The sequence below is a fragment of the Lynx canadensis genome, chromosome B4, assembly GCF_007474595.2.
Source record: "Lynx canadensis isolate LIC74 chromosome B4, mLynCan4.pri.v2, whole genome shotgun sequence".
NCBI classification, from domain to species: Eukaryota; Metazoa; Chordata; class Mammalia; order Carnivora; family Felidae; genus Lynx; species Lynx canadensis.
In genome coordinates this window covers 1765693-1909871 of record NC_044309.1, presented here as the reverse complement: position 1 = coordinate 1909871, position 144179 = coordinate 1765693, and the positions used below count along the sequence as shown (strand labels likewise).

Below are 144179 nucleotides of genomic sequence, written 5' to 3'. Positions count from 1 at the left end.
TAGCTAATGGATTTGTGTGTGTGCGTGTGTGTGTGAAGCAAATACCATATATATTCATGGAAAAATATATGAATAATCCAGAACTTTTTTTTTCCATTAGTCTCTTAACATACCAAGTACAATTACTGAGTTTCTTACATTAAATTCTTGGAATAAGCCCTATGTGGGGATGCTTTCAGATTTCTCAGAATTCCCAAGAAAAATCCATTGATAATTTGCCCAAAGGCAAATGCCCCCAAGAGTATTGAGAGAGCAATGTAAGATTCTGAATGGGAGATGAGGTGAAGAGAAAAGCTGGAAATATCTGCTGTTATCCCAGACGTATTTTGATTTTATTTTTGTGTGTATGTGTTCAGGACTATTTATAACAAAATATGCAAGTGTGGAGGAGAGGGAAGAGGAAAAGTGAATTAATATGCAGTCACGCTCTGTTTAAAGTGTTGCTTTAGGAGTTATGTATTAACATGGAGCTATTTCCCGATACATAATTAGAAGAAGAAAAAAGATGATCACAAAACATGTCAACAAGAGCCTCATTGTATTTAAAGCTCTCCTGGTAACAGCTGAACTCAGAGTTTATTGAAACCGTCAGAAAACAAGGTCTTCTGCTTCCTGTGTCTCTCTCCTCCCCACCTCTCACCTCCTTCAGCGCCCTCATGCACGGACACTGACAACACTCTCCTAAGTCTGCTGGGTCACATAACAGCGGTAACCTCCTGTTCTCCTGTAGGGCCTGAATATGGCCTATTTATTCACTGGTCAATTTTCTTCTTTGATAAATATGTTCTGAGCAGCTGCATAGCTCTGGACACTATTCCCCCATGGATGTCCAGCAGGAAAGAAAATATGTAAAAAATTCGCCGTCGCAGGCTAGACCTCGTATTCTAGCGGTGATGATTGCCGTAGGAAAAATAAAGACCAATGGGGTGTTGGGGACATCATGAAGTGGGGAGTGGGAGGCAGAAAAAGGAAGCAAAGTTGGAAGGGTATAAGGGGAGAGAGAAAGCACGGCGGGATAGCGCGTCCTGGGCATCAGGAACACCGGCTGGCCATCTGGAGGGGACGGGGGCCTGTGTGACGGGAGCTGATTGGGCAGAGTGGGGTAGGGGGTGAGAGGGAGGTGAGAAGGGCTATGGGCTGAGTGGTGTCCCCTCAAATGCCAACGCTGAAGCCCTAACTCCCCCAATGGCGGCATTTGGAACGAGCCTTTGGGAGGTTTCAGGGCTACAGGAAGTCACAAGGGTGAGGGCCCCGTGATGGCACCAGTGCCCTTGCGGGAGGAAACCCCAGAGAGCCCCCTCCCCATCCTCCATGGGAGGACACAGTGAGAGGGCAGCTGTCCCCACGCCGGCGGGAATCCTCCCTACGCCCCCGGCACTTGGGCACCCTGACCTCGGGGTCCCGGCCTCCAGAGCCATGAAAAACAAGCGTGTGTTGTTTAAACCCTGCCTGTCTGTGCTCTTCTGTTACGGCGGCCAGAGCAGAAACCAGGCTTGGGAGTTAATGGGGTGGGACTGTGAGGGGCTTAGAGGCAAGGTGATCATACTCCCCAGTGTGCCGGGGGCAGTGCCGGTTCATGTCCGCTATTCCAATGTAGCCATTGATCACTCGTCAGTTTTCCCTCGGTAATGAGCCAGCTCGGACCGTCCTAACAACTGTGTGAGTCCCACTGTTCCTCCTCTGCTCGTGCTCTCTCTCTTATAAACAAACAAACTTAAAAAAAAGAAAACAAAAATATGAATTCAAAAAGGTATCTACAACCCCATGTTCACTGTAGCATGATTTACAACGCCCAAGACATGGAAACATCCTGAGTGTCCATCGTTGGGTGAAATGATAAAACACAGTGTGGGATATTTTGTATATACGTAAATATATAATGTATATATGTATATATTATATATATTATATATATAAATATATATGTAATCTAACATATAACATAATATATATAATGTAGTATCATTCAGCCATAAGAAAGGATAAAATCTTGCCATATACGACAACACGGATGGCCCCTGAAGCATTATATCAAGTGAAGCAGGCAAAGAAAGACAAGCACCATATGATCTCACTCACATGTGGAATCTATATTTAAAAAGAAACACAACTCAGCTCACAGATACAGAGAACAGTTTGGTGGGTGCCAGAGATGGGGTTGGGGGGCAGGTGAAACGGGTGAAGGGTCAAACTTCCACTTACAAAGAAGTCGCTGGGGTATAACACACAGCATGGTGACCACGGTTGATGCTGGGCTGCACATGTGAAAGTTGCTGAGAGAGTAGACCTTGCGAGTTGCTATCAGAAGAAAAAAAAAATGCAATTGTGTATAGGGACAGATGTTAACTACACTTATTGCTGTGATCATTTTATAAGGTATATAAACACAGAATCATTATGTTGTACAGCTGAAACTAATACAATGCTGTATGTCAGCTGTATCTTCAAAAAAAAAAAAAGAAAGAAAAGAAAGGAAAGAAAAGAAAGAAAAGGAAAGAAAAGAAAAAAGAAAAGAAAAGAAAGGAAAGAAAAGAAAAAAGAAAAGAAAGAAAAGAAAAGAAAAGGAAAGAAAAGGAAAAAGAAAAGAGAAAGAAAAGAAAAGAAAAGGAAAAGAAAGAAAAGAAAGGAAAGAAAAGAAAGAAAAGAAAAGAAAAAGAAAAGGAAAAGAAAGAAAAGAATAGGAAAGAAAAGAAAAGAGAAAAGAAAAGAAAAGAAAAAAGAAAAGAAAAGAAAAGAGCCGCAGAAAGGAAAGGGACCTGTGTCTCTTGAGGTGGGGTGATCAATGGTTTGCAGAAGACAGGTGGCAGGATTCGTCTCGTTTCAGCAGGATCATTCTGGATGACACAACAGTAGAGACAGGATCTACCATCAGTACAGCTAGAGAACGATGGTAGAAACGAACCGGAGACAGCAAACTTGTCTCTGCCCATTCTCCACAGGGGCCAGGCGTGAATACTTTAGATGTGTCCTCTCCCTCTGTCACAATGCCTAGGTGGGCCTGGTGGCCAGAAAGACAGCCACAGGCCATAGGTTAACCAACGGGTGTGGCTTCATTCAGTAAAGCTGTATTTTGTGACACTGCAATTTATAGTTCAAAGAATGTAGGTGCAGAAAATATTCTTCTTTGGGTATTTTTCAACCATAAAAAAAAAAAAAATCTGAGCTCAGGGTCCAAAGGCGTTGCAGGGGCTGGATCTGGCCATAGACTGTCCTGGAAGAGACGGAGGGGAGCAAGTGGAAACAGAAAGACCAGAGAGGCTGTCCCAGTAACCACGTGAGGGTTGGAGGTTGGTGCTCGGGTGAGAGTAGAAAAGGCTCTCGATTAAAAAACGGATTCTGAGGACGGTTTGAAAGTTGCCTTGAGGCTCTTCGTGGGACTCTGGACACAGGGAAGAGAAGAGTGAGATTCAGGGTGTGAGCGCCTGGACGCAGGGAGCTGCCGGTGGGGGCTGTGAGAAAGCTGGACGCAGGTTCGGACACGTTCACGTGTTGACCGCCGTTGGCCATCCAGGTGGAGACGGGGAGCGGGCCGTCGAGATCTCGACCGGTAATGAAGAGGTCCGGCCTGGCGACATCAACTCACAAGTCATGGGCGCGGAGGGCCTGACAAGGAGGGAATGCAGCCAGAAAGCAGAGCGCACCGAGGACGGGACCCCGAGACACTCCCACAGTCCGAGTCTGGGTGCAGGGCACGGGCCCAGTGCCGCTTTAGTTCTGACGCCTCGGGATCCGCAACGTGGAAACCGCGGGTGTCTCCTGCACCTGCGGTTTGGGTGGCCTTCCGAGATGGTGAAGCGGGTTCAGAACGAATGGGAGAAGAGTAATTAAGGACAATGTGCGTAGACAACCCGCCAGAAGAAATCTCCCGTGGCCAGAAAGAGAAAAAGGGGTCGGCAGGAGGATGCAGAGAAAGAAGATGTGCATTTCTTTGTCACGAGGTCAAGGAGACAGTGCAAAACAACACAAAACACCTCCTGTCGCCCATCACGTAGACTGAACAATAGTCACCACTTCGCTACAGTTGTTGATCCCGTTTTTAACATTTTCTGAGGTACTTTCAAGCAAACCCCTGACCTTCTCACTTCACCCGCAAATATTTGAGAGCGTGTATCTGACAGTGGGGCCAACCACGGTGCTTCATCTGCCTCGTGACGGCAAGAACCTGTCCCCGGTCCCGCGGGCTGCTCAGATCACACAGATGGTTTGCTCTTCTCTTTTACTCTGGGACAAAGTCTGGTAGCATGTGGATGGGGAGCCCTGCAAAGGGACAGAAGCACGGAAGAGGGGCGATCCTGGGGCCACAGGCGGCAGCCAAGGTGGAGTCCAGCACACAAGGCGAGAGCCTGGTCTTGGCCAACAGCACACGCGTGTGATTTACTTTTGTTCTCGTAACAGAAGGGCAAGGTTTCTTAAAAATGGCATCTGGGAGGGCACGGGACACGTTTTGCTGTGCGCCATACACACTCACGACTCTCCCCGTCTCTGGCTGCGAACTTCCAAGTTCTTATTTCAGGAGGAAAGAATCGTCAAGCGCCAGAGATCTCAAAAGCACCGTTTTGCTAATTCTCATGCAGAGAACGACGCGTGGCAACATGGATAGTTTCTTAAAAGTTCAAAACCTGTCAGGGGCGCCTGGGTGGCGCAGTCGGTTGAGCGTCCGACTTCAGCCAGGTCACGATCTCGCGGTCCGTGAGTTCGAGCCCCGAGTCGGGCTCTGGGCTGATGGCTCAGAGCCTGGAGCCTGTTTCCGATTCTGTGTCTCCCTCTCTCTCTGCCCCTCCCCCGTTCATGCTCTATCTCTCTCTGTCCCAAAAATAAATAAACGTTGAAAAAAAAAAATTAAAAAAAATAAAAAAAAAAAAAGTTCAAAACCTGTCTTCGGGAACTGGTTTTTACAGAGCTGACGCAGCTACAGAATTTCTCAATGACGATGCTGTTTTCTTATTTCAGGAGAGGCTGTCGGGGAGTGCCAAGTGCAAACCGAAGGAAGTAATTTGATATTTCGTCCGGCGTCACCGGTGTCTTTCCACCTTAGCTTGAAGCGTGATTTCCTTGTTCAGTTTGATAGAACCTTCCGGTGCCTGTCCTTTGTTTCGGTGAGGAGCGGGTTATGGCCCGGATTAAATGTGTTAAGAAATCATGACGTCTTTCGGGGCAAACATTATAAAGTCAACGTATCTCTTTCTTTTAGTCTGAGAGCCAATATCCAAACCAACTTGACAAACTCCTTTCTGGTCCCATCTCAATGATGCCAGCGCGATGTAATCTCGAGGGGCTCTTGGTAAGGATAGACCCAGAGTGAGGCCAGCAGAAAAATGACATTCTAGATGCCCTTAACGTATTAAGTATTATGACGGATCCTAAGTCTGCTCTAACTAAGGGTGGTGGTGAAATCGCATTTGTTTCTGTTTTGCAAAACTTCTGTAAAAATAACTGTGTTTTTATAGTATGTGTGAGGGGGGAACATGAAAAGGGTAAAATACAAGAAAGAGGGTTAAAATTACACTAAAATCCCACAATCTGGAGGTAGTAGGACCAACACCGTAATTAGTGAATGAACCCCCCTACGAGCCCACATGCTCCCATAAATGCATAAATGTACACAGTCTTGCATAAGTGGAATAAAGGTTTTCCTTGCCTTTCGTATTCACTCGGTGATATGTTAAGAACATTCTTCCAGATGGCTCCTTCTTTTTCTATTTTTAAAACATATTTTGCTTGCGATTGCCACTTTGGTTGTTTGCTGTGTTTGTTTCTATATGGTATTTTTTTTCTTTTTTGTAGCCAAATCCATTTGTCTTCTTTGTTTCTGACTGTATAACATATTTAGAAAGGCTGTCTTTTCTGGAAAATTACTGAAGTTTTCATATCTACCTTATTTTTGTAATTTTAAGCACTGCTCTCCAAAATTGAAGTCTTTCTTCCACCTGTAACTTTTTAAATACAGCAAATAAGTCAGGAAGCCACTTTAATTTTCCCAAATTACAAGCCAGCTGTTTAAACTACATTTGTTGAAAATTTTGACTTTATTGCCACTTATTTGTGCTCAATTGTGTAGCATTCCACACATGCCTATCTCTCCCAACGTGGTAGGAGATGAAAATAGCTGCTCTATGCTCTTTGGGTTCAAAGCTGGGCCCTGTGAATTAAACTGACAAAATACAGATTAACACAAGATCTATTTCATACGCATACAGGCCCCAACAAAAGAAGTAGCTGGCTTGTTGGATGGTTAAGGGTAAAGGCTTATACACCTAACGTAAGGGGGCCGAGGAGGAGGGGAGAAATCGCTTCGATGCGAAAATCAGACAGGTTTCTTCAGGAAAGACAGACGCTATGAAGAGCAGACAGGAGACAACGAAGTTGATAATAATGCTTGTGTCTGCGGTATAAGTGGTCTTCCCAAATTCTTCAGGGCCCCCCCAGGAGCCCCCAGGGTCTACCTTGGCTTATCTTCTTCCGAATCTGTGTGTGTCCCGCGGCTAAGGATGCCTCTCTTTGACTGCTGAATGGGGCACCACGGTGTCCTTCCCGGAAGAGGTCCCCAGGCTGTTCTCATGCCATCGTTCCTGAACAAGGCACTGTCGCCAGGTTAAGTTCTAAATAATTCTAAAGATACTAAATAAATTCAATTAATTTGGGGAGATTTAACTTAGGCTTCCTGTGCAGGGACAAATGTTTTGTCTGTTGCTTGTTTGTCTTTTTCCGTTTTTGATTTCCCATGTAGAGTTTCACATTTGTATGTAAACAGATACACCATTTTATGAAAATGTTACTGCTAGGAATTGTAGTGTTTTTATTGCCATTCTGAACAGAGTCTTATGCTTTATGACACGTTTTAATTACCTATGGGGTTATATAGGAACGCTTGAGTATGTAGTTCATTTACCTAATCTCTCAATTTGGCTTACAGTGTTCATAAAAGTTTTTGCCATTCATTTATCCTGGATTTCAGAGCCAGAACTTTTTCGGCTACTGAAAATGACTGCAATCTGTATTCTTCTTTCTGATATTTATACTCCCCCCCCCCTTTTAAGACTCTGTTGCCTAAAACTTCACAAATACTGTGGGTCTTGCAAGCAATACTGTATTCTCTTCATGATGGATAAGGATGAGGTTAAGCTTTAGGAAGAATATCAAGTTCTGGTCTGGGAGATACGTTTTTACAAGGTGCTGTCAGTAAAGTAGATGTCCATCGAGCACCAACCATCCCCAGGAAATGCACCGGCTTCTTCAAGGACAGATAACGAGAAGGTCATCTGACACTAACGGAAAGTATAGCGTGATACAGAGGATAGAGGGGGCACTTGTATCTGACCCATAAATTCAGAGAAGAAACAGATGGTTACCCAGGGGAGCGGGTGGGGGTTGGGCAAAGTGGTGAAGGGCACCGGAGGTACAGGCTTCTAGTTCTGGAATGAACAGGTTGCGGGAATAAAAGGGGCAGCCTGGAGAGTGTGGTCAATGGCACTTTAATGACACTGCGTCGGGACAGGCGGTGGCTACGCTTGTGGTGGGCACAGCATAACGTCTACCCTGTCCCATCACTGCACTGAACACCTGAAACTAACATTACGTCGTGTGTCAGCGATACTGAAAGAATGATAGCAAAGTCTAAAAATTAAAAACAAGAGCTCATCATTCTAAAACAGACAAGCCAAAGAACTATGGATGTTTGCAGGAACGCGGACCGTGAAGGACTCAGGGGCCGGGGAAGGCTGATCAGAGAAGCCTCTGGAACTGGGACGTCTCCGTCGGATCACAGACAGAAGAGGAGCCCTCAGAGGGGTTCGGGCAGAAGGACGACGTCGGTGGGTCATGGAGGCCTCGTTTGGGATCGTGATTGTTGACCGTATGCAATGCCATCTGCCCGGGGCGGAGGCGGCCAGCGGAGATGGCCCGGAAGGGCAGCAGATGGGGCGAGGACAGGAGGGTGCTGTGTCCTGGGTCTGTAAGACGAGGAGGTGAAGCAGGTCCCCTAACGAGGAGTCGCGTGGGCATCTCCGATGGTTTGATGGTCCGGCCACCTCCCTGCCGCTCCGCAGGGCTCTCAGGATCTCGGCAAGAGCTCAGCCCGTCTGGCAGAGAGCAGACGCCGATGCGTTGCTGAGGCTCCGGGCCGCGCGCATCTGAGTGTCCGGACGTGCTCTGCAAATGTGCAAATGCTGGGTCGGGTCCACTGAGCCGCGGCGTTTACCATCGTCTAAAGCCAGAAAGAGGAAGTTCTTTCTCACGACACTGCCCACATCTATTTTTATGTAACAAAACACTGCATTTATTTTTATCATTTGCCTTTTAACATTGGACTTCTGAGAGGTATTTAATCAGAAAGACGTTTCTGTGTGTTTGTGGTGGGGGGGCGGATTGCAAAAGGCAGCGGTTAGAAAGAGAGAGAAAGCGGCCGTTACCAAAAGAGAAGTCTAGTGTTGCAGGACTGGGGAGCATGGGACTAAATCTGCACTCTTACCAGAAAAAAGGAGAGATGTTTTTCTCTGCCTCATATAGCCTGATATTAAAATATATTAACAGATATAAGAAAAACAGGCTGAGAGTCAGCAAAGAATGAGTTGTCATGAAGTGGTAACCAATGACATTAATTTTCAAAATCACTTTTAAATTTTTTTTCAACGTTTATTTATTTTTGGGACAGAGAGAGACAGAGCATGAACGGGGGAGGGGCAGAGAGAGAGGGAGACACAGAATCGGAAACAGGCTCCAGGCTCTGAGCCGTCAGCCCAGAGCCTGACGCGGGGCTCGAACTCACGGACCGCGAGATCGTGACCTGGCTGAAGTCGGACGCTTAACCGACTGCGCCACCCAGGCGCCCCTACTTTATTCTTTTTTAAACGTTCATTTATTTGAGAGAAAGAAAGAGCATGAGCAGGGAGAGAGAATCCCGAGCAGGTTTAAGGCTGTGAGTGCAGAGCCCGATACAGGGCTTGATCTCCCAAACTGTGGGATCATGACCTGAGCTGAAACCAAGAATCGAACACTCACCTGACTGAACCACCTGGGTGCCCCAACAACATAGCTTTAATATGAGCTCTGGAAGTAGTCAAAAACCTAAAGCAGTTACAATTTCAAGTATATTGTGGCATATATTCACTAAAGTTTAGAATAACTCTACTCTGACAAATTGATTCACTTTTTAAACTACGGTGGGAAATCACCCCAAATCCTTGTGGGGAGGAAGCCGTAACGTAATACTAGGATCCTGGCAGTGTGGGTGTATTTTTATCAAAAAGCTGCCTTCACGTGATCTTATATAGAACATCCTAATAAAAATACACCTAAATATGTACACATACGTGTACATACACACAGGCAGGCATGCATGCATACACACACACACACACACACACACACACACACTAGATTTAGCAGAACATCGAAAAGAAATATGATAAAGTGATCATGTTATGGCTCTGCAGGTAATTATATACAAAGATGAATGCTGGAGAACATGCATTTCCCTTATCTCATTGAAACCAGCCTCCAGCCTCTTTAATTTCAGAAATTGGGAAATGCAGGGTTCTGTACGATGAACAATATTTTTAGGGAGATAATAAAAACACTGTGTAATCACATACTGTTTTTAAGCCGAGCGCTTGGCAAACGTGGCCCGAAAGCACGCTGCTGAGCCGGCCGCAGTCTTTGTCTCATTGGGAAATGCTCATTTACATGTGCTGCGAAGCATTCTCGTTTTTAGAATATATGATGATAAACGTAGGCAAGCAGACGGTGACTGAAAGTCTTGCCGGTTATTTTCTAAGGAAGACCAAATATGCAATTAAGGGTGTCTTCATATAAGTAGTGGTTCGTGTACTCTCCTGTGTTCATTTATTTCTATAAACAGTCCACAAACTTCCAGGGTGTGCCCACCTCACACTGGAAGAGCGATCGGTGTGCGTGGCAAACAAAACAAAACAAAACGAAAGGACGGTAAAACCCCCTCCCTCTCAGGCTGAACATCATGAAGGTTTGCTTGGCCCTCACACGCTCCCAAGTCCTCCGCGGCAGCCCGGGGGTCCTGCGGCTCTCTGCCGTCAGTTAGGGTCTCGGGCTCCCTCCCGCCTAGGGACCCTATCGTGCCCTAGGGCCTCCGGGTTCCCTGTCTGCTCCAAGACAAGACAGAGGTCTTTCTCCAGCAAGACCATGCCCCCGCCACCAGGACGCTCCCCCAGGCCGGTGCCCTCAGTGAAGCTGGGGCCACGGAATCCAGCCGTGCGCGCCTGCGGCCGAGCGGACAGACGGCCGGGGCCGGGCCCTGAGGGCGGGGGGTCCCGTAAGGCAGACCTGGCAATGGCGTCTCTGGAGGACCATTCTCGAAGGATGCAGAATTCAGCGTGCGGACGGGGGGCTGGGGATGATGATCACCCGTCAGTAGCACGGCCCCTGCAACAGGGGATACTGAGACCGCCACAGCAGGCCAGGGAGAAACACCAGAATTGTCACTCCAGGAGGACTCGGAAGGCTCCGGGGCACGTGCACGCTGCTCCCCGGGTGGCAGCAACTGGGCAGCCCAAGACAGCACGACTCGCTATCGTGGGGCTCCGAAGGCCACACGTCAGAATTCGGTGTCGTGGGGCTGCCCCGTGGTGACCCAGGCCCGCGCCCCCTCTGCCGGGAGGAAGGGAGGGTTCTCTCCTCACCTCCCCCGTGCCCAGGGCGGCGCCCTCACACCCTCGGCGTCTTCGAACCTGCAGCCCCACATCTCAGCTTCCCTCTCCGTATCGCCTGCCCCTTCTGGGTAGACTCTCCCTCTGCCTCCTCTGATAGGGACCTGCTGCTTACTTTTAGGGCCCATCTGGGTAATGTGAGGTAATCTCCTGTCTCCAGACGCTCAACTTAATCGCATGTGCAAAGTCCCTGTCGCCATGGGAGGGAACAGTCACAGGTTCCAGGGATTAGGAGCTGGCTATCTTTGGGGATGTCAGGTCGTTACTCTGTATTCCATCCTACAAGAGCCCTGCGGACACTGTGTCCACAAAAGCAAGAAAGACACACGACGGCAAGAGACCTCACGGGCTCTTGTCTGCACGCCAGGGCCGTGTTAGCGAGGCTCAGTGACAGCCGGTGAAGAGTACCACGTGTCCTCAGTGTGCACGGAACCTGTGCGATAGATGCAGTCCTGGCCTGGTCCAGCACACAGCGACTCAGCGAGGGAAGCTTTCCCTGGTCCCTGAACTTGTAAACTAATGAATGCACTCAGCACTGGCCACCGGCCTGGGGACTAAGAACCACCATGGTGGCGAGGCCAAAGCAGCGTCTCTGGATCTGCCTTCCTGCTCTCTTCACAGCCAGGACAGTAGACAGAGAACATTCCAGACTGTACTCAGGATAGTAGCACACTTGAGTCACAGGGTGCAGGGTTTGTGCTGCCTACACATCTTCACTGACCTCACCAGTCTGGGCCTAGAACAGCCAAACAGGAAAGCATAGTAGCGGTACCCTGGCTGCCCCTGCCACACCCAGTGTGTGATGGACGATGGAGGGACAGATGGAGGCATGGATGGATGGATGGATGGACAGATGGGTGGACAGACGGATGGACGGATGGAGGGATGGATGGATGGATGGATGGACAGACGGATGGACAGATGGAGGGATGGATGGATGGATGGATGGATGGATGGACAGATGGATGGATGGATGGATGGATGGATGGACAGACGGATGGACAGACGGATGGACAGATGGAGGGATGGATGGATGGATGGACAGATGGATGGACAGATGGAGGGATGGATGGATGGAGGGACGGACGGAGGGACGGATGGATGAACGGATGGAAGATGGAGGGACAGATGCATAGATGGACAGGTGCACGGATGGATGGATGGACAGATGGAGGGATAGATGGATGGATGGAGGGACGGATGGAGGAAGGGACGGATGGATGAACAGATGGAAGATGGAGGGACAGATTGATAGATGGACAGGTGCACGGATAGGTGGATGGACAGATGGAGGGATGGATGGATGGATGGAGGGACAGATGGACAGATGGAGGGATGGATGGATGGATGGATGGAGGGACGGATGGAGGAAGGGACGGATGGATGAACGGATGGAAGATGGAGGGACAGATGGATAGATGGACAGGTGCACAGACGGGTGGATGGACAGATGGAGGGATGGTATGGGCCACGGCATCACGGTCTGCGCCCATCCATCAGTCTGCTCAGTGTGCTCCTTTCCATCCCCACCAAATATGAGCATTGGAACCATCCCCACTACACTCACAGCCCGGCCCAAGGACTGGGTTCACTCAACCCAGTAACTCCCACCATACTCCAAGGACAGCCGGGCCCTCTGGCCATTCTAAGGACCACAGCAATGCTCCACTCTCCTTAACACATTAATTGAACTGGACGAGTAAGACCACAGGTTCAAGATGGTGGGAGATAAACCCTACAGATATCTAGGGGAGACATCAGAGTGAAGACTTTAAAAGGTCAGTGGTCTGGGCCAGGACGCACCCTCCAAGTAAAGACAATTTACCTTATCTTGCACATCCTACCAGGAAGCCTGGCAGGTCGCTTTGGCTTTGGACACACATATCCACATGGAAACCTGCTTCAGTCGGTATTCCAGGAGGAAGAAGAGGTTCCCAGCTTTGAGTGGGTCCAGGGTAGGGAAATTTGTGTCCGAGGCCCAGGAATCCGTGCCGGCAGCCCCACGGGCCTCAGGGACAGCGTTCCAGCACAGTCTGCTTCGCGGGAGCTAGGTGTGGGGGGAGTTATATGTATCTTGTGGGGCACACAACAGCTCCATCAAGGTAACCTCAGCACAGACCCGTGGGCTCTGTCCGGAGCAAGGCCATGCCGCCCACAGTGGAGAACCACGTGCCTTTCAGGACACGGCGTAAGTAGACCAGAACACCCAAGAACACTCTGCAGTCAGGTGGCCTGCCTCCCTCTAAGTCACCCGCATCACCCACCACGGGGGGACCCACGCCTCGCTCAGCATGAGCCCGTGGCCACACAGAGGGTCCATGGAGATCTGCTGACGAAGGAAAGGAGCCCAAGACTCGTGTTTGGTATTTTGTACAAGCTGAATATAGACTGCGGCTGTGCCATACCCATGTCCAAGGATGACTTTGAGAGACAGGAGCGAGGGGAGATTTCCAGCAGAAGTCTGGGCATCCACCTTTTGCGGGAAGAGACACAGCCAGTGGGGGGACGTGTACGCACCAGGGGTCAGCGGTGGGTGACCTGACCAGCTGATCAGAGCCTGGAATACGGAAGGGGACCAGGCACCAGTCGGATCTGGGGAGTGGGCCCCAAGCCTGAAGACGTTCACCGTATGACTGACACATAGGGTGTGTGCTGTGGGAGGGAGAATCAGTAACCGAGGAAACCAAGGACTTGACCTTTCCTGTGAGCCCACAGGGACTCGGGGAGCTCCTTTGGGGACGAGTGACGGAACAGCCACCAGAGGCCCCGGCGAGAAGCAGGCCCAGAGAGGGTGTGCAGCCGTGGGGCCCAGGCAGGCCAAGTGAGACCCTCCGTAAACCGCGAGCCCCCGGTGCTACCTGTCAGATGTGCACACGGGAGAAGGGAAGGCACAGAGCCACCTGACTCCTGGAGACGCGCTTTGGGAATATGCTTCCCGCCCCTCACGGCCCGGAGCTCCCAGAGAAGGAGTCCTTCTGTAGGGTGGGGGGTGGACCGGAGACCCGGAGTGGCCTCCCTCCTCAGGGAGCGTCTGGTAGACAAAATGCGTACAGGCCCAGCCCTGTCCCCACCCCGAGGGCCTGGTCCAGCTCCCAGACCTCCCGCTGATTTGGCCCAGGTTTTGCCATCTATCATGGTCCAGCTTCTCCCTCTGGATAACTCGGATTCAAATACGGTCTCTCCCTGTCATTCAGGTCAAAGTGTTTTCAAATTACCACTGTAGTTCCTACATACTGCGCGGAACATTTAAACGCGTTTTGTTTGATATCCCAAAGTGTGGTATGTTTTGCTTGTCCCGCCTGGAGACTTCTAGATGAACCACGCTGTGGACGGCAAACATATTCCACAGGACTGCGACCCTTTGAAATATGCTCACGGGTACCTTGTGGCCCAGGACGTGGTCTGTCTGAGTGTTTCGTGAGCCCATGGAAAGAGTGTGCATCCCACACTCGGAACACAGGACACGTATGTGTCAGTGCATTTGCCGAGTTGCTTAAATCTACTGTGGATTAACTGCTTTATCGCTGCTCATTCTAGCGCTTGTTAGACGAATACGTTAAACCTTAGATGATTGTTGTATCGGGCCCTGAAAGCTGACGTCCAGGGTTAGAACCAATTCTGCCGCTCGGAGTCCGCCAAGTAGTCACGCAGGTTTTCCAGAGTCACTTAAAACTCGAGTAAAGTATGTGTTGGTGACAAAGACCTAGGATTTCACCGCTGATTGAAATACACAAGTAAAACACACCTCCTTTTCTTACCGTGCTACTGAGACTGCACATGGCTAATCTCTGCTTTCGTTTTGAAACAAAAGTTGTGACCATCAAAGTTTTCTATCAGACGAAAACGCCTGCAAAGCCACCCGCCCTCTCTGAGGCTGTGCGTTGCAGGGATGCCGAAGCACCCCCTGCACCCAGCTCAACACCATCCCGCGTCTCCTTCCAAGGCCCTCGCGGCCTCCGATTCTTCACAGTGATGTGCTCCTTACCTGGGTCAGGAGAGACGGGGAGTGGCTGGCTCTGGGCCCCTAGCCAGCTTTTGGATCCTGAACAAATTGCTTGCTCTCTCTGGGGTCAAAGTTTTTTTTGTTTGTTTGTTTTGTTTTTTGTTTTTTTTAACGAAATGGATTGTTTTTGCATTAGATCGGTGTTTTTCAGTCTTTGTTTTTTTTCTTTCCTGCAAACTACCTAAGAAAAGATTTTAGGACACAGGTGCTGGATATCACATGGGCACTAAGATCACCTGGGGGCCACCTCAGAGCTGGCGATTCTGTCACTGATCTCTGAGAGGGACAGTGAGGTTCCCCACATCCAAGTAAACCACTTTAAAAAGAGCAGAACCCTACAATCCGAGAGAACTCCAGCCTCTCCCTTGCTCCCATTTTAACCAGAGCAACTCTGTTTTTATATTTTCAAAATGTTGGCTTTGGCGTAATGTTTCATTGGAGAATACAATTCCATTTCGTACGTGTATGAAAGCCAATGGGATGACGAATGTGAACCTCCGATCCACGGCTGGCATAAAGGAAGCAATCCCCAACGTATACCTTATTTGTATACATAATTTTTGGAGAACAGGTGTGATTAGGTAACTTTAAAAATCTCTAATTGTAGGGGCACCTGGGTGGCTCAGTCGGTTAAGCGTCCGACTTCGGCTCAGGTCATGATCTCGCAGTTCGTGGGTTCGAGCCCCGCGTCGGGCTCTGTGCTGACAGCTCGGAGCCTGGAGCCTGCTTCGGATTCTGTGTCTCCCTCTCTCTCAGACCCTCCGCCACTTGCACTCTCTCTCTCCCTCAAAATAAATAATAATCGTTGCAAAATATCTCTAATTGTAGGCTGCTTTGGTCACGCTGACTCCTTCTCATCATATTCCACACGTTCCGTGTTATGTCCAAGCCTGTATGTGAACAACTTCTGTCAGAACAAATGGCTCAAGTCATCACAACGGCGCAAATGTAACTTTGGGGGTTGTCTGAGGGCACCGTGGTCTTGTCGGGCCCCATGTGGTCACAAATCCTGGCCACAGTTCTACGGAACAACAAGATATCGAACCCCTAGTAACCCTAGCCTGCACCCCAGCAGATGGTACGGACCGAAGGCAGCACGTGCCGGGGTCAATACCACGCCCCGCGATCAGCAGGATGTACTGGAGGGGAACCTTCACTGGGGAGTTCAACCAACACCACCGTGACCCCAGACCAATGGGTTATTTTTCTGACTCATTCACTTCATTACTTGTAAATATCATATTTGTTCTCTTTAACTTCCAGGAGGGATGGATGAGGTAAAAATGATGTAATTTGTGCCTAAGAGATTTATAAATTTTTAAATAAACTAAAAATACCAAAAGGAATTGATAATAAACTTCAAGCACACTTAAGCTCACACACCCAGACTCTTCAAAGTGCTTGGACTTAATATCCTCGGGCAATAGAGCCGTCAAAATTAGGGATGACTTTAATGAGCTCGTAGTAAATCCACAGTTACCATCAATCCCTTTGTCAATGAGCCAAGCAGGCGTGCGTTCGCTGTGGCTGGAGAGCGGGCAGCCCCAGGGAGTCATGCAAGAGGCACCAAGCAGTGAGACTACAGAGGTCCCCACCTCCAGCCCAACAGACTGAGGCTCCTGCCCGTGTCAAGTCCCGGCGTGCATCCAAAACTCCAAGTCAAATTTCTTAATCATCTTTTTCAAGCTTTGGGCAATTTTTTTTTTTTTACTTTGAAAACTTATATTGATTTAAGATACCATACATCCCTCTGGTAGGTCTTTAATCTCTGGTTGCTTCCACTTGGAATTATATCTCATTTCCTTTGTCATTCCTACTTGGAGCTCCGCAAAACGAAATCACCTAGTTAATACTGAACAACTACCTACTGATTTGCTTTGAAAGAAACTGAATTTGCGTATTTCCTCACTGTTTGGTGGAAGAAAAATGATTTGTGGTGAGTAATGATAGGTCAATATGTTTATAAGTCTCAGCTTTTCTCAGTGCAGGTAAGATGTTGCTCTCTTTTTTCCTTTCTCTATCGTGGGGAGGAAAAAAAATTAATAATACAAAAAAATCCCTGTATTTTCGGTAGTAAATGGAACGTGTTTGAGCAGAAAGAGGAACTTCACTTCATTTGCTGCCTTGGGTGAGGTTATCTTAACGTGACAGACGACTTTTTTTCCACATTTTTCATCTCAGCCATCCATCTATAAGAGGAAGGCATCATGTTTTATGTGGCAGAAGGCAGTAGGCACTTTGGTGAATTATCTCTGCAGAGGACCTCGCCTTCTCCTGGGAGCTCAGAGATTAGTGCCGAGGCTTCAACACGAATTCTGTCTCTCGGTCATTAAGCTGGAAGGCTGGGCTACCTCAGCAATTAAAAAGCTCAACCTGCTGGAGTCAGGCCGGGGCTGGCCAGACGGCTCGGAGCAGGAGGGCCGCTCCCGCCGTGAGGGGTTTTTCAAGTTGAACGTGAAAACACGCTTGGAGCCTCTGATCCCATCAGGTGGCTACTTGTCAAATATGTTCTGCCACCATTAGCGGGTCGGGGGGGATAATTTGTCTGCCCTTCAAAAAAAAATTAAGTGAGGACCCAGGGCTTCCCAGGCAGGAAGTGGCAGGCCGCAGGAGAACCGGTGCATACGGTGGTCTGGACGGCGAAGACAAGATGAGCGAATGTCGCGAATGCCGCAGAAACTGCTCTGCTTTCCCTGCATGCAAGGCCAGACCGTCTTGACGATCTTCTCAAACTCGGCCATCTCGTTTCCAAACCCTGCAGTAGGTGTTGAACCTTCCTGATGTGGCGAGACATTGCCACCTTCTTCATTTGCTCTTAAAAACTGTACCGTCCAGGGGCGCCTGGGTGGCTCGGTCGGTTGGGCGTCCGGCTTCTGCTCAGGTCATGATCTCGCGGTTCCTGAGTTTGAGCCCTGCGTTGGGCTCTGTGCTGACAGCTCGGAGCCTGTAGCCTGCTTCGGATTCTGTGTCTCCCTCTCTCTCTGCCCCTTCCCCACCTGCGCTCTCTCTTTCTCTCTCTCTCTCTCTCAAATGTCAACATTAAAAAATGGTATTGTCCAAAGAAAATGGGCTATTAATTTGTTATCAAAAAGTCATCTCTTTGGTTCACCAAAGAATCCTTCTAGTAACTATGGCAAAACCATTCGAAAGAGCATATGATTTACCATAATACATAAACGAAGTTAAAACAGAGAAATGGCCGTGCCTGTGGATAATCCAGAAATATCTACTGATTCCTGTGTCAGGCAATGTGGGGAAAGTCAGATGTATAAAATCCTCCCCACACGGTACTAACAAACACGTTTAGAGAAAAGGATGACCATAGGAACATAATACTAAGAATGTAGTAAATTCCAGAATGCTGCAATGACTTCCCAACAATCCACAGAGTTTATGGACGACCCAGAGGAGCGACAGGATTATCACAGGGCACGTGAGAATCTCTCCTTTGTCCTCCTTTTTAAGACTTGGGAGCTGACAAAGGTTCTGTCGATATGAGCCGCTCTGCTTAGCTGCCCAGAGTCCTGTGGATTTGCACCTGACTATAGAGGAACGTGCAATCCAGCCGGAACTCCGTCAGTGGACGCATCCCGTACCTCCAGATAAAGGGGAGGACCGTGGAAGCAAAGCCACACAATGTGAGGAGCCACGGCCCACCCCCATTCATCTGTCTAAACAAGCAGCTCTTAGAAATCACCCCAATGTGATGAAAAAAGGCATTAATCTAGGGGCGCCTGGGGGCTCAGTCGGTTGAGCATCCAACTTCGGCTCAGGTCATGATCCTGCAGTTTGTGGGTTCGAGCCCCGTGCCGGGCTCTGTGCTGACAGCTCAGAGCCTGGAGCCTGCTTCGGATTCTGTGTCTCCCTCTTTCTGCCCCTCCCCTACTCACACTCTGTCCTCTCTCTCAAAAACAGAAAATGAACATTAATTAAAAAAAAAAAAAGCATTAATCTATACCACCGCTGATAGAGCACCGAAGCTGTAACCAAGCAAATGGAGTCACGGGAAGGGCCAGAGTGAGAATACGATTACCACCTGCCTGGCACATCTAAGCGCTCCTCTGAAGAATGAAACAGGGCTCTATTTTAATCACTTAATTAAAGGAGTGGCATTTCACAGTGATGTCTATAGGCAGCACAGGGAGTAGTTTTCAACCCCGGTGAGTTTCTCCAAGAGTACTAAATGTGAAGGATCGCCTCCCTAACATATGCAAATCCTCTTTTCCCTCACTCCGTTTTGTTTACCGAGGTGCAATGATTACAGATGATGGGGGCTCATCAGTCACGCTTCCAGCGAGCATTCACGAGGCCCCAAGAGAAAAACGTTGGCATTGGATACGGAACCATCGGCCACGATCTTTGTTCTCAGCGAACACGCCCACGCAGGGTCGCCTCTCACAGATGCCTCCATAGAGAAGGTGACTGCTGCCTAGAATGGGGTCCTGGTGAGGAGGGGAGAGATACGACACTGAATTTCCTACTTGAAACGTTCCGCTATTTGCGCCCTGGCACACCCAGCGTACAAACCACCGCAGAACCTCAGTGGTGCCCAGCACTTAGCACTTACTTTCCCAGACGCCTGCGGATGGGCTGGGCTCGGTTGGGCTCAGGAGGGCTGATGGGGTGTCCGCCTCTCTCCTTCCTGGCATCATGGGCGGGCCGGGGCGTGTTCTTCTCGCGGTGAGGGCTCGGGGCCCTCATAGGACTCCAAGGTCTGGAGGGGGCAGACTGGGGCTTCCCCTCATTCTACTGACCACATGCAGTCACATGGCTGGGGGAGTCACGTGATGCAGAAATACACTCTACCCCTTTTGTGCCAGGAGGTGGAAAGTCCCACAGAAAAGGCAGGGGGTTTAGGGGAGGGGAGAAACGGGCCAAGCCCACTGTCTTTGTGGTCAGCTTCCCGAATCAGACACCAGCACAGGGTCAAAACCACCTCCTCCCGCACATTTACACCTGTGTCATCAACCAGCGGCCAAGCCGTAGCACCGACGACAATCTGTTGACAAAGAGCACGGACGGCGGCATTACAGCAACGCAGAACAGCTCTCTCGGGACACAGACGTGTGAGCCACAGCCAGGCCTGGCGCGCAGAGAGCGCAGCGAACTAACACGGGCTCATGACACGATCCCTGTGGAAAATGCAGGTTTGAAGAGCCTCTTAAAAGCCGACGCTAACGTCATTCGCTCTCAGCTCCTGGGTCACAAAACCAAGGGCGTTTTCATCAGCATCGACATTAGGCGCCCATGTGTTAGAACACTCACATGGGCTGGACGCACCGGCCCGGGAGCACCCAGCCGAGGTTCTGCCAGGTGCGTGTGGTCTAAGGGTGACAGCATTTTCCTCAGCTGCTCTCAAATGCCAACGTGTCTCCTACATACTCGTCTTCAGATGGAAAGAGTTAAAAGCCCCCGGACCCTTTCTGCCGTGTCTAAATTCCCAACAAAATTGCATATATTTTCCATTCCAGGGTGGGCTGTTTTATTCCCAAGCCGACACGTGCGAGGGAGGGTCTTAAACGTTCAGGAGGACTTTACCTTCCCTTTTCTTTGCATCACCAGCATGACTACCCTCAGCAGCGTGAGAAGATTTCTCTGAAATTACAGTGTTTTGTCGGATTGTCCGAGGGAACGCCCAGATGGCAGGAGGCCTTTAGCACACTGAGCATCGTGTCAAGGGCGGGGGGCATTTGAGGCTCTATCTTCTGTCCTCAGCTAACTGGCCTCGGGGACAGATCCACGCTTGGACCTCCGCGTATGGGAAAAGGCAATGCACGTGCCGGACAGGGACACCCATCCCCCCGGCACGGCCAGTCTGGCGTGGATGGAGCGCCTTCACTTACCTCTGCCAAAAATCAGGTGGGGCCACTGCTCAACCTGTATGTTGCCAGAGGGCTTGCTTTTCTGTTTCAGTCTCCTTAGAAAAAGGTGGGAGGCTCTCGAATGGCTCCCCACTGTCGATACGTCCACCTAAAACTGCTGGCCACTTCCCCAAGATGTCACGACAGATGTCCCCAGGCTGAGAAGGAAGGGCTGTGCTTCCTAAACCAACAGCACCATGGAGGAAAGTTCAACCTCAGAAGTGAAGACAACTGTCCCCAAACCTTTTGCTGCTCCTTTTTAAAATTTTTTTCACGTTTTTATTTATTTTTGAAGGAGAGAGAGAGAGCACGAGTGGGGTAGGAGCAGAGAGAGAGGGAGACACAGAATCTGAAGCAGGCTCCAGGCTCTAAGCTGTCAGCACAGAGCCCGACGCGGGGCTCGAACTCACAGACGGTGAGATCATGACTTGAGCTGAAGTCGGTCGCTCAACCGACTGAGCCACCCAGCCGCCCGTCTGCTTCGTTTTTAAATTAAAAATGTATACAGGGGCTGGAAGCCCAGGGAGTCTGAGACAGCAGAACACGCCGTTAAAATTCCACTTTCTGAACAGACCACCACAAAAAGTATTAGCAGCAAGAAAAGCGCTCTAATTCCAAATTCATTAATAACTAGCAATGAGTGATCTCAAGTAATACCATTTTCCCTGTGTTTTATTATCTTTCTCAAAAAGTGAGTAATAATAAACTCCTTGATCTCTTCAAAACATTTTTATCTAAGATTACGTTATTACCTTTTTTTAATATGAAACTTATTGTCCAATTGGTTTCCACACAACACCCAGTGCTCATCCCAACAGGTGCCCTCCTCAGCACCCTTCACCCACCCTCTCCTCCCTCCCACCTCCCATCAACTCTCAGATTGTTCTCAGTTTTTAAGAGTCTCTTAAGTCTAGAGAGGGAGGGAGCCAAAACGTCATTACTTTTTCAAACGCTTTTTTAAACGGCTTGATGATGATCCTTACCAAAGTGGCAGAAGGCAATGAGGAAAGCAGGAAAGTAAAAGGAAAGGAGAGAGAAGAAACCCCGAGAACGTCGTCCTCTTTCTCATCAGCAGCTGCACCTGGGCTTGTCAGTCCCGAGCACTGACATCTTCTGTTAGTTACAAGAAATAAAAGAAGCGTGATCGCTGCGCTTGTGGAAGAACACGGGCGACACCGCCGTTAAATTACCGCACTGTCACGGAATCCACCAAAAAAGCCTCCGGACTCCCTGCGACTTGCCGTGGCTCTGGCAGACCGCTCCCGCTGCAGAACGCGGCACCCACCGTCAAACGCCGCATCAGAGCGTCTGAAGGGTTGATGCCTAGCGGTGTGGATGGATGTGGACTCAGCACAAATGAGAATCTGCGGAGCAAAAAGGACCCACGAGGGAGAGACGGACAGACCGGTTGCTGCGGGTCTGACGAGCGTGGAAGGGAGGCGGGGTGCGTCTCTGCTCGCGCACGTAGCCAACGGTAGGTTGCAATATGGGCTTCTTCAAAGCAAATCGCAAAATTACATAAGCTGAATTACATAAAACGAGTTTGGGGCCAATTATGCTAATTCAGGCAAGACGAGTGATCTTAATGCGTCTGTTAGGCTCAACGTCCAGGTGACTTCAGGCCAACCCGCTCCATACTGAGAGTTGGCCTAAATGCATAAAAAGGAGGGACAGGCATATTTTACTTCCTCAGGGGCCAGTGCACATATGCAGTCTACTTCTGCTGCTCCTAATGCCCTTGGCTTCACTGTTGTTTTTCAGTTTTTCACGGAGGGAAGTGAGGCAGAGGAGAGTGGTGTGGAACCCTGAAGGCAGCCTGCCTGACAGTCACGTGCGTCCCCTCAGCAGACACAGGCAAGGCTCCGAACACCGACCCCCAAACGCCGGCCCGGCAGCTCTGAGACCGTGGGCCACAGGGTGAATGGCCAGGGTTTGTGCCGTCTCAAGTTTTGGGGACCCACTCGCAGAGTGCACGAGTAGCTGATGTGCTGACATCGAAAGGAAGCCCAGGGAAGGAGCCATCGCAGGTATTCTAACAGGAAAACACAGTGACGTCGGACGGCACGGGACCAAAAGACACTCTCAGACGAGCTGTAAATCTATTGTCACCAGAGAGATTCGGGCTGAAGGAAGGGAGCAGGGAGAGAGAAATACTGAGACAGAGAGCGAACTCTGTTCCGGTTTTCCGTGCCTGAGGAGGTAACACCGTTTGCACGTTTCAACAATAGGGCGCGGGAGTTTTTGTCACATGGCTGGGAATGGACATAGTTATCGTTGTGCACTCTGGAATGTGCCCAGGTGTCCCTACAGGAACTTATGAGTTTTTACATGTTTTTTAAACTTAAAAAAATTTTTTATATTTATTTATTTATGAGAGAGAGAGAGAGAGAGAGAGAGAGAGATCCAGAGCATGAGCAGGGGAAGGGGCAGAGAGAGAAGGAGACACAGACTCTGAAGCAGGCTCCAGGCTCTGAGCTGTCACCACAGAGCCCGATGCGGGGCTTGAACCCAGGGACCACGAGATCATGACCTGAGCCGAAGTCGGACGCTTAACCAACTGAGCCACCCAGGCACCCCAAAGGTTTTTAAATGAAAGCTAAAACCTTTTTTAGACAGTTTAGAGGTCTGTCATCTTTCTCTCTTTGAATCAAGAAAGAACACTTAATGTCTGTCTTTTTTGTTTTCTTTTTAACACTTGAAGAGTGTTGGTGGGGATCCAATGTTTATTCTTGTATTAATTTTTTTTCACAATTCAAAACTTCACCACTTAACTTCTTTCTTTTTAATTTTTAACTTCTTTCTTTTAAAAAGAAACATACTTGATCAAAACTATTGGTTTTATGATTTCTTTTTTTTTTTTTTTTTTAATTTTTTTTTTCAACGTTTATTTATTTTTGGGACAGAGAGAGACAGAGCATGAACGGGGGAGGGGCAGAGAGAGAGGGAGACACAGAATCGGAAACAGGCTCCAGGCTCTGAGCCATCAGCCCAGAGCCCGACGCGGGGCTCGAACTCAGACCGCGAGATCGTGACCTGGCTGAAGTCGGACGCTTAACCGACTGCGCCACCCAGGCGCCCCAATGATTTCTTAAAGCCTCATCGTTTACAAAAGATATTCCATTTTATATTTAAAATAATAGAAAGGACACAAGCCAGCGTCTTCTTGAATTATACGCCAAAATCACACACTGCACTCATCAGGTGTTGTCTCTTTCTTGCTTCTCTTTTACTACGTAAAAATGGCCTACATATTCTTCTATAATCTACTTTATACAAGATCAATGTCCATATAACAATCTTTTTTTTTTTTTTTTTAGCTTTTATTTATTTATTTATTTTGAGAGACAGAGGGAGACACAGAATCCCAAGCAGGCTCCACACTATCAGCACAGAGCCTGACACGGGGCTCAATCTCATGAACCATGAGATCGTGACCTCAGCTGAAACCAAGAGTCTGATGCTTGACCGACTGAGCCACCCAGGCATCCCCAAGATCAATGTCAATATAGAAATTTTATTTAAAAACCTGTCTACTTTTTCCTTAAAGTATGTTTTATTCTCCTTCTCAACAAAAATCTGTTTTTTCACAGTGTTTCTGCTTTCATTTTCTTCCCTAAGAAGCAAGGGTAACGGAACAACTGACAAATTTTACACACACTTCTAGGGGTGTCTGGGGGCTCGGTCGGTTAAGCGCCCGACTCTTGGTTTTGGCTCAGGTTATGATCCCACGGTGGTGAGATCCGGCCCTATGTTGGGCTCTGCGCTGACAGTGTGGAGCCTGCTTGGGATCCTCTCTTTCCTTCTCTCTCTTTCTCTCTGCCCCTCCCTGCCCGCACTCTCTCTTTCTGTCTCTAAATAAACGTTAAAAACCATACTTCTATTAACATATGTAACTTGGCCTAATCAAGTAATTGGTAATCTCTACTCACCTATAATTTTACAAAATTAACTCTGATCCTGATAGATTTCAAAACTCACCTGGGAGATGGGAGGTGGTGTCATGTTAAAACATACAATGCCACCACGAACCCATCCTTGAATTCCCAATCTCTTTCCTCAGAGGATACTTCTGAATTTTTAATTTCCGTAGCATCTGAAATACACTGATTTTGAATACTCACATCCACTCAGTATAGGGCAGTGGGGTTGCAGAACAATGGCCACCCTAACACATACTGCCGACAAGACACCCTCCCTTCGGCACTGCTCGTTAGTGTCCCTTTGTCTCAGCACGGCCATGGATCCTTCTGTAACAACAAAACTCCTGGCGGTTTCGGCAAACACTCCATTTTAATGTGGAGCTCTGCAAAATCTATTAACCTGTCTACAAGTGATATTAGTATCAGCATGTGTCATCAATTGTGGCGAAAAGCAGCTCTATTATTAACTGCAATTGGGTAGCATGCCTCTGAAGGCATGTGGCGTCCCGGTTATGAAACATTCATCTCCAGACCCTGTGACACCTCTGACGGACGGTTTGTGCATTTTGGATAATTTTCACTCGAACGCAAGGGTAAGCTTTAACAGAAGCAACGGCCAGGACACGTAGTGTGTGGAGAGAAGCTGCGTGCCTTTTTGTCCCCAGTTCAGGTCTTCTGAGCAAAGGCTTGTTGGAATAGCTAATGTTTGCTTGTTAACCTAGAGATCACGAATCCTCTGAAAGATTTAAGATAGGTCTCCTTTGGTGGGGACCTTCCAAGATAATATACCCACATATCTTTCCCCCTTACTCATGGAGGCCATTGGCCTACTTTCCACGACGTGAAGTGACCTCTCTACAGAGGAAAGGGGGGCTAGGTATGATAGCAGTCAAAACAAATAGCCGAAACCAAACAAACCCAGAGTGTGCAAATTTGGGCATTCCTTTCTTGTGGTGCCATCCAGTGCTGTCACAGGTAAACACCTGGCCCTCATCAGTGTGTCGTATGGGAACGTCGTACGGGAAGCAGGGCAGGGAATCACTGTGGCCTCTGCTTTTTTCTGAGTGATATCTGGTGTCTTTCTCTGACCTCTTGCATCTTCTGGTAGTGTGCGGGTAGGAAATGGTGGCCGCTAACTTGTTAGATTGCGAGCAAGGTAAAACTTCAGACCCTCTGTGGTTTCCGACTCAACGCATTTACAGATAAATAAAACACAAACCCATCTAGAGCAAAATATAGGAGCCATAGAATACCTAGATCCAAAATAGTGATAAAATGACTTAAAGATTCACTTCCGTTTCTTGACCAGAAACATCATACACAGTGCTCAGGCCACCAGAAGAGCGCAAGCGCCATTCAAGGTCTCTGTCCAGTTTCTGTCCTAGTTAGATCTACGGCACTGCCTGCTGAGCAACTTGTCAAGCAAACGAAGAAACTCGAAGAAAGGGTCATGTTGCTTGGAGACGGAATTTTTGAGGTCGGGATCTAGAAATAGTAAATGCACCAAAGGAAGCAAATCAAGAACCCGGGATATCTAAATTCAGATGTCAAGACGAGTTTAAGATCAGAGGTCGCCAGCCTCAAGTGGCGTAAGTCAGACATGTAAGCCACCCTAAGACACAGCCTGCAAAGGAAACGGCGACACAGAGGAACAACGAGGTCTAGATGTCCAGTGGCAGCTGGTGGAGACCGCCCCTTCCACACTCCGGTCTCCTCAAGGTGGCGGCCAGCACCCCACACGCACCTGCTACCGTGGCTTGGACATCAGTGACCCACAGAGAGCATCTCTGAGCTCTACCGTTACCATTTGGAAAAGGCACTCAGCTCAGAATTTCCAAATCAGCCCAAATCTTATCCTGGTAAAAAGGAGTAACTCTCTTGTAAGCGCCACTATTATTATATAACATTAACCCCAAATCCAACAAAACCTTTGAAAGCATCTAGAAGAACACTGATACTCCCTCATGCAGCGTCCTCTTGAAAAGCATGCCACACGTCCTCTTCCAAATGCTTTTGTGCATGTATTTTACAAGACATTTGCTTTCATTTACAAGTTACTTTATAAAATTTGCTTATGAGATTAACTGGAACCTGAATCATTTATTTTTCTCAAGTCCGGGTGTTTAAAAAAGTATTGTGTAAGGAAATGAGTTTATTTTTAATCATGGAACAGAAGTTCAAACTCAGTGAACGTAATGGAAAAAGCCCAGTGGCTTGCTCTGTCAGGCTTTTTCTTGAGATTTCAAACATCAATATATTTGTCCTTAATTTACCTCTACTGCTGGAACCTTCTGACGTTCCAGTTCTTCTGCATGAACAACTTTATTTTCTAGAAAAAAAGTAAGGTTGTGAAGTCCTTTCATATCATTGCCTTGGCAGCTGAATCCCGACTCTCCTATTGTTTTTTCAATTTCCTCACATTTCACATAAGCCATGGCTGGAGACAAGGACAGCGAATTTACTGTGGGCCACGTCCTATTTCAAGCGTTTTCTGCTTGTTTTGATGAGTGTCCCCCTTTGACAGATGACGAGTTTGGAGCATGAGAGCTGCCCTCTCTGTCACGTCCACCACGAGGGCCACGCAGAACTGATTTCCACCAAGGTCAGACCCCAGCCCCCAGCCCCCCCGCAGCTGCTCTGTCCTGCTCCACGCGGGTCACTTTCCCCAGTGCTTCCCAGCGACTGGCACGCTCACTAATGAACACACTGAAATTGCAAAAACAACAGGCAAAAATAAAAACAAAAACAAAATAGAGGCAGATGTAAAATATGAAAAGTAATTTCACTCAACATTCTTCATTAATTTTTTTAAGTTTCATTTGTTTATTTTGAGAGAGAGAGAGAGAGAGAGAGAGAGCAGGGGAGGGGGGAGTGAGAGAGAGAAACCCAAGCAGGCGTGCACTGCCAGCACAGAGCTCGACGGGAGGCTCAAACTCACGAAACATGAGATCATAACCTGACCCAAAATCACGAGTCAGATACTTAAGCCACTGAGCCACCGAGGTGCCCCAATTTCACTCCACATTTAAAATAATTCATGCCACTGGCAAAGTTTCCAAGGATCATGTCTTGAATAAGGAAGAGTTTTTAAAAGACAACCAATGTGGTCAAGCACCTGAACAAATTTGTACAACTAAAACTGCTTCTTATGTCTGAGTCTCAAGAGGGCCAACGCTTCTACTGTAAGAAGTCACTGGGATATGGCGAACCCCCACCAGCTCCCGATATTTTGCGTCGATGAATGGAGCCCATCACGCCCAGAGAGCCCCAGCCTCTCTCTTCCTTACTCACGTTTCCAATTTACCACTCACGATAAATCGCCTGACATCAATGGTGAATCTACCATTTTGCCTCCTTAATGTCTTTCGAATTGTTCTGGGTCTCTTCACGTCCAGCCCCACCATCTGCTAGAGAGTGCCTCATCTCATCCCGGCCGACCTCATGTTTCTCCTACGTGTTCAACTGCCACCTGCTGCCACCATCCCATTCTCCACACACCGCATCCAGAGCGATGGCTTGGATGCACAAATCTGATGGTGTCGTCAATGGTTACAGTAATCCAACTGCTCTCTCCTAACTTAAACATAGCAACAGAATTCCTAAACATGGCCTGTAGATCACATAGACCCAGTGCTATGTATATCTTTCTGGCTCCCTCAGCCCTCTTGAACAAAGTGGGCATCTATCTGGGCTCCAGACATACAGATGCACAGACGCTAGGTCCTAGGACCTCGGCAGGCTTCTTCCCTTGGTGGGCCTTTCCACTTGCTCATCCTCACGGATAAAAGGCTCTTTCCTTCTTCTTTGCCTATTTACTTCTACATTGCCAGGAGACCTTAATCAATTCATACCAATGCAAGGTTGAAAATCGTGACCAAAATTAACCGATTTGGAAGACAGAAATTTGAAGTGTTACCAAAGACATACGTATCAAAATCCTCATGTCCCAATTACTCAAATGATGAATCATTGTGAAGTTCCAAGACAAAAACACATTTCTTTGCCCACTGTCAACATGAGCACAGGTTGACACTGCTTTATAAAGCAAATATAGTTCTGGTTTCGGAACTTGTACAAGAAAGCGAATGAAATACTGCATCACTTAAAAGGATAAAGTATCACAAATTAAATGGAATATCTGGCCAAAAACCTGTTGGGTTTATTCTGAAAATGGAAAGATGTTCCCTAGGAAATCTGTATTATTAGTCTTCTTGACAAACAAATAGTGACAAGGCCTACAAACACCCCAAAGGTATTCCAAAGTGAATATTTTTGGATGTGTTAAGTAAAAAAAATAATAGAAAGAAGTTTACACAGGTAGGATATTGGAGAAGTATACAGATAAAGGGGTATGACTGCAGAGGGAAAAAGAAAAGTGGCATGGTGGTTTTCCTACACTATCAAAACTTGAACTTTGCCTTGGCGTCAGCAATGAACATATCATGTCATTAAATATCAATGAAATAGGGGGCAAGATAAACATGATACCATACGCAACTGTAATTTGAAATCATTCTTCAGAACTCTTTTGAAGATTATGTCTTTTTTTTACAATATTTCTTTTTGTCCAACTTGCAATGACCATGAACTCCCTTAAAGAAACACTCTGATGGGAGGCACTATGCCTTCCCTTATCCCCAACATTACCTCAGACATCACTACAATATACTTAGTGGTTTATAAACACTTTGCACTCATTTTTAATTTCCCCTTTTTGCAGTTGCCAACCCTTTTACTCCTCTTCCTCCTCCTGCCTGCAGATCACGTACAAAAGTAAGCAAAATGAAGAGGTTCTCAGCTCCTTATTTTCGTTACACTGAACCGTAATTATTACACATGACCTTTTGTTTTGAACATGTCAGTAATGCTGCACAGAACTAACGTGTTCTATCTGCTGTGGAATGCTGGGCGTTGCCCCAAAATGCTTTTTTCAGAGCAGCCGGATGTGAGTTTACAAAGTCAATAGCAGAAGTTTCATGAAATGCATTTGGCAACGGGTTGTTCTCCCTCTCTTATGAAATGATAGCATTGGCATTTGTGTGGCCACTGGGAAGCTGGGTTTTATGTCCTGAAGGCACCTCCATACGATGCTCGGAGAAGCCCTGTCACTGACAGGACGGTCATTTCTCGGGAGGAGGCCAAGACCCCTTTGGACTGGATGTTGGACGGACGCCTCAATGGGCCACGAAGACCAGAGAACTGGTCAAAGGTGGCAGATGAGGGTACCTGTTTGTTTCCTTAGGAAGGACATCTAGTGTCGTTCTTGTTGCACTACCTGCCTCTCCCAGGTCACACCTGAGCATTCACCACACTTGGTTCTTTGTGGTACCCAGTGTGGGGCCCGGAGAGGCTGGACGCGATCTTTATCACACATCCCCCACCTTTGAAACTGTTTCATGCTTGTACTAGGTGAGACCTCAGTCCAGAGACCGAGGAAGAACTATTTCTTGGACAACAATTTGAATTCAAACTTAAAAAAAAAATTTTTAGAGTTTAAGTGCTAAAGATATATAATTATACCTAATTTGCATCATGAAAGGATAGGCACATCCATAGGAAACATATATTAGGAAGACAAATTATCCTACACGTCTTTCCATAATTTACCAGAACATCTGAGGTATGATCTCTGTCTAATAATAAGCATTTAATTCATCTAATGCTGTTCCATTTTTGCTGTAAGTAAGTATTCTAAAGTTTTTTTTTAAGTTATTTGCCTGAGACTCACAACTTGCAACATATTTAATTTTGTACATATTGACTTTATATATGTTGTTTCCTGATGGCTTGTAGTCCTTCACTTGGAAGAAGTTTATTTATATATAAAGTGGAGTAAAATATGAAAATTGTTTGAGCCTTGTCTAGCACATCAAGGTTATGAAAAATTAGCCTCCCTACCAGTCACCTCACAGCCTATTTATAACAAAGGAGGACTTTGTTCTATTTGATTCACTGAAATCCATCATTGCCATGAAAAGGTGGGACAAAACTAGATTAATTTTTGACCAAAGTAGCAAGCTATTTATTTTAGAATTGCTGAACTGTAACTATTTTACCGCAGATAAAAATCAGAGTTGTGGGTTATACCATAGTATGATAGGCTAAATCAGAAGACACTGAGAAAAAAATGTTCAGAGAGAAAAATGCCTAGTCTCTGCCAGGACTCGAAAGAAATTCTAAATACATTCTAAGCATTTGGAACATTTAATAATGAAGGAAGAGCATGAGCCAAACTCACAGAAAACCACCGAGGGATAGTTCTAGAGCAGGAGTGTGATAACACCCATTCTAAAAGTCTGTTTTTCTAAATGAGCATTTTTGTTTCCTTGCAGTGGTGCTCAGAAGAGTCTATCGATATCAGAGTTCTCAAAGCACCGCGTTACTTTTAGTCAGTTAAATAATAATGCTGACAAATAAATATATTCTCTACTCTTATGGATTCTTTTCATGAATTAATTTAATGATCACAGACCCTACCGATCCATGGTATCATCATTCCAATGCCACGTGTGAAGAATCGGAACTTGCAGAGGGATTACTCAAGATCGTGCAATACCTTACACCCACTTTCATGAACTGAAGGGGAGGGATACTTTAAAGAAGGTTGGAGGTTTGTGGGTTTGATGGAGACCTCAGGACAGGAAAGGACAGATATTCAGAGCACTCTGCAGGAAAGCAAGAGCAAACCTGAGGCAGACGTGGTCTTGCATATGGCGGTGCCCTACCTGCTGACTTCATGCCACCAGCTCTTTCCTTACATTCTTCCCCTGGTGGTGTCCATCGGCCGGGCCCACTCACGCACCTGCCTGTATGGAGACACGGACGTGGGAGGGCACGCATCTGTTCCCTTCAGCTATTCCAGTTGGAGGATTGTACCAGGAAGTACACAATCACCATCTACATACCCTTATTTTTCCCCAAAAGGAAAATGGGGCACTAGTAGAAAAGGGGAGTGGATATTTCAGAACAAAAACATCCTCCAAAAAGAGCTCCCGATCATACGTTAACTCTGAAACATGAGTACGCATATTATCTCTAATTCTCGTAACAACCATGCCTGACACGTCTTAGTGGGTTCTGGTTGTTGGAAAACACCACAACCTGGACACTTCCCAGCCACGGGCACTGATTTCTGGAGCCTGGGAGTTCAAGATCCAGGCACTGGCACATCTGGGGTCTGGTGAGAAGACGGCGTCTTCTCGCTGGGTCCTCACACGGGGGGAGGGGCGATGGGGCTCTCTGGGGTCTCTGATCAGGACACTAATCTCATCACGTGGGCTCTACCCTCATGACCGCATCACCTCCGGGGGCCCCACCTCCTAACACCACCACCTTGGGGATTAGCCTGCAACATACGAATTTGCACCAACATTCAGTCTACAGCAGCACATATTATTATCCGATTTTACAGATAAGAAAACTTTGCCTCGGGAGATGAGCAAATTTATTTAAAGGGTCACATCTAATCAGCAGCAGAGCTCAGTCAAATCGAGGACTATCTGAATCCTAATAATCAATGCTTTTTCCCCGATTGGATTGCAGATTTATCTCTCCCTCCCCACCCCCCGCCATGTGTGATTTAAAGCAAAGCTATGCTCTTCCAAAAAAGAAAATATAAATGTGACATTGGCCCACATTAACATTATCCAGAGGTCTGTATCTTGTCACGCTACACAATGTAAGCCTGTAGCTATCTGTAGACAAAGAGCCTGGAATTAATTTATTCTTCAAGGAGTGTTCCTCCTTCCCCTGCCATACTGTTCTGTTTGCACCTCTAGGCACTTTCTTTGAATTCTTAGGAGCAAGACTTTCTAAGTCACTCAAGCTGACATCCTTCATGACCTGCCAAAGGCAAAAAAGTAAACACAGCTTTACTATTGAGGGGTTCTGACAATGTGCTTCTTGAGGAAAAGTGAAGCTGTTCATTATAGGAAAGTAAAAGCACGTCACTTTTTGTAGGAAAAAAATCCCCTCAGAAAAAAGACAGTAAAAATGCAATGTGGGCAATTCCATTTTAGAAATTTCCAACTTGACCGACTGGCCATTGTTTAGAATTAAGAGGCATAATAAAGACATGTTTTCGGTGGTAGGACACGGGATCAAATGTTTACCCTGGCTTTGAAGTGAAATCCCTTTCTAATGGACTAGAAAACAAAGAAAAGTGATCATGGCTTGGATTATGATAAACACGTCTTCTCAGAAACACAGAATTGAATTCTTCACCGCAACACAAAATTTTACAAAATATGTTCTTGTAGATTTTTATCTTTCTAAATTTTTTTATTCTAGGGAGGGACAGAAGGAGAGAGAGAATCTCAAGCAGGCTCCATGATCAGTGCAGAGCCTGATAAAGGGCTGGAACCCACAACCCTGGGGTCAAGAGTTGGACGCTCAACCAACTGAGCCCCCCAGGCGTCCCTGTTCTGGCAGACTTTGAAATGTGACTTCAGTAAATAAGTTCTATGTCCATGATTTTCTGATTTTGAGAACACATACTGCTCAAAGAGTAGGTATTCTGCCATGAGTTTCCTAGACAGTAGCGTCAGGGGGTGAGGGATAAAACACCTGGTTTAGAAGTAAACAATTATTTTCAAAAGCAGCTAGTAGACTTTGTTTATTTTTAAGTAAGATTTTATTTTCAGAACAGCTGTAGATTTACACAAAAATTGAGAAAAGGGTACAGTGTTCCCACTTACCTGCACGGCGGTCTCTCCTTTATTGACATCCTACGCGAGGATGATGCCTTTGCGACAATAATACGTCAACATGGATGCATTATTATCCACCAAAGTCCATCCTTTATTGAGACACCTATAGTTTTCTCCCACCGTCCTTGTTCTGTTCCAGGAGCCCACCCAGGGCACCGCATTCCTTCTAAGTCACGTCTCCTAAGGCTCCTCTTGGCTGTGACGGTTCCTCAGACTTTGTCTGTTTTTGATGACTGATACAGTGCTGAAGAGTAAGAGGGATTTTGTACATCTTCCCTCTGTTGCAATTTGCCTACATTATTTCCTCAGGAGCAAAATGGGTTTGGTTTTGTTCTTCTCTTGGGGGAGAAAGACCACACAGATCAAGTGCCGTGTTCATCACATTTTATCTGGGGCACCCACCACCACCGTGGTTTATCACGGCTGCTGCCCCTGACCGCCTAGCTGCACTAGCCTGTCGACCTTCTCCATCAGAAGGTCACTCTCCCCCCACCCTCTCACTATATTTTACTCCTTGGAAGATGTTAATGTACACAGCTCACACTTGAGGGGTGAGAACTTAACGTTCTCCCTCTCTGAGAGCAGAATATTTGGCTTTTATTTTTGCATGGGAAATTTACTCTCTTAACCCCTATTTATTCAACCATTTACATCACTTTGGACATGATTTCATACTTTGGATTATAAATCAGTATCACTTTAATTATCTTGCTGCTCCAAATGTTTCTGTATTGGACACTGGGAGCTCCTTCCGTTGACTTCTTGTCCGCACGACGTGCCCCGTCAACGTGTTAGTGTATGTTTAGCACTTCCCAACTTTCTGTCACAAGATTCTCCAAGTGCATCTATGTGTTTCATTTCTTAACACAGGAGCCTACTTAACATCACCTCATGTGTGAGACTCACTTTATTGGGGGAAAAAGTGCAACCCTGGTCACGTGACCGTGAAATCCGCTAGTCCTACCATCTATCAAAACACTTGTGCCATGGCTGTAAGCCTTTTGGAACGAAGAAAGGCAGCCTCAACGTTCAGAAACGCCACTGCTCCCGTACGGCAAGAGGCCCAAGCACTGTTCTGCAAGATGCACTATGCATTTTGAACCAATGGCTATTATATTATGTCATGCCCGATAGTTAGAAGATACGGTGACGGTAGAAGGAGGCACAGCCTCTCTCATTACACTTGCAGTGATCTGTTGCGAAATCTGAGATTCCTATTCCTGCAACATGAAGCTCTCCGGTGGATGAGGTTCTCTGGGTCCTGCGGTGGGAATGAGCTCTTCAAGCAGAAGACATGATAGGTGCTGCACGAAACCCAAATCCGACTGCTGACAAGTTATATGAGGCAGGTGTGTGCAGGCACAGCATGTGTTCAAGTTCCACTTGTTAAAATTATTTGGCCATTTGGCAGAAGTACAAAATGTGCAACCACTGGACACATCAGCCACGAGTTCATGTTTGGTCTGTCTTGGGCTTGGCCACACGTATTCCCTAAATACCCTATGTTTTGTGTCATTACTGAATGGCCAAGTGCCTTCAGTTTCTCTGCCTATAATAACTTATGATTCATTGATAAGGCATTTTTAAAGTAAGATTGAAAAAAATATAATCTGCAAAACACTCTCTTCAAATATTGAGAAAAAACCAAGTGGATTAAAGACATCTACATTTAGTCCTCGGGGTGATGGGGCAGGAGTCTGAAGTCTGTGGTCTCTTGTTTTTACTTTTTGCTAATTATACCACAGAAACCATTGAGTCTCCGAAAACTATAAACACTCTTATTGCTATAGCAACAAGGGTAACTGACCCCATTAATCACAAAAAGATGGCCTTTCTGCTACATTATGGGTGCAGGAAGGAGTGCATCTAGATCTCAAGGGATTCCCTAGGATCCCTACTCTGTGTGCCCCTACTACCCGAGATATCTGCCAAAGGACAATTTCAACTATCACAGACTGACCTGGCCCATAGGTAGGGAGTCACAGCTTGTGGGATAAAGTTCTAATTCAGCCCACTGAGCAAGTGATCCAGACCAGCACAACCGCTACCTGAGAGCAGGGCATCTAGGATCGTGTAGTGGAAATGATGACGAACATAAATCATGGCGGGAATTATTGTGTGTATTTTGTCACACTGGTCTTTCTGCTGTCGTTGTTTTTTTTGTTTGTTTGTTTCTTTGTTTTTGTTTTTGTTTTTAATCCATGACTTTCACCTCTTTAAAGAATCAGTAATAAGATAGAGTGGATAAAATATGGAGCAAGCCCCGATCTTGGCAATGCAGTGCGTGACTTCAGCCGTCTCTACTGATGTTGGCCCGTATGTCTTTAGACTTCATCGTGCCTGTGTGAGCTGTTGGCTCCGATCTTCTATGAGCACCTGCAACCCTGCCTGAGGGGCGTCTCTGGCTGCAGAAAATCCTTGTTCTGCCAAGAGTTCCGGAGAGTCATAGCCCCAAGAAGCAGTCCTAGCAGATGGGAGTTAATAGAAAATTACTTCCTCTCCCTTTGCCCCATGATAAGACTCCACTGGGGTTCACAGACGACGTGCAGGGACACAGAGGCCTCTCTTGGGGTTCTGGAAATGATCTGTGCCATGATCTGGCAGCTGGCTACTTGAGTTTATATGTAGGACCAATCCGTCTAGTTGCACAATTAAGATATTTGCACATCACCGCATGTATGTCATACCTAATAAGTTTAAATTAAAATAATAGAGAGAGAGATAGGCTTCCAATTCACAACAGTGACTGAACTCAAAGACCATTCTCCCAACCTTTGTGTAATTCCATGGACGTAAATGTACAGAAAATAAACTGACACAATTATAACTGCAGACAGAACTGAAGTGTCTGCTTCTGCCAGGCAGAAGGTGATTGGCATCACGCTGGGAATGAGATGTGATAGAAGATGAACACTCAGCTCAGAATATACTTCGCGAGATCGTCGATGGAGGCGGTTACCAAGCACCCTGACAGAACATGGGGTAAATTCCCAAGAAATGTCAGGAGTCACACCGGATCACATTGGGAGTCCCGTTGATCGGCTAGAAGAATTCTCAAAAATATGGGAATAATTAAGCTTTGTGTAGAGATATTACTTACTGTTATGTGTGCATCTTCCACATATGTTAAATGGTCTTCTGTGACTACGGAGTTCTTAAAAGAGCAGATGACTTTTGAAGCCCATCTTGATACATCTTCAATCCTGACATGTCCTGTGGGTTCCATGTGATCACTGTGCACAGTGGTGGATGGCAATTGCCAATGAACACTTTTTACAATGTGCATCGTATTTATCTCATGTTGTTTTCACTCAACATCTGCCTTCAGTTTTAGCGCACTGCTACCCAAAGAGCTGATTAGGGAAATCACTGTGGATTTATCCTATATAGTAAGTGACAGTGTTGTTGTATTGAGAACGTCAGATTATTTTACACGCACTTTATGGCAAGATTAGCTAAGCTTCTACTCACTCATCCCCTATTTTAAGAGCAGTTAACCCATAATTTTCTGGCTTCCTGTGCCCCTCTGGATGCATTTCACAGGCTTCCTCATGTATCAAGAACATGGGAACATGAGTAGGGCAGCTGTCAAAGAGTCCAGGGTAGAGTGCGGGGCGGCTATCACCAGTGAGTGACTCATGAGATTTAATTGAAAGTTCAGAGTAAGATCTTTTTCCATAGTAGAAACTGAAACTACAAGGTAGAAGTCTATTATGCCCAGCTTTATACTTCTTATACTCCAAACTTATTTTAATGAAACTTAAAACATGTTGTTCAAATTAAAAATAAAATAAAATGGAGCAAATTCTAAACCAGAAAAGGTCTGAGGACATTTGGCAGAAGTGAGGATGTATGACCATCCTAGAGCATAAACATATTTAGAATTACAGAGGCAGGAAACGAAGACCCACCAAGAAATTGTGGAAAGAAGTTCCTCTTTAGAACAGAACCAATAAAAGATAGCGTGTGTGTTTTTGGACTCATTAAACATTCTCATGTTTCCCTATACACAAAGCGTGTGTGTTTGTGTCTGTCTGTCCACCCAACTATCCACCCAGCGTCTATTATCTGCACAATATAGATGTAGCTATCTACAGCTATCTACATCTATATTGTGCAGATAATATATTGACCAGGTACAGACAAACAGACAGATGGAAGTAGTTATATAACAGATCTACTAGACAAGTAGCTAAATAGAGGATAGAAAGATGATACAGGGTAGATGTAGAAACAGGAGACACACCCATGGTTAGGTTGAAATAACAAGACCACAGTTGACTACTGTTTGGTAAGTTAGCTAGTTATCTGGGTGCTGGATTATGACATTTTAATTGGGGCGAGAAGACCACTGAAAGGAGTTCTGAGGGGGCACCTGGCTGTATTAGGCTTCCTCTGCCGTGTCCCCTCATCACGTGTCATGCAGAGTGGCCCTATTCTCACATGACCTGCATTGTGTCCTACGGAGCTGCATCCTGCTCGAGGACTAAGACTAGTTCACTGCTCTTTCATTCTTCATAAGCGAAGTCAAATGTGTTTATAATTTTTACCTGGTTTTGGGGTCAAAACTTTATTATCCTCAGAGATCTCCTGTGCCAGACATAAATATCTTGGTAGGGAAGAAAGAAAAACTCTTTTCAAAAAAGTTAAAGTAATAGATACTATTATTATTACAATGTAATGAATCCATTTATTAATGGTATTAAATTCAGGCACATCAAAATTAATAACGTCTAAAAATCACTTAGGGCAGCATTCAAATATTGATGTTCTGGGATGTTTTATGTTCTTCATTAGTAAAGGTTGTAACGAAGATTGGAAATATTCATTTACTTTAAGAAAACTTCAAAGTCAATAAAATATGAAACCAGAATATGTACTTCTTGGGTAAACTAGAATTTAAATGGAAAAGAAATACATAATATTTAATATATATGTTTATATATTACAATATATATCTCTCAATTTCACTGTCAGTCTAAACTTAATTATATTCATTTTACACAGGAAAATTTTCTTCGTATCAATACAGACAACCAGGCAAACGTATGGCAATATTGGCTTGCTTCTCAGTGTTATTAAAAATAAGTTATCACCAATACAAACACGAAGTATTATTGACCAAAAAGACCAAATAAAAGAAAAAATAGGAGAAAAACCTTATTTCAGAATGGACCTAACCACGGTAAAAACAAAAAATAAAAATAAATCCTTCATGTTAATCCAAAATTTTTATTTGACCAATAACTGTTGGTTTTAATTGGAAGAATTTTGAGCAATCATATAGTGGGTATACGTTATATACTGCAATACTTATTTTATTTCCAATAGTTACTCTGAAGAATTATCGGCAACAGATTGCAATTTCTAGCCATAGACCGAGAGAAAGGGACTCGATTACATTTTTATTCATTTTTTGCCTCTTCAAGAGAAGATATCCAGCGTATATCCAGTTGTTAAAAATACAGACCCTCACTTATTATCTGCATTATAAAATTTTAAGTGTGGCAAATAAAAAAGAAAAAAAGAAAGAAAGAAAGAAAGAAAGAAAGAAAGAAAGAAAGAAAAAAAAAGTCTCAAAGTAAAAGCAAAACAAAACAAACAAAAAACAAACCACCCCTCACAGACACACACACACTAGCAGTAGATGCCCACCAGGTAAGGACAATACAGAACATTGCCACTAGAAATATGGACAAAGAGATGCCCGTTGGTGAACGCGGAATGAGGAGGAACTTTGCTTTTCTAGGAGAAATCAAATGCCTCCGATTCCAGACCGTCATCACCAACTTCTGTCAGTTTCCCCGCGGCCCCTGGCTCAGGACTCACCGCTGCCTGTGGCTACGACAGAAACAATTTCAAAAAGGACAAAGCAAAGCAAGCATCCAAAGGTGGGGAGATTGGCTGTTTTAAAAGATTTTAATAATACTTCTCCAGCTCTTAACGTAATTGTAGCATTACCATTCATGCCTCTATAGTTAAGCAAATGTCACATTTGTATTGGGCTCCTTTTTAAAGCCCAATGGGGCGTTTTATCTTCCCTAATGTGGCGCCGCTATAATGCCTATTATTCATCACTGTTAATACTCACAGAAAATCCATGTTGTACCAGATCAGAAGGTGTTATTAGAGAGCGAATCGCATTAACAATCCCTTGATAAAATTTTGCCAAATAGCAGAGAATTGTATGTTTCATAAATGACAGCTCCTAACACGGAACCACAGACCACGTGGATGCAGCCAAACGAAATGGGAGGGGACACCAGTCCAACTTTAACTTCGGAGTTCACTCAGATACGTAGTAAAAGACCAGGTCTGATGAGTTTGCCATAAATTACAGGAAAACGCTAACTGAATTTTTAATAATGGAATAATCTCACTCAAATACTGTAAATATATCTTGTCTCTTCTTTCCCCCCAGGTCCCTCCAACTGCTGTTGGTAATATCTTCAATTACTGTATGCATACGAATGCCAGGAAAACACGAGGTTCCGTCACATGAGTATACGGTAACCACATGGGGAGGAGGTGGACCCGTTCAGTCATGGGACAGGAGATCGTAGGCCCAGTCCGAAACTCATTCCAGGTACGCAGAATGAAAGCACTCCAAATTTTACGGTCTCAGCATACACTTTGAGAAACAGTCATGAAAAGTAAAGGTGACAGAACGGGGGCACTCTGTGAGACCCCTACATTCTCCTGTCCTAACATATCTGTGCACTTCACTATTCTCATAACGGAAAAGCATGTTCTTCAGGCACCGCAGTCTTTTCCGAGACTCAGAAAGTCTGACAAGGTGGCGGTAAGTCCTGCATAAGTGGAGAATTTATGAAACAGGCAGGCACATTTATGAGTTGAATTTCTAGTCTCTTTTTATCACATTTAGTGGAAGGCATTCATTCAGGTAAAAAAAAAAACGTAGAAAAACTCTAGGTTTAGGACATCATCATGAATGAGAGGCAACATTCATTCTTTAAGGAACTAACATGGTTTATCAGTAAAGACGTGCAAAGTTAGCCTCAGTAACAAAAACCTCCAAATTTCAATGGATTTACACAACAAAAGCATATATGTGCCCAGTACATGCTTGTTATGTCCGTTTGCACTGAATGGGCCAAAGCAAGTCCCAGGGCTGCACCTCCACAGGGCGCAGGTATCACTGTAAAGACGCCAACAGCCCATGAAAGTATCGTGCAAGGAATGAGTACTGCCTCTCAGCAGATTGCAAGGGCAATCTGATCTCGTCCTTTCCATCACATACAAAAAGACGATGTTTTAACAGAGGAAGGCAGAGTAAATACAAAAACACGGGTCATCTGTGACAAAACCCAGTTTTTCCTGTGACACAAATTCCGCCTGCTTATCTGAGATTCCTGAAGATGATGGCTGACCAACAGCATCACTCATTTATTGCTTAGCGATAGCTAAGAAAAGCAATAGCTAGCTTTGTAAGAAAGAGCTGAACTTACCAGGAAAGAAAAAGGTATGGGAACTTAGCTATCGTAGATCCCCAAGGTGGTCACAGCGTATCTACGCATACTTAGTGCTATTTGTTGGACCCCATCATTCGTTTGCTGGTAGGTTGATTTTGTCACCAGCCCTCGTTTTCAGTCACTCTCCACCAGGCAGTGTCTCGTGGCCATGGCTGTCCTAGCACTGTTAACACTCCCAAAGGACAGTGACCATCTAGTGTCCACTGGGGCTGTCACCTCCATCTGCTCTGCGGGCTGCCAATGTGTCCAGTCCCCGCAAGACTCTAAGAACCCTGATAAATACCACCGAGTGCCCTGCTCAAGCCTCACTGGAACTGGGCTCTTACTTTCCTTCAAAGCATCCATTTAGCATCCGGCAACAGCAAAAAAATTGTGTTTGTGTTTGACTCTGTAATGGATGTGTTAAATGGTTTAACTATATTTAGCACACGTGGTTATAGTGCAAAGCAATCTAACCCTCGTAAGAGTTCAAGATCATGAGTCACGTTAAACCATTCACTCAGACGTACAGTCTGAGAGGTTAATTGGAAAGACACTGGCAGCACCACATGCCTTCACTGTAAAAGCTGGGAAAGTGTCAGAGATGAAGAACTTCAAACTGTTAGAGAAAAAAAAAATTAAAAACCCTACTCTTGGCAAAGAGAAGAGTGCTCGGCAGAAAATAATTTCTCTAAGAGTCAAGAATTGAACCCTATGGAATCAAGACTTGCGTTTCTTAGTAACGGTGACGAGAAACATTATGTGTCAACTCTTTTTCAAACACAGCTAAGAATACACGATGCCAGAAACAAGTTAGATGATACAGCAGCAGATATTCCTCAGTAATGAAGTTGGGGAAGAAGGTGGAGAAGATTCGAAACGAGCTGCAGCACGTGTCCCAGAGTGAAGATTTTGGACTGTGGATTTGCCGGTGTGTACGTGGAAGCCAAATCCTTCATACCCTGAAGCCTGCCCTTTCTCACCAGTGAGACAGAACATCAAAAGAAGTAATGGGCTGATGTTAAAAAAAAAATAACAGGTAATAAGTAAATGTGGAAAATAGAATAATAAATGGCATCTAGATGGCAAGCTAGGAAGAAATGTTGCCATAGAAACAGAACTTAAGAAAAGGAAGTGTTGATAACTCATCTCGGAAAGTATGGAACGATTAGGTGGAAATGTGCAGGGGCCACTGACCCCCGCCAGGTTCATCTCACCAACAGTATTTCTGACGTCTCCTGATAGCACCATAGGTCTTGCGCACAGGTGTGACAGGAGTGAGAGTAAACAGCAAAGTGAAAAGGAGGGAAAGAGAAAGACTCCACGACACAAAAACACTGTGTGCTCTCAAGTAACTAATTTTAGGCCTGCACGCTTACAAATAGCCGCCACGTGATCTTTAGCACAATAGTAATCTTGTTATTTTTGAAAAAAGGACGTAAACCCTTTGTGGACATTCAAGCCAGACATGAAAGATAATCAAGAAACAATAGGACTTTCCAAATTCCAGTACGAAGTTTATCATTTTCATTAGGTAATTATTAATCAAGCAAGACTGTGCATGTGGCGAACTCTGTGTAAGCAGAAACGAAGGATAGTCATGGTGAGTGAGACACAGGGACAGCTATCCAAGTTGAAAGCGTACTTGAACTTCAAGGAAGTAGTCCTTCTTAACAGGGCATCTCCTAAGTGACCATTCTTTTTTGTTTTTTAATGTATTCATTTATTTTGAGAGAGAGAGAGAGAGAATGAGGGGGGAGGGGCAGAGACAGGTAGAGAGAGAATCCCAAGCAGGCTCCGTGCTGTCAGCACAGAGCCCAATGCGGGGCTCAAACCCACGACCCTGGGATCATGACCTGAGCTGAAATCAAGAGTCGGACGCTTAACCGGCTGAGTCACCTAGGCACCCCCTAAGTGACCATTCTAAGGATAGAAAGAAGTATGAGGAAAAACATAGAGAAGGTATCATAGATGTGATTTTTGTCCACTGTCTTACTACATGTGTTATCATTGCTATGAAAGAAAGAAAATTCAGTCTCTAATTAGTTGTCCTGTTCTCTGTAATGCCTGATTTTTTTTTGTTGGCTTTATTATTTTGATTATTTTGTCAATAATTATATGTCTGTTAGGTCTGTGAATGAAATGTTTTTTTTAAAGTTTATTTGTATTTATTTTGAGAAAGAAAGAGAGAGAGGGAATGCATGAGTGGGGAGGGCTGAGAGAGAGAGGGAGAGAGAGAAAGAATCTCAAGCAGGTTCTACACTATCAGTACTGAGCCCGACTTGGGGCTCGAACTCACAAACCGCGAGATCATGACCTGAGCTGAAACCAAGAGTCAGATGCTCAACCAACTGAGCCATTTAGGTGCCCCTGTGACTGTAATGTTCTTAATTAGTTAGGATAGCTTTATATTGTCATGCTCAATATAGTGTCTTTATCACATTTTCTCTGTTCCACCTATGAGTGTTTCATATCTGTTCTTAACTGGCTGGGTTTTGTCTGAGTTGATGCTTCAAGATGCTGTCTTCTGGTTCCTTCTGCCTATCATGGTGTGTGGTTGGTAGTAACTGTCTACCTTGCTGAGATGCTGTCCCTAAGTGAAAGCCTCACCCGGTCACAGGTGTATTCCCCCAGGCCACATAGATGCTGATCCTCTGTCTTTTGGGAGGGACTACTGCTGTGAAATGCCTGAGCTAAAACTGACTACCTTCCCCAACACCAGCACCCTGGAACATAATGTAAATTTAACAGTGTAGTAGTCAGCTTTGGCTGTGTAACAAATACCACATGCTGGGGGCTTAAACAGAAGACATTTGTTTTCTCTCACTTCTGGAGGCCACAAGTCCAAGATCCAGGGGTGGGCAGGGTTGGTCTCTCCTGAGGCCTCTCTCGTTGGCTTGTAGATGGCTGTGTCCTCCCACCTTGTATGCCTAGAGATTTCCGCTTCATCCTTGACATCTTGATGTTTTACATATTGGGTCTGTGATGATGCTCCTTTAGTCCTGACTTTGAATCTTTATGTTATTTTATCATCTCATTTAAAAAATCTCTTCTTAACTTCACATTACTACATTCTCATCTATGCTTGAGAAATTCCATTCAAATTATTCTTTTGTTTTTTCTATCGTATGTAATGCATATTACTTTACACGATTTCATTGTTCTTTTTTTTTTCTTTTTTCCTTTTGCACTTGATTCCTTTCTTGCAGTATGCTCATATAACTACCATATCATAAATTTCATATTTCCAAGGTTGGGAAGCTCTGTTCAGAGCAGTTAAGACCTTCCTTTTGTTTTGTTGGAAATTGATGGCTTCTGATTGATTCTCTATTTGCAGTTCATTTTTCCATCTGAGCCATAGAGTGAGGGCTGCTTTCCTGAAGCAGAATATATCCCATCTAACCAGCATTGTTTAAAACCCCAGGGTGGGATGTGTTCTCCACAGCTTTAAACCATTCCCACAATTCAACATGTAGTGATGGACCCTTCAGTTTGACCAGAGAGTGACCCTGTGGTTCCTAACACTCTGAGATTCAACCCTCTCTGTTAAATTTCCACTTCAACCTCATCTGAGGGAGAATAGGCAAAAGGCCAGTCATGTATCCTCTTCAGACTTGGGTACATCTATGTAAATTTTCAGATTTTTTTTTTGCCCTTTACATGACTTTTGGTAATTGAGAACACAGTTAGAGATGCTTCTCCAGAAATGTCTATTTAATCTCCAGGCCATAAATTTTTCAAATACAAAGTGCTATATGCTCATATTATTTCCTTGTTTTCCACTGTTCTTAATTTTATTGGAAGAAGGCCTATTTTGTGTTTTTATTTCAATTCCTTTATGGGAAACAAATAATTTACCATGCTCCATCCTGTTTATGTATGTTATTTATTCCTCACAATTTTCCTCCTATAGAATTACTGTTATTATTATTATTATTATTTCCATTTTATCAATAGCAATGAGGTTATTGGGGAGCGTGGATGGCTTAGTCAATTGAGTGTCCAACTTTGGCTCAGGTCGTGATCTCATGGTTTGCGGGTTTGAGCCCCACATCAGGATCTCTGCTGACAGTGCAGAACCTGCTTTGGATTCTCTTTCCCTCTCCCTCTCTCTTCCTCTCCACCACTCATGCTCTAAGATAAATAAACATTTTAAAAAATAATTTTAAAAATTATAAAAAATGAGGTTACAAATTTTAAATAATTTACTCAAAGACAATAATGGGCCTAATGGAAAAAAAAAATCCTGAGTTCTGTTTTGTTGTGAAACTGTGATCTTAACCATTACATTAAGAACATTCCTTCTGAATAATTTAATCTACTCATATAATGTACACAGACACACTTTCTAGTGGATGTGATAACATTCTTCACTCCTTCTGGTAATGATGCACAGTTTTTAAAAATACTAATGCTAGGAGCACCTGGGTGGCTCAGTCAGTTAAGTGTCTGACTTCAGCTCAGGTCATGATCTCATGGTTCCTGAGCTCAAGCCCCATGTCGGGCTCTGTGCTGACAGCTCAGAGCCTGGAGCCTGCTTCGGATTCTGTGCCTCCCTCTCTCTCTGTCCCTTCTCTGCTTATGCTCTCTCTCTCTCTCTCTCTCTCTCTCTCTCTCTTTCTCTCTCAGAACTAAATAAACATTAAAAAGATTGCTAATGGTAGTACTAATACTATTTGTAATAGTAATAATATCCCATTTATTTAAAAAAAAAATCCTACAGGGGCACCTGGGTCACTCAGTCGGTTGAGCGTCTGACTTCAACTCAGGTCATGATTTCACTGTTCGTGGGTTTGAGCCCCGCATCAGGCTCTGTGCTGACAGCTCAGAGCCTGAAGCCTGCTTCAGATTCTGTGCCTCTCTCTCTGCTCCTCCTCCACTCACAATCTGTCTCTGTCTCTATCTCTCTCTCTCAAAAATAAACATTAAAAAATTTTTAAAAAATAAAATAAGAAACTCCTTACAGACAGCAGAACTTAAACTTTTTGTATGAAAAACCCTTTGTTTCATGAGCCAAATTTACAAATAAAAATAAAACTTCTTATTATAGTCACAATGAATATTATATGTATAATATATAAAACACTCAACTGAATACACATTTCAGAATATAAAATTTCAAACTGAGACATGAAACAGATTAAGTCTGGCAAAAAATACATAACAAAGGGAAAAATATTCCAACATATTCTTATATTTCCCTAAAGTTCGTTTGAAATCATTAATCTGTACAACAGCAAGAGTGAATGTCTCCTCATTCCGCAAGGTCACCTCCACTTGCCATAGAATTTTATGTTCTGTTTTTCTTTGCTATTTTTTGCTACAAAAATAATGAATAGATGCCTTTGAGATGTTTAATTTACTAAGTACTTGATAGAGAGAATGCCAAAGTCATATAAAAACTAACCTTTTAAAACCATTGTGCTTTTTCTCAGAACATTTCAAACCTAGTCATAAAAATCCCAAAACATTCAAATGCAATCCATGATATTCTCCTTTTTCCTGAAAACCGTCTGAATGAGAGTATGAATTCACAGTAAAGGTCACAATTTTACACAAGATAAGTGAAGCATCAACATTAAAAATGCACTGCCTGGGGAACTAATTCTGAGAAGTGCACTGCTAATTAGACAACATGGAATTAATGCTTGGGACGCTTGTGTTGCCGGATGGTTACAACTTTCTTCAGTTTTAATTTTCCCAAAAGGCACCACCCTAAATTAACATTTTATATAATAAAACAGCTTATGTAAGTTTAAGCTGACAGTACTTCTGTTATTTGCATGGAAATAATATTATTCAGTTAAAATAAAAGATGTAAAGACAGGTGAACCTCTGGACCCAGGACTGCAGACAGACCAAGGTGAGACCCAGCTCATAGACAAGGCTGCTCGGTTCTGCCTCAAATATTTCATTCAGTTAAATAAAAAAAATAAAAAAAAAATCCTTTAAGGCGAAATTTTCTCATTACTGCTTCTGAAATACATAGAATGATGACCAACATATTACATAATGGCTAGAAAGTTAGCCATCTCCTAGATGTAGAGAAATAAATACAGTTACACACACAAATAGATTGTCATCTCATATGTACGACAGCTTACAAAAACACCTGTCAGTCCCTACAATGCCTTGTGCTCTAAGACGGAAAAATCATAACACACTTGTGATGTTCTAGTTACGGACAGACTACCCACAGACTCAAAGTATGTTCTATTTTACTATCTGCAAGTATTTAGAATCCTGGGTCGGCTTGTTCTGCTCTTCTGGGCCAGGCTTGGCCAACCTGGCTGGGTTCAGGCATCCATCTTTGTCCAGCTGGCTGGCTCTTGGAAAGAACACTCCGGGATGGCCCCAACTGAGATGATCTAGCTGTGCTCCGTGTTGGACCCTCGTCCTACAGGAGACCAGCGTGGAGGGCGATCAGAGTGCAGGCAGAGGTACAGAGACCCTGCAAGACGCAGGAGGGAAGAAGCCCTCCAGGGTCAGGCTCAGAAGGGACGTGTGAGCACCCTTGCACCATTACCTCCACGCCTGAATCATACGGGATGAAAACATGGATTCTGCCTGGGGATGGAAGGAGCTGACGGGGATGGACACAGGAGGCCTCTGGTCATGGCCGGGACTGTGACTGAACTACCATCACTGCCCTCAGGCCTCAATTACTCATTTTCCTTCGTGTGAGAACACGCTTCCAAAGCTTTCAACAGTCTCAGTCAATCACCGTCTCCGGGTTGAAATCAAAGATCTTACAACATTCCGCAGGGCCAGACGTTGCTGCTTTTCATCCAGACGTGGCGGTGTGCTCATGAACATCTAACAGCTAATCCTAGGGGAAAACACCCCTGATTTGTAGCATTGGCTGCTCTCTGTGGTGGAAATACTCTCACCGTGGCCCATTTCTGGGCCCGTTTTTTTGGAAAACGAAAACCAAAAAACAAAAATACCCATACTGTGCAGTCAGGACACTCCATGGTCTGGAAACTTGGAAACTGAAAAGGTATTTCCCTCCCACACCCCTAGCATACGATGATGAGACAGAACAACGACAATAAATATGCCCAATGAGAAAGAAAGGGGGAGGAACGGAAGCACAAAGCAGCCTCTGGCCCTCAGGAATTCTGAAATCCCACCAGGCAGATGGTGCCATGATTCCCTTTCTAGGAGGAAGGGGTGCGCCTTAACAAGATCCTTGTTTGCCCCGGGAATGGTCCCCATGGTTCTTGGATTCAGTCTTTGAGAAGTCAGTTCTTTCCTTAAATAGCTTTAAATATTTAGCTTTAAATAGCTTTAAATGGTCCTTTCTTTCCTTAAATAGTCTCCTTAAAAAGCTATTTCTGAAGAAATGGTCCGCGATGGTCGTGGAGTTGATCTCTCAGTCTGCTCCCGGCCCAAGGAAAGCTGTGATCTTAGAACTCTTTTTTTTTTTTGTATTTGAATAATTTCAGTGCCTTTCAGTCCATGTTTGTGGCCCTTGAGCCTGTGTGACCCCCACGGAAATTCTGCAGACTTCTTTGTGTCTAATCCCATGTCCGCCCACTTGAAAAGAAGACAAACTCAATCCTTTTCCAAACTAACTCCTCTTTCTCTAGCCTTCCTCTGTGATCTTTTGGACATGTCCAGCTGTTGGGGGTGGCCCCCTGTAGTTTTCTGTTTAGTTGGAAGTGTCTATTAGGAGCCTCCTTAGAGACCCTGAGGAAGCTTCTCACCACCAGCACCATTGATTAGGTCAGTGCCCCCCAGCTATATATTATTTTGAGAGCCCTCTGCTGGCTGGAGAGAGGTGACAGATGACAAACAGCTTTATTTTCCAATCCCCACAAGAGCAGGCCACTGTACGTCCCCTCTAAATTCTGTTCACAAACAGGCCAGCTGTACGCTCACCTTTTACTGGTCAAACCTTCTAACATCCGACATCGAGCTCTTTCCCTATTTTGGCTGGAGATCTCGCGAGCCAACTGTAAAGGTTCACGAGGTTCACCGTCGGTGCCGTCCTCTCCCCGTATCCTCACTCAGTCATGCCTCTGTGTGTGCCTGTGTCCTGATCCCCACTTCTTACAGGGGCACCAGTCAGAGTGGGTCAACGTCCACCCTAACGTTCCATCTTTGAAGTCACTGCACGTGACAGAATCTCAATCACGTCTCAACCACAGAGTGCGGTTCACCGTGTCGTCACCAATGACAATTCCCTCAGTATTTTCTCAACTTGCAACACCTTGCCCAGTCTTCCCCACGTCCCCATTTCCAGTCCAAATGCCTGGGATGCACATGAAAGGTCTTGTTCGGTCAGGGCCTTACTCCTTAGTCCCAGTTTCGGCATGGGTGACCTCAGATGATGATGATGCCACATAAGGAGTGACCACGAACCCCGCTGTGGGACACAGCAATAAACGTTCGCGTTTTCTCAAACACCCAGGAGACTGCTGCTCTGAGCCAGCATGACTGACGTCAAGGGCGAGGCTCCAAAGGCTTGTGGTTTTTGCATCTGACCTCGGGCATCACATCACCCAAGAAGCTTCCCGTGTTACAGGGTGAGGTGTGCCTTCCCTCCTTCCCCTCCCACCGCTGCACCAACACCTGACTTTGCTTGTCAGGGTCTGCATGGCTCCAACAGTAGAGCCCTCTCTCCCCAGCTTCCGCTACCCCACAAACGTGCGGCCAACTTTGCTTGAACGGAACACTTCAGAGGCACTAACTGCATGTGAGGCGTGCGTGAGTGATTAGTAATCATCGTGAGTTATTTGTTAGCGAATGAGGTGAGCGGAGACTGAGGTCTGTGGGTAAAAGTGACCACCAGCTGGATTTGGGATTCTAGGAATCCCCATAGTTATGGGTTGAAGCGTGCCCCCCATCATTCGTATGTCCCCCCAGGACCTCAGAATGTGACTGTATTGGGAGATGGGGTCCTTAAAGAGATAATTAAGATAAAATGAGGTCACTCATTTTATGTAAGAAGAGGAGGTCAGGAGACAGACACGCACAGAGGGATGAACACGTGAGGACACGGGGAGAGGGCGGCGAGAGAATCCTTGGGAGACACCAGCCCTGCCCTCAACTGGATCTCAGACTCCGCGCCTCCAGGGTCGGGGGGACAATAACTGTCTGCTGTGTGAGCCCCCAGCCTGGGGTGCTGGTTATGGTGGCCCTGGGAGATAAGTACACCTAATAGACCTCAGAAGGATAAAGACTGCATATATATCCTGTCGGGGAAGATCTCCAGTTGAATTCGTGATGGTTACACATTAAATTAACTTAGCTGGTGTCATCTTGATTTCGGCGCTGGCTGGTTTTACAGGTGTATGCGGGACTGAAGAAATTGTACACCTTAACTGTATGCGATTTAGTGTACCGTAATTATACCGCCATAAGACTGCATAAAAATAAAATAGACTTCTCTTTGCACCTAAAACAACTAAAGTAAAACATGATAGTTGTAATATTTTGCACTTTTGTCTTCAATATATGAATTATAAGACAACCACACCTTTACATGGTATACTCTATTACATCATAATTTTCTCTATTCCTTTATTTTTAAAACAAATTCCACTTGTAACTTCTTTTTGGACTAGGCTTATTCAAGGCATGTTTTATTTATTTATTTTATCATTGCTTTTGTGTGTCCATTATCCCCTTCCTTGCTCTGGATGAGTTTCTAAATACCTCCACAAAAGGTTTTTGCTATTTTTATTTCACTATTGGCTGTTGTGATTTATGCGTGAAGCACAATTGAACATGAATATAATTACCGTAATCAGGAAAAACATAGTATCTCAGACCAACATCCTCTCCCCTCCTGAGACTTCCTGCAAAATGTTATTCTAAGATTCTTCTCTGTCCATATTCCGATTTTATTAAACTTATCCAGGCTTGTAGTGCCAAGTGATGGTTCATTTTAATAATATATTTATTATGAAAATGTAATACCACGTTATTAATAATTTCATTACACTTACAATTACTGTTATCAATTTTCCTAAATCTAACATCACAATGTACTTATTTCATTGATGGCCTCTTATTCTGTCAGGCTAGACTTTGCCTTGGGCTTTTTTTTGTCCTGATTCAATTTTAATTTGACAGGCCTCAGTTGCTTATTTCATGAGTGTCTACTGTTCTGAAAGTGCGTCTGTCCCACGTTTGTCTGAAAATGTATTCTTCCCCAGAAGATACGAAGAACGCTGTAGCCTGTTCTAATGTGCTCAGATCACAATTCTGGAATCTCCTGGTAGTACAAAATTATCGTGGTGCTAGTATAAGAATCACTGTTTGTCCATAACGATGAGAAGTACGAAACATACAGCTTTTCGTCTCTGCCAGTCAATGAACTATGGTGTTTATACAATTCAATCTTCATGACATCCTGTCACCGTTACTGTTCTCAGAGTTAACGTGCCTCATGCTATCTGATGTTCCCTCTGTACATAATTTACCTTCTGTATTCGGAAGCTCGATTCTCTCTCTATCCTTCCAGTGAGGAATTTGACTAGGATATATATATCTTATTTTCTCTTCAAATCCCCCCCCCCCATCCTCAACAAGTCCTTTCAATTTGGAAAACCGAGTATATTTTACCTCAGGAAAATGTTATTTCACTGTGTTTTTGAGTACTACTTCTCTTACTACTGTGTTCCCATCTGGACTTCGGAGATTTTTCATGTCCTGGTTTTAGTCTCCTCCATAGCTCTCAGGTTTTCTCTCATAATATTCATTTCTCTGAATCATTTAACTCCGTGTTATAGAATAATTTACTAATACAATCTCTCTCTGCAGAAAGAGAGAATCCCAATCCCAAGCAGGATTCGCACTGTCAGCTTGGAGCCTAATGTGGGGCTTGAACCCACGAACCGTGAGATCATGAGTTGAGTTGAAATCAAGAGTCAGGCACTGAACCCACTGAGCCACCCAGGCGCCCCGCTAATACAATCTCTTAAGTCAGTATTTAAAATCTTCTCGGCGTCCTTGTGTTAATCACTGCCTTGGATGAATTTTTGAAGTTACGGTTATCTTCCCTTCCAACTATTTACGTTGTACAGTTCTTCACTTCGTAATAGCTTCCTGTACTTTTAAGTGCAAATTCCTTTTTGTCAAATGGGTAATCTTGTGTGACAGAGTCTTCTTTACGGACTTATGGCAGTGGTGGGAGATGGAATCGTCCCGTCTTAGTTACTCCAGCCACCCATTCACTTAAATGTCCACTGAGTTTTCCTTGCGCGCTCAGGGTTGACAACAAAGGCACAGAACGGATCTGTCTGCATACTGTTAACAGACAATGGGACCTCTGGGCAGGGGCCAGCCTGTAGGCAATACTCAAGAAGATGTGACAATCTTTTGAGCTGGATCAGTAATAAATGGGCTCGCAAGTCTGCTGTTCTGCTGGGATGAGAGGTCACTCCCAGGCCTGCCATCTTGTTCCAGACGTAGCAAAGGCCCAAAGGCAGCTTCACCCAAGAGACTTGGTGGGGAGTCTCCTTCTGTCCAGTCACCTGTCCGCGGCTGTGGCTAATGGCACAGCGCCCCAGGCTGCAGGACAGGCTGAGCACCAGGGGAGCGCACGGCACTGCTGTGTATTCCCGGATCAAGGTGGCAGGGCCGGGCTGCATCGTCCCTCGTGGAATCGTAACGCCGCGTCACCATAAAGCAGCAGAGCTTCCTATGCAGATGGGGAGGCATCGTCAAGCCGCCTTGTTTCACGAGGTGCCTTGCGGAGGCACCAGGGTTTCTGTGGTAGATGCTGGCGTGTTTCCACGGGATCGTTTTCTGAGCGGCCTGCCCCAACGTAAAATTCACTGCGTGGAGGCTTCAGATGGTATCTGGTGAAGGATGAAAGAGGTAAAGAAGCTGTAGGAGAGGCAATATTAATTCCATCTACTTGGCAATTTTACGAGTGACTCACGGTACTTGAATATCCGTGGAAAGGCCATAAGCATAGATTGTTAAGATCGCACAACAGTTTTTTCTGTGTTATTTGTTTCTTCAAGCTGGGGCACAGAAACATAACCAACATCTGGGATGCCTGGGTGGCTCAGTCGGTTGGGTGTCCGAGTTCGGCTCAGGTCATGATCTCACAGCTCGTGAGTTCGAGCCCCGCGTCGGGCTCTGTGCTGACAGCTCAGAGCCTGGAGCCTCCTTCCGACTCTGTGTCTCCCTCTCTCTCTGCCCTCCCCCACTCATACTCTGTCTCTCTCTGTCTCAGAAATAAATAAACATTTAAAAAGATTAAAAAAAAAAAAAAAAGTGGGGCGCCTGGGTGGCGCAGCCGGTTAAGCGTCCGACTTCAGCCAGGTCACGATCTCGCGGTCCGTGAGTTCGAGCCCCGCGTCAGGCTCTGGGCTGATGGCTCGGAGCCTGGAGCCTGTTTCCGATTCTGTGTCTCCCTCTCTCTCTGCCCCTCCCCCATTCATGCTCTGTCTCTCTCTGTCCCAAAAATAAAAATAAACGTTGAAAAAAAAAATATTTAAAAAAAAAAAAAAAAAAAACATAACCAACATCTAAAGTAACCTTTAGGTACTGTGACTTTCCAAATCCCAAATGTGAGCTCCTCGGGTTTCTGTCGGGGCCTGAGGCCAGGTATATCCTTCAGTCCTTCGGAGACTTGGATCCTTGACCACTAGTGTGATGTGCAGTATCAAGGCAAAATTTTGGTTGGCAAAGAGGGACAAGTTCCCTGCACTGGAGACCCCTAATGTGGCTTCGTGGAAAAGGCCCAGTGGCAGAAACTGGGCACACAGAGAGGGCTCCGGGGAAGAGGGGGAGTTTCTGTTTATGCTATTCATGTGCCTTCTTTGAACATCAGCCTCTGCTCGGAAGACATTTAGTGATGAAAGAGTATGTTGATTTCAAATACGTTTGCTGTTGGTTGACATGAATATGTGTAATTTTTGGCTTGCATCGCCTTGAGTCATTCTTAGATTTTTAGCACTAAACAAAGTGTCTTCATCAAGCTATTTCTGTGAGAATTGAAATAGATATCTAAACGTGGCAACTCCTTGTGCATGCTGTAAGAACATATTTCTTCTTTAGTTTGGCAGTTTGATGATATCACAGTTCCCATTTAACTGCTGAACTCAAAACTTAGAGTCTCCCAAGCTTACAGCACAATGGGCAAGAACGGCACTTTGTGTACGTTTTAGCCCTTATGGCAGGATTCTGCATGTTTTAACCTAATCAAGCCAAATTCTTTCTGTGTAGAATTACATAGTGCAGGACACTGGGAGATATCACAGACCTGGCAGAAAATGTGTTTTAAATGTAGACAGTAACATAATTGAGCTAAAAATGAAGAGTTCGGGTCTGTTCTGTGTTGAAAGGGAGAAGTGCTGAAGCTGGCAGGAACAGTATGATTTCAAAATGTGTGCTAAATACTAATTTGTGTCATGGATACTTCATGTCCTCCTCCTCCCCCTCCCCTTAATCTTTTCTCACAGCATGCTTGAGCAGAAGAAGATAATAATTAAGCTCGCCCGCATTGTCTTTCACCGTCTTTGGGAATTCATGAAATGAGACAGGAGAATAGGACCCCAAAAAGCTCTTTTTAAAATGTGATATGATATTTATGTCTTGTGAATTTAAATAAAACCACCGACACCCCTGCCCTGATGCCAAGCTTTTCATCTGCCATAGTGCACTCGGGTTGTGATCTCTCGAGGCGGGCAGGGCAGAAGTTCTGGATGTAATGATGCTCGGTTACGGGAATGGAACGCGTGTTGCTGGTGATGCACACTTTCACACAAGAGAACGGATCTGATTTCTACCTCAGGGTGTTTCCAGAAAACCTTTATAGATACCAGGTTAGAAACAGGGAAGCTCTGTGTCTCTGCAGTCTGGTTTGAATGGTGCAAACCCTCTAAATTTAAAATTACCTGATTCTCAATCTATTTGTTTGACTCAGCTTGACAGAAATCTGGGACACACACAATGGATTAAGGTCTTTGCCCACATGTGAATCAACTCTTTTCCTTTTTCTGGCTAGAAAATACACTGCCAAACCAGAAAAGGGGTCTCTATGACCACATGCCCTTGAGCAGAAGGCTCCTTTCCAGGTTTACGTTGATGATGTGCATTGATTATAAAATCCCAATTATATGGGGCCCTGAGTGGCTCAGTTGGTTAAGCATCTGGCTCTTCATTTGGACTCAGGTCATGATCTCGTGGTTCATGACATCAAGCTCCGAGTTGTCAGTGCAGAGCCTGCCTGGAATTCTCTGTCCTTCTTTCTCTGCCCCTTCCCTGTTTGTTCTCTCTCTCTCTCTCTCTCTCTCTCTCTCTCTCAAAATAAATAAACATTCAAAAATTCCCACTTCTATAATAAATCCATTACCATTTAAGCCCAGCTGCATATACCTTAAATCACAGATTTTTCTTTCTCTGTAACAACTGCATCTGTTAATAGAAACCTGCTTAAATACATAAAGTCTTACTAGGTTCTACTTTATCAACACAATGAAGACAAGACACATTAGGTAACTCTCATTTTAGTGTAGGGTCAGCTTAATTTCAAAATGTTCTTGGTCAAGAACAACAAGAACACACCAACATAAACTAAGATTCATTTTCAGTCCCTACATTACAAACTCAGATAACCATTATAATTGTATGGACATTTTTTGGAGGGGGTAAATTTGAAAAATATAAAAATAAATTCAAATAATATTTAGATACTATCATTTTCATTACTTAGAATTAGTGACAATTAATTGCTTCCAGTTGACAAAGAAAACAAGAAAAAAAAATAAGGAGGTGAAAGATCTGTACCTTGAAAATTGTAAGACAGTGATGAAAGAAGTTGAAGAAAACAAAAATAAATGGAAAGATATCCCATGTTCATGAAATAGAAGAATTAATATTGTTAAAATGTCCATACTATCTAAAGCCATCTACAAATTCAACACAATCCCTATCAAAATTCCAATGACATTTTTCCCAGAAATAGAAAAGGAAGTCCTAAAATGAAACCACAAAAGCCTGAATAGCCAAAGAATGCCTGAGAAAGAACAAAGCCGGAAGCATCACAATTCCTGATTTTAAAACTACTGCAAAGCTACAGTAACCAAAACAGTATGTCATTTGCATAAAAATACATCAGAGGAACAGAAAAGCCCAGAAATAACCCTATGCATAGAAGTTCAACTAATATTTGACAAGGAAGCCAAGAAAACTCAACAAGGAAAGGATAATTTCAAAAAAGGGTGCTGGCGGGTGCCTGGGTGGCTCAGTTAGTTAAGCGTCCAACTTTGGCTCAAGTCATGATCTCGTGGTTTGTGGGTTCGAGCCCCGTGTCAGGCTCTGTGCTAACAGCTCAGAGCCTGGAGCCTGCTTCGGATTCTGTGTCTCCCTCTCTCTCTGTCCCTCCCCTGCTCTCTCTCTCTCTGTTTCTCTCTCTCTCTCTCTCTCTCTCTCTCTCTCTCAAAAATAAATAAACATTAAAAACAAAACTGGTGCTGGAAAAGCTGGATATGTACATGCAAAATAATGAAATTGGACCAGTATCTTAATATCACTAGAAAAAATTCACTGAAAATGGATTAAAGACTTAAATTTAATGTCTAAAACTATAAAACTACTAGAAGAAAACTTAGAGAAAAAGTGTCTTGACGTTGGTCCTAGGAGCCCATACAACCCCATAAAGAAAAAAAAAAGTACGGTTAAAAAAAATGGGCAAAGGACTTTCATAGACATTTTTTCCAAAGAAGGCTATATATAAACAGCTAACAGCTTTGAAAAGGTGCTCCACATCACCTCACACCTGTCAGAATAGCTAGACTCAAAAAGACAAGAGATATGGAGATGAGGATGTGAAGTAAAGAAAAACCTGTGCACCATTCGTGGAAATGTAAATTGGTGCAGTCAGTATGGAAAATAACATGGAGATCCCTCAAAAAATTAAAAATAGAGCTAGCATGTAATCCAGCAATCTCACTTCTGGGTATATACACGAAGGAAATAAAACACAATCTCAAAGAGATCTAGGAATCCCCATATTCACTGCAGTATTATTTATAAGAGCCAAGGCACAAAAACAACCCAAATACCAACTGATGGATAGATACATGAATAAGAAAAATGCTGTGTACATATATGTATATTATACAATATGGAATATTAGTCAGCCAAAAAAAAAATGAAGGGTGTCCTGCCATTTGGGACAACATAATGGATGGGCCTTGAGGGTATTATGCTAAGTGAAGTAAGGCAGACAGAGAGAGACAAATACTATATGATCTCACTCACATGTGGAATTTGAAACAATAACTTATAGAAACAGAATAGAACGGCAGCTATCAGGGATAGGGAGATATTGGTCAAAGACTACACACGTCCATTTATAGGATGGGTGTTTTGGGGATTTAAAATACACCATGCTGACAATAGTTAACAATATTGTATATTACATACTCAAAAGTTGTGAAGAGAATAAATCTTAAATGTTCTCACCTCCCATCCAAAAATAAAAAAATAAAAAAAGATTATGTAAGGTGATGGAGGTGTTGGCTAACTTATTGTGGTAATCATTTTGCAATGCATTATTGTATCAAATCATCACATTGTATAATGTAAACTTATATATATTTTATGTCAACAGCATCTTAATAAAGCTGGGAAAAAATAAACTACAGATAAAATGTAAATGTATCCTAACATATACCCTATCCCTTTCTCTTCTCATAACACATGAACTCCCAGGAGGCAACAACTTTTATGATTTTGTGTATTATTCTGGGCCATTAACACACATACACACACACACACACACACACACACACACACACGTGCACTTGCTGAAGCACTTGCATCTTCACAGGCACATACACCATATTTGTACACATGTACGTGCATAAAATCATATTTATAATTTGTAAATAGAATTAAAGTATGTTTTAAACATACACATAAATGTTTTCATGGCACACAATTATTTGCAACCTGATGTGTTCATACAACATTGTATTTTTAAGATCTATTCAAATATTTGGGATGCATCCTAGTCTTGTTGGGTGGTCTACACTACTTAAGAATCTTATAGGATGGGATTACACACATCTTGATTTCCTTATTGATAAACATCTAGATTTTCTTCAATGTTTTCTTATAAGAAATATTCAATGGGGGACAACTGGGTGGCTCAGTCGGCTAAGCAACTTTGGCTCAGGTCATGTTCCTCAGTTTGTGGGTTCAAGCTCCACATCGGGCTCTGTGCTGACAGCTCGGAGCCTGGAGCCTGCTTCAGATTCTGTGTCTCCCTCTCTCTGCCCCTCCCCTGTTTGTACTCTGTCTCTGTCCCTTTCAAAGATAGATAAAACATTAAAAAAAAAAGTAAGTATTCCGTGAACATGTTTGTTCACATCATCTCAGGTACATTTATGAGAATGTCTAGAGTATATAAGTGTACATGAATGTGAATATGGACACATACGTGTGTGTGTGCACACTGATGCATGTAAATTGTGCACACACAGAGACAGGAAGATTTTCACGTTGTGCACACATTTACTAGGTTCTTCCGACTTACTTTCCGCGGCAGCTGCACAGTCTATGCTCACACCAGCCAAGGACAGTTTATTTCCTCATAATGTCAGTAATGATCTATATTGTTAGATTTTGAAATAATGCATTCTGAAGGGAAAACATTACTACTCCAATTTTCTTTTCCATGAATATCCATGAGTTTAAGTAAAATCCATTATTTTTATCGGTTTCGAAACCCTTTTTTATAAATTTCTTGTCCACATGCTTTGTCTTATTTTTCCCTATTAGATTTTCTATTTAAATTTGATTTTGTGGCTTTTCTGTATGTATCCTAACTATGCTTCCTATGTTTTGTTTTATGTTCCACACCTCCCTCCCGCCCAGTCTGCACCAGTGTTTAACAAAGAAGTCAATTATTTCTTTGTTTTCCTTCACAGTTTAGACAGTTTATTTTGGCTAATAAATTCCTATGTAACCTAAGTGAAAATCAGATTTTATATTTTCTTTTTAATGGTGTTATTTTGCATGTTTCTGACTTTACTTATCTGGCATTCGTATCTACATATGTAAGGGGTGGGGATTGAGGTGCATTTGGTATTAAATTTAACAAGGTATTCAATTCTTATCTTTCCATAATTATTTTTTTATTTCATTGCTACACTTCCCCCCTTTGCCATATTGCACAATGTGTCCTTAGATTCCCATCTCTATTACATTATATTACATTACGCTATTATCTATTATCTCTATGACATTACATTACACTACACTATTATCTATGTCTGTCCGTATGAAATCCTCACCAGTGTAACTACTATAGCTCAGACATTTTTTTGTTGATATCTGATGGGGAATATTTTGTATGTTTTAAAAACCACCTTCAATATTCAACTTCACTAGCCTGCATGCATTTTAGAGTCAGGATTTCAAATTCCATAAAGTGCTTTTTTGGTGTTTGACTGAAATTCCGTCAAACTGATGAGAAGCATTCCTATTAATGATATATAACAAATACCTGTGGTACTGTTTCTCATTTACATTTTGGGAACGGAATCTCAGGGTCATTTATTCATTCCTACTGGCAGATGTAAGTTTCAGATTAGATTTGATACTTCAATGCTAATATTATCGGTGTTACAAATTCAGGTATTTCTTCAAAAACTTGTGGCTTCCTGGGGCGCCTGGGTGGCTCAGTCGGTTAAGCGTCCGACCTCAGCTCAGGTCACGGTCTCACGGTCCGTGAGTCCGAGCCCCGCGTCGGGCTCTGTGCTGACGGCTCAGAGCCTGGAGCCTGCTTCCGATTCTGTGTCTCCCTCTCTCTCTGCCCCTCCCCCGTTCATGCTCTGTCTCTCTCTGTCTCAAAAATAAATAAACGCTAAAAAAAATTTTTTTTAAAATTGTGGCTTCCTATTCTGCCAGAGAGTACAGACTTTGGAGCCAAAGAAAAGTTTGCATTAGTTTTGTACCGTTACAACTTTAAAAAATATACATAGGAGTAGACGCAGATCAATTCTTGGAGAAGTGCTCAATACCTGTGTCTAGAAGTTGAACAGTAAACCTGTTTCATGAATCAACCTGAGTTCCAGTTTTCCTGAATACGCTTTCTTATCTTTATTACACATGTCATGGTGTTTTTGGTAGAGGCAAAGAAGTGGCTGTGATAACGTCTCTCCAAGAACCAGAGGGAACTGTGGTAAGGTTGCAAAACCTTTGATGCAATTATGGAGGCTTCTTGTCCAATCTCAGGGGATCAGCATCGCATTGAATATGCAATAATTCATCTCCCATAAAATAAAAGTCAGAAGGAGATACTGGGAATGGTGGTAGAAATATGTAATGAATATTGAGAGCAAACTGATAAAAAAATACAGAACATGATCACTGTTGCCACTATAAGTCATAACATTTGTTTTACGCAACTCCCTTGGCAGAAGGCAGTAAACAAACAATGGTTGAAAGTAACAGCTTGCCATACATGTTCAATCCTGACTTTTTTTTCCCCAAATGTAGCTGGAATGAAAAGAAATGGACAAAAATATGCACTGACAGTAGCTCTAAGAACAGGGCCTGGGTAAACTAGATATTTTAGTAAATCTGTATCAGAAAATATGTGGGACCATATTAATAATGAATTAACCAGAGAAGAGAGCACTAGTCTCAAATACACACAAATGCACGCAAATTCAAAAATGGAGATATTCTTGGAGAAGTTCCCAACTTTTTGCTTGGTGTAGAGAAGGGGTAGAGATGTGTGCAGGGTGGTTACTTAATAAAGGGATTATTCCTAGAAGGCCGCACAGGTCCTGTTTTACACTCATGACTTCCAATCCTCAAATTTGAGCACGTCTTGCACACACAAAGAACAAACAGTATTCAGAGCACGGGCTAATCTGCTGCGGGGGGCTCTGCTCCCAGTGGAGATGCTGGCACTCCGGGGTGGATCGTTCCTCAGCTTGGCACTCGAGGGGGGTTTTCAGCCAACTCCCCCCTCCTCGATGCAGCCAGCTGGAACTGAGGCTTGGCAGCTTGCGTGCCAACCCATCAACAACGTGCTCCCTACTTATTATAAATATCTGCTTCATCAGGCCGTGGGTAGAAAAGGAAAAAAAAAATCGGCATTGTATATTAATTGGAAAAGTCATGTTAAGGTGTCAGCGCACATCTTTTAGCAGAAATGAGACAATAATCGGCATCACGAAAAGATACATGTGAGTAGAAAGAGCAGCAAAAACAAAAACCAACAAAAACCACAGAAATCAGAAAAGCTGCCACCAAGGAACCAACAAAAATTTTTTTAAGTTTATTTATTTATTTCGAGAGAGAGCGTGGGGGAGAGGCAGAGAGGGAGAGAGAGAATCCCCTGACATAGGGCTCGAACTCACAGACCGTGAGAGCGCGACCTGAGCCGAAATCAAGAGGCACACAGTTAGCCGACTGAGCAGTCTAGGTGCCCGGAATGCTTACGTTTTAATTTAATAACTCACAGAAAACTTGAGAAAGATAAAACTACAATAAATAAAACTAAGTTGGTCTAACAAATGAACGACACAGACATTTTAAAAATCAACGAGCTAGGGGCGCCTGGGTGGCGCAGTCGGTTAAGCGTCCGACTTCAGCCAGGTCACGATCTCGCGGTCCGGGAGTTCGAGCCCCGCGTCGGGCTCTGGGCTGACGGCTCGGAGCCTGGAGCCTGTTTCCGATTCTGTGTCTCCCTCTCTCTCTGCCCCTCCCCCGTTCATGCTCTGTGTCTCTCTGTCCCAAAAATAAATAAACGTTGAAAAAAAAAAAAATTTAAAAATCAACGAGCTAGTAAAATCTTTACTGTTACGTGAAGTATAATTAAAATTTAAAAATTAATAGAAAGTGGACTTTACAAATTCAAGAACTTTCATAAAATTAGGACAAATTAAATGTAGAACACAAGTGAGAAAATCTGGGAACCAAACAATTGAATTCAAAAATGGCAACATACGCTTTATAGGAGTCAGAGAGAACAGAGAAACTATAAGGGACGATAAACTTTCATGGCTAAACTTTATGTTAAATAAAAATTACATCTGAGTGCCAAGGGAACATGAGTCTTCAGTATGCTGAAGGACATACTCGGCCACAAGCAATACGAATTAAGGAGCTACACTTGGAATGCCAGTAACAAAATGAAGCCGCAAAGAGCCTCTCAGAAAAAAAAAAACAAAAAATGCACCTTCAAAAGGGTAAAGTATGGGCTGACAACACTGACAACGTTCATTCTTTAAGGCAAAGAAACATCACCTCAGTTTCAGAGGGGGGCGGTAATTTTCAAGATAGAATTCCACATCAAACCAAATTATCACTCATTAGAAACACAACTGCAGACATAAAAGGCTTTAGAAAATGTATTCACTACTGAAAGTGAGGTATTGGAGTCTCCCACTATTATTGTATTGCTTTATATTTCTCCTTTCAGTTCTGTCAATGTTTGTTTGATCCATTTAGGTGCTCTCATGTTGGATGCATATGTATTTATAATTGTTGTATCTTTCTAGCAGATTGATCCTTTTATCATCGTATAACATCCTTCCTTGTCTCTTAGTGGAGTGACTGTGAAAACAGAAGACCAATCAACAGGACAACACTATAGACCAAATGGACCCAACAGACATACACGGAACATTTCACCCAACAACAGAATATACATTTTTCTCAACTACACACAGAATTTTTCCAGCACAGATCATGTATTAGGTCAAAAAAACCCGCAAGTATCAACAAATTTCAGAAGATTTAAATCCCATCAAGCTTCTTTTCTAAACACAATGGAATGAAAGTAGAAATCAAGAGCAGAAGGCAAACCGGAACATTTACAAATATGTAGATATTCAATAGCAAACTCGAAGACCAAGAGGTCAAGAGTGAATGAAAAAAGGAAGTGAGAGGAAAACCATCCTCAAGAAATTTAAAATGAAAACACAACATTTCAAAATTGAGGGGATGTAGCAAAAGCAATACTAAGTGAAAAGTTTACGGTGATACAAGCTGACGTTAAAAATGAAGGTAATAAGGGGCTCCTGAGTGACTCAGTGGTTTGGGTGTCCGACTTCAGCTCAGGTCACGATCTCAGGTTTGTGGTTTCAAGCCCCGCATTGGGCTCTGTGCTGACGGCTCAGAGCTTGGAGCCTGCTTCGGATTCTGTGTCTCCCTCTCTCTCTGCCCCTCCCCCGCTCACACTCTGTCTCTCGGTCTCTGAAAAATGAATAAACCTTAAAAAAATAAATAAATAAAAATAAAAATAAAGGCAATATATCCAATTAACAACCCAGCTTTGCTCCTCAAAGAACCAGAAAGGGAAGAACAAACTAAGCTCAAAGATAGCGAAAGGCATTAAATAACAAGCATTAGTGTAGGAGAAAAAGAAACAGAGATTAGAGAAACAACAGGAAAGAAATGAAACTGAGAATTGTGTTTTGAGAAGATAAACAAAATATTCAACTCTTTAGCTGTACTCTTAGAAAAAAGAGAGAAGGTTCAAATAAAGATCAGAACGAAAGAAGAGATGTTACAACTGATGCCACAGAGAGAGAAAGGAGGCAGGGACAACTCTAAACAGTTAAATACCAGTAAACTAGACAATCCAGAAGAAATGGACAAATTCCTAGGAATATACAACCTTACAAGACCGAATCTTGAAAAAATAAAAAAGTCTCAACAAATCTGTAATCTGTAGGAAAATGGAATCAGTGATCCAAAACTTCACAGCAAAGCCCAGGACCAGATAGCTTTATTGGTGAAGTGTACCAAGCTTTTAAAGAAGAATTAACACCAATCTTCCTCAAACACTTCCCAAAAAATGAAGAAGAGATAACGTTCCCAAACTAATTTTCTGAGGTCAGCATTACCCCAATACCAAAGCCGAGATGAAGACACTACAAGAAATGAAAGCTATAGGCTTTCGCCCATTGAGGATGAATACAGGTGCAAATGTCCTCAACAAAATACTAGCAAACTGAATCCAAGAGCACATTAAAAGGCTTATACACCATGATCCAGATGGGATTTGTTCTTGGGATGCAAGGATTGTTTCAACATTTGTAAGTCAATAAATGTGATACAACACAGTAACAGAATGAAGGATATAAATCATACAGTCATCTCAATAGATGCAGAAAAAGGATTTGACAAAATTAAGCATTCATTTATGATAAAAACTCTCAACAAATTGGGTAAAGAAGGAAAGTATCTCAGCATAAGGCAAACCATATATGACAAGCCCGCAGCTAACATCAGAATCGACTGTGGAAAATAAATAAATAAAAGCTATTCTCCTAAAATCAGGAGAAAAGCCTAACTGTGCACTCTCACTGCTTCTATTCAACATAATACTAGACGATCCAGCCAGAGAAATTAGGCAAGACAAAGAAATAAAAAGCATCCAAATCACATGGGAAGAAATAAAATTGTCCGTGTTTGCATATGGTATGATTTTATATATGGAAACCTCAACTCTATCAAAACACTGTTAGAAATAATTTAAAAATTCAGGGGGCGCCTGGGTGGCGCAGTCGGTTAAGCGTCCGACTTCAGCCAGGTCACGATCTCGCGGTCCGCGAGTTCGAGCCCCGCGTCGGGCTCTGGGCTGACGGCTCGGAGCCTGGAGCCTGTTTCCGATTCTGTGTCTCCCTCTCTCTCTCTGCCCCTGCCCCGTTCATGCTCTGTCTCTCTCTGTCCCAAAAATAAGTAAACGTTGAAAAAAAAAAAATTTTAAAAAAATAAAAAAAATAAAAAAAATAAAAAATAAAAATTCAGTAAAGTGGCAAGGTACAAAATTAACCTTCAAAAATCAGTTTCATTTATATACACTTGTAACAAACTGTCTGAAAAGGAAATCAGAAGATCAAATCTATTTACAATGGCATCAAAAATTATCAAATACTTAGAAATAAATTTAGCTAAAGAAGTGGATGACTTGTATAATGAGAATTACACAATACTGATGAAAGAAATTAAAGATGCAAGCAAAATATAAAGATACCCCATGCTAATGGACTAGAAGACTTAGTTTTATTGCAATGCCCATATTACCCAAAGGAATCTATAGATTTAAAAAAAAGATTCCTACCAAATCGCATTGGTGTTTTTACAGAAACGGAAAAAAAGTATCCTGCAATTCATATGAAACCACAAAAGATCACGAACAATCAAATGACTCTTAAGAAAGAGCAAAGCTAGAGGCATCACACTTCCCTGCTTTCAAAATACATTACAGATCCGCATTAAACAAAAGAGTATGATATTAGGATAAAAACAGACATGTACATTAATGGAACAGCATAGAGAGCCCAGAAATAAACCCAGATCACACGGTCACTTAATGTTGCACAATGGTGCCAAGAACACACAACGGGGAAAAACAGTGTCTTCAACAAATGGTGCTGGAAAAACTGAGTATCCACATGCAAGAGAATGACACTGGATCCTTGCCTTACAACACACACAGAAACTTCAACTCAGAATAGGTTGAAGACTTAAACATAAGACCTGAAACTTTAAAATTCCTAAACCACACAGGGGAACAACTTCATATTATTGGCCTTAGAAACGCTTTCATGCATAGGACATCAGAGTCTCAGGCAGCAAAAGGAAAAGTAGACAATTCAGATTACATCAAATTAAAAAGCTTCTGCACCGCCAAAGAATCAGTAGAGCGAAGAGGTAACTTATGGACTGGAGGAAAATATTTGCAAACCATACATCTGATAAGGTGTTAATCTCTAAGATACATAAGAAACTCCTACAACTCAGTAGGAAAAAAAAAAAAAAACCCAATTTTAAAAACAGTTTAAGGACTTGAGCAGATCGTTCTTCAAAGAAGACATACAAACGGTTAAGAGGTATATGAAAAGATTCTCAACATCACGAATCATCAGGCAAATGTAAATCAAAACCACAATAAGATATCAATGCACACCTGCTAAAAGGGCTAAAATAAAAATGACAAGGAACAATAAGTACTAGTGAGGATGTGAAGAAAAGGAACCATGATATACTGTTGGTAGGAATGCAAAATGGTGCAGCCGCTGTGGCAAGCAACATGGGCATTCTCTTCAAAGTTGGAAATAGGACTGCTATGTGACCCAGAAACCCCACTTCTGCGTATTTATCCAGAGCAATGGAAATGGGTACCTCCAAGAGCTGTCTGTATCCCCATGTTGACTGCAGCGTTATTCACAGTCGTGAAGATGTAGAAGCAACATAAATGTCCATCGGCAGACGAATGGATAAAACAAGGCGGCCTATCTTGGAATATTATAAAATCTTTAAAAAGGAGGAATTTCCACAATGTGAAACAACATGGATGAAGTACAGGACACGACACTAAATGAAATAAGCCAGTTTACAGATGGACAAACACTGTCTGATCGCACTTACGTGAAGTCTCCAAAATAGTCACATTCATAGCATCCAAGAGTAGAATGGTGGCTGCGGGGGCTGTGAGGAGGGAGAGGTGGGGACTTATTCACAGGGCACAGAGCTTCGGTTAGGCGAGATGAATAAGTTCTAGAGATGTGCTGTGCGACATCGTACAATAGTCAACAACACTGTATTGTTCACTTAAAAATCAAGACGCTGGGTCTCACGAGAAGTGTTCTTCAAACACGTAAAAATCTAAAAACATAAACATTCATAAAGTTTTTGAAAAAAAAATTAAATGAATTTTACAAAAACTCTTTCAGGAAAAGAAAGTTTAGAACGTTCCTCGGAAAGATTAAAATCTTATTTAATAAAAAAGAATACGTGAGATTCAAGAGTGGATGGAGCCATTCTTCTGGTAGATATAGTAACAAAAAAGGCAGTCTTAAAGCCAGGTTAAAAATAATAAATCTGTAACATAAGGACATGGTACAAAAGTAAAAAAGATTAAATGTGGATAATCTCATCATATAAGAGTGTAATGAATATAAGTACTTTTAACCTTGGCAAGCGATTTTCCTTGAAACTCAGTGACACAACATTCTACGACCTATGTGACAAACAATATTCAGATAACTATAATATTGCAAATGTTGCTTATTGGATTTCTATTTTTTTAAATCACCACATATGTACATTGAATGACTGGACATTGCATACATTCAGCAATTTGTTATCCACAAAATGGTACGGTTAAGTCTAATATAAAATATAAAGATGTAGATAAGGGGCACCTGGGTGGCTCAGTCGGTTAAGCATCCAACTTTGGCTCAGGTCCTAATTTCATGGTTCTTGAGTTTGGGCCCCACGTCGGGCTCTGTGCTGACATCTCAGGGCCTGGAGCCTGCTTCGGATTCTGTGTCTCCCTCTCTCTCTGCCCCTACCCTGCTCACAGTCTCTGTCTCTCAAAAAATGAATAAAAACATTTTAAAAACTTTTGAAAAGCTGTAGATAAAAAAGTTGATTATGCAAGTGTTTTTATGGATAAAGAGGTAACGAAGATAAAACCAACGGTAACAAAATAACAAGAATGTTTTAGGAAAGGAACACGAACAGAAACGAGGGATGTATTGATATAACGCGGATGTATAAATGCTTAAATCTGAGGAGTGACCAGCCAGAGGAAGAACAGGGTGGGAAAGTCAGAGACACAGTTTATGGGCCATATTTTTCATTTAGATGCCATGAATGAAGTTTATACATGTGTGCTTATGTAATTCAAAGACCCAATCATCACAAGAAAACACCCATAACGTCCTCCAGGGTTCTTACCATCATAATTACTGATTTCTAATGCCCTATAATACCTCCTTCCTCTGGAAGGTTTCCAAGATGTCAGTGGGGAGGGAGAGGAGAGGGAGGTATTCGAATGGTCTCTGGGACTTTTCTAAAAGATGGTAATACAGCAGCAATGCCCAACACTTTTCATAAAATTCAGTGGATATCCACTTTTGCAATGGTGGTGTGTGGACCACAAATCCACACCCAGCAAAATACAACTAGCAGAAATTATTTTTAAAAATGATGCAGTTTTTTTTTAGGACATGTCCTAAGGGAGCCATTGCCTCCACCCCAGCTCAGAGGTTTTGCCCAGGGGGAGGCAGACAATAAGAGAACCCCAAAGGTCCCCACAAACAAGCTGACTTCATCTGGAAGAGAGAGTAGAAACCTAGCCAGAAATAAAATTCTCACTCCTTTCGAAACCATATCCTATTCAAATAAATGAATAAATTTATTCTTGTGGACTGCATGTTTGTGTCCCCCTAAAATCATATGTTGAAGCCTTAACACCTTTTGTGACTATCTTAGGAGATGGGTCCATTGGGACGTAGTCAGGGTTGGATGAAGTCATGAGAATCGGGTCCCAATGAGGAGATCAGTGTCCTTATAAGAGAAGACACCAGAGAGCTCTCTATCGCTCCCTCCCCTTTCCCCCACCCTTGCCATGTGAGGACTCAGCAGGAAGGTGTCTGAAACCCTGCAAGAGGCTCCCACCGAACCGTCCATGCGAGCACTCTGATCTCAGACTCCCAGCCTCTAGAACTGTGGAAAAGCACCTGTTGAACTGTTCAAGGCACCCAGGCTACAATATTTTATTATGGCGGCCTGAGCTATTACACTTCTATGGAGCAGGATAAAGCTCAAAATGTAAGAAGACAATTTTAATAATACTACGGAAATATGGGAAATAAGAGCCCGTGAACATAATTTTGAAATATACATTAATGTGTTGAACTCTTCTCAATTCGAAAAGGACAAAAGAGAAACACAACAAAGGGAGCCCCCCAAAAGCTAGAGTGTTAAAACATTGATCTATTATAAAAAGAGTGGTGAAAGACATCACTATGTTGTTAACTATTTACTTTAAAAAACTGGATAGCATCTCTTTGCACCCTCTTGGAAATGCGGGAAAGTGGTGTGGCTGCAGGAGACAGGAAAAGACAGGCGAGATCCCACAGCAACAGGCGAGAAACAGTGTTGCTGGCACTAGAAGGAAGCGTGGTAAAAACACAGCAGAAATCAAAGTGGCATTCAGGCTGAAAGACACGAATCCCCACTGCAGAGACTCGAATCGGTGATAGAAATATCAACATTCATCACGTCTTTTAGACTAGATGAAGCAAAAGGAAGAATTAAAAAAAAAAATACAGGAAGAAAGAAAACTTTATCGGATTGGAAAACAACCTGAATCCATAAAGCAAAAAATCTAAAGAGCAGACCTCCTTGAGCGAGGGAGGCCGAATTTATGAGGGCAACTGCCCCCTTTCCAAAGCAAAACACACCAGGAAGGGAACACATGCGGACACACATACACACGTTCTTTTAAATTATGCAGGCTCTATGTTTATAAAGATGCTTCCACGAAACTCCTTCTGTATCAAAGCAGTCGCTTCAATGGTAAAACTGGGGTTAACCCTAGCGCGCATTAGACTCACAAATTCATTTTGTATGGCAGGGACTCCAAATTCCCATTTAGAGCTGACGACCTTACCGCTCCCGATAAGCCCTGTCTTTCCGGGCATCTGGGTTTTGCTTGTGCTCAAAGTTTTCTCTATTCTTCTCACTACCAGGTCACCAGCATGGTATGTTTTGTATTTTCTTTCACATTTTGGGGCCCTTTGTTAGGAGAAAGTACAAATCCAATCAAATGTAGCAGCTGCGTCCCGCGCACGGCAGCTTTTGTTCCGTGGTAATTGGGGCTGGTTCCAGATGGTGGTATTAATTACTGATTTCAATTGCATTTTGACTAATAGCAGTTCACATTATACAAATCACATTCCCTTATGTCCTTGAATTGACAGATAAATATATTCAGTACATGTTATGAAATCATACTCTCTGAGTTACGGCCTGCATTACCAAACCAAGAGACAAACTTTCTTTTCCCTCTGCTACTTTAAGCCTTTGGGATAGTTACCAATACTCAAGAATTTATATATATAAAATAACATAATATATAATAGTTATATATAATATACATAACAACATGATTATATAAAGGTATGTAACATAATATATAATATATAATATAGTATAGTATAGTATAGTATAGTATAGTATATATATTTGGCCTCCGTTTTCTTCCCAAATCAGTAGATGGCACAATACCATGGAATACGGTCTGTAGAATTAGGAGGGACATAACTGTAACCCTGAATTATAGAAGCAATACATGAGTCCATTACATCAATTAAAATAATACAAATTACACTATATGAAATATAGTATAAACTACATACAGACGACTTAAAGTTCTAAATATTTTCATATTCCGTTTAAAATTTATGCTATGAAATATCACATAAACTGTATTTTTGTAACTATGTAAAGCGTGCTCAAGCTGTATTACATAATATAAAGTATCACAGCCTTAATATCTGTGCTACGTACACACTCGTTCTGAAAAATTGACCAGGTTAGACTCCAGTTAGCTGAGGGATAAATCAGTTTTGTTGCTGTCGTTGTTGTTGCTGTTGCTGTTGCTTTGCTAGCTGGTCGGCTGATTTTTTTTTTTTTTCAACGTTTATTTTTTATTTTTGGGACAGAGAGAGACAGAGCATGAACGGGGGAGGGGCAGAGAGAGAGGGAGACACAGAATCGGAAACAGGCTCCAGGCTCCGAGCCATCAGCCCAGAGCCCGACGCGGGGCTCGAACTCACGGACCGCGAGATCGTGACCTGGCTGAAGTCGGACGCTTAACCGACTGCGCCACCCAGGCGCCCCTGGTCGGCTGATTTTAACCGGCATCATGATATTGAATTGGCTGACGGTAGACACAGCCAACACTCCCCAGATGAGTTTAATAATAACAGTTGCCAATATCTCTTGAGTTCCTGCTCCGGGCCAGCTCTTGTTAAAGAGTGCTGATGAGGACAGACTCATGCTCTTCAAATCAACTCTATATAACAATACAAATGCTTAAAAATGTTTTAAATAAGTACATAATGCCACTATAAGCAAGTTTACATTAAGATCATTGAGGAAAATCACATTAGATGTCATCAGCGGTGGGTAGGATATAAGCAGAAGTGTGAAAGCGTTTCTGTGCATTACGGCAATTCAATAGATGCATGTTTATTTCCTATGCTGAGAGAGTTACACAAATGTTAATGTGTATTTATAGTATCTGAATGCCCAGGTATTACTCCTCGAAAATTACTGGAGAAAAAAAATACAAAGAAAAAGAATATGTCAGACAGAAGAAAAGAGCAAGGCAATATTAAAATATAAAATCTGAAATGAGTGTACAAGCTACAACCAAGTATTGCTGGTATTACGATAGATGTTAATGGGTTGAACACACTTACTGAATGAAAATCTCTCAAAAATTCTTTTCAAAAAATTCAAAAATACGGCGTATTCCATTTCTGTACACTAAAAGTGAACAAGTGGGAACCAAATTAAAAAACGCTAACACTGCAATCCCTCAAAAAAGAATGAAACGTTTAGGTCTAAGCAGAACAAAATGTGTAATGGACTAATACGAAGGAAGATACAAAGCTTTAAAGAATATCTCAATAAACGAAGCAGCTTGCTACATTCATGGGTTGGGAGACTCAAAATAGTAAGGGGGCCAGCTCTCCCCAAATTAGGTATAGTTTTAATGTAGTTCCTATTAAATTCCAGGCAAAATGTCTACAGATAAGCTTTACAGTAAAGTTTATATCAAAGGACAAAGGGGCTCTGATAAAACAAGTTTGAAAACAAAGAATGAAGGTGACGGTTTCACACTACCCAATTTTACCACTTAACCCTACACCATCAAGACATGATTGCATTAGCAGAAGAATGTCAGCTTAGATCATAGGAATATAATAGAGAACTGAGAAAAAAACATACACAATTATAGCCATCAGATTTTTTTTCGCCAACCGAGTTTTGGCAAATGTGCAAAAAGCATTTTAATGAAGAGAAAAATAATCTTTTGAACAAGTGGACATTCACAGGCAAATAAAAGAATGTCAACCCTAACCCTCGTACCTTTTAAAAACATACCTCAAAACAGTTCATAGATTTAAGATTAAAACTTAAAATATAAAACTTAGGAAAGAAAATACAGGAGAAAATCTTGCGGATTTAGGAATAAGCAAAGAGTTCTTAAACATGTCACCAAAAACATAAAAGAGAATGGTCCATAAGTAAGACTTAGCCAAAATTAGTAAACAGTTTGCTCTGCCAAAGCCCCTGTTCAGGGGACGAAGCTTCTCCATATCTGTAAGTAAACTGACCAAGAACTTGTAGCCAAAAAATGTAACGAACTTTCAAAACTCAACAGTAAAAACCAAATACTAAATACATTAGAAAATGGGGAAACAGTAAGAATGGACACTTTTACCAAGAGGGAGATGTGGTCATAAGTGAGCTCGTAGAAGGGTTTAATTTCCTTCGTCATCAGAAGAATGCAGGCGATAGTCATGTTATCGAGATACAGCTAAAGGTCACAAAATCAAAGGCAGGTAGGGAGGCAGAAAAACAAGACTTCTCATGCGTTGTTTTGTGTTTTTCTTAAATATAATTTATTGTCCAACTGGTTTCCATACAACACCCACTGCTCATCTCAACAGGTGCCCTCCTCAATGCCCATCACCCATTTTCCCCTCTCCCCCAACCCCCCTCAACTCTCAGTTTGTTCTCTGTATTGAAGAGTCTCTTATGGTTTGCCTCCCTCCCTCTCTGTAACATTTTCCCCGCCCCCCCCACCATGGTCTTCTGTTGAGTTTCTCAAGATCCATATGAGTGAAAACATATGGTATCTGTCTTTCTCTGCCTAATTTATTTCACTTAGCATAACGCTCTCCAGTTCCATCCACTTTGCTGCAAACGGCCAGCAACTGACGAACGGATAAAGAAGATGTGGTTTATACGTACAATGGAATACTACTTGGCAATGAGAAAGAATGAAGTCATGCATTGTTTTTGAGAATGTGAGACGGTGTGGTGACTCTGGAAAACGGACAGACCCCGTATGATTCAGCAGTCATACTCCCATGGATTCATCTGAGGGATACGGAAACTCCTGTGGACATGAAAATCAGTATACAAAGGTTCATACCGGATTTCTGTTTAATAAGCCCCAGACTGGAAAGAATCAAATATCCTCCAGTGGGTGGATGACTAAACACTCTGTACATATCCACCACCCGGCAATGAAAAGGAATAACGCTTGCGGTAAGGAACAACTTGGGTAAACCTCAAAAGCGTCGTGCTGAAGGAAAAAGACTTGTCTCAAAAGATCGCACGCTGTTGACTTCCTCCATAAACCGTCTTGAAATAACACTGATAGGGAAACGGAAAACAGATTAGTGACTGCCAGGAGTCAGGGAAAGACAGGGTGACTATGAGGCAGTAACATGCGGGATTTCACTGTCGTCAGGGAACAGTTCAGAATCTTGATCGTGGTAGGTTAAACATGTGAGTGGATGAAGACGCACAGAGGCATAGAGTTCACACACACGTACACACACACACACACACGCATCAAATACATGCAAACCTTGCTGAAACCTGAATAAGACAGTTACTCTGCTTAACAGCACAGCACCAGTGCCAACTCCCTGGTTTTACATTTTTAAACATTTATTTATTTTTGAGAGAGAGAGAAAGACAGAGCTCGAGCGGGGGAGAGGAAGAGAGAGAGAGAGCGAGACACAGAATCCGAAGCAGGCTCCAGCCTCCCAGCTGTCAGCACAGAGCCCGATGCGGGGCTCGAACCCACGAACTGTGAGATCATGACCTGAGCCCAAGAGTCGGACGCTCAACTGACTGAGCCCCGCAGGTGCCCCGAGCATTCCTCACACAGGAAAACAAGATGCTGTTGTTGGAAGAATCTGGCTAAAGGGCACACAAAATCTCTCTGTGCTATTTTTGATTCTTCCTATGAATCTTTAATTATCTCAAAATGAAAATACATTTTTAAAAACATTAAAAAATAAAAAAAGAAACATTTAAAAAAACTTATTGAGAAACATCAAAGATATGAGGAAGCAGATTGACTTGTGATCATCCAAAATGAGGAAACACAATAGCATATTATTCATATATGTATATATACATGTCATGTGTATCACGTACATCTATCATGTTTATACACATATTCTCTTGAAGTGATTCATAAAGTTGCTAAGACTCTGACCACAATCTCAAGCACCATTCTGATATATTTGGATAAAGGAAATAAGATTTTCGAGAATGTTTCTAAAATTTATTGTTCTCACAAAATATATATAATTCGTCTAAAATAAAGTTCAAGGTAAACAAATAAATCAAAATGAATAAAATTGCTTATTTATACATGCTTATATTATCTTTAGTATATATAAGGTCTGTAACTCTTTTCTTTTTATCATACCTGTTACTGATTTTTTTCCTCTTTCCTTTTTCTATTAGTCTTGACAAGATTTCAGCAATTTTATTAGCCTTTTTAGAGAACCAACTTTTGATGGTTTTTATCGATCTTTCCCACTGTATGATTTTTTTCTGTAAATTAACTTATGCTCTTATCTCATTGTTTTCTTATATATTGTCTATATTAATTTGATTTTTTTTTCAAAAATGTTTATTTATTTATTTTTGAGAGAGAGAGAGAGAGAGGGCTCAAGCGGGGGGGCAGGGCAGAGAGAGAGGGAGACACAGAATCCGAAGCAGGCTCCAGGCTCTGAGCTGTCAACACAGAGCCCGACGCGGGGCTCGAACTCACAGACTGTGAGATCATGAGCTGAAGTCAGATGCTGAACCGACTAAGCCACCCAAGGCGGCCCTGTAATTCTTTTTTTTTTTTATGTTTATTTTTGAGGTGGGGAGGGGCAGAGAGAGAGGGAGACACAGAGTCCGAAGCAGGCTCCAGGCTCCGAGCTGTCAACACAGAGCCGGACATGGAGCTCAAACCCATGAACCACGAGATCGTGACCTGAGCCAAAGACAGACGCTTACTGAGCCACCCAGACGCCCTTAATTTGATATTTTTCTAAGCTCTTGAGATTGATTCTTAGATCGGTCTTTAAATTTTGTTCCGTGTGTGTGTGTGTGTGTGTGTGTGTGTGTGTGTGTGTTCGTATATATAAAACTTTCTGAGTCTGATTTTTGCTGCATATCATATCATTATATTTTGTAAATTGTATTTCACTGTACTTCAGTTCAAAATAGTTTCCAATTTCCATATTGATTGATCTTTCATGGAGGGGACTTGGAAAATAAGATGACTTGACCCCAGCTTGCTGTGCTGCGGCTTCTGCTTTAAGCCCACCCTGATCAAACCCAGCCAGAATGCAGGGACACAAGAGCAGTGCACATTTAGTGCAGGGCCAGCACCCTGTCCCCTGACCACATGCAGCCCACCACGTATTTTATAAATAAAGTTTTATCAGCATACAACTGTGTCCTTTCGTTTACTATCTAGCCCTTTACTACAAAAGTTTGCTGGCCCCTAATATAGTTTATGTAGACCAGTTTTTTTTTAATATGAAATTTATTTTCCAATTGGTTTCCATACAACACCCAGTGCTCATCCCAACAGGTGCCCTCCTCAATGCCCATCACCCACCCTCCCCTCCCTCCCACCCCCATCAACCTTCAGTTTTTAAGAGTCTCATAAGAGAGACTCATAAGGTTTGGCTCTCTCCCTCTCTTTTTTTTCCCTTCCCCTCCCCCATTATCTTCTGTTAAGTTTCTCAGGATCCACATAAGAGTGAAAATATATGGTATCTGTCTTTCTCCGACTGACTTATTTCACTTAGCATAACACTCTCCAGCTCCATCCACGTTGCTACAAAGGGCCATATTTCATTTTTTCTCATTGCCACGTAGTATTCCATTGTGTATATAAACCACAATTTCTTTATCCATTCATCAGTTGATGGACATTTAGGCTCTTTCCATAATTTGGCTATTGTTGAAAGCGCTGCTATAAACATTGGGGTACAAGTGCCCCTATGCATCAGCCCTCCTGTATCCCTTGGGTAAATTCCTAGCAGTGCTATTGCTGGGTCATAGGGTAGTTCTACTTTTAATGTTTTGAGGAACCTCCACACTGTTTTCCAGAGCGGCTGCACCAGTTTGCATTCCCACCAAGAGTGCAAGAGGGTTCCCGTTTCTCCATATCCTTGCCAGCATCTCTAGTCTCCTGATTTGTTCATTTTAGCCACTCTGACTGGCGTGAGGTGGTATCTCAGTATGGATTTGACTTTATTTCCCTGATAAGCAGTGACGTTGAGCATATTTTCATGTATCAGTTGGCCATCTGGATGTCTTCTTTAGGAAAGTGTCTATTCATATCTTCTGCCCATTTCTTCACTGGATTATTTATTTTTCGGGTGTGCAGTTTGGTGAGCTCTTTATAGATTTTGGATACTAGCCCTTTGTCTGATATGTCATTTGCAAATATCTTTTCCCATTCCGTCAGTTGCCTTTTAGTTTTGTTGATTGTTTCCTTTGCAGTGCAGAAGCTTTTTATCTTCATGAGTCCCAACAGTTCATTTTTGCTTTTAATTCCTTTGCCTTTGGAGATATGTCAAGTAAGAAATTGCTGCGGCTGTGGTCAGAGAGGTTTTTTTCCTGCTTTCTTCTCTAGGGTTTTGATGGTTTCCTGTCTCATGTTCAGGTCCTTTATCCATTTTGAGTTTATTTTTGTGAATGGTGTAAGAAAGTGGTCTAGTTTCATTCTTCTGCCTGTTGCTGTCCAGTTCCCCCAGCACCATTTGGTAAAGAGAATGTCTTTTTTCCATCGGATATTCTTTCCTGCTTTGTCAAAGATTAGTTGGCCATACTTTTGTGGGTCCAATTGTGGAGTCTCTATTCTATTCCATTGGTCTATAGATCAGTTTTCAAAGACAAGAGTGGATGGCAAACCTGGAAAGGCCAACAGAATTATCAAGCACATAGGATATGTCTTTTTTCCCCACAATTTTCTTAGACTTAAGTTCTATGGTCTGAATGTGTCTCCCCACATTCAAACTAACCCCTAAGGTGACAGGTTTAGGAGGTGGGGCCTTTGGGAGGTGATGACGTCATAAGAGTGGATTGTGCATGAATGGGATTAGAGCTCTTATAAAAGGGAGCCCAGAGAGCCTCCTCGTCCCTTCCTCATGTGACGACATGGAGTGAGGATGACACCTGTGAATCAGGAAGGGGGTCTCACCAGACACGGGATCTGCCAGCACCTTCACCTGAGATTGCAGCCCCCAGGACTGTGAGAAAGAAATGTCTGCTGTTTAGCTCCAGACTGTGGTGCTCTGTTACAGCAGCCCGAGCTAAGACACTACGGTATCCACCTGTAAGAATCACATACGGTTTCTTCTGAATGCGCTTTGACGATGTGTAATTACTGGTCTATTTGGGCTTACATCAATGTTACTGTTTTCCTTCTTCGCATTTTTGCATTAATTATTGTATTTATTATCATTTTACTTTTCTCCTACATTGGGTTGTTTGGTATGCTTTGAGATTTTCTTTAGTGGACACTTTGGTAAGGTAAGCATTCTCACCCTCGTAAAGTCTAACAGGAAACACAGTTCTTATCATGACCAGAACAATTCAGTGACCACAGACCACAGACGTTCACCTGCATTTGTCTTTGTGCCCTCCTGCAATGTGAACTATGGTGGTTTTATATCTATATCTATCTATCCCACAGAATATTCATATTATTGTTTTAAGTGCACAGCAGGCCAATACCTAATTTGATTTATCTACCTGTTTCCCTTTTCACATTTTTTTAATCTTCCCATATGTTCATGCGTCCTCTCCCTGCTGTTGGAAAATTTTACTTCTCTCTTAATGATCCACTTTTGTACCTCCTTTGAGGGATTTTGCTGTTAATAATTACTCTCCATTTTTGCTTGTTTGAAGATGCTGTAATTTTTCCTTCGTTTTGAGCACCATTTCTATTTAGCTGGTACTTTCCTTCAAGTTAAATTCCGTTGTTGTCTGGCGTCCACTTTGTTAGAAATAAGCTGCCAGTCTTACTATTGCACATTTGCAAGTCTTGTGTCTTTTCCCTGGTTCCGTGCTCTTTTTTTTTTTCTTTGTTTTTCCAATTCTACTATGTGTCTAACTATGGTTATCTTGGTATTTATACTATTTGGAGGTTCAGATAGTTCTGTGACTTAACGTCTTTGACCCATTTGGTAAATTCTCAGCTATTAGCATTTTAATTACTACTATTTTATATTGTCACGCTATATTATGTCTTCAATGTTAGTTTTATTTTATATATTTACTTTGGGAAAGTCGTGATTATTACTTTTATTACTACTAGTATCGTGGTATTATGCACGCTATCATGTAACGGTGTCTTTAGTGTGTTGCTGCCATGAGTGTTGTTACGTGTGTCAGCAATACTTTCAGAGTCAACAACTGTGTAGCTTTTCCTGTGTGTCCACCTCCTTTGCATCCGCTAGCCACCAGCCGGAATTAGGTTCCATCTGCCAGACGACAGGTAAGGATACTTCTTTTAATGCGTATTTTTAGTGACATGTTTTCCTCTTTCTGTTTTCCTGAAGATGGTTTCTCTTGCCGTCACTTCTGAAGGATGTTTCATCGTACACAGATTTCTTGGTTCATGGTCATTTCTTTCCCAGCACTTTAGTGATCCCACGTCGATTGTCAGTATTTTCCTTGCTCCTTCGAAGGTCATCTGTCTTTCTTTCTGGCTACACTGAAGATTTGTATCCTGTCCTTTACACGCTGGTCAGTAAGTTACTGTCCTTCTGCTGCAAACACTGCCCTCTGCTCTGCCTTGGGGTGGGAGGCTGGGTCCTGGCCCCCGCATGCCCCCTGCCCGGCCGCCCCCTGTGATGTCTACAGGACAGGTGGCAGGGTGGCTCCTGTCCCGCCAGCACTGCTCGTCCTTCTTTACCTTGACGGTGGGGGTGGTTCCTGTCTCTGGGTGCTCTGTGGTGCCAGACCAGCCTTAGTACACCCCTCAGACAACCTCCTGTTGGGTGCACGTTCTCTCCTGACCCCGTAAGGCAGTCACACCCCCGTGCACTGACCCCGCTTGCTCGGGGCCCTCCTCCAACCCTTCTACGTTCCTCCAATTCTCTCTGCCACCCTGATCCCCAGGCACTTGCTGGTGTCCCTGTGTCACACCACGGCTGCTGTTTTGCTTTTGAGTTCCCCAAATCCATTTACCCAATTACCTATAACACCAGTATATTCTCTCACTTAAAACAATGCTGCCCTGATAGGCGTTGTTTTCAGCAATACACTGTGCCCACCTGTGGTTTTCTTTGTACTCTGTTTTTTTCACTAGTAAGAAAGCTATTTTTCCTTGACAAGTTTCAATTGCCTTATTTGTGGAGTGTACAAAACTTTCATGTTCTGCACATTGACACGGCAAAATATTCACTGAAAAAATGAATATTAAATCTAATACATGTTCAATTAATTTGTTTGGTTATTATAAGAAGTCAGTGTATTATATAATTTAAAAAGTCACCTCTCTTCCCACATATGCATTACATAATTATTATTGTCATTATGGGTTTTACGGGTTTTTTGGTTGTGTTTTATTTTTTTTGTTTGTTTTATTTTTTTGGCCAGGACAATATTGAAAAGAAATAGTGCATATCTTTGTCTTGTTCTGACTTTAACGAGATAGCTCTATGATAATAAATTATACTCTCTTGACTTTCAATACGTATAATCAAGTTAAAATAGTTTTTTTTTGTCTTAGCTTACTAAAGAGTAGAACTCATTTCATTATTAGACTTCCTAATATTGGCCATTTTCCTCTTCCTGGCACATATTCTTTGTATATACTGCTACTTGGTTGGCTATTATTTTGTTTTGAATGATCCATATTTTATTAAAAAGTAAAATCAGCATATATACATACATATATATATATATACACACAGTGTATAATATATACAATATTAGTAGCAAGGTTATAAAAACAACTAAAAATGAACCTGCCACCCTTACTTCTCTACACATCCTGTACACTTCTAAATAACATACAAGTGGTTGTTTTCCTAAAATTTAATAAAATTTAAACATAAAACAATGTCAAAAATCTCCTTGAGTTACAGATTATTATTACCTTTCAAACTTCTCAATGATTAGTGACCTATTCAATATTTATAATTATACCAGAAGTAATTTGGATATTTATTTTTCAAAACTTGTTCATTGATTTCAATTTCCCAAGGCATGAAAGGGAAGTTGCCCACAACGGTCCCTTTTAACTTCAAACGTTTAAGTTTGTGATTACTTTCCCCGATACGTTACTGCTCAAGCTTATTTCTATGCTTCTTCATGTCACAACAGATTCCTAAAGAATTGTGTATTTTATTGTGAGAATGACCTTTTAATATTTTTAATGATCTCATTCCCAACTTTCTGCTTTTTCTCTTAAACTCGTTTATTTCATCTTGTGGCTGTTATTGCTTTCTTAAATTCTTATGTCAAATACTTTTCTTATCATTTTGAGTATGTCTTGTCTTTCATTTCTAGCTTCTCTGTATTTTAGCCTTTACCTCAAGGCTTTTAATGAGAACATTATTAAAATGAATTCATGGTGTTTTGGGATTTATTTCCACATTTTGTTCTAAATAGGCAGTTAATGCAATTATTATCAAAGTTTATTTTCCACTTTGACTAATTAGTTTATATTTTCTTGGCAGCCTAGTATATGGTATGATGTTGAAAAAGTTAACATTACCCTTTATTACCAACTAATATATTTATTTTTTTCCAACTCATATATTTCAACATAAATTCCACACTATCATTAATCTTATGCATTTTTAAATAAAACCTCAATAGAAAGAAAGAAATGTAGGAGAAATGTTACTAAACCTCTTGAGTTTAAAAATAAGAAAATCAATTTGCCTAATAAATTGATAATTGTACTTCAACCATCCCAGCTGAATTGCATTTTCTTTTTTTTTTTTAATTTTTAAATGTTTACTCATTATTTTTGAGAGAGAGAGAGAGAGAGAGGCAGAGAGAGAGGGAGACACAGAATCCAACGCAGGCTCCAGGCTCTGAGCTGTCAGCACAGAGCCCGATGCAGGGTTCAAACCCAAGAATCTTGAGATCATGACCAGAGCCGAAGTCAGATGCTTAACCAACTGAGCCACCCAGGTGGCCCGAATTACATTTTCATTGTACAGTATTTTCAAAACAAAAATAAAATTAGTGCTATAGAAAGAACGCTTTTTTCTCTTTCCCCCTGTTTTAATGGTAATGGGTTGGGCACGGCATTTCCCCAACAGTGCTCCTTAAATCTCTAGTCACTAGAGATGTTCCTCAAGTACACATCCACAAACACATTCAAGATGCATTTGTAACATCTCCTTTGTTCTTTCTTCACCGTGGCCTTCTCTTCCATGATGTGTTTTATTTTCCCAAGGGATTAGGCAATTACACATCCAGTTTCCCGTTTCTCAAATCTCATGATTCCTTTTTCATCTGCATGGATGACTTATTCAGTACTTGGGTTTCCAATTCTTCCATTCCTTCCTCCATTCAGATCTGCTGCCAGACAGTCATGGTTGGAGATCCAGAAGAGCAGGTGGGAAGTTGGCCCGCGGATGCACCACCGCCGTCTGCAACCCGTGGAGGGGCTGGCGGGGTCTGGCCTTGGCTTCGCCTGGCTTGACTCTAGACTTGATTTGCCCTGTGGCTTGTGGCCAAGCCTGGCTCTCCAGCCTGGCTTCTTGCTGGTGTAGGTCTCCGCTCTCCCCAGACGAGCTCTGCCATTTCCCCCAGTTTTTGAACCTCACAACCTTCTCAGGATTGCTCAGACCCTGGGGCCACCGCTGTTGTAGGACAGACTTACATCCGCTCCTGTCTCAGTCTAAATGGAACCTTGTCTGGGTTTTCTGAACTCACCACCGAGGACACATGACAAGACAGGAGGAACAGAAACCGTTGGACTATGAGCCGGAGGTTATTTTTGTAATATTTGTAAAATATTGTAATATTTGTAAAATATTTGTAAAGTATTTGTAATATTTTTTTGTAATGTAATGTTTTATACATAATTTTCTGAGATTATTTTATCTAAAATTATCACAGGCATGCTTACAATACTTTCCCTTCTTTTCGGAATTTTTATTTGGTAATGGAAGGGCTGCTATTAATGTACAAGTGGCCAAGCTTTATAGTAAAGTTTATCCATTCTTTCTTTTTATTTTCACTTTTTTATTGTGGGAAAATAGACATAACATAAAACTTATCACTTTAACCATTTTAAGTGTACAGTTTGGTGACATTAAATATTCACACTATTGTGTGACTACACTGTTTCCATTCTTGACCTTGGTGTTGCATATGAAAAACCAGGTAGAAAATACCAATTCTATCACTGAATAAACTGTTTTTTAAACAACTTGATATTAAATATCATTGACTAACATTTTTTTCACCAATGATGACAAATAGTGACAGTCCCATGCTTATTAAATTACTCTTAATTTATCAGGACGAGTAAGCTCTCATCCCATAGGGAGAAAGAGCTAAAATAAATGGATCAGGTAGCCATTATTAAACTTCCTTGATTTTAATTTTTTTTATTTACAGGACCAAATTGTAAAATGTTGAAAGGCTTCTTGCTGAGTTGTGCTAATATCAGTCCCTCAACTTACAATTGAGACCCTCATGTCTTTATTTTCCGTTTTTTACTGACACTTATTTTTTTGTTTGTTTGGTTTTGGTCTGGAATGAATATTTTCATGTGGTTTATTTCAGGTCGGACACGGCAATAATATTCATAAATCACTCAGCATCATCGTGACTACCGTTGGTGATGGTCATGTAATCGGGACCCCTCTGAGCCAGGCTCCGTGTGTGGGGGTCTGTGTGCACCCTCCCTACAAAACGTGTGTTAATCCGTTTGAAGATGTCAAGTGTGGGGATTCGAGAAGAAAAGGAGATCATCTAAGAACCCATGTCTAGAAAATAAGGGAATGGGAAGCCGAACCCCGGTGTGCTTCTTGATTCTTGGTCCTGACCTTTATGTTTAAAACCAAACAGAGTCATAAATCAATAGTGATTGAAAAATAACAGCATAACAATTCCATAACCATGTCTGATCATAAGCTCCAACCAATAGAGAATCTGTTTCGAGGTGAGAGATTGTAACCGGAAGTGAAGGGGTGGAAGGAGGGGATAAAAAACCAGGTAGATTACCAAAATAAACAGGTGGTATGTCATCAATCGCTTGAGACATTTTAACAAATACAAAGCCACAAATTCCAGGATTTTAATCCTCCGAGTTTCATGACTGTGTGTGTGTGTGTGTGTGTGTGTGTGTGTTTCCTAATTTTACAAGTGTGCAATTATCCATCACTCTTGATGTCATTCCAGACAGGTGGGTATGTGTCTCACCTCACGTGCCACTCTGCTACTAAAACAGACTAAATGAATTCGCCCATCGCTCACTCTACCCCACAGAAGAGAAGTGTTTGTTCCTACAGTGAAAATACGGGGAAACAGACTGTCCGCTAACCCACAGAACGCAGGTGTTCCTGAGGTCACGGAAACCTGAAGAAAGCATGGAGCTTTTGTTTTCTGACATCCTGAAGTTGGAGAGCATGATCCAACATTTAAGTGAGTTTATGCAAAACTAAAATCCGGGAGAGTCAAGGACAGTAAGGGGGCGCCACACGGTGATCCGGTTGTGTGCATGACTTGAATTCTGAAAATAGCCAGAACACTTCAAAAGGCGGGACATGATTTTCATGTAAATTCTTCTGTGCTCACTGCAGTATGTCCCTAATCTAATACCTTTTACTCTCTCTACAGAACAAATTAGAAATAAAGCCCCTATACATTTCTTCATCAAAATTAATTACAGGAGGACATGTTTTGACTCTGAATGACCACAATTTTCAGCGATCTTGCCGCATCGTACGTTTCTCTAATGGGAAACGGTCCTTGTCCTGTAGCAAACCTTCAAATTCCAAGAATCAAGATGGAATAGCAGAATTGGTGTGTGTGTGTGTGTGTGTGTGTGTGTGTGTGTGTGTGTGTATGCTGAAAAAAGGTTTCAGATAGAGTCATGGAATTAATTCTGATACGTGTTCAAAGTTATTTCTGGGTCCCATCCTTAGCCTACGATGGTGGATACACTGAGGACAGACACACACGTAGGTACATCCGTATCTATGTCCCCTTAAATGCTTAAGTGAAAATGCCATATACATGGCTTTATAAGTTAAATGTCCTAGTTTTGGCGCTAATAAAGAAGTCTGGGGGAATCTTCTGTAGCTAAATAGTGGACAGAAGGCTTCTGAAAAATCCAGGGACTGCTGTCGGAAAGCAATTAAGCTGAAGAAATTACATTAGTGGAGAGCAGATGCCATATTCAACCCAGTTGCCTATTTTTCATGCAGTTGGGGCTCACCAGTCCTTTATTTCCCAATAAACAAAAGATTGACAAACACCTGTCCCTTCCAGAGTCAGGTGAACCTGCGTATCTGAAGAGTGAGCAGAACACCAAGGACAATCGTGCTCGTCTCTTCATATTCCAAATCTGTTTCTGATGAAGGAAAAGAGAAAATCAAGGAATTTGGAACATTTATCACTTTTAGGTTGAGCTTCACTGACATCCTTACACAATGTTTGTTTGGTCATTTTATTCTTAAGTCATTCAAGAACTGCAACTGCTTTGGGAACCAATGGTTTAATAACAACAACCCATTTTTCTAGACTCTTTTGCCTCCTGTCCATAAAACCTAGTTGTTTTTTTCTTTTTGAAGTAATCATAATATGAGAAAAAGACCTAGACATAATTAGAAAGAATTATGTTTAAATTTTTTTTAATGTTTGTTTATTTTTGCGAGAGAGACAGACAGATCATGAGCAGACAGAGAAGGAGACACAGAATCTGAAGCAGGCTCCAGGCTCCGAGCTGTCAGCACAGAGTCTGATGCGGAGCTCGAACCCACTGACCGCGAGATCACGACCCGAGCCGAAGTCAGACGCTTAACCGACTGAGCCACCCAGGTGCCCCCCGAATAATTGTTTTAAATTATCACAGAAATATTTTTCTAAAACAAAAAACGTTGAGTACATTTTTTTATTCTGAATTTTATCCTCAGCAGGGGCCTGAATTTTTCTTTTTCTTTTTTTTTATCATGCCATATTTTTTTACTTTGCAGACTTTTTGTTCTTGCACCTTCTCTATAGGAAGGTGTAGACGACTTTATCTCCTTTTGGAAACTTTAGAAACACCTTCTTGTTTTTCAGTTGAAGGATTCATTTCACCATATAGTCCGTCTGGCCTGATAACCGCCCCCAGCAGGTTGTGAAATCCGCCCGGACCTCGAGTTAAGGTCGTGCCAGGGTTGTTACGAGCTCTGACCACTTCCCCGATTTCAGGAAGTTATCGCTGTGCCATCAGTTTGTTTCAAACCCGCGACCTGGCAAACACGAGCTCCTTGTTCTTATGTGTGCTGCTCAAGATCCGCTTAGGTCACAGGTGTGATGGGTATACTCACATCCATTGTTTTCAGAAGTCGAAATAAAGCAAACATCTGTGTCATTTCCCAGTGTCACAAGTAACAGCAGCGATGTCTCCAATTAAAACAGAATTAAGCATTAAATATTTTTCCGGAGCCTTACTAGTCACGTATGAATCCAACACGACAAGGCAGATTCTAAAGCCCGTGGCAGGTAGGAACACTGCTGCCTACAAAGAGAAGGGTACTTTATTTCCGTGATATTTAATTTCTAGTGGAATTATTCCGGCTGCCGCACTGCTGAACTTGCAGCTCTTGTTGCATTTTGTTTTCACTCATGTTCAAGTGACTTAAGTCAGAAACATATGCCATCTAAAACACATTGTAGGGGCGCCTGGGTGGCGCAGTCGGTTAAGCGTCCGACTTCAGCCAGGTCACGATCTCGCGGTCCATGAGTTCGAGCCCCGCGTCGGGCTCTGGGCTGATGGCTCAGAGCCTGGAGCCTGTTTCCGATTCTGTGTCTCCCTCTCTCTCTGCCCCTCCCCCGTTCATGCTCTGTCTCTCTCTGTCCCAAAAATAAAATAAACGTTGAAAAAAAAAAATTTTAAAACACATTGTAAAATGTTGGGCATAATGAGAAAAAAAGCAATAAAATGCTTTTGAAAGCACTCTGCCAACCTCCCTCTCGGTACGCAGGCCTCCCTTTGTGTTGCTTCTCGTCCCCTTCACACAAACCGCCTTCCTGCCAGATAGGGGTCCATCCAGCTGCCTGGACGAGCTCTACCAACCCGTCTATGAACCCCACCCGGTTTTTCTTAGAGCCTGGCTTCCTTTTTTTTATTTTTTAATTTGAAGCTTTATTTATTTTGATAGAGTGTGCGAGCGAGTGTGGGAGAGGCAGAGGGAGAGGGAAAGAGAATCCCAGGCAGACTCAGTGCAGAGCCCGACACGGGGCCTGAACTCACTAACCATGAGATCATGACCTGAGCCAAAAATCAAGAGTCGGATGCTTAACTGACTGAGCCACCCAGGCACTCCTGGAGCCTGGCTTTCTTATGAAGGTGGATAAATCCATGAATTATATTTAGCCATTTGTTACCTGCCTGTTGAAGATAGATAGATATAGATAGATAGATAGATAGATAGATAGATAGATAGATGATAGATAGATAATAGATAGATAATCACCCCTTTTATGCCAGACCACTTTCCAGCTGATGGGGTCCCTCAAGGGTCAGATGTTCTGGTGTTGAGGATAGGAGAAACAAATAAACGCATAAATAATATTGTATATAAAATATTGTCAATTTCTACTTTACTAAACACAGTGACAATTAAAATATAGATTAAAATTTGAGAGACTTTTAACCAAAAGTCCTCTTGGGTCTTGAGAAACACCATTACCCTATGTTACAACTGTGTTCAGTCATTACCATAATTTCATTTTTCTGTGTGGCATTTTCTCCATTGTACTAAAATAAGTGAACAGGTTGGGCGTTCTGAGATCTAACACAGAAACTCAAACTGTGCATTCAAGGCAACAGGCGAGTTGCAGAATATTTATGATACATGCAACTGTACTTTCATAGTGAAAAAAATGCTTGGAATTCAAATCGTATTGTCTCCAATTTTGACTATTCCTAAGTGTCCCCAGACCAATGACCGTTATCTGTAAGTCTGCATGAATATAACCATTCGTGGTTAGCTGACTCCACTGACCATCCTGTTCTGCATAAGACCCCTTCCTGTGGGCCGAGTACACGCACACATCTCCTGGAGACACAGCGCACTCTGTGTGTGTCAAAAAAATGCAATAAAGAGTCCAACTGATAGTGACAGTGACAGAGGCAGAGATAGTATCAAAGCTTGTAGGCAATTTGTGGTCCTTTGCCAGAAAATAGAGATTTTTGATAAATTCAGGGACATAATCTCAAGTAACTCATGAATGAATAGGGATTAATTCACTCTGTACTTAGCGGGATAAAGGAAATTCAGTACACAAAACCATAACTTCTTATTACAGAACAAGTCATGTGAGAAGCAATGTACTTTCAAAGTTGAAAAGGCAGTGGGGTGTGGGGTAAAATACAAAAAAGAAACACAGACGAACAGATGGAAAAATACTCAGGGTAAATCGGAAACACACGCAGGATTTTCCTGAAATAACTACGGTTTTGAAAAGAGGCACGGACAGCTCCTGCTTATTTGGCAACGTTAAGAAACACCTTCCTTCGCGTAATGAGTGTGTCCGACAGGAATTGTAACAAAAACAGGAAAACAACAATCACTAGTATTCATTACTAGCAATAATGCTAGCAACTATTAGTAACGATACTAGTAAACATTACCATCAATAATTAGAGTATTACTAGCAATGATAGTAGTGTTACTAACAGTAATACTAGTAAGTACTACTAGCAACGATACTATTAAGTACTACTAGCAACACCTTGCACACGGCTCTTACCGTGTGCCAGCCACCACCGCTAGCACCTCTCAGGGATGAATCCATAAGAAATACTCCCGATCATGAAATGCTTATCCTCGCTATCTTAGCTCTGAACCTCCCGGAACAGTACATGTAATACGAGACACTGCCATCCGTGGCGCTAATGCTCACACTGCCGCTCGTGGACGGTCCACCACGCCGGCCGTTGTCCACGTGTTCCGCCACCACATCCTACGACTACACCATCCAATCCAAACTGCAAAGGCGACGCGTCACTGCGCAGGGGAGGCTTCACCAAATAGGGAGGGAGCACACGATACCGGATAATCAGTACTCCTCACAGCACCTGCGGCTTCACCTACTCCTTGGGCTTTCATCACTTCCTTTTCAAGTGTTCAATTCATTCCTTTCTTAAAGTTTATTTGAGAGAGAGAGCGCCTGAGCAGGAGAGGGGCAAAGAGAGTGTGAGCAGGAAAGAGGCAGAGAGAGAGGGAGAGAGAGAGAGAATCCCAAGCAGGCTATGTGCTGACAGTGCAGAGCCCGACGTGGGGCTGGATCCCGCAAACCAGGAGATCATGACCTGAGCCAAAATCAAGAGCTGGAGGCTTAACCAACTGAGCCACCCAGACGCCCCACGTTCAATTTATTCCTTCCTCCCATCTTCCTACGAGCTCTGAAAAGAAGAGGAACGTGTTTGTCTTACCATCGTGGCATCACCATCATCTAGTGAAAGACCCGGAGTATTTCTCTTTTACCATCTTAACCATTTTTCCGTGTGGAGTTCAGTAGCTAACATACTCACATTGTTGTACAGATCTCTACAAGTTCATTTTGCAAAACAGAAACATTCTACTCGTGAAATACTAACCCCCCCACTCCCAGTCCATGGCAACCACTTTACTACTTTGTATATATAAGACTTTAACTGCTTTAGATAACTTCCTGTGAGGAGGAAGTCACACCACATTTGGGCTTTTGTGAACCGGCTTATGTCACTTAGCATAAAATGTCATCCAGGTTCATCCATGTTATAACAGGTGTCAGGAATTCCTTTTTTTTTTTAAGGTGGAATACCATTTCACTGTATGCATACACCACGTTTCTTTATCCACTCACCCATCAATGGACAGCTGCACTTCCAATCTCTTGGCTGTAGTGAAAAATGCTACAATGAACATGGGGGTACAAATCTCTGAGATCCTGCTTTGAATTATTTTGAATATATTTCCAGAAGTGGGATTGCCGGCTCATATGGTAACGTCACTTGTAATTTTTCAAGGGCTCTCCGTACTGTTGCCCACATACCTGTCCTACACCCCACCAGCTGCACACAAGGTTTCCAATCTCTCCGTATCCCCGCCAACACTTAATTCCCATCCTTTGGACAGCAGCCATCCTAATGGGTGTCAGGTGAGATCTCAGTGTGCTTTTGGGTTGCACTTCCCTAATAATTGGTAATGATGAACATCTCTCCATGAGTTTGTTGACCATTTGCATATCTTCTTGGGGGAAATGTCTATTCAAGCCGTTGCTCATTTTTTTTCACAGATATATTTGTAGTTTTGTGTTGTTGAGTTGTAGGTGTTTTTTATACAGTATAGATGTTTACCCCTTGTCAGATATATGATTTGGAATATTCTCCCCCATTCTGTAGGTTGTCTTTTCACTTGATTGTCCTTTAATGGGCAAAGGTTTTGAGTTTTATGTCGTCCAACTCATCTGTTGTTGCTTTTGTTTCCTGTGCTTTTGGAATCACACCCAAGAAATCACTATAAAGCCTGATGTTGTGAAGTCCTTCCCTTGTGTCTTCTCCTAGGAGGCACATAGCTGTAGGTTCCATGCTTCGGTCATTAATCCGGCGTGAGCCAATTTTTCACATACAGTGCAAGGTAAGGGTCCAACTTCATTCTGTTGCGTCTGGATATCTGGTTTTCCTTTCTTTCCCGTGGCATTAGGACTCTGGGCTTCATGTCACTAATCAGGGCCTGGAGGTCTGAGCCTCACCTGGATTTCGGTCCTGACCATCAGAGTAAGTGCAGAATTAACACATGTAATTTCTGAGTGGTACAAACAAGACAGCTGCTTATCCTCATCTTTGACTGCCCACTGACCCATGGCACCATTCACACTGGAGGTAAAGCCCACTTTACCCAGAGGACAAAGGCAACTCGCTAGCAGACAGCAAGGAAGAAAGGAAAATCCCATGAGCGCTAGATTATGTGACTGGTGGAGTTGCCTCCTGCTCTGAGCAGCCCCACCTTCCACACTTGGAAAGGAAATGAAATCAGTGTAAAATTTTGGAGGAGCAGGGGTATTACATAGATTAGCCTGTACCCTCAAGGCACGTAGAAACTGGTATCTGGAGGTGTTATACTGGCTCTACAAACTCCTAAAACATACGACGTTGCCTTGGTTTTGAGAGAGGGAATGGAAAATTTATTATCCTGGTTACACCACACCATTTCTTTTTTTTCCATTATAGCCCGAAATGCAATGGAAGGCAGAACTCTTCTCTATTGAACTTGTAGTTCTGGGGAAGGGAGTAGGAACATCAAAATAACATTTTTCTTTTGCCCTTCATTTCTACTTTGCCAAGATACTAGACCAAAATTAAGCCAGATAAGAACTAGCCAGTTTGAAAACACACATGCAATGAAAATTCTGCTTTGCTAAAGGAACGTCTCTCACCCTGTGGTCAGAAAATGAAAGGGATTCCATACAGCCGGGACTCTGACAAGACCAGATACTGATCGTGGCTACTTTTTGCTTCCGGAACAGACAACCTGCCAAGTTGTGGAAAGAAGGAATTTATTTCAACAGAAACTGCAGCAACCCTCATAAAACAGGGTGTAACAGATTGGGTCCTAAAGACCATCCACGGGCCCTGAGCCCATGGCGCCAGGAAACAGGCTGTAGAAACAGAGAGGCCTCAAGTCAAATCCTAATCCACAGACAACAGACGGTCCCCAGGTCCCCGGGTCCCCACTCTGTTCTTCTTCCTTACAGAGTTGGCTGGGCACACGGACACGTCCAAGAGCAGCAGGACAGAGCATGGGAGGACCCAGGAGCCCTTCGCGAGTCCATGGCCGCAGCTGGCCACCTTCACTGGGCCACTGGACTTAGGACTCGTAAGAATCAAAACCACTTCCTTGCTGTGCTTCACTGGGTCTTGGGTCTTCTAGAGAGGCTGGGGGTTCAGTAATGCACCATTTTTGTTCTATAAAAAACTTCTGTAGAAACTGGGTCTGTTTCCGGAAATTAATATTTGTTCTGCCCATCTCTTTATTGGTGCACACGCGACATATTTTCTCTTTATTCGTGCACATGTGACAAGTGCGAGAGCTTTATTTTATATACATTTACAACTTACGCATTTCTTCTTTTATTTTTCTTATTTTCCATGATTCTTTCTCTCTTTCTTCTGGAAGTTTCTTTTTTTTTCTCATAAACCTTAGTAAATTTCTAAGGGAGTATTTTTTTAAATAAATTTCATTCGAATTTATAAATTTTACAGAAAGACTTAAGAACACTTGAGATACTTCTGATATTCAGCTTTTTATCTATGGACAGGCTCTATTTGACATTTATTTGAACTCGACCAATTTTGTCTTTTGATGATACAAACATTCTTTCTTTCATTATATGTTATAATGGTGGAATGCACAGGTTAAGTTCATTCTTCTATATCTTGTCTAAATTTTTAAATGTATCGACATAAAACTGTTAATAGTGTGATTTTACCATCAGTTGTAACATCTGCAGTGGTATCTTTTTTTTTTAATGTGTGGCATGATTTATTTGTTTCATTTCAATCGTTTTAAAAATTAATCCACTTTACTATGAGCTCCAGAAAATGTATTACATTATCCAAATATTTTATCCTCTTTCTTAATTTATCAACTCATTTCATTACACGAGTTATGTGCATTTATTGAAAAAAACTGAGGCATTCCAGATAAGCAAAAAAACAAAACAATAACAACGAAAAAACACCTATGATCAGGACATCTGGAGATAAAATCTGTTAACATTCTTAGGTGTGAATATAAGCGTTTAAGTGTGCAAAAATGTGTATTACCAGTCTATACATTTCTTAAATTTTAATAGTTACTTAATGTTCCATCTACAAATATGATTTACTTAGTGAATTTTTCGTCCTACTTGGAGGATCTGAATTGTCTGTAATTATTCACAGCTTCAAATAATGCCATGATGAACACTCTCATAGAAAATTACAGATGAAATTAACATTTTTTTTGCCAAGTTACAAAAAAAAATAAGCCAATTTGGAATTTAACTGAAATGTAATTGAAACTACAGTGCAAACTTGGAGGTCACTGTTACTCTAGTGCCACTGAATTTTCCTATCCCGAAACATGGTATTTCTCATTTTATTAAGAATTTCTTCTATGTATGTTTCTTTGTTTGCTTGCAAATTTTCTCCACCACAATCTTCCTAATCTGCGAGACATCGTCACAGAAATTCTATTTTATTGCTCTATTACATATTAAATAATTTATTTTTATCAATATACATTCTAATCTATAATTGTCAAAATGAATGCTGCTCGATATTTGCATCCCGATCTTGCATCCAGAAAGCATAATGTGTTATTACCCTGTCCATCCTACTGGCTCAGCTGTGAATCACAGAAAGCCCTGAATCAATCTACAGACAAATATGACAGTTTTCTATCTGTAAAGCTTTACTCTAGCACTGTCGGAGAGAACCCCACTTCAACTACCATTTCAGAATTTTGCTCATACTCGGTTACTGTATTTCTAGGAGACCTAAAAAACTTCCCCAAATCACACAATGTTAATTAACACCCTCGTGCAGCACCTCCAATCAGCCTGTCTACTCTATAAAGTGGTCACTGCCCTAACTCAATTCTCAAGCTCAGTTTTATGAGCCTTCAAACCTTACATAAACAGCACTACCTACTTTTCTTTCCTAGCTGGCTTCTTTAACTCAGCATTTTGCTTGTTAAATGTTTTCCATCCTTTTGCATTAGAGCCTATCAATTTTTTTTCTCTATACATTCATATCCCCTAATAGTAACCCATGATTAATTAATTTATCTATTCTACTGTGGATGCACATTCTTATAAATGGCATTAGGTGCAGAGTGGAGACACTGGGCCGGGCTATGTGTATGAACCCGGTTACATTTCCTCCACCACTGTACCAGAGTGCCCTTGGTCCACACCCCTGCTGACACCAGGTTCTAAAAGCCATTTCCTGGGTTACTTTAACGAAAGCAGAGGGAACGTACGCCATAGCATGATACACTGACTCACACTGTACTAGTAATCAAGGTGCACGTCTGCTGTCTGTATACATTTGGACACCTTTTATGAAGCAACCGCCCAAAAGTCTCTTGTTTTGCCAATTTTATTTCCATAGGACTGTTTGTCTTTTCCTTAGTGATGCTGGAAGTTCTGTATATATTCTGAATACGAGTACACAGTTGCTCATTTGTTGGTCAAATATCCTCTCCCAGTCTTTGGCCTACGTTTTCATTCTCCAAATGGTATCTTTTGATAAAAAGAGGTTTTTGATTCTAAGGTATACGGGAGTTATCCATTGTTTCTTTGTAAGGTAAGTGTTTTTCACGTCCCATGTAAAAGTCTTTCCCTATCACAAGACCATGAAGATTTTCATATATATATATATATATATATATATATAAAATATATATTTTTATGTATAACTAATTTTCATATACAACATGAGGTAAAGGTCAAATTTTTATGTTTTCTATTGAACTGAACCCAACAGTATACTTGAAAACCTCTTCCTTTTTACCACAGTTTACGATGCTGCCTTCACGTCCACGTAAGTACGCCTCTTCTTCCCCATCCTCAATTTTTTGGGGGCATATCTGTAGCTTTACCAACACCAGTCACATTACTGGAGCAGTGAGTGCTGATACTAAGTGGTATTACGTCCTTTTGCTTTTTCTTCTTTAAAATGTTCACATCCGTTCCTGGCCCTTTAGTTTTCAGCTTATTCAATTACACACGGGTGCTCAAACAGCTTACAAGCATGTTGGGATTTCGACTGAGCTGTTACGAAATCTGTAGATAAATGGGTAACTGAATATATTTACAAAGTCGAGTCTTCCAATCCATGAATACTCTATACCTTTCCATTTATTTAATTTGCCTTTATTTTTGCTCAGTAACGTCTGATAATCGCTTTCTGCATTACACCAATCCGGTTGGGGGTTTCTCAAGGTGTTGGGTATATTTTCATGTTATTCTAAGTGCTTTCTTCCCAAATTTTAGTTCTCAGCTGCTGGCACCGACATATAAAAAGACTGTAGTCTACAGGGGCCTTGTGTTGAGCAGACTTGATAAATTCCATTATAAACCTGACGAGAAATATTTTCAAAATTTTTATGTGCATATCATACCATCTGCAAATAATGACAGCTTTATTTTTCTTTCCATCTTTATGGCTTTTATTTCTTTGTCTTGCTGCATTTCACCATCTAGTGGATGCCATTGTCTTGCTCCAGCTATCGAAGGGAAACCCTAAACATTTCACCCATAAATATGTCTAGGGATGTGAGGCATTCTTAATCAGTTTAAGGGGGTTTCTGCCCGTTCCTAGTTTGCCAGGAGTTATGATAAACTAGTGCTAAAATGGAATAAGTAAGTACTCACACGATTTCACCTCTTCACTCTGTCAGTGTGGTGAATTTTATGATTGATTTTCAGTTAATAATCCAATATTGCATTAATGAGGCAACCTGGTCATGATGAAGTATCCTCGTTATATATGGCTTTATTAAGTTTGCTGGTATTTGGTGACTTTCTTGAGTCTTAATTCAAGAATGTCATTAATTTCCTTTCTTATACTCTCCTTGAGTGATTTTAGTGTCAGGGACACGCTGGCCTCATTAAATGAAGTCAAGCCCCTCCCTTTCTCTGTGTCTTTTTTTAAAGGGTGTTATTATTACATTTTCTTAATATGCCACTTTTAGGCTCACAGAAACCGAAGGGAAGGTACAGAAGGTAGACGTAAGCCGTGCGCCTGGACACACAGCCTCCCCCACTGTCAGCAGCCCCCACCTGATGGTACCTGCCTCACAACTGATGCACCCACAGGCACACGTCGCAGTCGCCCTGCCTCCACCACTTACAGTAGGGGTCACTGTTGGTGCCGCACATTCTATGGGTTTGGACAAACGTATAACAAACGTATAATGACACGTACCCACCATTATGGCATCACACAGTGTTCTCTTAAAATCTTCCCATTTTTGTTTTTTATTATTCCCTGGAAACGGTTACGTGAGACCAGAGTTTTTCCTACCTAAATATTCAATACTTCTGATGGTAAAGCCATCTGGACTGGGATGGGTGCTTCCTGTGGGTTTCCCACCTCTCTTTTTATGAATGATGTTAACGTGCAGCTTTGATTTTTTTTAAAGCTTCAAATAGTCAAATTTTTTTCACTCCAGGTATACTCATTTATACTCATTCCAGGTATATCATATTTTTAAAATGTTTTTTGAATTTAAATTTTCCAATTTACTTACAGTAGTTTTTTCCAGTTTTCCTTCTATAATCTCCTTAAAAGCCGTAAGCACTGATTTGGTTTTTTCCCTGCTGACACTGTACATTATGAGCCTCTCTTTATATGGTGTCTTTCTCAAAGCCTAATTTTAATCGAAAATCAATCCCTCCCCATTTCTTGCGAAATATTTCCCTATCTAATACACAAGACTCGTTACACTGAAAATACCATTTTGTATATCAAACTTAATGATATTCCAAGTGCTGAAATGTTATAAAAATCTGTTAAGATATTACAATCTCCCATGTCTGTTATCAGAGCTCTCCAGCAGCAATTTCTGGCATGATGGAATCGATCTATATCCGTGGAGTCCAGAGGCAGGCACTAGCCTCAAACAGCTGTTGAGCCCTTGAAATGTGACCAGTGCCACTATCTTTAATTTAACCTAATTTTGGTTTATATTTATCTTTAAATACCTGCATGTAGTGTTGGTGACCACTCTACTTAATTTTGCAGAATTCTCAACAATGAAAAATGTACACAAAATAATCGAAATAACCAAATCCATATTTATTCTTTTTTTAAGTTTATTTATTTATTGAGAGAGAGAGAGAGAGAGAGAGAGAGAGAGAATCCCAAGCAGGCTCTGTGCTGTCAGCACAGAGCCCAACACGGGGCTTGAACTCACAAACCCCAAGATCATGACCTGAGCTGAAATCAAGAGTCAGATGCTTAACCACCTAAGCCACCCAGGTGCCCCTTTATTCATTTTTAATTTCAGAATATCTTAGTGAATTTTAGGAAAAAATACATTACATTGTACAAATATGTTCAGCAGGATGACAATACTATTTTCCAATTCTTCAAATGTTAATAAACTAAAAATTATTGACATAAAATATTTTTTAATACTTACTTATTGATTTTGAGAGAGACAGAGAGAGAGAGAGAGAGAGAGAGAGAGAGAGAGAGAGTGCCTGTGCCTGAGTCAGGGAGGGGCAGAGAGAGAGAGAATCCCAAGCAGGCTCTGCCCTGTCAGCACAGAACCTAATGCAGGGCTTGAACACACAAACTGTGAGATTATGACGCTTAACGGACTGAGCCATCCTGGTGCCCCCGTTGATATAAAATTCTTAACCCAATTCCTTACTTCTACCTTTATCAGGTAGAAATGTGTGTGTGTGTGTGTGTGTGTGTGTGTGTGTGTGTGTGGTTGAGACGAAATGTTGGAAAACATCTTTATCTCGTTTTTATTTTTTCAAAATTTAGATCTCTAAATCATTTTGATCAAAGTCCAGAAGTCACCTTCTGGCCCCATCTGTGTCCATGTGAGTGACGCTGAAACGCGGCTGAACAGGTGTGTGGGCGGATGGGTGTGGCCGCCTGTCTTCCGAACAGGACACAAGATCAGAGGGTGGCCTGACCCCGCTCAGCTATTACGGGCAGAGCAGAAGATGCCACTTGTCCTGAGAAGAGCGAGGGGGCTCCCAGTGGTCAGCAAGGTCACCCCCACCTCCCGCAGTAGCTCCATCACGTGCCTGCCGCAGGGAAAGGCAGTCGAGTCGACTCAGGGGACAAACCAAGTGGACAATAAGACCTACACAGAGTGGTAGGTCTGGAGCCCCACTGGCGAACTGTGGGCTTTCTGGCTAAGACCCACCGAGAGGCCGGGCACATCCTGCACCCCCTGCCAGGGGTAGAGGGGGCCACCACAGGGAGTGTCTGCACTTTCCACTGGTTACTTAAGCCAGGTTGCCTGTTACTTTGCTTCTACAGATGGAAAACCACCTGATGGGTGTGGAATGACTGCTTTTTCTCTCTTTCTTCCTTTTCCATCACTACCCATCTGATGTGTCTTCACTGACTGGCTCACTGCCCTCTCTGTTCACATCAAGCCGGGCATTGAAAGTCTGGCCACCCTGAGGTCACTTCCTTCCCTGTCTCCTTCTTCAATCAGTGGCTTCGCGTACACCTGTTCTGTTAGCAATGATTGTATTAACTCAGTCTTGTGCTTAGTGTTACTTTTAAATATCACTCAGGATTTTAGAAACATTTTAGAATAAAAGGAATTCAATAGCTTTTCACCTAGCGATTATTATCAACTAAAATAAAATATGTAAGATGACTCATTTTTAAAACAAGTGAAAAGGCTATGTTAGTCAGTAATAAGCTATGCCAAGCATGTACCAAACCATGAAATCTGGCATCACAGAAAAGTATCAAATCATACTTGCATTATTTATCACCCAATGTTGCGGGCGTCTGGGTGGCTCAGTCGGTTAAGCCTCCTACTTCAGCTCAGGTCATGATCTCGTGGTTTAAGGGTTTGAGCCTCGCGTCAGGCTCTGTGCTGACAGCTCGGAGACTGGAGCCTGCTTCGGATTCTGTGTCTCCCTTACGCTTACGCTCTGTCTCTCTCTCCTTCAAAAATAAACATCAAAAAAAAATTTTTTTTTTAAATATCACCCAATGTTTCAACTCAGAAAGACCAACTCTTCTGAAGACAGTTTCTCCCAAATTACATATATTTGAAAAAGAAGAACTTAACAAGAAAACAACATAAAAAATAATAAAAAGAAGAAAATTTTAAAAATCCAGAAATGCTACAATTACTAAAGTAAGCAGAGAGAAGTTGAGTAGCAAAAACATCTTACATATGCAATCTCTTCATTACTGTTTTATAATGCCTCATTTTACATATAAGCCTTACTTTAAAGATGAGCTCCATTTTCTATTGTAAAGTGAAGCAGCAGAAAACAGCACTGGGCTTGAATTATTTAATAAACATGGCCAGAATATTGGTTTTATGGAAAAATATGTACTCCCACTATTCATAATCTAATTCTGGATGGGTTAAGGAGATAAGAGGGAAAATCAAAGCATGAAAAGAGAAGGAAGTGTTGATTAATATTTATCTGATTTCTAGGTGGGGAGAGCCTGCTGAGCACAAAGAAATGAGACCTGATTTAAAGCAGGATTTGATCGTAGATTATTTCTGGTGATGCCGGTTGCTCAGAGAGCAGAGCCTGGGGCTGGTGAGCACAGGCCTGCAGGCAGGAGGGGTCTGGCCACCCACCCAGAACAGTCAGTGTGGACCATTAGCCCCCTCCCCAGAGTCCCCACGACCAACAAAGAAATGTACGGGAGCACTTTCATTAGGTGTCATGCCCGGGGCTCCGTCCCACGAACCATGAGATCATGGCCTGGGCTGAAACCAAGAGTCGGATGGACATTCAAGCTACTGAGCCACCCACGCGCCCTGGATATCACACTTTGACGTGGCCGATTGGCAGGAAGAGGTTTTAAGAAATGTGTAACTCAGTGATGTCAAGAGGATTTTTGGCATAACTTTGGGTCAAGGGATTTTGGTAAACTCAACCCGGCAAAGCGACAGATTCAGAAGTCACTGTGTCTCTTGTCAGGATCTAGGGTGATCCTGTCGTGCCCCGCAGTGTTTGGGGCTAAAATACATGTATCCAGGGGCAGGCTGGTCCCTTTGTGTAAGTCTGTGCGGGCCTCCTACAGACGCTTCATTATTTCCCGAAGCGAAAGGTGAGGGTCCCGTGCACGGAGGCTGCTTTTTCATCCACGTTGCCAGGGATACTTTCCATCGTGGAAGATTCAGAAAAGGATGGCTTCATGGTATTTACCACCGTCTATAATAAGTAGATACCAGAACAACGGCATTTAAATATCTTCTGCGTGGGGCGGGGCAGGAGTCATCAAGTATGAGGATCTCCTGTGTCGGTTTCCACAGAACCTCGTGTCCCACACTCACACTCACGCAGAAACTCAACGCCAAAAAGAGATCGGCAGACTTGAGACTGGTGGCAGGAGAGACCACAGGCTACTAACCGCATCCCTGGACGGCTGGGAGCGAGGTCTGCACCGCGTGGGTCACAGGCTGACCGCAACCCTCACGACACCTAGAATCTTTTTTTTTTTTTTTTAATCGAAATGTTATCTGTCTCCGTCTGCAAACGTGGGCGAAAATCCCTTCCAGCGCATCATGGCGTGGTTTATGACGGTAATTCTAAGAGGTTTTCCCAGCTTCACTCCAGCCAATGGCCTCCTTGGAATGTTTTTTAAACCTGAGCCAAGAGGTACCCACTTATCCATGATTTGGGTTTGTTTGTTTGTTTGTTTGTTTGTTTTCGGAAACTGAGATGTAATTGGCAGTTACAAGTTACGTGTGTTTGGTTGTGCTACTGTTGGGTAACTGGATGTGCGCGTGCACTGGGGAATAATCACGACGAGCCAGTCAACACAGCCAGCGTGTCTCAGGTTACCTTGTGCACGGGGAGAGCCTGTGACATCTGCCCCATCGGCAAGCTCCCGGGAGGCGACGGCAGCCAGCCTTCGCGGAAGAGGAAGGAACAGGTGGACGCCGACCCGGGGCTCCCGGGTGAGCGCAGGCCCGTGCAGCTCCCCAGACCCGCGTCCTGGAGCCTCGCCACCTGTCACATGCGCTCATTTTCCAGGTCCAACGGGTGGAAATCAGCACCCACCCGGTCAACGTCCGCCCGCCTGCCTTCCTGCCTCCGGCCTTTGCTCGGCCTGGCGGGCCCCACCTCCCCCCGCACCAGGCTTCGCTTCCCTCTCCCTCCTGCAGGCGACCCAAAGCCCCGAGGGGCTCCTCACTGCAGCTCCATGAAGCCACGCCCGGCCGCCTCTGCACATTTTGCCCCTGACCCCGGGTGCCGTGTAAATCGCCTTGTCTTTGAAGTGGAGCCCCTGAGACCCGCTTGTTTAGAGTTCTCTTCTATCCAACAGAATGGTGAGCAAGGCTCACTGATCCATAGCCTGAGTGGACATCACTTCTTCCCACAACTCCCTTACTTGCCGTGTGCCCCCTGCACCCCCGACGTCCAGATGCCCAGCACCCGGGTTCTCCGGCCCACTGCACACACCTCCGTCCCCATCAGCCTGGTGCCCCGGGTCTCCGCTCCCCGGGCAGCTTCCCAGGGCCTCTGCTGGGATTCCCAGCAAAACCTCCTTGTGAGTAACTGACTCTCACGGCTGTGGTAGGTGACACCCCCCCCCCCATCCCATCTCAACCATTCTGGACGACAGACCAGCACGTGTGGCAGGGAAGGCGCACGTTGTGACTCGGGTAGTGTTTTCCCGTGAGCGCCCCTCACCTCCCTCAAGCGGCTAGGACTCAGCCCCTCCCAGAATTCCAGTTGAATAAGCACTCCGGGGTCCCACCTAGGATCCAAAGCAACCCACCCCTGCTCTAACGTGCTGCAACCTGTGAGCGGTATCGGTTTAACAAGAGCGAGGCAGGCAGCACGGTAAAGGATGCCGATGGGGCTGGGCAGAGATCAAATAAGAAGGTGGAGCTGAGGGGGCGCCTGGGTGGCGCAGTCGGTTAAGCGTCCGACTTCAGCCAGGTCACGATCTCGCGGTCCGTGAGTTCGAGCCCCGCGTCGGGCTCTGGGCTGACGGCTCGGAGCCTGGAGCCTGTTTCCGATTCTGTGTCTCCCTCTCTCTCTGCCCCTCCCCCGTTCATGCTCTGTCTCTCTCTGTCCCAAAAATAAATAAACGTTGAAAAAAAAAATTTAAAAAAGAAGGTGGAGCTGAGGGAGCCCCAAGGAAACGTCTACACTGTGGACGTCTACACTGCAGATGCTCAGGGCGCGTCCCTCCTCTCTCCACTCAGCAACGACCATGGCGTTCCCTGAGCGTCCCAGAAACTCACCCAAATACGTAACATACACGGCTGACCCAAGTAACGAAACATTTATGTGCAGAACACATGAATATATGTGTATCCACTGTGCATATGCTAACCACCCATTCGCAGGAACCAGCTGTTTGTGACTTGTTTTGAGGAAACGGGTTAATATTACAGGCAAACAGGCAAATTTAAGTAAAACAAATCAAGCCTTACATCATATGCTAATTTCAAGCCATAATTTCCCTTTCTTTATGCAGTAGTGAACCCTCAAATCTATAAACACAATGCTTACAGTGTTGTATTTTATTTTGAATGCCGTTGCAAAGCCGGTGCAGTCGAAACTCTTAAACGTGAGGGCTGACACTCACCATCGGCGTATCTTTCTTTATTTAGAGTAACGTACCTGTATGCTCAAAATAAACGCCTTAAGGTTTGCCCAAGTTAGAATTTATATTAAGTAAGACTTCTTGCAGGAATATGTATGCGTTAGCGAATTTGCAATCGCCCAGGCCCCTTGCCAGTAACGAAAATTATTACAACTTCAAGCACGCACAAAAGTATACTGCTTATTAATATGAAATATTGAAAATGAAAATGGTAAAGGGTGTTCTATTCCATTGAATTTTTTCATTTCAGAACCTACTATTTTTCTTCCCAGATATCAAGTCAGTGTCCTACAGTCTAGGTTACCAACCTCGATTCTGTAAGGAGCCTGCTTGCTCTCACAAGGGCAATACTGTATAGTATGTATTCCTTTTATATGTCTTTATATATGTATTCTTTCTATATATATAATAGCTAAGAATATATATATTCTATAGGTATATGTATATTGCTGATATTTTTTCTTTCCCCTTTTTTTATTTTTCAAATACCTTACAACCTACAAAACTTACTTGTGTCATTTAAGAAGCTCAATTTTCAAAACTTTTTAAAAGGAACACAGTGTAAGGGTGCCTGGGTGGCTCAGTCAGTTAAGTGTCTGACTCTTGATTTTAGCTCGGGTCCTGATCTCATGCTTCATGGGTTTAAACTCTGTGTCGGGCTCTGTGCTGTGTCAGAATGGAGCCTGCTTGGAATTCTCTCCCTCTCTCTTTCTCTCTCTCTCTGTCTCTCTCAAAATAAATAAACTTAGGGGGGAAAAAAGGAACACAGTGTAAAGACAGCAGTAATCTCACCTCATAGAACCACCTGCATTCATTGTCCCCCAATTTGTTACGTTCTAGAGTATAATAGGCATTATTAATATCGTATGTGGGTTTTTTTTTCCCAGCTTCATTGAGGTACAACTGACCAATGAAAACGTAAGGTATTTAAAGTGTACATTGTGGTGGTTTGAAACACGTACACGTTGTGAAAGGACCCCCATGGAGTTCATGAACACATCCATGATCACACCTGTTTATCCTCTCTTTTGGTGAGAACATGGAAGTTTTACTCTCTTAGCAAATTTCGAGTACACAGCACTGTGTCATCAACGATAGTCACCATGTCTTACATAAGATACTTAGACCTTACTCATCTCTTAACTGAAAGTTTCTACCCTTCGACCAACCTCCTGCTACTTTCCCCAACCCCGAGCCCCTGACAACCACTTTTCTGCTATTTCTATCATTTCATTTTCTTCATTTTTAGACTCCACATACGTGTTACCATGCAGTGTTTGTCTGCATTTGTATGATTTATGTCGCTTGGCATAATGCCCTCAAGGCCATTCGTGTTGTCATAAATAGCAGAATTTTCTGCTTCTTCACAACTGGGTAATATTACTGTGTACACATAAGCCACTCCTTCTGTGTCTACTCACCATCAGCGGACACTTCAGTTGTCTCCACACCTCGGTGATTGTGAATAACTCTGCAATGACCCTGGGAGTACACATATCTCTTCAAGGTAACAGTTACTTCTTTTGGATATATACCCAAAAAGGGGATTGTGGGATAATATGGTGGCTCTATTTTGAATTTTTTGAGAAACTTCCATACTGTTTTCCATAGTGTTCATGCCAAGTTACGTTCCCACCAGCAACGCACAAGACTCCCTTGTCTCCCTGTCCTCCCCAACACGTGTCACTTCTTATCGTCTTGGCAACGGACATCTTAACAGGTGTGAGGGGATATCTTGTTGTGGTTTTTATTTTCATTTTCCTGATGAGATAATCATTTGAGGTACCAGTTAGCCATCTGTAAGTCTTCTTTAGGAAAGTGTTTATTCGGGTCCTTGGCACATTTTTAATGGAGTTATTTGGGTTTTTTTTTTTTTTTTATTGAATTGTAAGAGCTCCTTGTACATTTTGTGTCATTAACCCCTTACTGGGTATGTGGGTTGCAAGCATTTTCTCCCACCCCACGGGCTGCCTCTTCATTATTGCTATGGCTGGTTTCCTTTGCTGAGCAGAAGCTTTTAGTTTGACGTAGTCCCACTTGTTTGTCTTTGCTTTTGATGCCTCTGCATTTGGTGTCAATTTTAAAAATCATTGCCTAAAGTACTGTTAAGGAGCTCACCCCTTATGCCTTCTTCTAGGGGTTGTATGGTTTCAGGTCTTACGTTCAAGTCTTCAATCCATTTTGGGTTAATTTTTGTGTATAGGGTAAGACAATGGTCCAGTTTCCTTCCTTCGTATGTGGTTCCAGCACCATTTATTGAAGAGGCTATCCTTCCCTCATGGCACATTCTTGGCTCCGTTGTCATAAATTAATTGACCATATAGGTGTGGGTTTGTTTCTGAACTCTCTATCCAGTTCCATTGATCTATGTGTCTGTCTTAATGCCAATATAAACATTTTTTGGTTACTATAACTTTGTATAGAGTTTGCAATCAGGAAGGGTGAGGACTCCAGCTTTGTTCTTCTTTCTCAATATTATTTTGGCTATTTAGGGTCTCTTGTGGTTCCATACAAATTTTAGGATTGACTGCCCTATTTCTGTGAAAAAATGCCTTTGAAATTTTGATAGGGATTGCACTGAATCTTAGATTGCTTTGGATAATATGGACATTTTAACAATATTAAATCTTCCAATCCATGAGCATGGTATATCTTTTCATTTATTTGGGTCTTCTTCAATTTCTTTCACCAGTGTCTTATAGTTTTCAGTGTACAAATCTTTTACCTCCTTGGTTAAATTTATTCCTAAGTATTTTATTATTTTTGATGCTACTGCAAACAGGATTTTTTTTTTAATTTCTCTTTCAGATCGTTTGTTATTGGTGTATAGAAACATAACTAATCTTTGTATATTGATTTTGTATCCTGCAGTATTACTGGATTTATCAGTCTAACAGCTTTCTGTATATAATATTGTCTCATCTACAAATAGAGACAATTTTACCTCTTCCTTTCTGATTTGGATGTCTTTTATTCTCTTCTCTAGCCTAACTACTCTAGCTAGGACTTTTAGTACTATTTTGAGTAAAAGTAGCAAGCATAGGCATACTTTTCTCAATCCTGATCTTAGAAAAGATTTTAGTTTTTCACCATTGCATATGTTATTGGCTACGGGCTATGGCCCTTATCATGATGAGGTACATTCCTACTTTGTTGAGAGTTTTTATAATAAAAAGATGTTGAATTTCATAAAATCCTTTTTCTGCATCTATTGTGATGATCATGTGATTTTTATCCTTTATTTTATTAATGTGGTGTATCATGTTGGTTGATTTGCAGGTGTTGAACCCTTACATCTCCAGAATAAATCCCAGTTACTCATGGTGTATGATCCTTGTAATGTATTGTTGAATTCATTTTGATAATATTTTGTTGAGATTTTTTACATCTGTGTTCATCAAGGATATTGGCCTATGGTTTTCTTTTCTTGAAGGGATTTTGAGTGGCTTAGTATCAGGGTAACACTGGCCTCATGAAATGAATGTAGAAGTCTTCCCTCCTCTTCAGTATTTTGGGAGTGTTTGAGAAAGATTATTACTTTTCCTTTAAATGTTTGGTAAAATGCCCCAGGAAAGCCATCTGGTCCTGCACATTTATCTTGTCTCTCCTTCTTTCCTTGTTTCTTTGGCGCCTTCTTTGAAACCCAAAGGCAGTGTAATTTTGGAAGTAAACCTTGCATATTCCCACTTCCTCAATACAAACCGGATCTGAGAGGGGCGCCTGGGTGGCTCAATTGCTTGAGTGTCTGACGTCAGCTCAGGTTATGATCTCACCGTTCATGACTTTGAGCCCTGCATCAGGCTCGCTGCTGTCAGCACAGAGTTGGCTTCAGATCCTCTGTCCCTGTCTCTCTCTGCCCTTCCCCCACTCACACTCCCTCTCAAAATAAATAAGTAAATAAACATTAAGAAGGGGGGGCATATCAAAAATGATGGACCCATGACTGAGCCAATAGATACACAATTAGAACCATCAACTTCTGCTAGTCAGTATCCCTCCACAGCCACTTCCTGGTTCTTTAACAAGATGTAATTAGCATATAATTTTAAATGTTCTCACCCTCTCTCTCAAAAGAAAAATTGCATGGTATCCATTTCTGGGAGCCAGTCATGTTATCCATCTTTAGGCAACTTTAATTCTTCCTGTCTGGTTTGGCCATAAACCCAAATGAATATTCTATAATCTTCGTTCTTGCTTCTCTTTAATATCCTACCCTTCAGGCTCTCTTTTCACACCCAAAAAGGGGCTTAAAAGGTCTTCCTAAAAATGCCCTTCGTTAAATTCCCTATATTATTTAACTCTGTTATATAAGACATTACTGAGCTTCTATTTATTTATTTTTCCCATTAGGGGGCTGAGGATACAAAAATGAATAAAGTTAGAGGCTTCATGCCTTTTTATAACTTAGGCTTCTCTCTGTTGTGGGTGTAAAGTTTCCTCTTTTGTTCTGGGTGATCCATGGAAACAGAAGTATCCCAGTCGCCACAGGTTCTCAGAAGGTACTCTGGCTTCTCAAATCAATGCCAAGTTCTGTTGTCTGGAGGCTCAGAGCCACTGCTGGCTCCATCCCAGGTCCAGAGAAGACTGAGTCCCCTTGGTCAGTCTTTGCCCTCCAGGGTCATAGGCCACAGCGACCTGGAAGAAAAATGTCTAAACGTCCTAGAGTGATGTCTCAATGGTGCCGTTTCCTCTTTGCCTTTACGGGTTGCACAGTTTCTTTTGAAATCAGATGGTACTTGTGACTTGCATGGACCCTGATATCTTGACGTCTCAAGCTGCATGATTTAACTCCTCTGGATTTCATTTACTCACCTTTTCTAATATGAGGAACTCTGATGATTCTCCAGACTGTGAATCTAGGAATCATCCATTTACACCACATGGGAGAGACATGAGTGTAGATAAGTGTAGGTAAAGTGCCTCTGCTATGACACTAATTTGAGATGACAGGCTGTCCTCTTTGGGTTCAAACTCTGTCTTCAATGGCACCCAGCAATGGAGTCAAATTCACTGGACTCCTATTCAATTCTTGAGATGATGAACAATATCAAGTAAAGAATAGACAGGAGGAGATTATGCTGTGCACAGACTTGATGATTCTCCCTGCCCAAGGTAACACCCCCAATAATTCTGACATCTTCAGAATCTCTGCCCACTCCTACAGTTCACTTATAATTGAGTGATTTTTAAGAAAAATATAATCTTTTAAAATCTATTCTATTATTAATATAATAGATAATATATTAGATAATAGATATATATAATATATAATATAGATTGATAATATAATAGATAATATATTAGATGATTAAATAACATAATATATAATATAATATAATATAATATAATATAATATAATATAATATAATATAATATAACAATCTATTATATTATTAAATATATTATTTATATTACCACTGCTGTGATAGACTGGACTTCTTCCAGCTGTCTTGGACATGGGGGTTATTTTATAGATGTCATAGAAGTGTAAGTTTGGCCTTACCAGCACTTAACACATAACTAGCATGGTGGCTGACATTTACTTAAACATTTGCTATGGTAGACAATGAGACTTCGGCTTCATAATGAGAATATCAAATGACAGCAGAAACGCTTAAATGACTAGAAAAAGGCAGGGAAGCACATGGTTATATGGCATGATTCTATTATGTAGGCATCTCGAATACTGTTTGGAGAATAAATAAATAATATAATTAATTGCAGACTTCTATCACTAACAATTTATTTTGTACTCACTTGCTATTCTAGTGTTAACACTCTTCTACGGAAAGAAAAATTGTAATAACAGTGTTCACTTTTATGCAATTAAAAGCACGGTGTACACAAGTGTTACTCTATCCAAAGAGCCCTGGAGATGGTTATTGGTTTCTCGTTCAATACAGTGGCCTTCTCAAACTGTGTGACACTAACATATTAGCCAAAGTGCATTTATTATAGCTTTTTCACCAACCCATGCAACTCTGATTTAAAGTCATGCATTCTAATGTGTTTTGACAAGTAAATTGCTTGCCTTTTTTCACGATAGCCAACCACATAAATAATGCATGTGTGGTAATAGCTGCAGCAAAAATGTAAAAGTCAAGCACAAAGAACATGCAGCATGTTAATGATAAAGGTGCTCTCGCCTCCGAAGGAGCAAGTCACAACCCAAAGAAAGCCAACGCGCCTAAATGCATATCTTCTCATCCACAATGTGCCCAAGCTTGCAGCTTCCTTCTCCTTCCTCGACTTCTCCCTAGTTAAGACCCAATGTTTTCCAAGAAATATGCAGATTCATGACATTGTTCTGATGTTCATAAAATACTTTATTTTCCTCGGAGTTATTTTTCTGAATATAACACTACGGGAAAGCATACTGAAAATAATAATCAAGGGAACTGTAAAGTACAGGAGACGATTTTATCCTAAACTGAATTATTTTCCCAGCCTATCTACTACAGTAGTCCAGCCTCCTACCTACCAAACCGTAACATGAAGCAAAATGAAAATCATTGAAATTATTCCTCCATATCTCCCGCTGGGTCATCTATAGTGCACCCTACTTCTTCTTTAGAGTCTCTACGTTTGTCTGCAGTTCTACACCATGGATAATTTGAATAATGCACATACCCACATGCTGACTATGATTATCATCATCATCGCCATCATCATCATCATCACCATCATTATCATCACCGTTATGATTATCATCATTGCCATTACTGTTGTGTCAAAGGTAAAGCAAATCGTATAGACAGTCCCAAATCCTTCCTTGCTAACCCTTGGTTTTGTGTACATTCTAGCAAAGGAAACAAATCATAATGCGTTTGTCTAACACCGTAGTCTCTCTTTCCCCCTTATTATTTATTAACACTGTGGTGCTCACGTGTGCCAGAAATACTGATGCTCACCAAATATTTATGTGTTTCCCAAATATCCCAATCTCTGTGCAGTGTGCCATGTTTCTGAGCCAATCTTTAAGCAGAAGACAGGTGGGCTGTTACCAGGATGAAGGTACTTAGATCCCATGTAAAAAGCTTCCCCATCTCTTTCTATGGTAATAGCACACCCTGAAGTTATCTGTTGAGATTTCTGAGACAATATCACAACACAGAAATGGTCTGGATTTCAGTCAAAGTTCGGGAGGGAGTTGCTCAGGACAGCCACTGGACCCACCGTGGGTTATGTGTGAAAGAATAATAAATGTGAATGCATCAAACTTCAGAGAGAAAAGGTTTGTCTGCCAACATCCAAACATCTTGTTAAGTAAATAAAAAATGGCCTTATGGTTTCAGCCCCTGTTAGTCAAGCATTGTTTTCCTTATAACCAAAGCCATTATACCCTTGCTTTTGCAAGAGAGGCCACTAGCCATTACAAACAGTGGGGTTTTATTTGGGGGGTGGGGGGTGGGGAGGGGAAATCCTACGCATTTTCATTCACAATTTTTATTCATGCATTTCTTCTTGTTATTAACCTATCAAAACCATTATTCTGGCTCACTCTTTCTGCTACTTGATCTGAAATAGTTCCTCAAAAATAAAAGCCTAGCACAGATGTGTTTGGAAGATAAGGAAACTGAGATACAGACATTTAGAATGACTTAGTGAAGATCTCAGGGAACACTATACGGGGAATTAGATCTCAGCTCCTTTAGAAAGCCCTTTTCACAGCTCAGTTTGTATCCCATATGCTGCCCCAACAGGTCTGTCATACTTTCTAATATTTTAGAAATTTGATTTCCATTCTTGGAAGAGAAAAACAGAAGACACCGAGTTTCCAGTCCACCATGTAAGGACCCTGAAAGTCATTACTTCCACCCTCATGACAAGTAGAAAGCTGAGTACACTGAAAATCAGCAACTCTTCATAGACACGTGACAGAAGGGAAGCCACCAGGCAGCAGCTGCCCCCAGGATTGGAGAGCTGAGCAGGAACATACAGAAGGTCACAATTTGGCAGAGCAGAAAGCTCTGGAAGAGCCTATGTCAGCCCAGGAGAAGCCGGACAGTAATCGATGAATTGCTGGAGGCTCCATGCGGACTACTCCGAGGGGTAAAAACTCCAGTGGACTCAGCCACGTGGGGACCACAGAATTTTGTCAGGTTTTCTTTTCCCTTCAGGAGCCCCAGCAAACTCTGAAGGTGAAGAAATAAGAAAAATCTCCTAGTGTTTCTGGCGGGGAGAGGGGAAAAGTAACCATCTTGAAATATGCCTGTTTCTCTCAACAAGATCTGTCCTCAGGAGAAACCATTTTTACCAGAGCTGGATTTACCAGAGCCTAACAAAATGGGCAAAGGGAAATACCCGCCTCCACCCACCCTGCCAGCCCTGCTGTCACCCCTACTGGGGAGGGGACTTAGAAATATTTATAAAGGTCACAGTCCAGGGACAAAGACACCAAAAGACTCACACCTAATCGTAGACTATAGAACATTTTCCATTTCCCCACATCACCAAAGGCCTATTCATCATGGTAACAGCATGCCCTGAAGTTTTACCCAATACATCATGCCCAGCTTTCCAACAACAAGTTACAAGGCATACTAGCAGGCAAGAAAGAAAAAAAAAAAAAACCAGTTTGAAGAGACAGAGCAAGAATCAGAGCCAGACTCAGATATGCCTGAGATGTTGGAATTATCAGAACAGGGATGTAAAGTAACTACATTAACATTCTGAGGATTCTATGGGAAAAGAAGGCAGCATTCAAGAACAGATGTGTAATGTAAGCATAGGGATGGAAATTTTTTTTTTCAATGTTTATTTATTTTTGGGACAGAGAGAGACAGAGCATGAACGGGGGAGGGGCAGAGTGAGAGGGAGACACAGAATCGGAAACAGGCTCCAGGCTCCGAGCCATCAGCCCGGAGCCCGACGTGGGGCTCGAACTCACGGACCGCGAGATCGTGACCTGGCTGAAGTCGGACGCTTAACCGACTGCGCCACCCAGGCGCCCCATGGATGGAAATTTTTAAAAAGAATAGGAAAGATATGCTGGAAATAAAACCTACGGGAACAGAAATGAGGAGTGCCTTTAATGGACTCACATACAGGTGAAGAAAGAATTAGTAAGCTGGAGGATATGTCAATATGATCCTCTAACACTGAAAAGCAAAGAAAAAAAAAAAAAGACTGGAGAAACTACAACCAAAAAACCCAAGTATGTGAGACAATGATAAAGGTGCAATACATGTGTATGGGAACTAGAAGAACAATTAAATAAGAAAGGGATATGAAAAATATTTAAAGTAATAATAAGTAAGAACCTCCCAAGATTAATGCCAGAAATCAAACGGAGATCCAATAAGCTCACAGAATACCGTTAAGGATAAATACCAAAAACCTACACCTCGGCAAATCATATTTAAACTTCTGAAATTCAAAGACAGTGAAAAAAACCATGGAAGAAGATGTGTGGTAAAACACATAGGGGAGTAAATAGAACACTTATAACGAATTTCTCTTCAGAAGCTATGCAAGTAAGAAGACAGAGCATGAAAGATTTAAAGATTTGAAAGAAAAACAAGACATCAACCTACAATTTTGTATCCAGTGAAATTTTCCTTCAAAAGTTAATGAAAAATAAAGACTTTCTCAGAAAAACCAAAACCGAGGAAATCTGTTGATGGTAGACCTGCCTTGAAAGAAATGTTAAAAAGAATTTTTTCAAAAAGAAGAAAATGATACAGATTACAAAATCCAACCCATATAAATAAAGGAGGAGAATTAGAGATGGAGTAAATGAAGGTAAAACAAAGTCTTTTCTTTTTCTTATTCCTATTTGGTTTAACAGGTAACACTGCACTCAAAATAACAATAGTAACAATGTACTTGATGATTACATCTTATGGATAAGTAAAATGGAAGCAGTGATAAAAGGAAGGAAAGGGAGGAATTAGAAATCATTTGTGTAAAGTACATGAACTACTCGTGAGGCAATCCAGTGTTCTATGAAAGTAGACTTGTATTAGTTGTAAGTGTATATGTGAACTCTAGTGCAACTGGTAACAGAAGGCAAAACTAAATACATAATTGGTGTGCTATTAAGGGAGAGAAGCTTAAAAAAATTTTAAAGTTTATGTATTTTTGAGAAAGAGAGAGAGAGAATAGGGGAGGGGCGGAGACTGAGGGGGAGAGAGAGAGAGAATTCCAAGTGGGCTCTGTGCTCACAGCACATTGGCTCAAACCCACAAACCATGACGTGAGCCAAAATCAAGAGTCAGATGCTTAGCCAACTGAGCCACGCAGACACCCCAGGAGAGACAATAAATTTTAAAATGCTCAGTTAAAACCACACATGTTGTATCTCAGGAAGAAAAGTCCCAAATATATAACCAAACTTTACACCTAAGGGAGCTAGAAAAGGAGTAGCAAATAAAGCCCAAAGCCAGAAGAAAAAGGGAAATAATAGAGACTAGGGCAGAAATAAATGATATAGAAACCATAAAAAAAAAAAAAAAGCCAGAACAGATCAATGAACCTAAGAGATGGTTTTTTGAAAGAATAAACAAAATTGATAAACCCTTAGCCAGACTCATCAAAAAGAAAAGAGAAAGGACCCAAAGAGACAAAAATCACAAATGAAAGAGGAAAGATCACAACGAATACCTCAGAAATACAAACAATTATAAGAGACTACAATGAAACATTATATGCCGACAAGCTGGGAAATCTGAAAGAAATGGAAAAACTCCTAAAAACTCACAAAGTATCAAAACTTAAACAGGAAGAAATAAAAAATTGGAAAAGACCCATAATCAGCAAAAAAATTGAATCAACTATCAAAAATGTCTCAACAAGAGTCCTCTGCCAGATGGCTTCTCAGGAGAATTCTACCAGACATTAACTCTAAAGAAGAGTTAAGGGGCGCCTGGGTGGCTCAGTCGGTTAAGCGGCCGACTTCGGCTCAGGTCATGATCTCACGGTCCGTGAGTTCGAGCCCCGCGTTGGGCTCTGTGCTGACAGCTCAGAGCCTCGAGCCTGTTTCGGATTCTGTGTCTCCCTCTCTCTGACCCTCCCCCATTCATGCTCTGTCTCTCTCTGTCTCAAAAATAAATAAACGTTAAAAAAAATTAAAAAAAAATAAAGAAGAGTTAATACCTATTCTTCTCAAAATGTTCCAAAAAAAAATAATAATAATGGAACGAAAACTTCCAAACCCATTCTATGAAGTCAACATCACCCTGATTCCAAAACTAGACAAAGACCCCACTAAAAAGGAGAATTACAAGTCAGTATCCCTCATGAACACGGATGCAAAAGTTCTCAGTAAGATACTAGCAAATTGAGGGGCGCCTGGGTGGCGCAGTCGGTTAAGCGTCCGACTTCAGCCAGGTCACGATCTCGCGGTCCGTGTGTTCGAGCCCCGTGTCAGGCTCTGGGCTGATGGCTCAGAGCCTGGAGCCTGTTTCCGATTCTGTGTCTCCCTCTCTCTCTGCCCCTTCCCTGTTCATGCTCTGTCTCTCTCTGTCCCAAAAATAAATAAAAAACGTTGAAAAAAAAATTAAAAAAAAAAAAAAAAGATACTAGCAAATTGAATTCAACAGTACACTAAAGGAATTATCACCATGATCAAACGGGATTTATTCCTGGACTACAATGGCAGACTCTCAACACTCACAAGTCAACCAATGTGATAAAAAGAAAGGATAAGAACCATTTGATCCTGCCAAGAGATTCAGAAAAGGCATTTGACAAAATACAGCATCCATTCTTGATGAAAGCCCTCAACAAAGTAGGGATAGATGGAGCACACTTCTCCATCACAAAGGCCATATACAAAAGACCCATAGCTAGTATCATCCTCAATGAGGAAAAACGGACAGCCTTCAGGAACAAGACAAGCATGTCCACTCACCCATTACTATTTAACACAGCACTGGAAGTCTCAGCTCAGCAACCAGACAACAAAAAGAAATAAAAGACACTCAAATCTGCAAGGAAGAAGTCAAACTCACTATTTGCAGAGGACATAATACCGTATGTAGAAAACCCAAAAGACTCCACCAGAAAAATTGCTAGGACTAATACATGAATTCAACAAAGTCGTAGGATATAAAATCAACACGCAGAAATCTGTCTCAGTTCTATACACCAATAATGAAGCAATACAAAAAGAAATCAAGGAATCGATCCCATCTGCAATTGCACCAAAAACAGTAAGATACCTAGGAATAAACCTGACCAAAGAGGTAAAAGATCTGTACTCTGAAAACTATAGAACATTGGTGAAAGAAACTGAAGAAGATACAAAGAAATAGAAAAATGTTCCATGCTCATGCATTGGAAGAACAAACACTGTTAAAATGTCTATACTACCCAAAGCAATCTGCACATTTAGTGCAATCCCTATCAAAATACCACCAGTATTTTTTGTAAAGCTAGAACAAATAATCCTAAAATTTGTATGAAACCACAAAAGACCCCAAATGGCCAAAGCAATCCTGTAAGAGAAAAAGAAAAAAACAAAAACTGAGGCATCACAATTCTGGATTTCAAGTTGTGTTACAAAAGTGTAGCCACCAGGGCAGGATGGTACTGGCACAAAAACACACACACAGATGAATGGAACAGAACAGAAAACCCAGAAATGGACCCACAACTATATGGGTAACTAATCTTTCACAAAGCAGGAAAGAATATGCAATGAAAAAAAAAGACAGTCTCTTGAACAAATAATGTTGGGAAAACTGGACAACGACATGCAGAAGAATGAATCTGGACCACTTTCTTACACCATTCACGAAAATAAATTCAAAATGGACAAAATACCTAAATGTGAGAAAGGAAACCATCAAAATCCTAGAGGAAAATACAAGCAGCAGTTTCTTTGACCTCAGCCGCAGGAACTTCTTACCAAATGTGTTGCCAAAGGCAAGGGAAACAAAAGCAAACATGAACAATTGGGACCTCACCAAGATGAAAAGCTTCTGCACAGTGAAGGAAACAATCAACAAAACTAAAAGGCAGCCTACAGAATGGGAGAAGATATCTGCAAGTGACATATCAGATAAAGGGTTAGTATCCAAAATCTATAAAGAACACTTACACTCCCCCCCAGCAAGGGGGGGGGGACTTAACACCCCCCCCCAAAAAAAATAACCCACTTAAGAAATGGGCAGAAGTCATGAATAGACACTTTTCCAAAGAAGACATACAGATGGCTAACAGACACATACAAGATGATCAATAGTACTCATCATCAGGGAAATATAAATCAAAACTACAGTCAGATGCCACCTCATACCTGTCAGAATGGCTAAAATCAACAACACAAGAAACAACAGGTGTTGGTGAGGATGCAGAGAAAGGGGAGCCCTCTTGTACTGTCGGCTGGAATGCAATCTAGTGCAGCCACTCTGGAGAACAGTGTGGAGGTTCCCCCCAAAAACTAAATATAGAACTACCCTACAATCCAGCAATTGCATTATTAGGTATTTATCCAAAGGATACAAGAACACTGATTCAAGGGAGTACATGCACCCTAATGTTTGTAGCAGCATTATCAACAATAGCCAAACTATGGAGAGAGCCCAAATGTCCATCAATGGATGAATGGATAAAGAAGATGTGGTATATATGCAATTGAATATTACTCAGCCATCAAAAGAATGAAATCTTGCCATATGCAATGACATGGATAAAGCTAGAATGTACTATGCTAAGCAAAATAGAGAAAACATACCATATGATTTCATTCACATGTGGAATTTAAGAAATAAAACAGATGAACCTATGTGAAGAGGGGGGAAGAGGAGAGAGGGAAACAAACCACAAGAGGCTCTTAATGACAGAGAACAAACTGAGGGTTGATGGAGGGAGGTAGGTGGGGGATGGGCTAGATGGGGGATGGGCTAGATGGGGGATGGGCATTCAGAAGGGTGCTTGCAGGGATGAGCACTGGGTGTTGTATATAAGTGATGAATCACTGAATTCTATTCCTGAAACCAATATTTCACTGTATGGTTCACTAAGTAACATTAACATTAAAAAAAAATCACACATGGAAGGCGCCTGGGTGGCTCAGTCAGTTAAGCATCTGACTTTTGCTCGGGTCATGATCTCACAGTCTGTGAGTTCGAGCCCCGCGTCAGGCTCTGTGCTGACAGCTTGGAGCCTGGAGCCTGCTTCGGATTCTGTGTCTCCCTCTCTCTCTGCCCCTCCCCTGCTCATGCTCTCTCTCTGTCTCAAAAATAAATTAAAAAATATTTTTAAAAAATCACACATGGCAGAAAATGAGTAGATAAAAAATAAAGAACAAGGGCAACAAATAAAAACATAAATATGGTAGATATTACCCCAACTATACACATAATCACTATAAATATCAATCGTATAAATATACCAGTTAAAATACAGAGTGTCAGAGTACTCAAAAAATATAACCTGACTATATGCTGTCTATAAGAAATCTACTTTAAACATATAGACACATATAAATTAGAAGTAGATGAATAAAAATACACCATGCTAACACTAATCTAAAGAAAGCAGGAACTGCTATATTAATTTTAGACTGAGCAGACATTAGAGGAAGGAAAATTATCTGAGACAAAGACTGATATTACATAACTATTAAAAGTTCAATTCTACAAAAAGACATAATAATCCTTAACATGTATACACCTAACAACAGAGCATCAAATTACATAAGGCAAAAACTGATCAAACATCAAGAGAAACAGATGCACCCACTATTGTAGCTGCACATTTCAACACCCCTCCATCAGTAATGGACAGATCAATTCAGAAGTATGAAGATCAATAAGGACATAGTTGAACTGAACAGCATGATCAATCACCTGGATACAACCGCCATTTAGAGGCTATTTCTTCCAACAACAGCAGAACACACATTTTCTCAAGTTCAGATTTATCGTTGACTAACACATATCACATTCTTGTCTGTAAAATGCATCTTAACGGATTTTAAATAACAGAAATAATTCAATGTATGCTTTTAGACCCCAATGCACTGAACAGGAAATAACTACAGAAATCACGTGATAAATCCCAAAATACTTGGAGATTAAACAGTGCACTTCTAAATAACACATGGACCGAAGAAGAAATCTCATGAGAAACTTTAAATAGTTTCAACTAAATTAAAATTAAAATATAGTCTATCAAAATATGTGCGATACTGCAAAAGTAGTGCTTAGAGGGAAACTAATAGCGTTCACTGCATATATTAGAAAAAAGAAAAACCTAAAATCAATAATCCAAGCTCCCACCTTAGGGAACCAGATAAGGAACAGCCAATTAAGTCCAAAATACGCAAAACCAAAGAAATAATAAAAATCAGAGGAGAAATCAGTTAAGAAAATGATGGAACCAAAAGCTACTTCTCTGTAAAGATCAATAAAATTGATAAGCCTCTAGCCAAGTAACTAAGAAAAAAAGAGGGAAAACACAAATTACTAATATAAGAAACAAAGAGAAAACAATACTACTGACCCCACAGGCATGAAGACAATTAGAAAGGAATATTATGAGTAACTCTATGCCCACGAACGTGATGACTTAGTTAGAATGTATCAATTCCTTGAAAGACATGATCTTCTCAAACTCACACAAAAAATACATTCAAAATAGGTTTATGTGTATTAAAGAAATTGAGTCAATAATTAATATCATTCCAATACAGAGAGCTCTAGGCCCCAAAGACTTCACTGGTAAATTCTTCCAAACACCAGTAGAAACTATACAAATTCTCTACAATATGTTTCAGAATATAGAAGCGAGGGAATATACCAGGCCAGAATTACCTAATATCAAACCCAAACAAAGACATCATGAAAAAAGGAAAACTATAGACTAATATCTCTCATAAACATAGATGTGAACAATCTTTACAAATATTAGCAAATCAAATGCAATGATATTTAAGCCCACCTATGACCAAGGGAGATTTATCTCAGGTCTACAAGGCTGGTTCAATAATCAAAAACTCAACGTAATCCACCACATTAACTAAAACAAACAAACAAACAAATCACATGATCATATCAACAGATTCAGAAAAAGCATTTAACAAAATCAAACACCCATTCGTGATCAAAACTTTTAGTGAGATAAGAATAGTAGAAAACTTCCTCACCTTGATAAAGAGCATCTACAAAAGCCTATAGTTAATGTCAGGCTTCATGGTGAGAAACCAAATGTTTTACCACTGAGATCTGGAGTCAGGCAGGTATGTCTCCCTCCTACAACTAATCCCCAACACTGTAATGGAACTCCCATTTCCTTACTAATACAGTAAGAAAAAAAAGGGAAATAAAAGATGTACAGGTTAAGAAGAAAAAAAAACTTTGTTTGCAGATGGCATGATGATGTATGTAGAAAACCCCAAAGAATTGATTAAATAAGCAATTATAGCAATGTTTCAGAATATAAGGTTAAATGTACAAAAGTCAATTGCTTTCCCATATTCCAGCATTAAACACTTGGGATTTGAAATTTAAAAATGCAGCAACATTTACATTGGCATCAAAAGAATGATATGTTTAGTTATAAATCTAACAAAATATGTATAAGATTTATATGGGGAAAACTAAAAAACTCAACCAAAAATAAAAGAAGTAGAGAAATATTCCTTATTTACGGATAGGAAGATCCAGTTTTTCCAAACTTAATCAACAGATTCCATGAAATCCCAATTAAAATCCCAGAAAGTGATTTTGTGGATATGGACAAGTGGAATCTAAAGTTTATATGGAAAGTCAAAAGGCCCAGACTAACCAGCACAGTATGGAAGAAGGAGAAGAGAGCTGGGGGACTAACACTGCTTGACTTCAAAACTTACATAAAGCTACACTAAATAAGACAGTGTGGAACTGGCAAAAGAGTAGGCAAGTAGACCAATGGATCAGAACATAAAGCCAAGAAACAGACCTTCACATACAGAGTCAACTGATCCTTGACCAAAGGGCAAAGATAATTCAATGAGCAAAGAAAGCCTTTTCAACAATCGGGGGGGGGGGGGGAAGAATTGGACATCTACATGTAAAAAACTGAATCTAGACACAGACCTTGCACCAAACTAAGAACATTAACTCAAAATGCATCACAGACCTAACCGTATATAATTCAAACCTATAAAAGTTCTGGAAGAAAACGAAGGAGAAAAATCGATGTGACTTTACGGGTATGCAATGACTTTTTAAATACAACACCAAAAAACATGCCCCGCGGAACGACATTTGAAATTGATAAGCAGGACTTCAGTAAAACTAAAAACTTTGGCTCTGGGAAAGAGGGCACCAAAATAACGGAGGACAAGGCACAGACTGAGAAACTACCCACAAAAGACGCGGCTGATAGAGCACCGTTAGCCGAAATGTACAAAGTGCTCCTAAAATATATTAAGACACGAACTATTGCAGTAAAAACCGGGTCAAACATAACAAACATAACGTAACATAACAAACATGCGAAAGCCTATTCGACATCATGTGCCATCAGGGAAACCCACACCAAAACAACGAGATGCCAGAATACAGGTATTAGAACGGCAAAAATCACAAACACCGACGACACCGAATTCCGGCAGAACCGTGGAGCGGCTGTAACTCACTCACTGCTGATGGGAATTCAAAATGGGCGGCCACTTTAGAACCCAGTTTGGTTGTTCCTTACAAAACTACACTACTTGTACCAGGTGATCAGGCAGTGTGATCATTGCTACTGGCCCAGAGAGGTGAAAACTTACGTGCACACAAAAACCTGCCCATCGATGTTTATAGAAGCTTCAAAACTTGGAAGCCACCAAGGTGTCCTTCAGAAAGTGTCCTGCAGTACATAAACCGTGGTGCATGAAGATGATCCAATATTATTCCATGCTGAAAGAAATGAGCCAGCGAGCCGTGGAAAGATACGGAAGCACTCCGCATGCATATAACTAAGAGAAAAAAAAAGCTGTATGATCCCAATCTTATGACATTCTGGAAGGGGCAGAACTGTGGAGACAATAAACAGACCGGTGACTGCCAGGCACTGGGAAAGGGGGTGAACAGGTGGGGCCCAGAGGATTTCCAGGGCGTTGAAAATACTCTGTGTGATACTATAATAATGGACACAGGTCATTACACATTTGTCCAGCACTGAGGGTGAACTCTGTGTGACAATGATGTGTCGGTACAGGTCATCAGTTGTAACAAAATACCACTGTGATGTGGGGTGTTGATAGTGGGTGGGGTGGCTGCGTTGTGTGGAGGGAACTGTCTGCAATTTCTGCTCAATTTTCTGTGGACCTAAAACTTCTCCAAAAAATAAAGGCGATTAATTTCAAGCAGAGAAAGCTAAAGTACAAAGCTTCAGCAAATCTATTTTTATGCAAAGCACAAAATGCACTTTTATTTACTCAAAATTAGAATATATTGATCTGTTAGGAAAGCAATACATTTTGGTAACAGCTGTGCTTTTCAGAAACTAAAATTCCCCTTTGACAAGTATCTGGCTGACTTTTTTTTTTTTTTTTTCTTATTTTTCTGAGGTTGGTTATGTCTTCCAAGATCCGGCTTATGAGACTATGGTTTCTATCATTCACACAGCATGCTATGCTATATTATGTAATGACACTGAGCCCAAATCTATCTACAATCTGTTGTTTTAATAACAACAAAAATGCATTAAGCAAATGGAGTAAAACAGAATTACTGCCACAGATGCCCATTTCCACAGCTTTTTGTTTTGTATTTTTACCAGGCTGCCAGGGTTCTTCTCTGATCAGGTTTATCAACCAGTAATTATAAGTGTGTGGTTTAAATGTTCATGTCTTTCTACAAAGCAGGACATAACTGCCTAAATTCCTCCATGTGGCCCTTTGAAACACTCGAGACATAAACCCACTCCACACCTTATCAGCAAAGTGCCCTTGGTGACTGATGGTGTATTTGATTCTTGCAAAATTACTCACGTGCAAATTTACTTAAACTATATCTATAATCTACTTTACCCAGCTTAAACAGGGGTGCCATTTATTTTTTTTTCAGGCCGATACACTGACATATGATTATGTCTTTGTCCTTGATAAATGGCATGATTCCAAACAAAGTCAATACAGGCCTTTGAACAATCACCAGCCCTGTTACGTGTACAGGCTGTTCACATTTTGACCCTGAAGTGCACGTCGCAGAATCTAGATGCTGGCAAGTAGCAAAAGTTGAATATTCACATCTTTTTTTTTTTTTTTAATTCAGACCTATTTTTGAGTAAATACCAAGAGTGGTGAGTTACCTAGGTCTGTTGAATTAACTGTTTAAGAGATTTATGAGATCAGATAATATTTGGAATTACGATAAAATTGTATATACATCACTAAAGGCTTTAATCTTGAAATCACTCTTATGTAGTCTTTCAACCTTTTATAGCATGAAAGTACTGTATCATCATGAGGGAAAAAGGGAACAGAGATATCATAGAAGGAAATACTATAAGTGTATTATTCCTCTGCCCAAAAATGGTTTCATGCCTATTACACCACATTTATTTAAATGTACGTTGAAGCTGGGGCGCCTGGGGTGGCTCAGGTCATGATCTCGCGGTCTGTGAGTTCGAGCCCCGTGTCGGGCTCTGTGCTGACAGCTCAGAGCCTGGAGCCTGCTTCGGATTCTGGGTCTCCCTCTCTCTGCCTCTCTCTCTCTCTCTCTCAAAAATAAACATTAAAAAAAATTTTAGGGCCGCCTGGGTGGTTCAGTCAGCTGAGCGTCCCACTTTGGCTCAGATCATGATCTTGTGGTTCGTGAGTTTGAGCCCCGCGTCGGGTTCTGTGCTGACAGCTCAGAGCCTGGAGCCTGCTTCGGATTCTGTGTCTTCCTCTCTCTCTAACCCTCCCCCGTTCATGCTCTGTCTCCTTCTGTCTCAAAAATAAATAAACATTAAAAAAAAATTTTAAATAAATGTATGATGAAGCTTACATTTTATCACAAATAAGCTCTACTGTTCCATCCTATAAATTGCAACTACCAAAATTTAACCAGTCAACCTATAGATCTTGGACAAAATGTTGCTCCCATCTTCTACAGGCTAAGAATGCTGCTCAATGAACACAAAGAAAGGGCATTTCCTCTGGGGAAAAAAAAAAAAAAAGACGTTCAGAATAAAGCAGCTAGGACCTCAGTTAACAGAATGTGAAGCTGAAGGAAATGTGCCGTCTGGGGTTCTCAGGAGATTCCCGGAGACCCCCTCTCACTGAGCAGGTGAATGACCATGGGCTCATCTGGGTTTCAGAATTGCCTGTACCTGGAGCTACCATGCAGCAATGACCCTCAGGATTCTTGCTTCCCCAAATGTCATAGTTACCATCCCGGTATCCCCAATGGGAGCCGGGAGCATGAGGGGCGGACAACTGGTCACTTCACTCACAGGTCTCTGAATCCCAGAACCCACTCAGAAGCTGCTGTGGGGCTTTGCCCACACTCAGATCCTATAAGGCATGAGGTCCCATACCCCAACACTCTGCTTGAAGATACGATGGGGATAGGGGTCTTGTGGGAAGAAGATAAGTTGCGATGAGCTAAGATTGCCCCAAATTCCTTGTCGCTCCATCCATCAATAGATGGCGGCTACTCCCTCACCTACAATCTAACCTGACTTAGGATCCTGGAAAAATTTGGTATGTGTAATTTCAATGCTGGCCTTGAATATGGGTGAGCACAGGGGATGTTAGGGCAGTGAAACTACTCTGCATTACTCTGTACACTGTAAATGTGGACAGGTGACATCATACACTTACCTAAACCCAGGGAACATACAACCGAATGGACACCAGGGGCTTTAGTTAATCATAACAACTTGATACTGGTACATCGGTTGGAACAAATGACCATCCTAATGCCAGATGCTAACACGTATACAAAACAAGTGTTATAACATACAGATGTTAATAACAATTACGTGTGTGTATTCAGTGAGGAAAGTAAATCATCACAGATATGATGACTGCTATTTAATATAGAAATCAGAACCAAGACAATGGCCAGGTATGTTAGAGCGTGAGATATTTCTGCAACTTAGTTTCGAGAGCTACAAATTATTAAAAACAAAACCCTCCAACACCAGAAAATTATTCTCTTCAAATGCATTATTAATAGAATTAGGAATTCATCTAACTAGCAGGATCATTAGTGTTTACACATTTTCCAATTCACGAAATTCTGTTATAAGGCTGATAGAAACATCATCTAATTTACAGTTTCTGAAAGAATATGAGACAGGTGGCCTTTCTACGGAAAACACATTTAGGCATTGAGCAGAGAATTTTTCAGGAGGATAAGTTAGAAGACAGTTGAAATTTACATGAAGACAAGAGTAAGATTAAAAATTAGACTAGGTTTACTGAATTATTTAAAAAGAATTTCCTTTTGCAATTCCTTTTCCTTTTTTTTTTAATTTTATTTTAGAGAGAGAGCATGTGCACACACGAGTGGGGGAAAGGGGCAGAGGGAGACAGAGAGAGAGGGAATCCCAAGCAGGCTCCACGCTGACCATGGAGTCTGACATGGGGCTTGATCCCACAACCCTGGGATCATGACTTGAGCCGAAACCAAGAGTTGGACGCTCAACCGACTGAGCCACCCAGGCAACCCAAGCATTTCCTTTTAATACTAATTTAATTATGACATTCTCATCACCTCTAAAGTCATAAAAAATTTCCATCATACTTGTTTATTTATTTATTTATTTTATCAACAATCCACTAGTGGTCTCCTACTATGTTCTAGGCTGTATGCCACAGGCACTAAGAATATAAAGTCAAAGTATGTGTAATTTTTAGTCACACGCATGCATAGTACGTATATCTGAATAAGAAAAGTAAGGACACATCATATGGAAGAGAAAAGGTGGATTTCAAATAACTATCCAAACTGACAGCAATTCTGTAACTCCCTTTTAAGAATGCCCTAACTATTTTGGGGATGTGTGTTCTCCGAGCTTTGGAACATTTATCATACTTCCCACACATCTGGCATGAACAATTAGTCTGCAGTGACTGGCACTCATATAAATAGGGGCCATGCTTCATTTTTAAAAACTGCTGCTGTAATTTACAATGACATCATTTAATTTTGACATCTTAATACTGTCTCCATAGGTTTGCTTTGACAATGTTTTGTTGTGTTTTGACACTGTTTGTAGTTTTATCCCAAATGCTTAGAATCTTGACTCTTTGTTTCACATCAGAGGCACAATAGCACTCCATTAAGACTTTTCTTGCTCTTGGAATGGAGAGCTGTTCTCTGAGATCCGCTTGACAGTTTCACTGTTATGTGGGGTGTCATTTACATCATGACCCGAAAGGCTGTTTTTATTCCCCCATTTAGAGGTAGCTCAAAATTAAGGGTTCAGGAAATAACACTGAAGCATGAAGTTTCACTTTGGAAAGTCTGGAACCCTGAGCTCTCAGGAAATTTAACTTGGCGAATAATATTTATTTTTCCATGCATCTGAGCATAAACTCTTACAAAGGGGCAAAAGGCATCGTTCTGTGTGTCCAAAGGTATCATGTGCTTTACGACAGAGGATTCAACATGGAACTCATCTTGGAATCAGTGGTCATGCGTGCTGCCTGGCCATCAGCCTTGAAACCATTAACCGGGTGATAGCCTCCTTGTCTGTGTGTTTATATTACTGACTCACCAAGTTGGAGTCTCTAGCGATTCAAAGGAACCGTAAGAGTAAGGACTTAGTCAGTGTTTAAATCCTAGCTATGAAAGACTTTCATATCCGACAAGTTGGTCAAGGGGGGTCACACCTCATCTTTACTTTTACTTATTTTTTAATGGAATTTATTGTCAAGTTAGCTAACATGCAGTGTATACAGTGTGCTCTTGGTTTGGGGGATAGATTCCCATGATTCATCACTTACAAACAACACCCAGTGCTCATCCCAACAAGTGCCCTCCTCAATGCTCATCACCCATTTTCCCCTCTCCCCCGCCCCCCCATCAACCCTCAGTTCGTTCTCTGTATTTAAGAGTCTCTTATAAGTCAGTCAGAGAAGGACAGATATAATATGTTTTCACTCATATGTGGAACTTGAGAAACTTAACAGATGACCATTGGGGAAGGGAAGAGGAAAAAAAACAGTTTCAAACAGAGAGGGTGGCATACGAGCTTATCCACAATGATGAAAGATCATTCTACCCCTATGGATCCATACAAACTAAAATGTATTGATATTTTACAACTCAGTCTGCATGAGACAGCTGTCCTACAATCCATGCTTTCTCTTATCCAGGCAAAATAATCCACATATTTTCCAATTCTTGGTGTGATGTGTGTGTGTGTGTGTGTGTGTGTGTGCGTGTGTATCTAGGATGTTCTAGGGTCTCCGACCATCCTAAAAGATGTTCCATGAATATTTTTGTCATACCATCACCTTTTAATATTTAAAAATATTTTATGTTATACCATATGTATTTCCCTAAAATATTAAATATAAATTGCATTCAATTCATTGTACTAGATGGGCAAAACATTTTTGAATATTTATCCTGCCGCTTGGTACATTTATCGGGCTCTAATTTTTTTAATGTGTATTTATTTTTGAGAGACAGAAAGAGAGACAGAGCATGAGCAGGGGAGGGGCAGAGAGAGCGAGAGACACAGAATCCGAAGCAGGCTCCAGGCTCTGAGCTGTCAGCACAGAGCTCAATGCAGGACTCAAACCCACGAGCCGTGAGATCATCACCGGAGCCAAAGTCGGACGCTCAACCGACAGAGCCACCCAGGCGCCCCACATATTTAAAACAGGATAAAGGGAGGGTGCTGAGAACAGTGGCTCCCTGCTATCATACCCTGCGCCTAACCCCAAGTGGAGAGCACCCCCACCCGCTGGCTCACTGCTCGGCCCGCTGCAAATCCACAGCGGTAATCCATTCTACAACCCCCACTGCTGAATTTTAAATCATCTCAAATCTTTTCCCACCGGTTATTAGTCTGATAAAACAGGCTTCTTCTAATTGTTGCCTTTTAGGACACTACTGAGTATCTAACACAAAGTTAGAAGCATCCGAAAAAGTCAGTCACCCCTCCACGTGGGAGGACACGAGTGAGTTCTAGTATCATGGGGTAAATAAGCTTGATGTGGCCAAGAGAGACGCACGAACATCAAACTGCTATCTGTCCCTCCTCCTGAGCCACAGGCGTCACAGCCATGTGCTTCACCTGTGATCGAAGCAGTCGTAAAGACGTACGTGTCTCAGTGCAAGGTTTTAATTCACGTGTGCTTGTTTTTCTTAATTACGGAAGTAATGTGTGTATATAGTCTCACTGGAGAAAAATCAAATAAATCAAAACAGAGAGAAGATTCACCACGCAATCCCACAACCTGTTTTCTAGAAATCAGCATTACCGTTTGACGTGTTACTTGATCTAGCTTAGATGAATTGACACTTACATAAACGTGTATAATTGTAAATTTTTTGTCCTTAAATGAATTTCGAGGCCTATGTATGTCACACATCTTTTGTTATCCATGTAGTTGTCATTTTAGGCCTTTAAAATAAGGTCTTGGATAATTCAAATGATGTTTGATAATTCAAGGGGTTCAAGTCTGTGTGTACATCAACCACCACTCTACAGCCCACGGTGTTATTTTAAAAGAAATTAAAACCGGAGTGCCTGGGTGGCTCAGTCGGTCGAGCGTCCGACTTCAGCTCAGGTCATGATCTCGCGGTCCGTGAGTTCCAGCCCCGCGTCGGGCTCTGGGCTGACAGCTCAGAGCCTGGAGCCTGCTTCTGATTCTGTGTCTCCCACTCTCTCTGCCCCTCCCCCACTCATGCTCTGTCTCTCTCACTCTCGAAAATGCATAATGTTAAAAAAAATTTAAAGAAATTAAGACCAATGTGAAAATTAAAGAAATTAATGCTAATTAAGATGAATTTGTAGTCTTTCCAGGGTAAGCATACCAAGAAAGAAAATTTGAGTTATAATTTAAAAAAAAAAGTTTCCATATATTTGATTTTATAAAGCTGTATTCTTCACCTTGATATCAAACACAGACCTTAGCATTTTCTTACACCAGATTATTGTTTGTTTGTATATGTGTGTTTGTGCGATTTTATGGCAGACACTCGAATAACAATCATTGACTTTTCTACCTCTTACATGTTCAAACACATGTATTGAGACTCTAGTATAAAATAAGCAGACTGCGTGTGTTTTCTAAGGAGAAATGTTTCCCAAAGCAAAAGGAATATAATATGACAACATAAATTGTTCCTATTTGGAAAACGCCAAACTGTAAAGGTTCCATAACGGGCTACTCCCTCCTTCTCACTTAAAGAAGATGATACACACATATGTTATTCAAGATGGGCCAATTTAAAAAGAAACCATTTCTGAAGCACTTAGACATATGGTTGACTTGCTTTTGTTTTAAGAACAAATAATAATATTTAGGCTGGCAGACAAATATATTTTTATACGTTCCAATTAATCTGGAAAACATAACCAGTAGTAGTAAAACAAATCTCGGCCAGAAAATGAGGGGCAATACCTAGAGTAAGTCTCCAAATACACGGACCTCTCGCTGCATTCGGGCTAGGGGGCTCTAGCCCCTCCCTGGACCGGCACTAAGCAAGGTGGTTTGGTAGGAGTCCCACGTCCTGTCCCCACACAGATGCCAACTTAGCAATGAAATCTGGCCAGAACCCCAGAGTAACTGGGACCCTCACACACTGTTGATCAGAATATAAAATGGTGCAGCCGCTGTAGAAAATGGCACGGAGACTCCTCAAAATATGAAAAATAAGTGATCATATGATCCAGCAATCCCACTTCCAAAAGAACTGAAGTCGGTATCTCAGAGATGTCTGCATTCCCACGTTTACTGCACCATAATTCACAACGGCCAAGGTGTGGGCACAGCCTAATCCATGGATGGATGAGTTGATAAAGAAAGTGGGCCACATACCTAGAGCTGGGCCAGTATTCCGCTCTAAAGGGAGGGGGAGATCGTACCACACACACACTGCCACGTGGGCGAACCCGGAGGACTTTTTGCTGGGTGAAATAAGCCAGTTACTGAAGGGCAAGTACTGCCTGGTTCCACGTGTGTGAGTATCTAAACTAGTCAAACTCACAGAGACAGAGGGTAGACGGATCGTTGCCAGGGGCCGAGGGACAGGGGAGAAATGGGGAGATGCTGTTCAACGGGTAGGCAGTCTCAGTCACACGCGACGGATGCCTCTCCAGGTCTGCTGGGTGGCACTGCGTCGTAGGTCAAAACCACGGCGTTGTGCCCTCCAAACCGTAAGAATGGGGTGATTTCGTGGGGTCGCTGCAGTGAGGGACTGCAAAGCAGAGATATAAGATCCCTAGATGTAGACTGCCCCTCGGAAAAGCGTATCAGAGATAGGACTGGGTGTGAAAAAGAGAGAGAGGGACATGGGTGACAAACTTGTATGTGACAGTGAAGATACCGTTTTCTTAGTTGTGCTACCAGTTTGGGGCAAAAGAGATGTAACAGCAGTAGACCTGTCACGGTACCCTTGTGCTACTTGACGTTCCAAAGACGACTGGGACAGTGTCTCCTACCCCACATTTCCTTCTACAGGGAGACCACCACTCCATCAAGGTGGGCCCACGTCCTTGTGTCTGGGCAGGCCCGGGACTTTCAGCAAAGCACCACAGAAGCAACGCTACGTGACTTTAGAGCTGAGTCACGGACGCAGTGGAATTCCTGCCTTAGCCATGGGAAAAGCACACAGCCATAGCGCACCCAGAGGACCTAAGCCAACGTGGAAGACACAGGAACCCCTTGCAGCCGCCACGTTGCCGGCAGACCACACGGAGGAGCCCTGTGCTGACGCTCAGGTTAACTACCGTGGTGTTGGAATCGTCCCTGCCCAGGCAGAGCGGCCGTGGTGGTGAAAAGGAAAACTCAGTGATTCCAGCCACCCCTAAATCTAAACCAGATTGCGCTGGCTTTGCAGCAGGTGGTGCAGAGGAGCTAGGAGCCATTCATGAGAGGTTGACACCCTCGCGGGGGGTGTTAGCGCCAATCCAAAAGGTTCTGAGGGGGCTGTCAGTAAGGGCTCGTGGGAAAGACAGGGAAAATGGTCCTGAAGCTGGAGAAAGGCAGACCGTTGTCAGGATGTGGAGGGAAGCTGGCAGCCCCCACGTGAGCCCACACAGACAGTAACTCAACGACGGGGCTCGGGACACTCGAGCAGCACGCTGGGGAGAAGAACCGTCTTCGTGTCTTCTCGCTGATCTTGGCAAAATGCCAGGAAGTAGAGGCACAGAGAACAATCTATTCAGATCTCAGGAGGAATCTTCTAGAAATCAATGAGCCAGCACTTGCTGGGTCTGGAGATCAAACTCTATCTCATCCCCAGTTTCTCTCTCTCGAGAAAGACAGGACCTCAGAGGAAAGACCAGAAAAATATGGCCCTGGGGTGACTATGGGGCCACCTCCGACCTCAGAAAGATTCTCACCTCACACACCCTCCCAAGGACAAAACCCTTCCCATGTATGAGGGCATGGCTCCCAGCACTCGCTGTTAGATGTTGTTAGATACAGGGCCTCTCAGAAGGCGAAGGGTCCGGTCCCACGTCCCTCAGTCTCTTCACATGGAGCCCAGGACAGAGAAGGCCTGTCTCAGGGTTGGGATCAGGGTTTGGTTCATGGACTGAATCCCGTATCTTCTAAAATCACACAACGTTTGCGGAGAAATGGACCGGCAGAGGGAACACCCACTGAGCTGAAGTGAACGGAGGTAAGAGGAAAATACGGAGAAACGAGCCCGTCACGACAGGAAGCAGCTAGAAAGGCCGGTCATCGCCAACACTGGGCATCTCCCACAGAAGGGGCGGGCTCTGTGAGCGTGTTTCATTCAGTCGGTAAGCTCTGGGGCCGTCTGTTCCACATCAGTAACAACCAGAGCTGCAACTGAGTCTTCTGCTGATAATGATTTGATGAAAATGGTGCGAGTGACTTCTGGCCCAGCCCTGTCGTACCAGTGGGGTCTCGTCCACCAGGCACAGAAGTCCACTCCAGGCACCCGAGAGTCAAGCGCAAACCTCTTCCAGTCCTCACGACTCCTGGCTCTGCGGGGGCTCTTAGAGGTCAACGTCACGGCTCCCGACTCTGCAGGGATTCTCAGCGGCCAAGGTCACTGACAAATATTCTGCCCGTCACACACCCAGACGCTCGCACAGTGTTGGAGAGGTTTCAGGAAGAAACTATGCAGAAACAAGTCAGAGAAAAGTATGCTAGTCTTAATAGTTCTTAACAAAACATTTCTGTACGTAGAGCACCCCACTTACATTTCTGTCATTTAAAAAAATTTTGTTTGAGAGAGAGAGAGAGCACAAGTGATTGAGGGAGGGGCAGACAGAGAAGGAGAGACAGAGAATCCCAAACAGGCTCCATGCTTAACGCACAAGCAGACACAGGGCTCGAACCCACAACCCGGGGATCATGATCTGAGGTGAAATTGAGAGTCAGACACTCAACTGACTGAGCCACCCAGGCACCCCACATTTCTGCCATTACTAATAAATATTTTGAATAAGTAAGTCTCATTTTTATATGAGACTGCTCAGGTTCAATAAAGTTCAATCTCCTTACGGCCTATGAAATGCAACTTGAGTAGAAAAAAGAGTCTCTTGGGGCATCTGGGTGGCTCAGTCGGTTGAGCGTCCGACTTCAGCTCAGGTCACGATCTCGCGGTCCGTGAGTTCAAGCCCCGCGTCGGGCTCTGGGCTGACAGCTCAGAGCTTGGAGCCTGCTTCCTATTCTGTGTCTCCCTCTCTCTCTGCCCCTCCCCCATTCATGCTCTGTCTCTCTCTGTCTCAAAAATAAATAAATGTTAAAAAAAAGAAAAAAAAAAGAAAAAAGAATCTCTTTAATGTAAACACGACCTTCGGTTTTCCTTAAGTTGTACGTTGGAATGTCTTTTTCATCCTGTAGATGAAAACTTCACTCTATTATGAGGTTTGAGAGATGGTTAAGCCCCGGTCGGTTGGCACTGTGTGAAGGTGTGCCTGTCCCTAGACGAACACAATGTCAGCTCACCCGTGACACCCCTTAGTATAGGGACGCAGCCCGTGTGGGTAACAGCCTGTCTTGATCCAGACTCTGCGATGGGCTCATCTTCTTTGTGTCCAAGAAGATGTGCAAACAATAACCCCGTGTTTGTAACGGTTTCATGTGACAATGCAATTACCCAGTGACACAATCCAACACCAGTCTATATCATTACCTATTTTTATATGATCACTCAGCAAAATCCGACAGTTAGAATTACTGAGGGGAGTCGTGATAACAAGAATAATAATTCTTCAAACGTTATGCATTTTGGCATCGGTTTTGATACGTGCACCTGCCAACAATTACTTCTCAGCGCGGAGAAAAGCTTTACACTAATTACACGATCCATGGTTTGGAGATGGTCCTCTGCCACCCCTTCCCACCTTATCGGATCAAACGGCTCCCCAGCTCCCAGGCAGAGGTCTGTGAGTGTGTATTTGCTTATAAATTATACTGCAATTGACAGTTCACAGAGCATCGCACACAGTAGGCGCTTGAGAAAGAATTATTTAATGACATTTTTCATCCACGGTGCTGCAAATGCACTCCGTTTACAATAACAAGTGGAAAAAAACTCAAACACGAAATAACTCAATTTTGCTGCAAAATCTTTGCTTTGGCTTTGGGATCCGTTCTGTTCTCAGCCTCCACGTGTCTCCTCCTCCTAACCCATGCTGATCTCTGCCTCCATCCAGGGAAGGACCTTTCCCAGGTCAGGAGGGACACAGAAAACTCTCTCAGGATTAACCAGCTAAAAGAACAGAAACGTGGTGTAGGTATCAGCCAAGACGTTATTTTTGTTGTGGGGCGAGGGTAGCTTTCTTACCAGTAAACCCGCCCTTCTTTTTTCTAACAGGGACACTGCTAATCTCCTGGTACCAGAAGGATATTTTTTTTAATGTACCTGGAAAGGAAAATCTACCACCAGCACCCACAGAACCAACTGCCACCGTCCGTGATCACCGCATCCTGGACTCTTACAGGGACTCAGAGCACGGCTGAGGCCCATCAGCAGAGAACGTCACCCAAGTATATCAAACACTTAGGGTAGAAAATAAATTTATTCTTCACAGCTAAAAACTCAACCTTTTGCATTTTTTACTTTTCTACTAATCTAATTTCGTAGGGTGTACGTGTAAGCCAGTGCAAACCTCGCCTCCCATGGTAGTGTGCAATGCGGCGAGCCTGGGCGTGGACCTCCATGATGCCCGGGTCCTCCTGTGGGCGCTGGGTGCTGGGTGCCAGGTGCCGGGTCCTCCTGTGGGTGCCAGGTGTTGGGTCCTCCTGTGGGTGCCGGGGGCTGGGTGCTGGGTGCCGGTTCCTCCTGTGGGTGCCGGGTGCTGGGTGCCGGGGGCTGGGTGCCAGGTGCTAGGTCCTCCTGTGGGTGCCAGGTGCCGGGTCCTCCTGTGGGTGCCGGGGGCTGGGTCCCAGATACTGGGTCCTCCTGTGGGTGCCAGGTGCCGGGTCCTCCTGTGGGTGCCAGGTGTTGGGTCCTCCTGTGGGTGCCGGGTGCTGGGTGCCGGGGGCTGGGTGCCAGGTGCTAGGTCCTCCTGTGGGTGCCAGGTGCCAGGTCCTCTTGTGGGTGCCGGGGGCTGGGTCCCAGATACTGGGTCCTCCTGTGGGTGCCAGGTGCTGGGTCCTCCTGTGGGTTCCGGGGGTTGGGTCCCAGATACTGGGTCCTCCTGTGGGTGCCAGGTGCCGGGTCCTCCTGTGAGTTCCGGGGGCTGGGTGCTGGGTGCCGGGTCCTCCTGTGGGTGCCGGGTGCTGGGTGCCGGGGGCTGGGTGCCAGGTGCCGGGTCCTCCTGTGGGTGCCAGGGGCTGGGTGCCAGGTGTTGGGTCCTCCTGTGGGTGCTGGGGGCTGAGTGCCGGGTGCCGGGTCCTCCTGTGGGTGCTGGGTGCCGGGTCCTCCTGTGGGTGCCGGGTGCTGGGTGCCGGGGGCTGGGTGCCAGGTGCCGGGTCCTCCTGTGGCTGCCAGGGGCTGGGTGCCAGGTGCTGGGTCCTCCTGTGGGTGCCAGGTGCCGGGTCCTCCTGTGGGTGCCAGGGGCTGGGTGCCAGGTGTTGGGTCCTCCTGTGGGTGCCGGGGGCTGGGTGCTGGGTGCCGGTTCCTCCTGTGGGTGCCGGGGGCTGGGTGCCAGGTGCTAGGTCCTCCTGTGGGTGCCAGGTGCCGGGTCCTCCTGTGGGTGCCAGGGGCTGGGTCCTCCTGTGGGTGCCAGGTGCCGGGTCCTCCTGTGGGTGCCAGGGGCTGGGTCCTCCTGTGGGTGCCAGGTGCCGGGTCCTCCTGTGGGTGCCAGGGGCTGGGTGCCAGGTGTTGGGTCCTCCTGTGGGTGCTGGGGGCTGAGTGCCGGGTGCCGGGTCCTCCTGTGGGTGCTGGGTGCCGGGTCCTGGATGCCAGCGAAGAGACAGCACAGACATGCCTGCTGTCCGCATGGGCTCACGATTGCTGGCTGGCCCCCGGAAGGCGGTAACGAAGAAAGGGGTCCTGAATCCACCCTACCGTGCAGAAAGTGACCACGTGCCACACGCCCACGAAATAAAAGGGAAGGAACTGTGGACGTGGGGTCAGGGGGCGCTGAGCAGGGCCGTGCACAGCGCGCACATGGGGCTGGCGGTAGGCACAGGCAGACCATGAGTTTGGGGTGGGCGTGTTTTAGGAAAATCCGTACTTCGTGTGCTCAGGGTAACAACCCACGCGACTGCGAAATCCCCAGGCAGCCTGATTTCATTCTGTAGTTAACTCCACGTCCTTTCACAACAAAATGCTTTCCCGGACTGTCTGGGTCACAGCGCATGACAGGCCCTCTGCCTTCCGTGTCTCCCTGTCACAGCGGCTCGGCGGACGGCCACGAAGACGGTGGGCAGGGGGCCTGGAACACAGCCGGGAAGCCAGTGTTCGAGGCCGGAGGGTCAGAGGAGGTGTGTGTCCGACCGAACAGATGCTGGAAACGTGCCCCAGTCACAGGAGACCGTCCCTCTGTAAACGATGGGCGCTCCTAACATAAGAGCCACGAGGACAGCAGAAACCACACAGTGTCACGAAGCAGACGCGGCCTCGGACCCTCCTGTGCCTCTACCAGCGAGGGCGCTTGCCTAGGACCCCTTCGTGCAGAATCTCTTACAAACTGGAATGCTGCTATTTTATGGAGCTTTAAGTCTGGTGGATCAGAAGACATTTAGACTTTCTGGAAGTTTCTGCTCACGTAACAAATGGGACTGAAATACGTGAAGGCTGCCATTTCGTACTGTGCACTGATTTTTGAAAATTATCTTACTGTTCTAAAAATATTCCTGATGTGTATGTTCTAAAAAGGTATTACTCTTTGGATAAACCGGCTAAAATCATGTTCATTGTTCACAGATCTTTGTAGCAGAACCAGCTTAAAGAATTCGCCGGCTCCTTCAACCAGACACAGAACAGGAGATTGTCTTTACCCGCTAACGATGCACAGGAACCACGGGGAAACTTCCATCTATGTGATGTCGCAAAAATTGTAGGGTTGCACTTATTTCGAAGGTCACATTTTAGCAATTTTTATGTTACATTTTTACACATGAAATCAATGGAATAAGTAAATACTACAGATCTATTTTGAAAAATATTTGCCTCAGTGATTATAATCTGCGCATTATAAAACTTCCACATGATGGGGCGCCTGGGTGGCTCAGTCGGTTGAGTGTCCAACTCTTGATCTTAGCTCCAGTCATGACCTCAGGGTTACGGGATCGAGTCCTGCGTGGGGCTCTGTGCTGACAGCACAGAGTCTGTTTGAGATTCTCTCTCCTTCTGCCCCTCTCCGCCACTCGCTCTGGGCACTTTACCATACATAAAATAGCGAAACTAAATGTTATGTTTTGGTGAAAACACAACTCAAAAGTGGAATTTGCATTTAGGAAAACACAACATTAAATTCTATTTCCTTTAGTTGGGCTGCACGGGGTCCTTCCTGACGTCCCCGCAGAACGCACCGCCAGCGTAGGCGTTCAGGCCATGGGAGAGGGTACCGCATTCTGTGCTCACTGCCACCGTTCTGTCCGCACACATCGCTCCAGAAGTAACTCTCCCGTCTCATCCTTTCTGTGTGTCCAGGAGCCTGATGACTCGGCCAGGTCATTCCCTGCCGCCCTGCAGCCTAGACGCGCTGTCCCCGCAGACGGATCCCCACACAAAGCCAGGGACCGGCGGTGCTCTCCCCGTTGCAAGAACTGTCCCCCCTCCTGCTCTCGGGGTCACCTCTCGGCACAGCATTCCATCACAGCAGCCCACGCTCGTCTTCCTCCAACACACGTCCAAAACCGCGCCTCTTAAAAGACCTTCGGAGGATAATTTGGAAAAGAGGATGTGTTTGCCAAGAGAGAGAGGAGTTCAGGGCTTGGTAAACAGCTGAAGAGAGAGACGATCTTACTGCGGGTGGGCCCAGCTTCCCTCACAAAGTCCCAGTGGAAAACTCAAAGGCCGCACGGGGCACAACTACGTCCCGAATCCCAGGGCTCTCTGCACTCTGCTCCGGGCAACAAAATGACGTAAGGGAGCCAAAATTAAACGTTACCTTTCCTCTACTGCCGAGGCCCTTTGATTATTTTCGTAACATGCAAATCGCATCTTTAAAACTCAACGTGCATAATCACCTGAGAGTGCCTGTAAGAATCCAACTCATTAATTACATTAAAATTTATTCCATTAATTAAAGCCAACTCACTGCAATTAGAAGCCTGCAAATGAGGCTTCCGTTAGAAAAACGGAGGCGTGATTACAAGAGGGATGCTTTACTTGCTTTTAAGTTTATTTATTAAGTCGTTGATACACACAGACGGTTTCATGAGCCGCCTCCCTGACTCATTAGCACAGACTGATGTGGGCCAGGGAGGAATTCAATGACACGGAGGCCATGCCCACGGTGAAGGAAGACGAGCCCAGCCCGGGACCGTTTCTGCACCGTCTGCACGTCAGGCTCTGATGCTGGCACAGGGTTGCATCCAGGATGACGGCTCCCAGCCAGGCGCTCTGGAAGGATGCTCCTTTTTTCCACCAACTACCTCGACGTGGACAATACGCGTCAGCTCTCACCAGGACCGCTGACTCGAACCAGAAGGGGCATACGTGCAGACGTGGTGCCTAATTATCGCAGGGCACTTTCAAGTGTACAGAGTATTTCGATACACATCACTCACTAGCTGAACATTCAAGGGCGCGTGGGCGGCTCAGTCGGTTAAGGGTCCGACTTCCGCTCAGGTCATGATCTCGCCGTTCATGGGTTCAAGCCCCACGTCAGGTTCTGTGCTGACAGCTCAGAGCCTGGAACCTGCTTCGGATTCTGCATCTCCCTCTGTCTCTCTCTACCCCTCCCCTGCTCGTGCTCGCTCTCTCTCTCTCTCTCTCAAAATTAAACATTAAAAAAACTAATAAATAGCTGAGCACTCAATAGCCAATAATTTATCAATAGTTTTATGAGGATATTCAACTGAAATAAAACACGTAAGCTTTAGCCGCATACAAAAGTAGTCAGGAAGAAGGTTCAAAACCACGTGGGCACCCCTGCAGACCAGCTCCAACACATCAGCGATAAGGGGAAACGGAGGCCATCAGAGTCTCGTGCTAGAGACAGAGAGTAGGAGAAACGGAAGTACGATCGAAGGAAGAGAAAACCGGCCTGAGATGCGTCGGAGCTCTTTGCTCCACGGGCCGACTCCTGGCTGCGCCCTCACTTAATGGCAGATGGCAGCAACTACTGAGTTGCCATCCCCAGGGAAGGCTAGCCAGCCGGCACGGGTCAGGCTGAGAAGCGAGGAGACAGGAGCCTCTGAGGCTGTGGGGACAGGTCCCTCCGGGGGCCCCGGAACCCCGGCTCTGACCCCGTCTCCACGCACCCCGCGTCTCCCGCCAGCTCTCTCCTGGGGGCATCTGTCTCGATGGCGAAAGTTCGCCTTTCAGGAGACACCGGTCATTTCGGATTGGGTCCCGACCTAATGGCCTCATTTTAAGTTGTTCACCTCTACAAAGACCCCATTTCCAGCAAGGTCACACAGGCTGAGGTACTAGAGAGAAGGACCTCAGTATATTTTTGGGGGGGGGCACAGTTGTATTGGTTTGATGGAGCTCCATAACAAAGCACCACAGGAGGGTGGTTTAAACCACACGGACTTATTTCTTCACGCCCTGGAGGCAGGGAGTCGGGATCCGGGTGTGGACAGGGCTGGTTCCTCCCCAGGCCTCTCTGCTGGACGTGTGGACGCAGTCTCCTCCCGTGGTCGTCTCTCTGCACGGGTCTGTGTCCCGACCTCTGCCTCCATCAGACTGCGCGAGGGCCTCACAGTCGTTCCCTCTGTAACAGAGCCCGTGGTGTGGACCACTACTCCACGCTCAAACCCAAACCACACCCTAAAACCGATTTTGGTGAAAATATATAAATCAAGACTGAATGAGAGAACATCACTGTCCTCGCATTAAAACCACTATAAGGCAGAGAAGAATGCCCCCAGAGCCACACAAGCATTCCAATTTTCAAGTAAAATTACTAGTTCCATGACTGTGTAGACACCCTCCATAGGTCTTTTCCAAATTCATTTTCATACATATTTTCTTTTTATAAACAGTTCATGTTGAAAAATTGATATATTTTTTTTAAGAAACTGAGCCTTATTGGGGCGCCTGGGTGGCTCAGTCGGTTGTGTCCAACTTTGGCTCAGGCCATGATCTCGCGATTTATGGGTTTGAGCCCCACATCAGGCTCTGTGCTGACAGCTCGGAGCCTGGAGCCTGCTTCAGATTCTGTGTCTCCCTCTGTCTCTCTCTACCCCTCCCCCAGTCTCTCTCTCTCTCTCTCTCTCAAAAATAAATATTTAAAAAAAAAAAAAAAAAAAAAGAAACAGCCTTATTTGAACTTGTATGCTTCCCCCGCTTGGAAAAGTCCTTAAATACAGAGTCAGAAACCTATTAGGTCACTACCAACCAAACAATATAACAGGAAGTAAGCAAAGTGCCATGATCTCCAAGAGTGATAAATGGCCGTCTGTGTTGAATTTCTTCCTGATGAGTGAATCGCGTCCTGCACGAATATGGTGGGTGCTTGTCAAGGAAGACAGTGCACCTGTCAGAGCGCATTCAGATACAATAACCGCCTTCAACGGTTGGCGAGGAACGCCTCCCACGTCATGCTGAGGTCAGGATCATCGCTACTCTCTCTTTGGATCGAATGGTCGATATTTCAAAGTCACGTGATCAAAACACGTTACTGGAGGCGTGTTTTCACACCTCCCTGCCTCTTTCAACCCCGTAAGCAGCTTTGGATTCCTTAGTCTCCATCTGAACAAGCATCATTTTAATAGATTCTGCTTTTCAAACAGCTGCTGAGCAGTGTGCTAGCTGATGTCAGGAACCTTCCAGCTCTGCCCTTCCCCAGCTTATGGAAATGACGTGGACACAGCTCTGGGCGAGCCCCTCTGCAGGGCCCCTCAGCTGCAGAGAGCCAGCCGGCCCAGCCATCACCCCTCCCCAGGGCTGCCGCCGGTCACTCAGGCGGGTCGGGGATGAGACCCCTGGGCCCTGTGTCCCCCCTCACATTCTCCCGGGCTGCCTGCTCCCTGCACCCCCCACAGGGGCCCCATAAACTCCCGCACGCGAATCCACAGCCCGGGACCTGCTTCTCGGGACACTGATTTGTGACGATGCCTCTAAATCCTGGGCGTCTGGGTGACGAGAGCGGGTGTAATGCTGAGTTAGCAATCACGTGTGGCTCACTTCATAGGCGAGGAAGGAAAGATATTATGTGAAATACGTTTCACTCCTATTAGCATTTTTTTTTTATCTTTGAGAAAGTTCTCGCCAAAATAACCACGGATGAGAAACTGCCGTATGAGGAGGAAATAAAGAGCTCGCATAAAGTGAAGAATGCTTCTCGTGCTGTCAGAAGCAGTCCCACTAAGACTGGTGTGGAACCTCGTCGTGTCCCCAAATGCCTGGTTAATTCTGTCGTCTGTAAGAGACGGGGGTGCCGAGGCGTCATCCGGCCCCCCCACAGCAGCACCCGGTGTGGACGATCCCTTTCCATCCTGCCCCACAGGACGCCCCCCACCCGTTAGCGGGCATTGCAGGATTTCCACGTGGGAGCTGGTCTGTCAAGCGCCTGCGTGGGCTCACTGTTGCTATTGCTACTTGTCTCCCGGTTTTGGTTTCTTCCTTCAGGCGTTGAAACAGGATGCCTGTTCCTTACTTTTCACCAAGGGATGGCCCTCCCTTACTAAACACGTCCACAGCGTTTTTACAGATTTAGTATTGATCGCTTTTGATTAAAAGCAGGAGAAATAGGGCCTCATGTGGTCTCGCCTACGATTAAAATCCGTGGGAAGAGAGTCCGGAACAACGGTATAATGGCAAAGCTCGATGTAGGGAGCACTGAGCGTTCACTAATAAGGGCTGGCCCGTCGGCTCTGTGGAGGGAGAGGCCGGGCTCCCACGACAGGAGTGGGGGGGGAGGTGTGGGCTGACCACGGTGAGATCCATCACTAAGACTGCACCCTCCTCTATTTAGGGGCAGAAATCTCATTCTGGGCTGCACTGCCCGCTAGCACAGGCACGAGCCATCTAAGTGGCTACTGATACTGGAAGTTACCAGACAAGAATTAAATTAAAAATAAGTAACATACAGTTCCTGTGTTGCACTAGCCGCAGGTCAGGTGCCCACGAGCCACGTGTGGCACGTGTAGGGGGTAGCACGTGCACAGGACATTTCCATCGTGAGAGAAATCTGGATGGGGCATTGCTGTCGTAGGGGAGAAAAGGCTGACACTTCCAGGCACAGATTTATGACAACGTGTTGGGGGAACACACGTGTCTCCAGCCAGTGTCAGATTCCAGGGGGGGTAACGAGGGCACTGGGGCAGTGGGGAGTCACGCCTGGAGGCCAGGTCCCAGGCGGGACTTGGGTCTGCCCGTGGTAGCTGAGGCTGGGCTCCCTTCAGATCTGGGGTGCTCGGCAGTTACCGGGCAGAACGGTCTTGGGTGAGTGGAGATGTCCCCGTGACTGGGAAGCTGCGACGGGGAGAGTCGTAACCCACCCACCGTGCCTGAGAAGTGAGGCCGGGACACGACCTAGTGGGACCTGACCCTCAGCAGCTGTGTGGTAGCCCCCACCTCCAGGACCCCCAGACCGAGATGCCTGTGTGATGCCCTAGGCCTTGAACCTGCCAGACGCCAACCTGGAGTCAGCAGCAGGGGCGGGCTGCAGAGCTCAGCCTCTCTTGGGCCAGACTTGACGAGCCAGGGGGACCAGGACGGCCGTGTCCTGTGAAAATCACCTGCGTTTCATGGACCAGCAAGAACTCACCACTGCTTTATTTTTCGTGTCCTAATTACTAGACTCCGTCAAAGTACGGTGCTGTATCATGCAAATACATGACAGCTACGCTTGATCTCAGCGGTACGTAGGGCAGCAGATACATGTGCCGTTTTGTGAACCCTTAGGGAGTCCAGGTGACAAAAAATGACACCTGCAGGTATGTTCATCAGCCCCTGTATTTCTGCCATTTCACTCTGGCCATCTCATGGCCCATCTGATCCTGGGGCGCCCCGAGTGGCTGCACCACCCTGTGCCCAGACCACAGTGAATTAAGGGGGAAGTGCACAAAACACCTCGCACCCAATATCAAATTAATTCCACGTGGAAGAGAGGAGTCCTATAAATACAAAACTATAAAAATAACACTGGGTAGATACTTGAGATTTTAAAAATAACCCGAATATAGAAAGACTTTTAAAGACTGGCGACGTACCCAGAAGGCAAGAAAGAATACTGATAAACCCAACCATACAAAGATCCAAAATTTCCACACGGGAAAAAAGCCAAAAAAGCAAAGTCAAGAGGCAAATGAGAATGCAAACAACACTATGTGCAATGCCTATTATTGATTAGAGCTAATTTAATCATATGCCCAACGTCCTCTAAAGCACTTGGGGAAAAGTCCAACAACGATAAAAAAGAAAAAAAAAAGATAAGACAGCATGAGTTCAAAGGATATAAATAGAAATGCCTCTCATACTTTTGATAAGATTGCATAAGAAAAGAACACTGAAACTATGCCAAGATGCCATTTTCGTTGGTTTGGGGAAGCGGGACACTCTACACTTGTGGACAGGAGTCTGAGAGTCTCTCCAAACCACACCATGCACACCACAGAGCTGGACCTTTCTCTCTCTCCCCCCACGTGGGAAATGCCAAAGACACGTGTTCATTTGCTGTTCTATCGCTTCTAATACTGGAAGCACCTTCCTTGTACAGCAACAGGACAAAATAAATCCACGGTGTTTTAGCTACACAATGGGACACTATGTGGGTCTAAAGAGTGGGGAAGCTTTTATTGTACTTCTATACATTTGATATAAAAGGTATATGATTGGTAAGACAGAGTTCAGGAAAACACGCATGATATCATTTCCATAAGAAAGGAAGATTCTATCAATTAGATGCACATAAAGCGTCTGTGGGAAATTCAACAAGCATGTGGCGACACGGATGGCCACGGGAGGGAACGGCTTCGGCTGAGGAAGGGGAGAGAGGTTTACCCTGTTCCCTCGTGCGGTTCCAAAATGTGGACTTGATGAAAACTTTCACCGTGATACTTCCTTGTCCTTGCAAAACAGGTGAAACATCTAGGGAAGAGACAGCACACTTGTCGTCAGCATGGGTATTTGGGGGCTCATCTGTGAGATGGAAAGGGGGGGAGCACCATTCATGCATCTCGGCAACCCCCCGCCTCCCGCCCTGCACCCCATGACCCAACCCTCACCGTATAACCCATGTGTGATTCTCTAAACATTTTATTAGGGGAAACCGCAAACACGCAAATGTGGAAGAAAGGTACAGTGACTCACCCAAAGCCGTCACGCAACTCCAGCACTGTCCGCTCACGGCCGACATTATTTCACTGCTGACTCTCACACATCACACAGCAAAGTCTGTCCATCCCGTCCCGCCATCTGCAAACATGCAGCGAGCCCATCTAGAGGGCTGGCGCTCTCTCCGAAAACGTAATCTCAACTCCACGTACACACCTGAACTTGAGCAATGCTTTGTCCATAGTATCAAATGTTTGATCGATGTCCAAACTTCCCCAACGATCTTAGAACTTTTTATCGTCTGCTTGTTGTTACGGGGGGCCAAGTGAGAAGTCATACACTGAAATCGGTTGTACTTCTTGAGCGTCTTCTCGTTCAAAAGTTCCTCTTGCATCAAACTCTCTTGCATTTTGTTTTTTCTTTGTAAATTTATTGATGGAAAGAACAAGATTGTCCTGCAGAATTTACCACTCTGGGTTTTGGTGACCATGTTAACAACTGTAGTGTTTTTAAACGTGCCTGAGGTTTTTTGTGGTTTTGTTTTTAACAAAAATGCTCTTGTCTCATTCCCCTGCATGTTATTAACACCTAACATAAATTCTGTTTTGAGATACGGATTCTGAGGACCGTTCCCACGTTGGATTCCTGGCTTCTCTCTGAGCATCACGAACTCCCCCCACCTCCTTCGACCCCGCTTTTCTCTGCCCTCCCGTGCTCACCTGCCTGGCCCAGGCTCTCTCTCTCCTGGACCAGCCTCCTGGGAATGTGCCTCAGGCCGAGCCCCTCCGACGCTCTGTGTCCACATCCTCTCGTGGGTTGTCTTCCAAGTCTGACTCGGGCTCACGTCTCAGAAGTCTCCCTCAAACGTGTGCAACGTGCCTCCGTGCACCCGCCCTCTAGATGAACGGCCGTACAAGAGAAACGTCCAGATTGCTGGTCTATATTGGTGAAACAACTGACTTAGGGTTCGTTCTTTGATGTACACAATCCACGTCAACTTCGTGTCGAGGGCGTGTGAAGGACAGCGTTATGCTTGATGGAATGTACCCTGACCAGAAAGGTGGTCCCCCAGAGCAAGAGACAGGTGCAGAAGCAGATCCGCATGGAACAGGCCTCTGCCCGGCGCCTTCTCCGTGACAACGGGCCCCGTCGGCAGGTGCAGGGCCCTGCTCCGGAGGGCAGGGGTGACACCCTACAGCGGAAGGAGAACAGCTTCAGAGCACAGGTGCGGGTGTTCACACGTGTGTGTGTGCACATGCACGTGTGCCCACGAGGGTCTGTGCACACGCACGCACGTGCACACACACGAGTGTGCACGAAGGGCACGCTTGTCGGCACGTGGTACGTGTGCACCTGTGTGCGCATGCACATGTGTGAGCCAGGGGTGTGTGCAGATAAAATAACTGACGGCCACAAAGATACACCCCCAAGTCCTCCGCTGGCAGTGACCTGATGTGTCACATAACAACCGTCAGCTCACTGCAGCATTCAGATACGTGCCAGGTGGATTCTGATCTGTGCTCTTGCCTCGGGCCTCGTAAACATTAGGAACAGCAATAAAAAATGTCAATAAATGGACCTCTTTGAAAGTCTGTAGAGGGATCATTGAATTAAAGTAAGTATTTTCATAGGAAAGCAATTTTAATTCTACTCAACAGTGTGCACAACACTTCTAGAAGGCAAACACATATGTTACCACATAGAGAGAGTCTAGGAAGCTGTCTTGATAAACGAGTTTCACTGTTAAGTGAAATGATGTCTGTGAACACGATCGTGTCCACAAGACTCTATGTTTTTGGCAGAAAGTTAAAATAATCACTTGGCTGGTTTGAAAAATCATTTTTCTTTAAATGGCGCTATTAAATACGTCTTCAACAGCGACGTGTCACAGAAAAGGACAAACTCACCTCCCAACCTTCACCTGTAGGAGAGTGAACGCTTTTCTCCTGGTCGATTCCTATGTATCACCTCCCCAGATCTCCAGAAACAAAAATAAAATCTTCAACCAGCGTCTCCAAACACAGCCTGGCAACGATGCACGGAACTTGGATTTGAAAGAGAGTATCCAAGAAATACACCCGACTTGACTCCCACATCCAGACGCGTCAACGTTTTATGTTAGATAAGAATGTATGTGCCCTCAATCAGCAGATACCACACTTCTTAAAAAGCTCCTATTTGTTTCCAAAAGTAACCCTTTTCTAATTCTACACAAAGCTTGAAAAAGTGAATGTTTAAAAAAATTTTATCCACATGTTACCCATAGTGAGTCATATTAATGTGATGAGTCTGTGAACAGGTATAAAATGAAATTGAGCCCGAATATTAGACTTGAAGTGCACACATGTTTTCTTGCCTCTATGTGGTATGTGGTCTGATACCACAACGGATAATAGATCCTACCTGGTAATTTTTCTACAATATGGTATTCTGAGTACAAAATTCTCCCATTCCCATATTGAAAACAGAAGTCTTCTCAAAATTTTCAACAAAATTTTAATACATGTAAAACAATCAATATTTTGTTCTATTGACAAGATTTTTAAATTTGCATCCTATAGAGTATGTTAAGGGCCCAGAAAATGAATGCTTTTGTAAAAGTTCATGCCTGCTTATGCTGTATACTCCTAGTTAGAACCCTGAGGTCAATGTTGTATTTTCAAGCAAGTAAAAAGTGATAACTTGGAGAAGATAAATCTCCACTGGTACTCTGTAATCTTTATGCTTATCTGAAAATTGTGAGGCCGAAGTCCTTAACCCATACAAAATAATCTCTGAATTTCCAATAGAGTTGTAAGTATAGGCAATCCGCGTGCCTTTTTAACTACAGCCATAAACTATTTAGAAATACCCACTAGCACTCCCTTTATGTTGCAATGCTTTGACTCTATCCTTAGAGATCTCTGAAAATGAATCCTTGGTCAACAGATTTATTGACATTCTTTATACTAAATTCTCTTCTTGGCAGCTGGCAATGCGCTGAAGTTTCTGATAAGTCCTACAGTGGTTGGGGGAAAGGCTTCAAGTTAACCTCGTGCGTCGCAGACTTACTCCAGGACAGACGTCTATTCCAGCATTCCACAGATCTGCTCTGAAGACCACAACAAACACTCCCGTTGCTCAGAGGACGTTAGGTGCTTCAGAACTGGGTGAACAGAAACCCTCCCCCGAAAGACAACAAGAAAGACATCCCTGTCTTTTCAGCTGGCCCGTGTCGGAGCTGCTGCTAACTGCTCAGTCTCACAAGAGATGCGAAATGGTCAATGAGTAAAATATTGACCAGAAGCTTCCACTGAGGATGCTTAATAA

The 144179-nt window shown here is 43.3% G+C and overlaps 1 protein-coding gene across 1 annotated transcript; it reads right to left on the bottom strand.

Moving 5' to 3' along the window:
- Positions 1-131413: 131413 nt before the first annotated feature.
- LOC115518050 (splicing factor 3A subunit 2-like) lies at positions 131414-132457 on the bottom strand. Its single transcript, XM_030321236.1, has one exon. The coding sequence runs from the start codon at positions 132455-132457 to the stop codon at positions 131414-131416; it is 1044 nt and encodes a 347-aa protein (XP_030177096.1).
- Positions 132458-144179: the final 11722 nt, after the last annotated feature.

Excerpts from the sequence above, each read along its gene's own strand:
- LOC115518050 (XM_030321236.1), bottom strand. The coding sequence starts at position 132,457 with ATGTCTGTGCTGTCTCTTCGCTGGCATCCAGGACCCGGCACCCAGCAC.